This window comes from Sabethes cyaneus, chromosome 2 (assembly GCF_943734655.1).
Source record: "Sabethes cyaneus chromosome 2, idSabCyanKW18_F2, whole genome shotgun sequence".
In the NCBI taxonomy this organism is placed as follows: Eukaryota; Metazoa; Arthropoda; class Insecta; order Diptera; family Culicidae; genus Sabethes; species Sabethes cyaneus.
Window position 1 is genome coordinate 12519401 of NC_071354.1, and position 144179 is coordinate 12663579.

General features: G+C 40.9%; 6 protein-coding genes across 7 annotated transcripts; 3 read left to right on the forward strand and 3 right to left on the reverse strand.

Moving 5' to 3' along the window:
- Nucleotides 1-5518: 5518 nt before the first annotated feature.
- On the reverse strand, nucleotides 5519-87487 carry LOC128733883 (centrosomal protein of 135 kDa). The gene is made up of 15 exons (XM_053827732.1): nucleotides 87151-87487; nucleotides 86804-87062; nucleotides 86542-86735; nucleotides 58236-59666; nucleotides 58059-58174; nucleotides 10858-10983; nucleotides 10279-10432; nucleotides 9667-9773; nucleotides 8585-9187; nucleotides 7956-8461; nucleotides 7782-7892; nucleotides 7021-7236; nucleotides 6734-6958; nucleotides 6018-6527; nucleotides 5519-5781 (listed from the first exon to the last, which is right to left on the reverse strand). Exons 1-15 carry the CDS (start codon nucleotides 87319-87321, stop codon nucleotides 5519-5521), a joined length of 4992 nt encoding a protein of 1663 aa, XP_053683707.1. The 5' UTR covers nucleotides 87322-87487.
- Nucleotides 17800-58027, forward strand: LOC128738400 (uncharacterized). 2 transcript variants are annotated; one of them, XR_008412103.1, is made up of 5 exons: nucleotides 17800-18352; nucleotides 56006-56398; nucleotides 56463-56622; nucleotides 56677-57660; nucleotides 57722-58027. XR_008412103.1 is itself a non-coding variant. In XM_053833496.1 (4 exons), the coding sequence occupies exons 2-4, from the start codon at nucleotides 56013-56015 to the stop codon at nucleotides 57553-57555; spliced, it is 1425 nt and encodes a 474-aa protein (XP_053689471.1). In that variant the 5' UTR covers nucleotides 17800-18352; nucleotides 56006-56012; the 3' UTR covers nucleotides 57556-58027. The 2 variants fall into 2 exon arrangements, 1 of the variants encoding a protein (XP_053689471.1); XM_053833496.1 differs by having other exon boundaries at nucleotides 56677-58027.
- On the forward strand, nucleotides 60153-61339 carry LOC128738403 (luciferin sulfotransferase-like). Its single transcript, XM_053833498.1, has 4 exons — nucleotides 60153-60493; nucleotides 60556-61016; nucleotides 61078-61153; nucleotides 61219-61339. The coding sequence occupies exons 1-4, from the start codon at nucleotides 60153-60155 to the stop codon at nucleotides 61337-61339; spliced, it is 999 nt and encodes a 332-aa protein (XP_053689473.1).
- On the reverse strand, nucleotides 71000-72187 carry LOC128738402 (luciferin sulfotransferase-like). The gene is made up of 4 exons (XM_053833497.1): nucleotides 71853-72187; nucleotides 71342-71796; nucleotides 71194-71269; nucleotides 71000-71120 (listed from the first exon to the last, which is right to left on the reverse strand). Exons 1-4 carry the CDS (start codon nucleotides 72185-72187, stop codon nucleotides 71000-71002), a joined length of 987 nt encoding a protein of 328 aa, XP_053689472.1.
- Nucleotides 87488-91168: 3681 nt separating the features above from the next.
- LOC128734864 (T-cell immunomodulatory protein) lies at nucleotides 91169-93413 on the forward strand. Its single transcript, XM_053829244.1, has 2 exons — nucleotides 91169-92689; nucleotides 92754-93413. The coding sequence occupies exons 1-2, from the start codon at nucleotides 91312-91314 to the stop codon at nucleotides 93188-93190; spliced, it is 1815 nt and encodes a 604-aa protein (XP_053685219.1). The 5' UTR covers nucleotides 91169-91311; the 3' UTR covers nucleotides 93191-93413.
- Nucleotides 93414-112896: 19483 nt separating this feature from the next.
- Nucleotides 112897-118535, reverse strand: LOC128733521 (neuralized-like protein 4). Its single transcript, XM_053827168.1, has 5 exons — nucleotides 118301-118535; nucleotides 114649-118232; nucleotides 114485-114589; nucleotides 113549-114417; nucleotides 112897-113492 (listed from the first exon to the last, which is right to left on the reverse strand). Exons 1-5 carry the CDS (start codon nucleotides 118451-118453, stop codon nucleotides 113116-113118), a joined length of 5088 nt encoding a protein of 1695 aa, XP_053683143.1. The 5' UTR covers nucleotides 118454-118535; the 3' UTR covers nucleotides 112897-113115.
- Nucleotides 118536-144179: the final 25644 nt, after the last annotated feature.

Here is a 144179-nt window from a genome sequence, read left to right on the forward strand (position 1 = left end):
GTCAAAATTTGATTATCGGTTTTATTTTGTTCTTGTTTTGGAAGTTTTAACTTCTTATACTGAACTAGGAATTAATACTATAATTTCTTTTTTATTATCTTTCCGTATTCGAATTATAATTTCTTTATGAAATATTGACCACTGATAGTATAGCAACCATAACATTCCTAAGATGGGAAACACTGAGCCACGTCCGTTTTAAGCTTTCCTTTTTCTAATTTTTTCGGACATCGCTTTATAATATTTTCTGAAAGAAAATTTGCTAACGTTTATCATAAAGACTCAGTGACTAGCTTGCTTCGAACTTGCTGATACAAATTAGAGACGACATACCTAGGGCATGGGATGGTATTTATTGGGTTTGCCTTGTTTTCGTGTTACACGATCCTGAAGAACCAATTTGTTGCCACCAAACGAATATGCAAAATTAATAGTGTATATTGGTAAGTTTTCCCCTCAGAATTGATATGGAGAACAGTAAGGTGGCTCGAAATTAACGTAGACTGAATATAGTGCCCTATCTGTCATAAGTCATCTGTTATCTGTCAAAATAATGCTCGAACAGCTGTCCTCCTTTACGATACACGGAAGTGCTTTCAAAGACTCAACGAAAATCGCACGGGCTTTGTGCCGCGAACCGAAAAGTGCAGAGATAAGAATGGAGGTATTTTGAAAGATGAACGTGCGGGATGAAAGCAGTACTACGATAAACACCGGTGTGCAGGCGGAAGACCATGATAATGAAGGAAATGACATCTTTGTTGCAGCAAGCAATGGATATGTGCCACCCACCGAGCGATCGTTATTCTGAATGCAGCCTGAAAATTGCTTTTTCAAATCATCTTCCATCGATTGTCCTCAATAGCCAATAGATTCGTAGGAAGTTATCAGGCCGGCTTCATAGAGGATCGATCTACAACGGACCAAACCTTCACCTTGCGGCAGATCCTCCAAAAATGCAGGGAATTCTGAGTACCCACGCATCACCTGTTTATCGATTTCAAAGCCGCACATGAAAGTATAAACCGACAATAGCTATGGAAAATTTGGGACGAAAACGGTTTTCCGGGTAAGCTTACTAGATTTATCATGGCTACGATGGATGGTATCCAGTGCTGTGTGAGAATCATGGGTGAATTGTCGATCCCATTCGAATCTCGCAGGGGACTTCGACAGGGAGATGATCTTTCCTGCCTGCTGTTCAACAAAGTGCTTGAAGTTTTTATAAGACGAGCGGCGATCGATATGCGGGGTACGATTTTTAATAAATCTAGTCAATTTTTCTGCTTTGACAACGGCGTGGAGTTGTTAGCAGAACATTTGAGGCGGCGAAAGATCAGTAAAAACGCAAAGCAGAAAAGATTGGGTTGAAGATAAATACGTCTGAACCGATGTATATGCTGTGACGGTGATAAGTTTAAGGTAGTCGGCGCGTTCGTGACCTTGGTTCACTGGCAACAGAGAACAACAATACCAGCCGTGAGATTAAAAGGCGTATTACCAGCGGAAGTCGTCCCTACTATGGACTTCGCAAACACTTGCGAACGAACAATCTGAGCCTCGATACAAAGTGCACATTATATAAAACGTTAATCAGACAGGTTGTCCTTCATGGGCACGAAACGTGGATACTGCTAGAAGAGGATTTACGAGCAATCGGAGTTTTCGAACGGCGGGTGCTAAGAACCATCTTTGGCGGAGTGCAAGAGAACGGTGTATGGAGACGAAGAATGAACCACGAGCTCGAACAACTATCCTAGAAAAATGGTTTTCACGTCGTATACGGATGGAACAAGGCGAATAGGGACACAGTGAGCGAGGTGGCAAGACCATGTGAAGCGAGATTCGGCGAGCCCCGGTTATCCAAGGAAAAGGAGACCAGCTGCCAAAGACCGAGTTAGATGAAGGAATTACATTATACAGGCCTTGTCATAAGACGTACGGCAAACTTAGCAAGTTAGTATAATCCGCGCAACATGGTGTCTCGCCACCTTGAGACCGTAGGACGGACACGGCGCTTCTGGAGGATCGCGTGTCAATAGATTTGTCCGTTGATGATTTCTGTCTTGATGTACGACTTGCCGATCAACCTCAGAAAAGACCAACCGTAATGTGGAAACGTAAAAATCCTCCGCCGGGAATTGTCCAACTAACCGTTCATTACATCATACCTCGCTTTCGTCAGCAACTCGCGGGTTTTGTTTGCCGTTCCGTTTCGGGCCAGCACGTCTCATTTTATGAACAAAGCTGATGGAACCATCCGTCTTCTACACCGCATCGCGAATCGAAAGATTCAGCCGACGCTATAAAACACTCCAAAACTTGCTTGCCTTTCACCAGGTTAACTATCTTCAGTTTTCTGCCAGTGTCCGGCCGCCACTGAGTTTTCTTGAAGGATTTCACCTGCCGGGATACCGTCGGATGATGGGTTAGCAGCTGCCTCCCGATCCACGATTGTAACCATCGTTTACAATGTGTGAATTAGCTCCGCCAATTCCAATTGCATCTTCAAACTTGCTGAAAATTTTCAACCCATATTTCCTAAATACACTTCTGAGTCAGCTGTCTATTGAGTGCGTGACATCTCTCCAAGTGTGTCGCCTTGCGTCTAGGACGGACGGGTTACTCATACTCGATCACTCGGTTAACATAAAAATGAGAAAATCAATCTAAATATTACACAAAAGGTGTACGAAGATAAATAACTTGTGTCCTAACATTGTTTGCCTTAATTTGGTATTGGCTTTGTATTAGTTTTTACTCAGTGGAACGGTTGATGTTGATTTTTTTTGTTAGAATTAACTTTGTTAAATAGAATTAATTGTCTATGGTCTCAAATTAAGGTTAAAGTTTTTCTAAAGGATGACTGAATCACTGGATCAACTGTTTTCACATTCGTTAATCCACAATTCAAGGTTGCAAAATGGTTAGGGGTTCCTAACGCTTCTTAATTCTAACCGAAAGTGCGTCAATGGTCTTGTGTTTATCATCGCTTCCGTTTAAACTGTTACCGGTTACGAAACCTCGTCGTCTGGCCGCTATTGTGTTTCTAACATGCTTCCAATTGCTTTCTTCACCGAATAGATCATTCGTTCCCATGCACCGCCCATACGTGATGCACCATGAGTTGTGGTGTTCGTAAAGGTTGAATCCAAAGAGTTTATTTTTCGCCGTGCCGTCAAGTAAAGGAAACTAGATATCTCCTGGCGTTGCTTCGAATAACCCTAACTAACACTTGACCAAAATAGTCACCATTCACGTGAAGATGTATAGAGTAAGGAGGGGTAAAAGTACGATGCGGGTAAAAGTGCGATTCCATGATTTATCGGTGCAGATTCCGAGTAAAATGACTACATTGGCATGGCTGGGTGACTACTTTGACAGCTTGAATCTAACGTAAACATTGGTTGCTGAGTTATGTGCAAATGTTATTTTAGAGCGGTTTTGATGTAATTTTTCGTTATACGGCAAATGCGATATCAACAGGAGGATATTACTTGTTGCAAATTTGTAGCAGCATTTTATGTCACTCACATATCGGTTTTGAAAATACGGAGAAAAGAATTTACAAAATATATTTCGCTTTTCCGTAATTTAATCTAACCCCGTCAAGCGCCTAGCGGGGTAAAAGTGCGATTCACGGACCGGGCAAACGTGCGATTCATGGACGAGGCAAAAATATATACAACTTTAGGCACTATATTACAGATACTAGAAATGGAAGATCTGCAGAAAACTGTGTGCTCTACAAATATTGGTCGAAGGAAAACAATCTTTTTCCGCTGATGAAACGAAAAACAAACGTATGGAAAAGTTTCGCTCTAACGGAGGCTGCAATACACCAGCGCAAAATAGGAAAGGTGCTAATACAGAATATTCCTTACCGAAACATAACGCAGATTGAAGATAATATGGTTTTGTTAGCTACTGTTGTGCTAATTTCATGGATTCGAGCTTTGCACTTTTGCCCCACGGTATTCGTACTTTTGCCCCGTTATTGGGGTAAAAGTGCGAATCGGCACTGGATCAGAAGAAAGAAGAATTTATTTTGCAAAACACTATTACCGCAGATGATTTATAGTTGAATGTGAAGACATTGAGTTACTGCGTCACTATAAAATATAGTATGTTGTTGTCCTTCTTTATATCTCACGAAAATTGATGACAACTTCAAACATCGCACTTATGCCCTGCCCTACTCTATACGGAGTCCGGATCTTCGGCAGCTTTCTGCAACTTTTATAGGCAATAATACTTGTTTTGCAGTTCATTAACTGTTCATTGTAACGAAAACGTTGGTAAAAAGAATCAACTAAGAGGAAGGTGATACGATCCTTGTTGGATAAAATTACCGGGTATTTGGTATCCAATCTGCATTAATCAGTCAATTACGTTTACGTATTAATCCATCTTAATCCATGAAAGACTACAAATTGTGGATCGTGCTAGTCTTAGACACGGTTATATGTTGGTCTTCTAACTCACTGATTCGCCAACAAGATGGCTTTCGCCAAAGCAAATACCTTGTTTTGCAAATACCACCATCAAAGTGATAGTTTAACAATTATTACTACGATAGGTCCTGCGTCTTCTTTGTGAGGATCTGGTGTTATAGATGAGATTATATACAAAAGCCTGTGGAACTTTTCCTCGTACTGTTTCTATTAGTGATTTCCATATAGTGTGATATACAGAAAAGCAAAGCCTTGGATATAAACGTCTTTAAGACTTGACTTAAGGCTTCCTCAGAAATTCTGGCCCAAGAAACCATTAATTTTAGAGATGATATTCACGTCTGTGCGCTTTTTAGCTGCTACATCCAAGACGCTCCGCGCCAATTTGATCTTCTTTTTTTCGCTAACAGCCGCCTTCGTCAATTACTCACCAATTCGGAATCGCATTAGATTAGACCGATTAGATACTGTTTAGAACCTAGCATTTGTCATTGACAGCGAAACTATTCATGGTTGACTGAATTTGCATGATTTGTGTAATTAATCATTTTTTACTAGTTTACCCTTATAATTGGAACTAGTGCAAATCGATTGCATTTATAAACGAATGATACGAACATGAATACACCTGTCCCTACATTATTGTAGCGGTAATTATTTATCAAACAGGTATATGCTACATAAAAAATAGTACGCACTGTCTTCAACGCATGGAATTTTATGATATGATACCTAATTTAGAATCCAAATAGTATTCCCATAATCATAATCCCCTTTGCTAAAAATAACTACTTGTACATGGGTCAAATCCATAATTACCAGCTTCATAAGAAATTATTCGCTTGTAAATGGTTGAGTTTTTCAATTTTGTGTAAAACAATCTTCTCAAATCTAAAGAAATTATATAATGAAATGCTTATCATTCACCTCAACATGTTTCAACGTAATATCATGCATCCATCGAGAACATTAGTTTTTATTCATTTATCCTCTTCAGCTCATGATAAAACGCACAATTAGCCCGGTAAAACATATTACAAAATATAGGAGACAAACATCTCTAATTACTTCTTAGCAGCAATTTGCAACTGCTTTCCGCTACTCCTCTCATCACCGTCTACCTTAATCTTGAAGTTTAGCACGTACTTCTTGGAATCACCGTCTAGCGTTACCTCCGGCATCGAACCGGTGCCGCCCGCACCGCCGCCGCCGCCGCCAGCAGACGTAATCGGTTGCAACCTGGGAGGCTTTCTACCACTTTGATTCGCAACTTCAACGGCTTCCACGCTTCCACTGCTCCGTCTGCCGTTGGCGTTAAGTATTTCATCTGAAATTCATTAAATTACATTAACGCACGTGCACTGCATGCTATTCTCTGGCTGTACGGAACGGAATCAAGGACGCTGCTGCATGAAAACTCGCCAGGTTAAGACTGAACCGTCGCAAAATTATGCAGTCAAGTGCCCCTCTCCGTATCTGCTATTATAGATAAAGGTAAGCTCGTTGCTCTCGCTGTTATTAGCATCTTTTGCACGCTTTCGCCCTTGCAATCATTTAACTTACAATTTATCGTCGTTATCCGGTCGTTAGTTGTTGCCGATAGGGAAGGAGTCTGCCTCACAGCAGCGTTTGTCTTTCCCGTCGGGTGCAGGATTTCTCGCCACTTTCTTTGCTCACAGCGACTGCTACGGGCGCTTCTGCCGCTACTGGTACTAGCAATAGCACTGTTACTCTCATTACTACCTCTCACAGTTGGGGATTTTCGTTGATTTTCCCTACTCGAACTGACGGCACCGGATACAGCTTTTCCGGCAGTCAACGACACTTTCGGTGCCCTAATTGGCGTTTTAGGTCGTCGCAAATCGTCAATTACCATTATGCTGCCGTGTGCAGTGGTGCTGCAATCGTTTCCCTGTAGCAGCGGCCACTGCTGCTGCTGGGGCTGCCGATCGTCGGACAAAATTATCCGTTCGCCTAGTGCATTTTTATAAATGATGGCCACCGCCCCCGGGCCATTATTTTTGTCAGTGGACGTTTGCTTTGGAGTTTCCCTTCCAGTGCGTGAACTTGCCGCTACAGAAGAACAGGAAATTATTGGCAACCGATATTAATGGCAACGATTAGCTAGAAAAATGTGCCTCCCCTAAATTGGAAGATGAGTCCGGACGACTCCCTGCCCTGTAGGAGTGAACTGAATTGACCTATTCCTGTACACTTCCCGAGTTTTCCCCATTCGTGCATTGAGGCTTGAAATTGACCAAAATAATAAATTTTCTTGCCTTTCGAATCATTAGTCAGTTTTTCCGACGTTCTGGGCGAATCGACACCGGAAATGGATGAAACAGGTACGGTGGACAGACTTGAGTTGCTCTTGCTCTTCGGGGAGGACGTCGACTTGACTGTCGGTCGGGTTTGGTGGAAACTTTTCCTAAACTGCTCGTAACTGGATTCGCGTGGTGGCACGATGTCGATCGACCGATCGGGACTGTGGCCGATCGATTGTCCTTAAGAAAAATGAATCTGTAATAGTGTGAAGTTGAATATACCGAAAGCAAGATGGAAATACTTCTTCGAGCAGTGGGTGAAGACTTTGGCGATCTATTTCGTACAGTTGCGTCTATTTCGGGGATTGAGCTGCGATCCAGCGAGTGACTTTTTTGCTGGCGGAGAACATTATCCGGGGAAGAGTAATGTGTTGGTACCTTAATCTTAACGTTTTCTTGCACCGTTGGTTCAGCTATTTTCGGTGACGCAGTCTTCGGAGATTCAGTTTTTCGTAAATCTAGAAGAAAAGTTTACTCGTCAACTCGCTTGTAAAATATTCAGCATTTAGTAGCCCTATTTCAGTGAGATGTAATGAATAGTGACAATTGAGCCAACCCAAGTAACAATTTGGGTTTTATTACACTCTTATGATGGCATTTAAGACCAAAATTGGTTTTGAAGACTACCATAAGACTTCAATAAAACTCACATTGTTGCTTGGGAATAGATGGTAGAGTATCGCTTACTCTTTTATATCCGTCTATTACCTCGTTAAATTTCGTTATGGACTTGATCCAGATCTTTCTTCGCGGAAGCACAATACCGAAAGACAGGAAACATTTTCACTAACTTTCGCTGAATAAGAACCAATACATATCGTTGTGTCAAAATTTACGCAAACATTTTTGAAACATGAATGCAACGGCAATTCAATTAGCACTGAACCCTTTCCGGAAGCATTAAAATTGAAATCCGACTTTGCTCCAGAATTACGCAACCAACGTTTTGAACATAAATATCGTAAAACATTTTGTTTAATACAAGGAACACGACATAACTTACTTTTAGCGACCCGTTTCCTGCTGGTTTCAGCTTGTGAAACTTGGGAAGATTTCGATGAACCTTCGCTACTGTACTGGTTGGTCTTCCACCCGTTGGGGGGTTTTATTTGCGCTGGTTTCCAAATATTCGTATTATTGCCGGATTACACAATTGCATAAATGATTTGAAAGTTACCTTCCGACCGTTGCGTCTCCTTGTCTTCACTTGTTCTGTTTTTCTCTATATTCAATGCCGGGCTGGCTTTTTCCACTTCACGAGTAATGTCGTTCTCACCTAGCCGATCACATATGTTATCAATTGAAATGTTACTTATCGGACCATTTCTTAAAGCTTCGCCGTCCATCATTTTTCCGTTGTCAAATGTGGCACACCTCACGATGGAATCAGTTTTACTGCCAACAGAAGTGGAGCTACTTCGGCTTTGAACTCGACAGCTATCAAACATTTTCACCGTTTCTGGTTCAGAGTGTGCCTTCCGATCATTGCCAACACTTTTCTCAATTCTTCGTGGATAAGATTCACTGCCGAAGACTTTTCGCGGTTTTTCTGTACCGTTCCGCAATGGACCTAGGCTTTCGGATGTTTTGCAACTCGAGTATGTAATTGAACTCGAGCTACCATGTCGTTTCACTAGTCCTTCGGACTTAAAACTTTCAATGGCGTTCAAATAAATCTTGATTCTATGTAAATGGAAAGGACTATATTACTTTAATACAAAGCGTATATTATTAAGTTTAAAATCATGTGTAAAATGGCAGTAACTATCAAACGATTGTCAACTATTTTGCTAAAACGTAGAATACCTGTTGTAATCATCTTCCTCCTGTCGGGATTGTACCTGCGCGTATCGATCGTCTGTGATCATTCGTTTCAACTCTTGCAGTTGAACGTTATACTCACTGGCCAGTGCCTCACTTTTAGTAGCTTTATCACGTTCATGAGTGAGTTTTTTATTCAATTCTTGAACTTGATCTTTAAGAGATTTAACCTCCTGATTCAACGGACCAATTACGATTCGTTGTTGTTCAACCTCCGAACGACAGGCGGCCAGCAGCTCCTGTAGCCCATCAACAGCCGCTTTATCGCCGATTTTGGCCAACGATAGCTGTCGCTTTAGGGTGTCATTTTCCCTATTCAACTGTTCACGGATGGACGAGTGTTCCTCCAGCTCGGCCTGCAGCTTATCCTTCTGAACGTCCAACTTAGAGCACAGATCTTTCGTCGCTTCCAGATCCTCCTGAAGATTGTTATTTTCCTCCTTGAGATTCTCGATTTCTTCCTCGAGCGAAACGACGGTTGCCGACAGCTCATTAATTTGCTGTTCATATGTCTTAATCTCGGACTGGCGCAGGTCGACCTGTTCCTGCAATCCACCGATGCGATCTTCCGCTTCCTGAAGCAACTTTCTGTATTATTCCAGTGGTTCCCAGAGGCCAGGAGTTGTTGTTGTTGTTGTTTTTGTTCGGTGGGTGAACATAGAATTTCAACAAAGATATGAAAACGGAAAATCGGTATGAAAATAAATTGGCAATAAAGCAATAAACGTTGGAAAAACTAATTATCTTCTTCTACAGCAGCACATTCTATACCTACTCACACGCGGATGAAGGCACCGTGTGTTCGGTGTGTTACAGACATGCATGATGGGGTTAGATTACGGGACAAATCCAGAACGGGTGAGTGAGATAGGGGAAAGAAGAAAACAATGCACAAAGGATATCACCAACCGGGAGCAGGAGTCAATTGTAGTTATTTTCTAATTTATTTTACGAAAGTGTGAAAAAAACCATTACCGATAACTAAGAATGAGCACACTTCGTTTTATATTAGAATTTTTTTTTCAGCAGATGAAATTATATTTTAATGGAAAGTCTACGGTACTCACTTGGCTTCTGCACTTTCTGCTTCCAAGGTGTGATTGCTCACTTCCAGCATGTTGACTCCTTCGGAAAGAGATTTGTAGTGTTCCAGCATCTCCTCGCGTTCCTTTTCCTGGTGAAAAACAGTAGCAGAAGGAGGCACGATTAAGTGAAATCATACACAAACTTTCAACCGATCTGCATTAAAATGACTCCATTGCACTAATTAGACGCGGAAGGAGAGACAAGTGAATAAACACTGCCATTGGCTTTTTCAATGTCTGGAAGGTTCCAGCATCAAGTGTTCTACAGTGGCTGGCCAACACAGTAGGATAATTTGGAATATTTTTTAACTTTTTAATCGTATGCATTTCAACTAAATATGACTCGGTTCTGTTGATGATAATTAACAAAAATAAAATTTTAACCTTATGAAATGGGGAATCAGAGAAAACTGATATGACTAAGTTGTATGATGAATATATACTAAAAAAGTCATTTAAAATTATCCTAAAATACTGTTCCCAAAGCGTTGGCCATCCACTGTACGTTGAACTTCTTCCAGACACCACCCCGCACCAGCAGCAGCAACCGGCGGCGGCGGTGGGTGCCATAGCAAGGTTCGAAAATCTAATTACCTTGATACACAACAATTCCTCGGCGCGCTGGATTTCCTGCACGTACTCGCGGAGCTGCGACTTCATCCGTTCAATCTCCTGCTGGCAGTCGGCTAGTTTACGCTTCGTTAGCGTCAGTTCCGATGCGGCATCAGTGAGCTCATTCGACAGGCGACTGCGGGCACAGATTTGGAGACAAAAAAAGTACTGATTAGGATTAACTAGTAATTATTTATTGTTAATTAATTCAATAATAATTTATGGTTAAGAAACCATTTGAAAAATAAGTGCTTAAATTACTCTTTCGGTTTGACTGAAAGTCGACTTTCTAAACGAGGCTGTAAATTTGAATGTCCTTTACCGTCGAATTCAAATTAAATCTTACGTTTTAAATAAAAAATCAAAATGGTATAACACTAGTTTTTTCTATTTAATCAATTACACTAAACATACAATCGAAATTGAAACTAAAATCCTTTGGATAAAACTTTTAAACGGAAACTTTTTGTTCAACTTATCAATGTGGGACCGAAGAGGTTAAGCTTTAAAAGCTCATCGACATAACGCCCAACACAAGAAGCTCGACGCTTCGAAGCTTACCCATTTTCCGAAACGGCGTTATCGTGCGAACGCTTCAAAGTTGCCACTTGCTTCTTCAGCGTGTCACTTTCGGATGCTGCGCTTCGTAACGTACTGTCCTTATGGATGTTGTCCGCACTTGCGTTTCTGAAAAAAAAAAGAAAAATCATTAATTATTACAGAGAAAAATCTGCTTATGGCTTCTACAGTTTTGATGTAAAGTCTACAGAAGTCGACAGATCAACGACAGCTGCTAGAGTACAGGACAATTACGGGGCTAGTGCTACGATCCTATTGACTCTAACAGACTCTTCCAGACGAGATTCGAACAGACGACGACAGTTTTGATACACCAAAGTTAGTAACATTAAATAAATGATGAAAATAGTGGGACGAAAGATTGACAGAACAATCTTTCCATGATCCTGACCCCCGTATGGCACTACAAACTCGCTCTTGAAATCAACTTGAACGTTGCTTCCCACCAGCAGCAGTTTGCACAATCAACAGCAGCCAACCAACCGCGAAAACTATTTACTAACAACCACGTCGTCCGCTACCACCATCCGGTGGCTGGTGGCACTGAAATCACTGAAGTGACACAACGTCATTGACATTGTATGACCAACGATGGCCATGCCCGTTGCCCACTAACTATCTACTAAAAACTAAACGCCGAATCATCAGCCGGCTCCTCGCCAATGCAATGCAAAAACTCAACAAAATAAATTGAAGACGAAGAAAAAAAACACTGCATGATCACGTAAAACAAAACGACAAAAGAAAAACCGCGGGAATTCCGCGGGACCGACCAGCAGTCAACCGATTCCTACTACCGGCTGATAAGCAGTGTCTGCGGAGGTACATAATTTAGATTCGCATGCGGCACACGTCACATTGCATTAATTTTCGATTGTTATCGACGTGCTTGCCGGCGCTGCCCGCTTCACGGTTGATCCCAAGCTAGGGCACATTGCACGGATGCTCCGAGTACCTACTAGCAAGCTTGTCGATGAGCGCTGGCAGTAATTTTATATATGAGCATTTGGCCCTTGAAATTTATGATCGGACCGTACGTTGCACACAACCACAAGAAGGCAATGAACTTCAACTGGCAGGGCGGTGGTATGAAAATTAACTAGATGCTAAGGCACGAACTGTCGCAAACATGTGCTAAGATAATAAGCAAAGCTAAGATTGTTAACTCAACAGCTAATACATAACACCAGGTAAATAAATTTAAACAGCTACAGCTTTAAACTTGCTTTAAACGTCAATTAACACAGACATAAATAAAACCTACTAAGAATCTACATATCTCCGAAATCTAATATAATGTTCGCATATCTCCATAATCTGGAATCCGCAAAAGTAGCAACTCAGAAATTCAAACATTCAAGATTAAAAATGAAAAAAAATATTTTAGAAATGAGAAAAAAATACATGACCGCAGGATTGACGGAGAGCTACGAAAGCCTTGTATTCGGTTCTGTAGCAAGTCATTTCAGTTCGCAACTTATCTGGTTAAAGTGGAGGAGTGTTTGGTGAGAAAAATGATAAACTGGATGAAACTGCAAAACTTCGAACTTCGTCTGTCCGAAAACAGACACTGAGGAAGCCTGCAAGTCGTAGGCGAAATACGTATCTGTCAAGAATAAATATATATAGTAGAATTTAATTAGAAAGTTTACTTTTTAATTCAATTTCAGGTTTCGTATTCTACTAACACGATCCAAAAATTTCAGTCAGTTCAATATGAGGTCAAAAATATATTGCGTAGTTCAATTGGTAAGTGGGATTTTAACCCACACTCTCTCTCGGTTGGCGCCCGAGTGTTTTGACAATTAAACTACCACCACACGACACCCTATATTAGACAGTTTCTCATCTCGTTTCCGTCCTTCCAGTCTAACCATGGTTAGACCGGCTGTTAATGTTCGATGAAACTAACCTCTGTTCACAGCAGCATAATACCGAATGGAGAATATAATTTCTATTACTTCCAATCGTAGTTGGCAAGCGAGATGTGGTAGGGTAACCAACCCATTTTGAACCACATTTGCAGCCATACATAAGTGGGACACCTATAGCAATAGCAACATCAGATAGGACTGTCAAAATTATGTACGGCTACAAATGGGGTGCAAAACAGATTTGTTACCCTAGTATGTCAGCAGCTTTGGCTCGAGTAGCACGTTCCTTACAATCATGTGGAAGTACTCTAGTACGCGAAACAGGTATGGAAATCCGAAATATCGATATAAGCCTTGAAAAAGCCATGGGAACTCAGTTTACCGAAGTCAAAGATGTGATTTCAACCTAGTTAAACCTGCTAGTTAACCGATTTCATGACTCGAATGTACGAGATACCTCATCTATAATAATTCTATAATTCTATCTTATATATAAAAATGGATTTCTGTCTGTCCGTCTGTCTGTTTGTCGGGATGTTCCTTATATAACCGAAAACTACTGAACCAATCGGCGTGAAAATGTGCATGTAGAGGTTTTTGGGGCCAGGTAAAGTTCTTATGATAGTTAGAGATCCCTCCCCCTACTAAGAGGGGGGGGCTCCCATACAAATGAAACACAAATTTCTGTGCATAACTCGAGAACTAATCAAGCAAATGGAACCAAAATTAGCATGTGAAGGTTTTTGGAGGCAAGAATTTTTTCTATGGTGAATTAGGATCCCTCCCCACTTTAGGAGGGGTTCTCCTATACAAATGAAATACAAATTTCCTCATAACTCGAGAACTAATCGAGCAAATGGAACTATATTTGGCATGTGGGTGTTTTTGGAGGCAAGAATTTTTTCTATGATGAATTAGGACCCCTTACCTTTTTAGGAGGGGGGCTTCCATACAAATGAAATACAAATTTCCTCATAACTCGAGAACTAATCAAGAAATGGAACCAAATTGGCATGTGAAGGTTTTTGGAGGCAAGAATTTTTTCTATGGTGAATTAGGATCCCTCCCCACTTTAGGAGGGGTTCTCCTATACAAATGAAATACAAATTTCCTCATAACTCCAGAACTAATCAAGCAAATGGAACCAAAATTAGCATGTGGGTGTTTTGTAGGCATTTTTTTCTAGGGTGAATTGCGACCCCTCCCCTCTTTAGGAGGGAAATTATGATCCCACTTTAAGAGGGGGGCTTCCATACAAATGAAATACAAATTTCCTCATAACTCGAGAGCTAATCAAGAAATGGAACCAAATTGGGCATGTGAAGGTTTTTGGAGGCAAGAATTTTTTCTATGGTGAATTGAGACCCCTCCCCTCTTTAGGAGGGGAATTATGACCCCTTCCCCTTCAATAGTGAGGGGGGGCTTCTATACAAATGAAATACAAATATCCTCATAACTAGAGAACTAATCAGGCAAATGGAACCAAATTTGGCATGTGGGGAATTTTGGAGGCAGGAATTTTTTTATGACGGTTTGAGACCCCTCACCTCTGTGGTAGGGGGATAAGGACTCTCATACAAATAAAACAAATTTTTGCGTAACTCAAAAACTAATCGAATTCGAGAAATTTTAGACTCTTTCATAAAATATTAGTCAATAACAAGACCATCCGCAACTATCAATAGTAACATTAGATGATTTAGAGCGAGACGGACAAAGGCCGGGAGTGCGGGGGAGGAGGGGCAGCCTCCCGTAGAGATCGCCTCTATCTACGTTTATATATTTTTCTAGATCTACTGACCTCTATTACTTTCCTTCAGTTGGGTCACCCTTGCGAAATGGTACTTTCTACGAAAAGATTTTCCGTGAAATGGTACATCCCGCGTAGGGTATTTTACGAAATGGTATTCTGCGAAACTCTATATTCCGCGTTCTGATCAACCGAGAGTTGGTGTTCCGCAAAATGGTATTCGGCGAAATGGTTTGTAATGATGGCGAATATTTAAATGCTATCCACCTTATTTTATCAGGCTAAGCAATGGGGGGAGTTGTTTTCTACTTGACTGTGAGGAAAATTTGTACATTAAAACACCCATGAACTCCTCTGAAACTTGCAAAACACGAGATTGTGACAAAGGTCATCCGAGTCATTCACGATGTATGTACAACACAGTTTAATTTGTGGCAATACGAAGTTTGTCGGGTCAGCTAGTATATACAGTAGGATTTCGAATTTGGCAACAAATGCGTGTCACCTATGTTGCCAAAATCGAGACCCTTTTTTGATATGAAAAAATTTAATGTAAATGCGTTAGAAAATGACTACATATTATTAATCAACGATTGCAACCATGTTATGTTGGAAAAATCTGCCAAGAGCTATCCGTCCGGTGCAAATAAGTTTTTGGCGACCCGCGGTAAGACGTAGTCCTACGGCAATAAAAAAAAAACTACAAGGTATACAGCCCTAAGGGTTGTACGAAAGGGTGACGTAGAACTATATCAGACCATCAGATCAAAAACTAATGTGCATTTCTGGCATATATATGTTTATAAGAATCTGTGAGTGCCATTGTTTAAATGTTTAAGTCAATTCTTCATTGAATGCAATGGTGGCTTTGAAAATACGTGGACGGGGTTTCATGAGTACAACGCCTGCAACCTTTGAGACATAGAGATTTCTTTTAAAAATCACTTGTAAAATAAATAAATTCAAAATTAATTCATGCCTCCAAAAATTCCCATATGCCAAATTTGATTCCATTCGCTTGATTAGTTCCCGAGATACGAAGAAATTTGTATGTCATTTGTATGGGATCTCCCCTTCTTATAGAAAGCAAAGGTCCTAATTCAAAATTTGGTTCCATGTGCTTGATAAGTTCTAGAGTTAGGAGGAAACTTGTATTTCATTTGTATGGGAGCACCCCCCCCCCCCCCTCTTATAAGGGGAAGGGGTCTCAGTACACCAAAAAATTCTTACCTCCAAAAACCCCCACATGTCAAATTTGGTTCCATTTGCTTAATTAGGACTCGAGTTGTGAGAAAATTTGTATTTCATTTGAATAGGACCCTCCCCCCCTGTTACACCCTCCTTAAAATTGCTCTCTCACTTCCTATGAAATTGCTGGTCATTTTATCTATCCAACGACATATAAACTGTTCAGTTTCGTTCAGTAGTTTAGTAGTTATCAGCATTTGAAATCTTTCATTCAAACGTTACACTTCTATAATTTCATTTTCACAAAGTGCTACCCAGTCTCAGTATAGTAAAGTGAAATATTTTGTGTTGCCAAAATCGAGGCATGCCAAAATCGAACCATGCCAAATTCGAAATCCCGCTGTATATAAAAGCGAGCGTGAGTATGTTTGTATGTTTGTATGTTCCACCATAACTCCAGAACGCCTTGACCGATCTCCACCAAACTTGGCACACATGTTCCTTGACAAAAAGAATCACCACTGGTGGGTCAACAAAAAGGGGGGGGGGAGGTTCCCTAATAGGGGGAGGCCATACATCCGAAACGGCTGTTGACGATTTATCACGAAAACTAATGAAGTTCAAGGTGAGTTAAAATAGGTGATCTAGTTTTCACAGTTTGTAGAACAGAAGTGCGCAGAACGATTGGTTAGCAACCATCGACGTTGTTTATACATTCAACTGTTTCCCCTTTGAAAATTTCGGTGATCGCCAAGGGTAACCCAGCGGGGGTGAAAAACAAATTTGAACATCAGAAAACCTCTCTTGACTAACCTTGATGAAGTTAACGTCCGCAAAGTCTTTGAGCACTAGATCATAATGTTTTGATTTGTTATCTCAAAATTTTCTCACATTTCAAAACATTCCGTTTACGTAATTCTAAACGTAATCTACTGAATTGGCAAATATAATTAAAAAAGGGGAAACTTTTATGTGTGTTAGTTTACCACTTAGCTTAGCCTAATGAAAAGCTGACCACAAATAAATGTTTAACGATATTTCAACCGTATAAATGTTTCATTAAAACCGAATAGATCCAGATAATAAAGTTAATTGAAATGCCGGTAGAGGATATTATTGTGTAATTCCATTTATGACCTTGTAACACGGAAACCCATTGCAGTACACCGACGCAACGAATTTCACGAATCTATCACTCCAGTGATTGACGTAGGTAGCTTTCGGTCTCGACTATACACACTATTAAATCATCGCTTGATACATTCTGCGTTAAATCACTTGCACAATATATATTTACCATCTCCGCCGACACAATTCACGATTAGCAACAGCAGCTACCAAATCGCATTAAACGGAAGGAAAAAGATTTAATGCCAACATAAAGTTTGATCGAGGGAAGATTGAAAAGCGAAAAAAAAATCATTACAGCAGTACCAATTTCCTTCGGCTTCGGCAAGGCAAGCATACCGAAAGAGACCTAAAGCACAAAGCGACGAACCCGTCATGTAGTCAATAAATCATCGGAAAGCGTTTCTGTGAATTAACATATTATGCTGCACCTTTGCATAATTCCAAGCATTAATAATGTGTGTCAATGTTGATCACTTCATCTTCGTTATGTGTAGGGTTCAATAGAGAACGAGCAACTAGAAAAAAAAACAAAACACAAACCTAAGATCGTTTATGTCTAACATCGCTACATCGCTACAACGCTCGCGCCGACACAGTCGGAAAACCTCCAAAACAAACCTCCACGAGCAGTGCAGCAACCCAGTTGCATTATGTAATTCCGCTCCACAACTGCAGTCCGTGCCTACGACAAGGACAAACCTATACATGTACCAGTACAACAATGGTCGATCGGCCCCAGCCAGAGTCGAAAGCCGCAATCCGGCGTTCACGATCGTCGGAAAGAACCTTCTGAACTTTACAAGGCAACAAGCTTTTTCTCACACATGCAATACATAGACGCGATCTCTCTTTCAAAACTCTCTGTTTTCTCTCCTCACCTCAGTCTTTTTTTTTTGTTGCACACAAATATGATCAAGTTCGAAGCCGCCGGTCGATCCGCAACATAGCATTCAGTTTCTTTCGTACGGTCGGCGCGTTTGCAGCTTATTTGTTGCTCGGAGGATCGGTGTTCCTCGTTTACTGTGACTTAAGTGATGGTTAACTGTTTGAATTTATTCTACATTTTACTGTGAACCATTGTGATCCGGTACAGGTGAATCAGCAGAAGGAGGTGTAACTTGTTTGGCTTCTCCCGAGCACAATTTGAATCAGATCCAGAACTGATTGATGGAGTCCTGAAACTGGTTTTCTTTGTCTGATCTCTGCCTGTTTGTTTCGGTAGTGTCGATCGAGCAGAAGTGTATTTATGTGTGAGTGATTGTAAGCCAGGACGGGTGGTTTGTCCCATTCTTGTGTGACAAAGTGTAAAAACAGCCGGTTTAACAGTACGTAGCAGTGACAGCAGAATTAGATTAGGTATGCTGTGGGTGTACCGTTGTGTACAATTGCGAGCACCAGAAAGGCTCTAGCGGATTTCCGACTTGTAAGCCGGACACCAGTAACACAATCAAAAACAACGACATCGACCACCGATAAACCCTGCTGGGAGGATTTCAATATTTTTTTCGAGCAGAATTGATGTCCATTCAAACCGGTAGGTAACATCAATGAGAATCAGGAAGACATAGTCCTGTTTCCGCGATCTCACGTCATTGGGCACTGAATATTCAATGTGTTCAAACCCGAACAAAGAACGGGTATCATTCTTGAAAATCGCGAACATCCGGTAACCTTTTAGTTCAGTCTACCTTACCGAATAACGAACCGACTGATGATGCTGAGAAGTGCCGGAGACAATAGAAATAAAGCGTACAACTTAATTGCATAGAATAAAGGATTCAATTAACTTGCAGACCGACGCTGTGGTAACTTCATCGTTGAAACCGGTCGTATAATTAAGCTATCCAAGAAAACATACCATGATCGATAGCGTAATGGGGAAGAGCACTCCTAAATGTCAAAGCTCATTGCACAGCAATACATACCTATAAGTACTCGGTACTTGAGTGAACAACAACTTCAAACTCGACATTCGAAGTAGATAGCTTTGACAGACTTTATGCACTATAGACATGTCAAATAATGTCTTTTAATTTTGTTTTACATTGATCATTCATTGACATTTAATATTTTCGATAAAATTTTAACGTTCGCGAATTTGAAGTATTTTCGATTGTCTGTCTGGATTTTCTAAATTTTTAACGAAGATAATACAATTTTTAACAAAAAATTGAATACCGCTCTGATTCAAACTTAAAACAGTCTCAAACTTCGAACACTTCAGAATAAAATGCTCTTAGTATCGCTTACATGATAAAATATCATGCTTGTTGTACACCACCGTGTTCGTTAGTATGTCCTCTGTCCGATGGTGTACAACAAGCATGATATTTTATCATGTAAGCGATACTAAGAGCATTTTATTCTGAAGTGTTCGAAGTTTGAGACTGATTTAAGTTTGAATCAGAACGGTACTCTCAAATTGTAGACAATTAATTTTTTAATTTTTCAAACTTTAAAAAATAATTAGGGTAAGCGTATCAGTAGTGGTGCATTTAGTGATAATATTTCAAATTTTTGATCGGAATACAGTGATGCCAAACCATGCATTAACACACGATATGATTAAAATGTTCTTAACTTCTCTAAAAATGACGGTTAGAATCATTGAAAATACGAAATTTTTTTACAGTGAAAGAGTTTTTTCTAACATCGTTGGTTTGCCTATAGTGGAGGTATTGTGTACTCATAATGGAGGTAATTCAAACTGGTTTTTTATGTTTGCATGAGAGCAAGTACTCACCTCATATCCTCGACAGATAAAAAAACATCAAAAAACGATAGAATTTAAGACCTATTTAGCAGTATTGAGTTTTAATGTTTATTACAAGCGAACCATAAAACGTTGGTGCACATTATGTGTATGTTATTTGAAAGCGTAACTAAACTAAAACCGCTTTTTATTAAAATTTCACCACTATTGGTACTACCGCCATTAACGGGAGATATTATACGGTAATGTTCCGATTTGTCAGCTCCCGATTTTGTCTACCCCCGATTTTATCAGCTTTTTATCCCGATTTTGTCAATCTATAAATTTTGTTTAACTTTTGTGCTTTTAAACATGATTTATACAACTTTTCAGCCTACTTAAAACTATTCTGATTCTCTGGGGAGAGTTTTTGAATAAAATGATACCTTCTTACGAGTAATTCGGGGTCAATATTAGGGTATTTTAATAGTAAAAATTCTATAGTTCCTAAACAAGCAAAGATAGAGGTATACTATATTCAGCAATGTTGTGTATTTTTGTTATTTGTACAACTTTGTGAAACATGAAAAAGTCATACAACAACTACAAAAACAGCTGGAATTGAAAAACTTATTTTAATGATTTTATATTTATGAGAAATAGGATTTTTCTATCTTTGCTGAAGAGATAGAAGGTTACTGTCTTCAGCAAAATTTCTTGTAATAATATGCTGTAAAACTTTGCAGAACACATCACTGAAGAAAAATAAATTTTTATTGCACTTTTAGGGTGATCAATCAAAATTTGAATTCCGCTGAACGATAGAAATATTAATTTTAAGAAACTCTTCCAAAGGTTCCATAAACCTAAAACCAAGTTTTCCCGCGCAAAACTAATGCGCACCAAACCTTTACCAGTGTGCTGTGTCCGGTTCATTGAGCTTTCGGTTGACCAATTGAGGGTTAAAATTTAAGTTTTAGTAGAAGTCTTCGATATTGCAAGGTCTTAAGTCTTGAATTTTGAAAAGAATTTCGAAAAAAAAATCCCGATTTTGTCATTTTCCCCATTTTGTCAGCCCAAAATTCAACATGGGGCTGACGAAATCGAAACATTACTGTATTTAGAATTCATGATCTATTTTGAATGCAACAAACAATGGCAACCCATTGATCAATTTATATCGTGACTACAGAAAAGTACGCGAACGAGACGACACATCTTCACTACTTTTCTATAAATTATAATACAAAAACTATTGAACCGGTACAGTACCTAAAGAAACGTTATTAAATAATTCCCTTTAAAACGTTTGCAGAATACAAGTCGCTCTTGCGGTTCCCCGAGGAGCTCCTCCGGACTTTTATCTGTTTGATCTGTTTGTTATGTATGACATATCTTTTCTATCTGGAATTATACTGTACTGTACATCGCAGGTTAAATATTTTATAGGCTCAGTTTCAAACAAACAAATTACAAAGTTTTTTACAGATTTCTTATCGAATTTTGTGATAGACTTTACATATAAATACTAATTTACATGTCAGGTAATGTTTCGTCACTATATGTAGACTTTTTCATGCGTTTTGGAGACAAAACTTTTTTCCGCCATTTGTCACAACTTTGCACTGTTGAAAATACAGACGAAATGACAAAAACTGACAAATTATATCACACACACATCAGATTGATGTCTTATCTCTCTTGTAGTGATATATTAACAATGCTAACTATTGAAATTCAGCAGTAAACAGGTTTTGAAGACGAGGTATGATATATCATGCGCTGGGTCATAATGGGTTAAAATATAACAAAAAAATAACAACGGGTCAAGGTTGCTACCCTGGGGAACTCTAGTCTCATTCAGGAAAAATATTCATGAAAAATAAATGAAACAGCGATGATCCGATTTTAACCAGTAGTTTCCTGTTCTTCAAACAAGACTCCAATCAGTGACGTAGGCATTGAGAAAACCCAAAGCTTGGCGAACTTCTAGGGCAATAGCATGGTTAATCCGATCAAATGCTGACTTACGATCAGTATAGAACGCATCGTGTTGGTTGTGAGTATGAAACGGGGATAGCAACTAGGAAGAAGCGTCCAACATTGCTCTCGCCATTCTTAGGATGCCCCTACCTTGCGCCTCCATGTGGTCGCATTCCTCAGGAGGAAAAAAGCGTCAGGGGAACAGAGATTGTGAAGATCTAGAACTATTCCGGGCTAACTAGACGCGCAAATTCTATGAGAAGACGAATCAATCTCGTAAAGGAAGGATACACACTGAAGCCTGATATGTGTAGGGACGAGGAGGGAAACCTGGTCACTAACGAACGTGAAGTGGTTGACAGGTGGAAGTGTTTCTTTGATGGGCATCTCAATGGCGATGTAACAGAAGACGGAACAGAAGTTACCCTGGGATAATAGAGTGCCGGCTGCGGATTTCGAAAAGATCCGGCGAAAAATCGGTCAGCTGAAGAATAATAGACAGACTCTCGGCAGAACTCTACAAAAATAACAAATCACTAGTAACGGCGCTTCACTGGATAATTTCAAGGATTTGGAAGGAGAGCCTGCCAGAGGAATGGGAGGAGTGGTTTGTCCCATCTATAAGAAGGGCGATCGGCGCGATTGCTGTATTTACCGCGGCATTACGCAGATCAACGCCGCTTACAAGGTGCTCTCCCAGATTTGGCCCTAGTCGCCTATGTATCAGGCGGGCTTTATGGGTCCCTTGCTAGTACGGATTTTCGCTCTTCTACAAATCCTCCAAAAATGTCGGAAGTATGGATTTCATGGATTTCAAGGCAGCATACGATACAGTCGAGCGCGAACAGCTATGGGAGATAATGCAAGAGAATGGCCTTCCGAGCAAACTGACGCGGCTGATCAAAGGTATCGTGGGGTGAGCTACGTGCGTGTTTCGGAGGTACTCTCGAGTCCCTTCGAAACACGCAGGGGGTTGCGGTAAGAAGATGGACTGTCCTGTGTGTTATTCAACATCGCTATTGAAACTGTGATCTGGCGAGCGGGCATCGAAACGAGAGGCAAAATTTTCAGCAATAGTAGCCAACCAGCTAATAAGACCGGTAATCCTCTGCCGACTTGAGACTGTAACTTTGTTTACTGAAGACATACGTGCACTTGTCGTATTTGAACGAAACATGTTATGAACTAGTGTAGGCTGAGTGCAAGTGGAAAGCGGAGAGTGGCGTAGGTGTATAAACCACTAATTGCAGGCACTACTTGAAGAGATTCTCATCGTGCATCTGGCGAAAGGTGAGAGACTGCGATGGGCCAGCCACATCGCAAGGATGCCGGACGACTACGCAGTGCCCCACCGGCACCAGGAATAGAGGCCAAACAACTCGACTGGGATAAACCCGATTTGCGTGTGTCGAGACGCTCAAGGACGCTCAAGCCCAGGGCCGAATACAGTGGAGAGGAATTCTTGATACGGCAAGAGCCGCCCCGGCTTTATGCTGCTAGAAGAAATAAGTAAGAATCGTACGGTGGGTGCTGCCTAAGGCTTAAGCTAACGGTTCTAAGTACGTAGAAATATCATTGTCCTATTTTAGGCCTATTTTAGATGACAAGATTGCAGTGAACCAGTTTACAACGGACAAAGAATGATCTGTAACAAACAGTAGATAGTTTATACAAATTGCATTTTATCATAATTAGGGGCCATCCATATACCACGTGGACAGTTTAGAGGGGGGTGGGGGGTATGGAAATGTCCACGCTTGTCCACGGAAGGGGGAGAGGGGGTATCGTAAATGTCCACGTGGACAAGTTTTTTTTCCATACTAAAAACAGAAATATTGAATTAATTATACATAACCATCGATCAGTGATTGGTTTTAGGCTCAAATTAAGTTTTAGCTTCTGATGAGGCATATGTTGACGTAAACACATGAACCGAGCATTACGGAAGGATGCGTCTTCAGAAGATTTTACGAACCGCGTCGCATCGGAAACGTCCTGTGTTGTGTTGAAGTAGACGGAAAAGCTGAGGTGCTCTAGTTAGACAGGGATACACTTGACGAAGAAGAATCATCAAGCAAAAGTCAAACTGAAACTGACTTTCTTGCAGTCGATAATAATTCACTGTAGACAAGATTACTATGAACAGAAGTCAGGTCCTAACACCTTGCATACGGATTTTAACGCTGCGAAAATTTGACAGAAAATGCACGGAAAAACCCAAATTTCCGCAGCGACTCAAAATCCGTATACATTGTGTCGGCCGACTGGAGCGTATGTATTTTTATAAATACTGCATAAATCAAGTTGAAAACAAAATTTAGCACCATACATTTCTGTTTTGTTGAATTACACATAACAAAAAAAATGTCCACGTGGACAAACAGGGAGGGGGGTAGGGGTTGAGTCAATGTCCACGCTTGTCCACGGTGGGGGACGGGGGGGTTGAAAATTGGTATTTTTCTGTCCACGTGGTATCTGGATGGCCCCTTATGATCTCAAAACATATTTTCCGTTGCCTCAATGCAAGGACGTTCAAATATCAAATTAGTTTGACAACGAATTTTGACATAACAGTGCCATTTTAGTTGAGACATGGCGAAACTAGCGAACGAATATTCAACTAGCGAGCTCTCAACGAGCGATTCACCGCTGTAACTGAAGTTGGTTAAAAAAAGAGCTATAAAATTTTAATTTTACCTGTAAAGTTGTGCATCATTTTTCAACAGCGCAAAACATTCGAGTTCATCTATCTCGAATCATCTTTCACAGAGATCAATCACGTCGTTCATAAAAGATCTCGTGCTGTACCGTTGATTCAAAAACTTTTGAATCATATATTTATCGAAAAATTATGGAAAATGTGTTTTGCCAATTCTTATGATAATATTTAAATCCGTCAAGTCGCTTTCGATATATGAATTTTTGCTTTTGAAAATTTAAAATTACATACATTTTACACTTGCGAATGTGATTATTGTCTCAATAAAGTCCATTGGAAAAAGATGATGTAAAAAAAGAAAACATGCTTCCGCAATGCTCCAGATCAGTTTCGACGCTAAATAGAGGAAATCGAAGTTTACGACGCAAAACAAAACAAAACGAAACCATAAAATAACCAGCAAAGGCTATGAGAAAGATAATAAGGACATGAAGCAATACTGAGTTTGAAACGGACAATGGCTTGAACACGGCTTAAAAAGGGCTGAGAAAAGCAATAAAAAAAATTGAAACCATCCCAAACAAACAAACCTTCGTAATTGCTAAACCCATATTTGATATCAACTTCCGAGTCGGCCTTGAGATTCGATGCCGATTAAACAACTTAGGTATCGTGCAATCGAAATTAACTATTAGACGGTTTATAGGATCATTAAGCGCAATTATCCTGTACACAAACATGGTCGGTATCAAAATGGGAGTCTTTTTAGTTCGCAAACGGTTCAAACATAAAAGTTTTCAGCTAGCTTAAATCTACCATTTCCTGGTGAATCCACTAGCCGCAACCTTTCCCAATCTCCGAGTAGAGGTGATGAGCGCAACAGCATCCATATTAGCACAGAAAACAGCTGACACTGGATGGCCTCATCAAAAACAAAAAAAAAATACAAACAGCCCCCTGCAAGCTAGCGATTATTCAATCGCTGTTCACCTAGTGCAACTCCAAAGTGGGCGCGCGCGCAAAAAAAAAGGTAAGCTCGCTAACCTACATTTAGATCTTTAGGCATTCGACCGCACTCGACCAGAAAAGTCAGCGGAAAATGAAAGGTGTTCAACCGCGCAGATTCATTCACATGTCCCGTCCCGGGTATGGCGTACGTACTAAGTACACCGTACTCGGTACCGACCGTAAAAACTGGCAAGACTAGTTGTTCCCTGGCGGCGCTTGATTCGCAAACGCATTTGGAACAAACAAACTGGTCGGGTTTTTGATGTTGCAGCATAGAGTCCGTTCGTCTGGCCATTTGTCTAAGTAGCATAAGCCAATCTCGGACCAGTTTTCCGCGCCAAACAATGCAACCGCAGCTGCACTTGGACGCTGGCTGCTGCATGTTCCGCAATCGACAGACAGGGTGACCAAACTGGTCACTATCCATTTACCCACGGTTCACTGGCGCTGTTTTGAAGGCTGCGAAGGAATAGATTCACCCTGTAAACATCAACCCGCACCCGATGTGAAGATTCGAGATTCCCCTTTTTTGCGGTGGCCTTCCTAGTGGCGCGAAAAGCACGCCGTGTAAGCATAATCAACCGCGGTAGCATTATCGTGAATCGTGATTGTGCAGAAAAGCCATATTGAATACGGGAAAGAAGGTGCTTTGTCGAGGCTGTGAGGGTTAGTGGCCGCAGAAGAGGGCGAATATCAGAGGGCAATCGTCGATAAACGACATTCCGCGCAATTGCATAATTTCAACCGCAAACGGTCTGGCATCCTCTCTTGGAGAGGTACCTCTAACGACTTTCTGAATACTTTTTATTGAACTTACCCAGTACTGGACATTCACAGACTAGTATAAAAGCAGACAAGAAAATGTTACTGTGTAAAAATTTACATAACTTAAAAAAACTCGTAGCAAAATTTTAACGATTACCTTGAAACAGTTTGCTACCACGACTTAATATAAAAATTCTACTTTTCTGTCATACTGAAACCGGTTAATTGACGCCTCTCAGTTAGGATAATTAGATTCTGAGCTAGAAGGTACCATGCCAAAGAAATATTCCCCAGTGCCAGCTGTTCAATGAGTGCCGCTTCATCACCTGCTAGGTCAAAGAACCGCTTCGCAGCGGACAGTGATCGCAACCGCCCAACTCCGTCAACCACAGCAGACCCAATCGAACGGCTCACGTCAACGGAAATGTCGCCGTAGGTGTGCATGGCAGGCACAGAACACGATGGAAAGCGAGAGGAGGTACCTCTTACATAGGTACGTTTGCGGTACGTAGAGCCGCTCTAGACGGCGAAGAATAAATTTCCATTTAATTTGCACGTCTCTGAATCATCAATCCGGCAGCATGCTAACGGTTAGACGGACACGATCGATCGCACCAGCAGCCAACTGTCGTGCTCAGAGGGAGCCTTTACGTGGGCCATCCTATAGGTGCCAATAAACGATTCATTCAACCTTTCTTTCGTTCGTTCCCATAGAGAACGTTCACAATCCGTCAGTTTGACATTCCCATCGGATTCAATATTTACATACCTACATGTACAATACTACTTTTCATTCCTTTCCATTTTGATGACATAAAAGATTGGAATTTTACACAATCGCTCAGGGCACTTCAAAGAAAATTTCATTCTTGCCCCAATGCGCGGCCATAGCTTTTACTGCTCGATGCTGGTTTTCACTTTTCTCCCTAAACGATCGATTTCTTTGCTTCTTAAATCGCTTGAATGCGCGATTTACTTTCATCATCATCATCATCATCATCTTGGGCTCTTGGCTAAACATCGAAAGTGGTTAGTTAGCCTTCTGCTTCGTTAAATCTGCCTCCTCAGAAACGCCAGGCTAGCGGGCGGCCACACACACCCAGTTTCGGTTTCGTTTGGCCGGCTTCTTGTGCGAAGGTTTAAACTGTAACTGATGCACAGTCCGCTCGAATGGAATCGGTGCCCGAGCATCTTCTTTCCTCGATGGTGCGGATCTCGTTTGAAAACAAAACCAAGAAAAAAAATCGCGCGAAAATGCTTAATTGAATGCTTTTCTGCGCATAGTTTTACTATTATTGGTTTTGCAATTATTTTGTAATAGTACGAGCGTTTCGTTGGCTGCGGTCTACTGCTAGTGATGAGAGAAGAAAGATGCTGTTAACCAGCCGAAAAACCAGCTCCAAGAGAGTGCTAATGAATGTTGACCACCTCGAAGGTACGATGAGAAGATGTTCGGCAGTTTGCAACACCAGCAACAGCGGCAGGCAATTGTAAACTTTTGCATCCTTCCTCGCTATGTTGGCAGTTACCATCGCAACCGCATCATTGCACTGCTCCGCCGCATAGACATGGTAAAACTAATAAATATTGTATCAGCGATCAGTACTTGGGATGAAACAATAACTGTAGCGTAACCAGCTATTCTGGAAAAGCAAACTAGGCGAATATAAATAAACAATCAAATCACTTTGTGATGGTGCATTCAAATTGCATCGTTGATTACCTAAGCAAAGGTAAGCTGCATTGGAAATGATGCACTCAATGATAACGACACACAATCTCTTGCTCAATATAGGCTATTTTGCTGCTATAAAACAAAATTTCCTGAACGGAAGTTTTCAATAAAAGTCAAACGCAAAAAACATGAAACATTCCCAATGACATAGCATTTCAATCAAAAACAAAGACCTGAATTCACTGTGAGAAAGATGAAACATGGTTATGGTCCTGGAATCTTTTATCTGCGAATAATAAAAGGGGATGACTGCTGCTTGGAAAAGGTCTCTATTCAACATTTAAGACTTATACTCCGATCACGATCAAAGGTCTAATCATGAAAAAACAGTTTTGTATAATATTTTTGTATTTTCTCTAAGTCTCTATACTGTCGCTACTTTTACTTTTAACTTTGCTTTAACTTTAACTAACTTTAACTTTTTTTTTATTATTAGAGTGGTTTTAACCCAGAGGGTCATTCACCACTTTTAACTTTTGTTACCGATCACATTTCGACATAATAGTTATGGCGACTTTCAATAACGAACTAGAGCAATAGGCCGTACGAATAAAAGAGTTAGAGATAGAGCAAACTCTGCGATTTTCACGAAAAAAGCAAATCTAACTGTTTTATTCATACAGTCTAATATTTACTTGAAATTGAGGAAGCTTTCACCGAACAAGAGCCGTCTCGATATATACAAGCTAGAAGTTGTGCTAGTGTTGTGGTTCCGGCAAGAGTTAACGGACAAATTTATAAGGACGAATGCCTCGACCAAGGACGGCCGAAACAAATTTTACAGATTCTTGAAAAATCGGAACTTGCACAGGTTTCGGAGTCTACATACTCGGAATAAGAGATCTACTTCCACTTGCAGAAATATAGCGTAAAGAGGGGTAAAAGTGCGATTCAATGATTTATCGATGCAGATTCCGAGTAAATTGACTACATTGGCATGGCAGGGTGATTACTTTGACAGCTTGAATCTAACGTAAACTTTAGTTGTAGTTGCTGAGTTATGTGCAAATGTTATTTTAGGGCGGTTTTGATGTAATTTTTCGTTACACGGGAAATACGATATCAAAAGAAGGATATTACTTGTTGAAAATTTGTAGCAGCGTTTTACATCACTCACATATCTGTTTTGAAAATACGGTGAAAAGAATTTACAAAATATATTTCGCTTTTCCATACTTTATTCACACCCCGTCAAGCGCCTAGAGGGGTAAAAGTGCGATTCACAGACGGGGTAAAAGGGCGATTCATGGACGAGGCAAAAATGTATAGCTAATTACATACAGCTTTAGGCACTATATTACAGATACTAGAAATGAAAGATCTGCAGAAAACTATGTGCTCTACAGATGTTGACCGAAGGAAAACAATGTTTTTCCGCTGATGAAGCCAAAAACAAACGTTTGTAAAAGTTTTGATCTGACGGAAGCTGCAATACACCAGCGCAAAATAGAAAATGTGCAAATTGAGAATATTCCTCACCGAAACATACCGTAGATTGAAGATAATATGGTTTTGTTAGATACTGCTGTGCTAATTTGAAGCATTCGAGCTTCGCACTTTTGCCCCGCGGAATTCGCACTTTTGCCCCGCGGAATTCGCATTTTTGCCCCGCTAGTGGGGTAAAAGTGCGAATTGGTACTTGATCATAAGAATGAAGAATTTATTTTGCATTACACTATTATTCCAGATTATTTATAGTTGAATGTGAAGACATTGAGTTACTGCATCTCTATAAAATATATTTTGTTGTTGTCCTTCTTTATATCTCACGAAAATTGATGACAACTTCAAACATCGCACTTATGCCCCGCCCTACTCTATGCCATATACAATAAAACAAAATACGATTACCTCGGTACCTCGGGAGGATCGTTCTTTAATAGCGTCGATTCATCTCTTTTTGAGTGTTTCGAGTGCCAACAGCATACGAAGGGCGTATCGTATGAAGTTTTTTTGCACCACTTTAATCCTTGTAATCCAGTTAGCAAGTTTAAAGATATAAGATTTTCTCCAAAAGGTGCAAGCGAAAGATGAGCACTCAAATGAGAGTTACTCTTAGTTCTCGAATGTGGTCAACTGGCTGCATGACTCAAAGACTCAGGCAGCAGCATCGTCAGCGTAACACAAACGGCATCAAGGTAGTAGGACTTAAGCTCTCCGCAGTCGATGAATAATGTAAAAAGCAAAGGACTTACATTACTTCCTTAAGGAACCTCCCATAGATTAAAAAACAATTCAGATTCTTCCGGACCGATCTTGACGCATAAACCACGGCCGTCTAACATGACGGGATGACCTCGTACATCTCGTGAAAGCTGGAGAAATTCTCCATCCGAATCTACAATATTAGGCGGTCGATACGGTCGCAAGCAGCTTTTAAGCCTGTATATCGCCTGTGTATAACCGTTATGTCGCGTCTAATTGAGCACCGTCATGTAGACTATGTAAACAGAACGAAACAACTTGCGTAAGATTCGTTGGAACAGATCTTTTGGGGATAAAACAAGTGAGCATTATCCCACGCGGTTGGGCGTTCAGCGTGTGGACACACAACCACAGACAAAATGTAGTAAAGTGACATGTGAACAACATAACATTCGTAAACAGGTCAAGACCGCGTCAATCAACACGAGCAATAGCTTTCGTAAGGGCGGAGAAGTCTGCTCTTCGAAAGTCTCCAAGAGTCTTCAAGAGATAATAATTCCAAAATAATCTTTAAATTTAGTAGAAGTTGGTAAATCAATAGTAACTTTCAGAGCAGGATGGTTGTTGTCAAAGGATTACAGGTTTTACTGCTTTATGAACTGATCAAATCGGTATTGTACATTCGTAAGCCAACACAAAATCGAGCAGGCACGAGTTTCAGTTGACTACCGTGTATTAATCAGCGCCCGGCCTTGGAGGTAAAAGTCATCCAAAAGAGCAGCACAAGCCGAAGAAACTTGAAAGAAAATCGCAGACGAGATCGGAAGATTGTAGTCATCGAACAATAAAGAAATAGGAAAGGCTTAGGTCCCAATAAACAGCTTCGATAGAACAGATCCCCTTTACGGTCGGCTTTACGGGGAAGATAAAGTACTCCAATGCTCATCGTTTGGCTGGGCAACCTTACTCTTACTCTTATTTTTTCGAATGAGTTCCACATGGCAATGATATCGATGAATGCTTCGTTGAAACCACAATAACCGGTGAATACCGTCAATCTGCCTCCAAAAAACTGCGACGAATAGATTTTCTCATCGAGCCACGTTACAGTAAGGATGAAGATGTCACAATTCAATTCCACCATAGTAATGAAAAATGAGTCAACTTTAGTGCACAATCCACGCACGTTTTGGTAATAAACCAGCAGGCGTCTTTTAACGTGCTTTGAACAAGAGAAGTTTGTACGGTAGAGGATGGATTGTACGGAGGGAAGCATCCCACAGTGATTTGATTGCTCTGGAATCGTGAACTTTTTTAATAACTCTTTTCATGGTGTTTTTTTTTCAATGTGGCGTCTTCGGAAGAACTTCTGTATATCAATAGACGCAATGACTGGTGGTTAGTATTAATTCGGAACTCAAACACAGGTGGCGCTGCAAAATTTAACTTTCTAATTTGATGATATAGAGCTAAGGTATGTTGTAGAAAGTTTTAGATAATCTTATTATGAAGCTTTTTGCTGAAAACATTATTCCTCTAAGTATCCCAGTTTTTGAGATATTAGGCGTCTTTCATGACGGACTCCAAAAAATCGGAGTTTTCACTGTAGCTTCAAAACTATGTGATTTAGAGACAAATAATGTTCTGCAAACATTTGCATCTATTAAAATCACACACTTTTGCAGAAGAAAGTGAACACGTATCTTCTATGTCAGCTTCGTAGGACGGCATATGCTTCTTGACTGTAGCGTTTTGCAAAAGGAAAAGTAGGCCCGCTTTTCCGCTTGAATGCGCCGCTGAATCTCCTTACTAGTGTTGTCGTCCACGGCGTCACCAGCGATCCCAAATGCACAAACTTATCTACCAGTTCTAGTTTGTCTGCATCAACGGTTACCGTCTGTGAGAGGGGCGCGTTTGTTCTCTTTGAACCTCTTCCTTTCATGTATATTATCATATATAAAATCAAAGTCATCTGCAAAGCCTAGGAGTTTGCTACTCTTGATGAAAATCATGCCTCTCGTTTCGATACCCGCTCATTGGATCCCTCAAGAGCGATGTTGAATAGTATGCAGGATAAGCCGTCACCTTGTCTCAACCCTAGCGGCGTCTTGAAAGGACTCGAGAGTCTTTCCGAGATGCGCACGAAACACAACACTCGATGCTCGTGTTCATGCACTATCTGCCATAGCTGGTCTCGATCAACTGTATCGTACGCTGCTTTCAAATCAATAAAGATATGATGCGTGGGCACGTTGTACGCTCGGAGTTTCTGCAAGATCTGTCGGATGGTAAAAATGTGGTGTGGTAGTTGGTGTAGTTAGCCCGCCCAGTTAGCTCCGGGGTACGAGTCTGGCCTAACAAGCCAGTCGTCGTATGTTCGAATCTCGTTTGGGAGCTGCTGCTATAGTCAGTAGGATCGTTGCACTAGCCTCGTAATTGTCCTGTACTCTAATAAGCGGCTGCAAAATCTGTCGATAGAGAAGGATCAAGTTCTCAACAGGAAGTTTTTACCCATGGTTTTCCTTTATTTTGGTGTAGTTGCGCGAACCCCCATGAAACCTGCCTGGTAATTCCCTACGAAACCCTGTGCTGTCGGTGACAGCCGGCGTAACATGATCTGGAGGAGTACCTTGAAGGCGACGTTTTGTGTTTTATTATAGACACTTTAATCATGCCGTTATACCAATCACATTTTTTGTAGATGGAATAAACCACTTCTTCCATTCATTCCTCCGCTAGATTCTGCTCCTCCCAAATCTTGGAAAAAAACCCAGTGTAGAACCGTTGCCAGCATTTCTCGGCCATGTTTATAAAGCTCTGACGCTCTGACAGCTATTAATACAATATCACAGAACAATTCTTCTCCTTTTTATCAAGAAGGAACACAAAAATTCCCCTCCGATAGGAAAATACAAATCAATTTTCTTTCACCAGCAATTTTCTGCATCTTGTTGTTAATTTCAGCCTGAACCAACTGAGGTGTGTCATTTAGGACAAATGTGCGACGCAGATGCGCCTGACACGCTTTTAGCATGTTAAAATGGCTAGTTTTTTAGTGACATCCACTTGCTTCTGGCGCTAGTGTATATGGACGATTTAATATACACTAGCGCCATAAGCAAGCTGTTGTCACTGCAAAACTAGTTATCTTCAGTGGGTCGACTATTAGCAACACCGACAGGTTATCCATCTTATTCTCTTCGATCTGCTGTTGAAGGACGACAGTCCAATCCACCGAATAGGCCCCTGGGTGGTGCTCTTTGCTCATCGCAATTTCTCAGGAATTTTCGAATAGATATAACTGGTTTCTGATTGATTGCGCAACTAAGAAATTACGGTGGGCGCCCGAGCAGTACCACGCATTGAGTTATTCGGGGGATTGCTTTATAACTGCTATGGTTTGTAGCATACGCGCGTTCGATCTGTCGGAAATTTAAACCACACGGACACCACAATAAAAAATGGGCCGAAAATAGACGCAGCAACCTCATTATTTCTCGCGACTATAACTCAAATTTAACAGCATTTTATTAAAATCAAAGTGCACTCAGATATCCAGTAAATGTTTTCCAATTAGTTGGAACGAAAATCCTGTCTCGAATAAATATAGTTTCAACGTAATTAACGAATATTGTTCAGGCTACCGCTTAATGGGGCGAAAATGTCCACATGAATCATACTTCTCTATGCTAACGGGATAGATGTGAATCTGACACGGTCATCAACTCACCAATAGTAATGAGTCACGAGTATTCGAGTCTGCACTTAGATTAAGGTGGAGTATACCACAATAGATCTCTAATAATGGTCGCAGTGGTTTAGTCCCCTACAAAAAATGCTAAAGGTAATCTTATTGACTTTAAACCGGTGTAAACCAGTTTAAATTTACGGTTGAATAAATTCGTTGTATCCTTCAAAAACATAGGAAATAAGATAGGTCCAAACTAGCTGCCTTGTGAAACTCCAGAGCAGCTAGAATTTAAATAGGAGTTTGCAACTTTGTCTTGCAGTGTTCTATTCAGATATTATCTGTTTTTAATTATCCTAAAAGTTGGAAGAAAATTTCGCCAGTGACGGAATCAAGAACGAAACGACTTTGCTAATGGGAATTTTCAGGGTTGGTAAAATAATGCTCGACTGTGTTGGAGAATTTGAGGTCTACCATTACGCTATTTGTCATGCACTCCGTTGTCGAAGTTGCCAGCGATGAAATAAAAAAGAACCACTATGATCACTGGATTTATTCCGTACTGAGAGGGTGGAAGCAGGGGGACAAGTGAGGTGAACAGGATTCTACTGAAACTTGTAGCTCCCTGGGTATCAAAATCCTGTTCCGTTCGAATATTGTCAAATCCCGCGATGAATATTTCTTTCGTCCAGACGGTCGAATCAAGAGCAGAATGCTCCTGTTTGAAAAAAATTCTCCAAAAATTCACTGGAGGATCCGCAACGATTTGTGCAATCACGTTTTGCTTTTCAACGGACTTACTACCACCAATTTTTGCCATATTTTGCGTATGTGGGATAAGCACTACTATAAGATGCTAACAAAGCATATTGCAAGCCTGAAAAATTCCACGACCGATAACGCTAATAAGAGAGCCACGGGAATCCAGTTTGCTCAATGATCTTGTATCAGTTTACTGACGCAACTTCTTCTTTTGAACATTGGATCCTGAGCTTTGTTAAGGCGTAGAACTGCTTAACTCTGTACAGGTATTCCACCGATCACCCGCCAGTTGTTCAAAAAATAATAAAGAACATCATTGATTATAGTGTCTTGAATTCATCAAATTTCGAGTTACCCCCCAAAATAGTTTTTCACGCTGTGCAGACGTTGCTTCTAACAGCTATTTGCTGTAGGTATACGTGAGTCTATTATCTACGATGACCCACTGAATTCCGCACGTTTTGCCTGATCGGCCATTGAAGGTAATGAATGCTTCTTTCCCCGATAATTGTACATCAATTTTAGCTTTGCCGTCTTACTTACGTTCGGTTATAGGCTGGTGTGGTGGTCTGGTGGATCCATATAATTTAAAGTTTAAAACTATTACGTCACTGCTGCTGGCTGGAGGAAGCAAGCGAGCGGAGTTTTCGAAGGAAGCGCATAATTATTGGAAACGAGTGGCGAAGTAGCGAGTATTGGTTGTTTATGTGATTTTGATCGAGCCGATTGAAAAGCAAGAAGAGATGGAATTTGATAACACCAGTTAACACGATCCTAACATCGTATTTCGATGCAAGAAATTCGAAATACCTGTTCTATGTTAGACAACGCGAAGTCTTTAGAATGAGAATGGTAGTTTGGAAAATTAACAAAGTCCATTGTCTGAAATAAATTAAAATTTTTTTGAAAAAATCCTATCTGCAACATATTTGTAAGTGAATTATTTTTCTACGAACTAATTTGCAGCGAATAATTTTTGTACGGATCATTCGCCAATATGTATTTGCCATATTTGAGAACCTACTGCTCAAAAATAATTTTTGATTATCTAGAACTTCGTCGTTTTACTTAACAATATTAAGCAAACCTGAAATTAAATAAAAGAAAACTTTTTCCAAATTAAATTCTACTATTTTTATACGGCTTGCAGGTTTCATTCAATGTCTGTTTTCGAACTTATTTAATTTCAGGTTTCGTATTCTACTAAAACGCTCCATAAAACTTCAGTCAATATTAAACAAAGCGAAATAATTTTCTAACTCATTAAAAATTTCGTAATGGCATTAAATAATCGCTTAGACACTTATAGGGGTAATAAAGCAATAGAGGGTAATAAAATTCAGTACAGTACAATACAATACAAATAGTACCTAACAAAATGTAAACGCACATAGGCAACGATCTCTTCAGCAGTAACAACTCAACATTACTGTTTTCCTAGAGCTAGTTGCGCTTTACGATCCTGATGTTAATTACCAAATCTATGTAAGTCGCAACTGAGTAACGCAATCGGGACTGACGAAAATCACTCCGCGGCGCTGCGCGGTCTCGCTATTCCACACCGAAAGCGTCAGCCTGCCGCTCGCTTCGAAAAGCGAGCCCTTTTGCATGATCTGATCTTGGAATGGTCCGCAACCAGATGAGGCACCCCAAAGCAAGATGAAGAAGCAGCTACTAAACACTTCGTTTGCATGGTGCAACACTACCAACAACGTGGAAACTGAAACATAGAAACCGGTTCCACAATAAAAATGGAGTCAGAAGGTAAGTGGTGCTAATAGAGTTGGGTTACTCCGTGAAATCCGAAAGGAGGACCATAAAACTTATTAGTACTTTTGAAGGTTTCGGCAACAGTAAGAGAAAAACTCATTATTTAAAAGCGACTATATTAAACTCATAATTACACGACTCTATTGATAATGAGCTGTTGAAAATTGTTTGTGGAAGCGCGCTGCACCGAGATGAGTTGCCACTGAGTTGGTTGCGAGCTTCGAGCAACTCCGGGCGGGCATGTTTCACCTCATACCGCGGTTTTGGCGCGTGGATTTTTCTTCACGCGTGGTGGAGCAGAGTAACAACAACCGATGGCGGTTTTGCAATTTTTGGTGCAAAATGCCGCTGCTGCAGTCCAGGGTGAAGTGCGTACCGTTTGCAATCTACCTGCCGGCTTGTTTGTTTATTGGAAAAACGTTCTTTCGATTAGAAAATGCAATTAGAAATAGCAAACGATGCAGAAAGCTGCATCGTGAAGGCGATTCTTCGTTTCCACCGAACCAAAACAGATGTTAACAAGTACATTACGGTAAACAGTGTAATACTAATTAGGCAATTAGGAGTTTGAATCGATGGTGCAATCGGTGCAGCATTTAAATGTTAACACACTTTTTTACCTCTAACATCTGACAAAGGAGTAGGTTAGCGTGTCAAGCGACCGGTTGGGTTGGTTTTGGTATGCAACTTTTTCGATTTCCAAAAACGCATCTGCCTATACCTACTGCACTGAAAATTTCTCATTACTCAGCAGTACAAATTTATCACTTCCTCGGAGGCGGCGACTGCACCCTTGCGACTACTAATATGTTGGCCGTGTGAATGGCCGGTAACCTTGAACGCTGTCGTTGGTTATGAAAGCCTGTGCTCGCCGATGCGGTAAATCATCACCTTGAAACCACGCAAACTTTCTGTTGATGCGGGGGGAGCAACACTTGAAGTAAACTACAAACCACATCAATAGTGTAAAAATATTGTCATATTGTCATCCCTTTGCAACCGAAGCAATTTGTTTTCCGAACCTATTATGCCAAGCATCTTGCAGTTTGCCGTGGATAAACAATCGACTGGCATGGCTGTGTAAACTGTCACGCTTTACAGGTGCATACGTAAGTGAGTAAATATGGCAATAAACATAATACGTGCGGGGTGTAAAGCTATTTTCCAAAGATAAAACGCATGGTTCATGCCATTGAACGGGAGTCATGCAACAACAACAGTCGTGAATTGAATTGCATTATTGTGTTACTGTTTTGTTCCTTCAATTAGTTTCCTGGGGCGGAAACTTCCAACACATTTTTGCTTATCTCCCTTAAGCAGAAACAATAGTTTGAGTGTTTGAATAACTTTATTTGGATTGTGCTTGTTCCGATGCAATTATCCAGATTGTTATTTCCTTTATGAAAACTGAAATCTTATATCTTCGGGTTTGATTAAGTTGCAAAGCGTTGTACACACTGCGTAATTTCATTAGATTTATTGCGGGACTTTTAATGAATTATGCACAGTGCAATGCATAGAAACTGCTGTAAATGCGAGTTAATTTCATTTGATTGAATCATTACAAATCACCGGAACTAATTTGGCTACTTGTCACTAAAAGTTGTCTGAAAATGGCTTTCGGAGTTTGTGGGAGCTACTATATATGCCGGCCGAATAAAATATCTAAGCGCCTTATTTTGTCTGTAACGAAAACCAGGTCCCTAACAGGACGTTGTGTTTCCTTTGCAAGAATCGCATCTGGCTCCGTAAATGCACCTAAACTACAGCTAGTACGAGCACCTCCCGAATACGCTTCTACCCGGGGCAGGATTTGCTATGAACCCGAAAAAGAAGTTTATGTTACAAACACAGCAATGTTCGGGCTACAACGTTGTACAGATGTCAGTGTCCTGGTTAAAACCCCAGCCCACAACTAACAATGACAAATTAGTAAGTAAAAGTGTAACCGACAACTCAAGTAAATTATACCAGATTATAGTCAAGAAAAGCAGTTAAGTAACGTAATTGCATCTTATATTTCGAGTTACAGAGCGTTTAGGTACATTCAGAGGTTCGGTCATACATTCCAATTATCTCTGTTATAATGAATCTAGATTATCACAGAAAAAAATTTGTTTTCTTTGTCGAAATTTTAGAAAATTACGTTAGGTACCACCGATTTGCTCTCAATCAGATGCGAGACGACGCACCCGCGATACCGCTAGTATATACATATACATTCACAATCACAAGTAGTGGAGGCACCGTTTATTTGTATAAGCTTTTATATTATACAATTATTTTATGGAATTATTTAATGAGAATGTCTTTCTGTTTGTCTACCCTTAGGCTCAAAAACTACTGAACTACTGAACCTATAAAAATGAATTTCTGTCTGCCTGTCTGTCTGTTTATCTGTAAGTCTGCATGTTCCTTTTAGACTCGGAAACTACTGAACCGGTCGGCGTGGAAACTTGTATGCAGGAGTTTTGGGCCCGGGAAAGGTTCTTATGATGGTTAGAATTAAAATGGGCTAGAAATTGGAATTTAAATTAGTCTTGGAACTGTACTTTAAATCGGAGTTCAAATTAGATTCAAATTAGACATGAAATTGGACGCGATTTCTACTAAAAATAGGCTATAAAATGTAATATTAAAATTGGACTTGAAGTCGTGATTGGACATAAAAATTGACTTGAATTTAAACCCCAAATCGTACTTTAGAATTGACTTAAATTGAACTCGAAATTAAAGTTAACATTGGACTTGAAGCAGAATCTATTTTAACGCAATTAATTTTCTTATCGCTGCGCAACAAAAGGGGGAAGCAGACCAAGCGAAGCGGACCAGGGGAAGCCGAGTGTCCAATCTAAACGTATGTTCCACCACAACTCCAGAACGCTCGGACGATTCTTCATCAAATTTGGCATACATGTTGCTTGACATAAGGGGTTAGTTCCTAACCCGGGAGAAAGAGGTCCAAGCAAAAATAGCTTGCTTTTGTCTAGCAATGTGCGAATTTTCGGCTCGGTAACAGATCTACAAGTGATCAAGAAACTAGAAAGGGGGTCAAAAGAAGGAATGATGATTAACAAAGGGGAGATTCAAATAAGGAAAAAATGCTTTGTTTCATTTTTTCATATGGGGACAAAAGGGATGAATTGACAAGGGGCGGTACATTCAAATGAAGAGAGTTCCATTTCTAGCATTTATGAGAATTTTCATTACTGAGTAATTCTCGTTGAAACTGGGCCACTACTGACACGAGGTCTTCAAATATTGGAACTTTTGCGCTTAGGGACGATAGGGAAATATGACGTCCACCAAATTTCTGCTTTTTTAGACTCACCCCCCCCCCCCTGTCCGATTGTGTCACAAAACTCAATTACCCTCCCCCACCCTCTTGGACGTCACACAAACTCAGAATGAAAATGAAAAACGTTTTGTAAGTAAAAAGCGGTATATAAAAATAGCTTAACCTATTAAGAGTTAGTGTATGACTAAAAAAATATATAAAATAACAATTAACAACAAATAATAACTTCGAACAAAGGCTCTAACAACATTCAATGGCAAATTATTACAAATCAATGATGAAATGAAGCCTTGGTTTCAATTGAAGTAGCACGGCTCCGCTCAATCTGCGTCGGCGAAGCAGGTTTTGCTACATCATGACGATAGCACTTAGAGTTCATTGTACTTTTCTATCCAATATTTAGTAAAAAAAATAGAAACTTTGATTGCAAATGAACTGAAATTGATTTACATATATCCTTCAATGTAACGCATGGTCTATCTAGTTAACATTGACAAATTGTGCCTGACTTTCAAGCGCCGTCAGCTGGAACAATAAGTTCGAAAAGCGAAATAAATCGATGAGTGATGAATGACTGAGAAACATATTTTTGCTGCCTTTGATAAAAATGCAATTTTTTTCGACGGATGTCACATTTGCCTAAACCTCCTTCCCCCCTTTTGTCACAACGTGTCACAAAATTGACACCCCCTCCCCCCATAAGCAATGGACGTCATTATTGAATGATCCCTTAATGATCCAAAATGGTTAAAAAATAAGAATCACACTTTTAATACATCGAAATAGTAAACCCCTCGTTCGCCAAAGGGCCTAACAGTTTCAAAAAAAGTTGAATTTTGAGCAAACCTTGTGATCTATGGCCCGGTTCTGTAAAGAGGAAGAACATGGCTTTCAAATGGAGTTAAAATATTTTTGGCGGCCATCTTGGACTTGGTCGCCATATTAGATTTTATCAAAAAATAGCCGTTTTCGCCATGAGCCTTCCAACCGATTTTCATTCTAAGAGCACCATTGAAAAGCTGAGAATAAATGCTGTAAAAAACATTCATAAAATTAGGTGTGCAATGGCATTAAGGGGGGATCTTACTTTTGAAAGTCGGAAAAATCGAATTTTATTTTTTTGCATTCTCGAGACGATTACACCTTCAGAAATGTCATGCCAAAAGGATTTTTTAATATCTGATCTCGTTGAAAACTTACGGCAAATATTGTGGAGTCATATCCAGGTAAGTCCATTGCTGTACGAAACTTTGAACGCGTTTTCCCAAAACCATGTTTCTTTAGCTGGCGGTACGTGTATCTCAGAATCTAGTGGAGAGATTTGGCTGAATTTTTTTTCAGCATGTAAAAATGAATTGTTACATAGCCGTTTTTTGATATTTTTCAATTTTTTATGAGCTTTTAATTGGCGATTTTTGATGAAAAAACACCTTTCTTTTGGAAAAATTGCCCCATTTTGGTAATTTTTCGAATGTTCAAAAACCGGTACGTAACAATTTAGATATTAACCTCACCTAACCTTCAAAATCACCCTTGAAATCCGTTCTATGATACTCCGTCGGTTCCCGGCACGAACCGTTACTATTTTCTAGAGGGCATTCACGCGCCCACCTGCTTCCAGCATAATAATCACTATTCTGGTATCCAAAAAAATACAAAATATATCTTCATATACACCTTAACTAATAACCAAAATACCCCAACACTTAACTCTGAATTTTTTTTACAAAAATCTATTATTTTTTGGTCTTCCAGAGTAGGGGAGAACTGAATAAAACAATCAGTTATTTGTAGCAAGGTTCTCAATTTTCATATAATTATTGTGATACTTCCAAAATTTGCTATGAAACAAACTACAACCGACACGGGTTTGTAAAGAGGAGAAATAGGGCTTATAAACAAAGTGAAATATCAGAGGGGTTGTGTACAAGACACGACCGCATATATAGGTGACGCAGGACTACGTAAGTCCTTTTGTAGTGATAGTAGCATGTATTCATGCTTGTAATCATTCGATTCTTCATGTATACATACCATATGCAACATATATACATGCTACATGCGTTGTATGTAACGTTTATCAAAGTAGTAACATTGCATACGTTCAATTCTCAAAAGATTGTGCATTTGAAAACAATTTAACAAAATCAAGAACACAAACTATTGCTTTCCTGCTACCTTACTGAAATTAAAGATTGTTTTTATTACCCAAGGTTCCCCACGTTGAAGGGATTTTACCAATTCAATCCTATTTTATCAACAGCACATCTTTTCAATACATTTCTAATGAAACGGTAAGCATGCGTATTCACGGGAAACTAGCAGTCATTGACTTTTCGTCGGAAAGCCCAATTTCGGAAGCAGTTTTTCCGCCCAAAAGCGGGATTGTGTTTATAAAAATGTGTATACTGCATTCTTCTTGCCAATCTGAACACAGCGAATATATTTTCATAAACCGAATTTTTGTTTCAAACAAAAAAACTGCTTTTGAAATTGACCGAATCGATGATGACTAATTTCACCTTCATACAGAGTCGTATTATAACCGAACACTACAGCTGTAGCACATTTTTCCAACACAGATATCAAATTCGCCGAGGTTTAATCGTCTCGCAGTAAAGAATTTGCGATCTGTTGGGACAATGAACTTGTGTCACTTTTTCTGGCACACTTCCCTAACATAGACATCAAATTGGACTAGGTTTAATCGCGTTCGTAAGAAATCTGTTGGCACGAGGGGGCTTTGTCACTCTTTCTGGCGTACTTCCCAAGCAAGGACATCAAAATGGTCTAGGTTTAACCGCGGTGTTAAGAAATCTTGTTGAAATGAGGAAGCTTTGTCACTTGTTTTGGCTTACTTCCCAAGCACAGACATCAAATTGGTATAGGTTTAGATCATCGCAAAGAATCTTCCAACCAATCACGAAGCGAGAATTCTGGTAAAACACAGGTTCATTATTTTCAATTTTTCAATATTGCAACATCAAGAATCCATACTTTTCTTCATTTGGGTCAATGCTTAGAAGATTTTCCGTTCGATTGGTGTAAGAATATTGAAAATCGATCGGAAAACCGCTGAGCTATTAGCGCTCAAAACCTTTCATTTTTCGTGACGCTCGTATTTTTCGATTTTTTGGAATGACACCCTATCTCAAAACTTGCCGTAAGACGTAGTCCTACGTCAAAAAAAATTGGCGGCCACCTTGAATTTGGCCGCCATCTTGGATTTATCAAAAAAATCGCCGTTTTCGCCATGATCCCCCAACCGATTTTAATTTCAAAACCACCAACGGAAAGCTGATAAATATGGCGACCAAATCCAAGGTCCAAGAGGTGGCAAAAACACATTAGTAATGGCGAGAAAAGGCGCCTTTGGGTCGCCACGGTATCCGACTTCTGAGCCTATTGCTACATTCAAGCAACTAATTTGCTGATTTCCTAGGATTATCGAAACTTAGGAACTATCGTATAGTTTTAAGTTCGAATGAGCGACAGCGAATACGGACACCATCCTCCACGACTATCCTCCATCTTACACGCCACGACGTGTAAACCAATGACAAACCGCGAGTACTTCTCCCAGGCCTGATTCAGCACTCAGTTATTATCTCGACAAACATAAATATTTATTCCTAAGGTCGTTACAGTATATGCAAAGTAATTTTCAAAGGAAATCATCAGCATAATGAAAAGCACCTTGAACAGCGGAGGTCCCATACTGCTACCTTGAGGAACATCTGAGTGGTTGATGAAATGCAAAGAAGATAACTGGAATCAAGTTGAACACTTCATTTATCTCCATTAGTTGCAAGATTTGCTGTAATAGTACCTTGTAACAGGGATGGTTCGAACACTTTGACTCAATTTTGATTCATTTCACAGTACCGTCTCAGCCGAGCCAAATATGACAATATCATATATGGGAAATTTGTAGAACTAGTTCTAATCTACAATTATTCTGAACAAAGTTTTGCAGTATCTTTTGTAGTTACGGTGCTACAACGCTAGTAACTCATCAGTGACTAAATGAACGTTCATTTTGTCACTAATAAGATACTAGCATTGTAGCGCCGTATCTACAAAAGATACAGCAAAACTTTTATTCAGCAAAATTATAGATAATAACCTGTACTACAAATGTCCCACATATAACTTTGTCATATTTGGCCCCGTTAAGACGGTACTGTCAAATGAATTGAGTCAAAGTGATCGAACCATCCCTGCCTTGTAAGAAATACATCTCGACGTGAAATCCAAATGATTCGTTCTAACAAATCGGCTTGAATTCGTGTTGACAGCAAAATGCAACCCAACACTATTGTAGAATGTTATTGTATCGCAGATTTCCTTTAAATCACTATTTTCCAATGCCCCTCAATCATTTGGAAAATGGTAGCAACAATTCCAGTAAGGTTTTCACCCTCAGTTATTGTCACATTTGCGATTTCTATTGTCTTCTCCAGTTTTTCTTGCCTCTGTCGGTAACAGCACGTAATTATAGTCACGTAGTAGCTGTTGCTTGTCCATTAGTGTCTCAGCAGTAGTTTACAGTTCATCGAGAATCTCTTATTTCAGTTATGACATCCTTCTGTCAGTTTATACGCTGATCCAACTTGGATTCAATGCGATTTACGGTGGTCTCCAAACTAGATGAGCCGCCTGCAACTTTTGCTGTTGGCTGTTGACAATAATGGTTATATTCAGCCATACCCAAGTAACCATAAGCACTAAATACTAATCCTTTGACAACATTGTATAAGCATACAGAACTATGATTGAAAGCTTATTTTTCTTTATATACTTCTGTAGAACTCACATAATGCTAAAAAGGCGAAATAGCGGGTTATTAAAATGTTACGCCACAAGCATTCAATAAACATTATTAGTGTTTGTTTGAGGCTTAATCGAAACGTCATTTTGTCTACATTATCGACGTATCGAAAAAGTATCGACGGCATATCGTTTGCTTGTTATGGAAAATAAAAATGGATTCGGTCGGGATTTAAAAAATTAAAAAAGCAAGCGATTTTTTTGCAGCATCTCAAGGGGAGCAGGATAAACAGAACCATTCTTTGAAATGCTAGACCTAGACAGGGGGCTCGAACCGGAAGTTAGTCATGCAACCTTATTCGTTTCATTGCACCTTTGCTATCTAAACCATAGCGGACGTGATTGAGTGAGTTGAAATTAGTCGTATTTAAATCTTGGTGATATTCCCTTTCATATTATAGCTACTTGTCCTGCATTACCAATAGGGTAGACAAAGACGGCATCCGTTAGGTGGAAGAGGGTACAAATAGTGGCCGTAGAATAGCAAAATAAGAAGTCAAGTACAAGCCATTTATCAACACTTATGGTTCGTTTTAATGGAAATGACTAAATGCATTATATTGTTACGTTATATGCGCATATATTGCTTTCTTTATAAGGTGAAATTAGTCATCATCGATTCTGCCAGTTTCATAGGCAGTTTTTTTTTGTTTCAAACAATAATTCTGTTCATGAAAATATATTCCCTGTGTTCAGACTGGCAAGAAGAATGCAGTATTTACATTTTTATAAACAGAATCCCGCTTTTGGGCCCAAAAACTGCTTTCGAATTTGGGCTTTCCGACGTAAAGTTAATGACTGCTAGTTTCCCGTTAATGCTGATTTACGTTAATGCTTCTATGCATCAACAATGTTAATATACGTTTTATAATCATTAAGATTGCTAATATACAAACCAGGGATGCAGAATTATTTCCAATATACGGTTTTGGACTAATGCTTATGGTTACTTGGGTACTCAGGGTGGATCTTCAGCTTCTGGCGCGACTCTTTTTACATGAAGCACAAAACCAGAAACAACCATAATCATCAGGATGTCCTGATATTCCACTTCAAGCACTGCTGTGCAAGACTTATGAAACCACTGTCGACACATTCCATCGCGTTATAGCAATTTTCCACTACGCAAACTTAAGTTTTGTCTGCACTTGGCGCACGATTAACTTGTAAATTCGCCATATTGATATATCATGAGAAAGAAAATTGTGCCCAATTTAGAAAAGAAAGTTTTTAACCTTTTCCGTTTGAAACATGCTGTGTTCAGTGAACATTTTAAAAGGATTTTTCGTATAAATTTTCCAAATCGCGGAAATAAATCGATTCAGGGACGTGATTAGTTTCGGGTTCAACAAAAATTTAAAATCGGGCTCGGATTTGATTGTAAAAATACGAGATGGATCAGCTCTAGCATAATGATATCCGGCTGAAAATCCTTAAGCTTATCTAAATGACCATTATTAGGTCTCCATTGATTAAGCCGGTGGCATATTTTTATACAATTTTTTTAAGAAAACATAATAAAGCAGAGTGAAGTCATGAGGATCTGGTCATTTATAGGTTCCTATGTGAAAGCAATTTTAACATAATCGGCTATAATAAAATCTATATTTAAAGCCATTAATGATGCAACAACAGTTCTTTGAAGATAAGACATCACCATTTATTTGCACCTTTTACGTAATGTCCAAGAATATAGCACCCTTGCACTTAAGGTGAACACCGGAAACTAAGATGGATATCTGCTTCAAAGATGAAATATTGATGATACGTATGTACCAGAGAGGATAGATAATTCTAGCAGACAGAGTTTACGATGATTTGACAGCAAGCGAGATTCAGGTACACGCTGCAATTAACAATAATTTATAATATAAACAATCAAGCTTGTCGGCGATTAAAGCTCATTATTAGCAATTAACTGCAACACAATCCCACCATAGCTTCTCCCGTCTCCAACGCATCACCGTGAGCCGTGACCCAGTGCGGAACAACGATGTTCGAGTATGGAGGTTGTTTTCTATAGTTTGTTTTTTCTGTTTGAAAGCACGCAAACGATTGCCGTTTGTTCAAAGCTTAAAGCTGTTTACAATTTTTTCGATCGTTTATTCAGTTTGTTTCTGGTTGCATTGACCCGCTGCGTTAGGGAAGAGAGCTCCTCCCCGAAGTAAAGTTTAGTTTTGCATAACCTTCTGCCTCCATAACCGATACATACGGTGACTGTTCGCCGAATAAGTAGAAAATATTGCCCTCTACCGTCCGCACCGGTCGTCTTTTTTACATTCAAACGATATTCTCTCCTTACCCTTCGCACGCGAATGCTCTATGATGCAATAAGCTCCGAACAAAACGCTTTGCCTAAACGACAACATAATTACAGTCGCCGTCATCGAGTGAATTGAAAATTGCTGAAACACGAAAAACCAGTACTTTCCAAGACATAGACTCAAAACAATGTTAAAATAGCCATAGCCAATAAAAAATGATCCCATTAGTATAATCTACAGTTTGGATAATTTACGTTTTCATCTGTCTATTCAACAATACCATACCAAGCTAACAGGTCCAAAATTAATATTTCGCCACTAATTGCTAATCGGTGCAATTGCCACCGGGGGTGACTCAACTACTAACCGTTATAAAAACAAATATGCCCCCTTTCCACACAGTTTAAAACAATCGAATCAATTCAGATGCTCTCAAACTCTCCAAGTGACACCCAGTTGAAGGCCAATGTCTGTCGAAATTCATGAATAAATATAAAACTTTGGCCACAAAGGCACTCCGAAGCAGACTCCGCACTTCGCTCCGCAGGAGATGTCTCCACCAGGTGCCAAGTGGTGTGAAAACAGAAACAAGAAAAAAGGTGACCAATTATTAGCCGGTTGCCAAAAATGTTGTCGCCACACAACAACGGCGTCGACCGTTGATTGACCCCATGAGCAGCGGGGTGCCTGCACACCCGTCATCGGGTAGGGGCAGCAACAGTAAGTATCTTACTCGAACGTCGACTACTGACCTATATTATCTGCGAGTGGCTTTAAAGCTGCCGCTGACCATGACACGAACCGACCGAGCGACGTAACTCGATGTGCCGTTTTGATCTCTGTTATTAATAAGTTTAACTTTTATTCTGTCAATTTTTAAATTGCTTAGTATTTCGTTGAATATTTAGCGTCAATCCTTAGTGATTTAAAATGGTTATCGAATAATACTTTTGTTCACGTGATATTTACTGGCGCTCCATTCTTGTTTCTTTTCCCACGATTAACGAACCGTCTGCCATAATCTACGCTTTATTGGATGTATTGTTATCTTATTATGACCTATTCAAATCGGTCGCTTAACTTGATATACGAAAAAGATTTATTACGATGATGACCGCCATGCAGTAAAATTTGCAAGCCAAATTGAAGGACAGCAGCACGTGTTCCTTTGAAATGTTCTGGTCGTTGCAATCTTGCTTCAAATTGCTGGTCCCCGCGATTCATCTGTTTTCAGCCCACACTCTGGCTTGTCCAGCTCATCGTGCGATCATAAACGTTTATGGATGTTGCCTTTTTTCGATGAAATAAAAAAAAAGATTCAGATGATTGGCTCAATTAATTCTGCCAAGTGGTACCATTAACACCTAGCTGGAAATGGCCAATTCAACAGAAATGAAACAGGAAAAAGTAGATACATACGTTGATTGGCGACAATGGCTTTAAATTGCACATAGCAGAAAGCCGTAAACAAAGGTGTTCAATTCATACCACCGCTCAAAGAAAAATGCGGCAAATTCAGTTTAATTTGTTTCAAGGGCTACAATTAAATGCATTTTGTAAAACAATTATCTAAAATAGCGACTGTGAAGGCTTTACACTATTTTCGTACAGCATAGGAGGAAACACTTACTGCTGATTTATTGCACCGAAAAACTTCTAACTCAAATAAACCATCGAACGTGGCATGATTGCAAGCTCGCGGCACCATACCGTTTTTCTTTAATTGGAATCTGAAACGCCGAAAGCTCTGGCTGGAATTCTAAAAAAACGGGTACCTACAGTCAAGCTATGTAGAACAAGATAGAGGTTTCGGGCACTACACTTTCAACGATCTGCGAGGTGGAGGAAAAAACCAAGACCTGCAAGTGGAACCTATCCACGCCTATCGACGAACTAGTTATCCGCCTTTCTAATCAGAATCGCGACTAACACCCTAACTTTTTTGTAAACTGTAACGTACATCGCATTGCTAGCCCGACTATAACCTCATACACATTATCAGGGATGGCACGATCACTTTGACTCAATTCACATTCATTTGACAGTACCGTCTCAGTCAAGCAGCATTTGAAAAAGTTATGTATGCGATGATTGACGAACTAGTTATTATCTACAACTTTTCTGAATAAAGTTGGGCTATATCTTTTGTATTTACGGTTCTACAACGCTAGTTGCTCATTAGTAACCAAGTGAACTTTCACTTAGCTACTAATGAGCTATTAGCATTGTAGCATCGTAACTACAAAAGAAACAGCAAAATTGTAGATAATATTGCTGATTGCAAGGAAAATTTTATCATCCAAAGTGCGAAATCGCTCATAAAAGTGCTATCCTGCATTAACTCGTTTCGGTATGTTCGGCGCACTTTTTCTTTACATTCTAAGCAATAAGTGCGCCGAAGAGACCGAAACGATTTAAGCCAAAATAGCACTTTTATGAGCGATTGCGCACGTATTGATTGGACAATCTTCCTTGCAATCAGCAATAACTAATTCTACAAATATCCCATATAAAACTTTGTCAAATTTTGCTTGACTGAGACGGTGTCAAATGAATGCGATTTGAGTCAAAGTGATCGTGCCATCCCTGCACGTTATACGAACACATATAAATCAAATTAACTAATGTTTATTTGAGCGTCTTAGTAGAATACCTGAAACAATAAAAATTATTGTTACATATAAATCAGATTAATCCAGGTCTGATGAATGCGGAAGGTGTAAATTTCAATTTCAATTGCCATACTTTAACCCTCTAACGGGTAAGGCCGTCTGTAGACGGCCTTCGCTTTTGAAGCTCCAGAGCCGCATACGAAATTTGTTTTGATTCGACAATATGCAAAATGTGTTCAGAACAGATTTCTTGACATTTTGATATTAAAATCACAACATTCTGACTATGCATTCAAAAGTTATCATTTTTCAAAAACAAAAATTCCGAAAAATTTCGAAAATAATTAATGCGCGAATATTTCCTTTTTTACTTTTGATGAAAAAGCACATCTAGAACAAAATGATTGACCTTAAAATTTTTCTATGAGTAAATTTCATGCTTTATATCAATTTTGTAATGTATTTGAATTGAAAAAATATCTTGGTAGAGCGTTAGACATGAAAAACGAAAAAGAGAAATTGGACTTTTTCTAACCTGGCGCTCCTGCAGATAATTATATTTGCATGAAAGTCAGAACTTAAGGTTCTTTTGAGTGTACTTTCATGATAAAACAGTCATTAGCTTGATCGCATCGTTTTTACGATGTTGCCCGTTAGAGGGTTAAATTAAGTTGATGCCATACTTCTGTTTACTCATCTTAACAGTAGAGGAACAGATATCTTTTCGCGGACAGAAAGCCGTAAAACTCTGTAAAAGAAAAAAATGCTTTTGATTAATCAGAGAAGGTGGTCTCATCAATCAATTAGTCTTCTACGCTTTGCGATAAACCGCTGAAAATTGACATTATTTTCAGAGCACGAAAAAGCCTGATGTGTACTGATGTTAAACCTGCTTTTTGGCCACCAAATTCAGTTGCGACAGTGACAAATGACCCAAACACAATACATTCAGTTTGGCTACGCTGCAGAAATTTGACAGTTTTTCCATGGGTTTACTGTCGTCACACTTCTGTAACGCAGCTAAACCTGTATGCATGTATTTGAACCTTAAGACCTTCTAACGAATTTGTCTACTAGATCCAGACATAGTTCACGAATCGTAGTCTCCCGGACAAGCCGAGCTCTACCAAATCGAGTAATTTTTGCAATAAGTCCGGTGTTTCACAGGGAAGTAATTTGGGATCATTAGTTTTCCTTGCGAATAAATGTACAAATTAGCTGGATTCGATTTCAAGAGATGACTATGTCTGTTATGATAACATGTTGCATAGTACAGCTGATTTCGGTGGTTTCGGAAAGGCTGGACATCAGTCAATTATATTCAGCTTCAAGGATAAACGTTGCCTGCACAGTTAGCTTCGAGGTACAATGGTGATCTAACAAGCCAGTCGTCGTACGTCCGAATGTCGACTAGGTGGTACTGCTAAATAGAGTCAGAAGGTCTTTGCACTAGCCCCGTAATTTTCCTATACTAAACAGCCAGCCAGTTGCGAAGTCTATCGCTAAAGTAGGGTCAAGTCTTTGAAAGCCCAAGACTTTGCTTTGATAAACGTGGAGACTAATCGGCAGAGCGGGTTTGTCCTCAACACTTAAGCCTCCTTTCCCGAAATGTCGAAACCAAGCCTCACTCTGGACAGCAAGTAAGATCAGTACGGTTGTAAACAAGACACGACCGGATGGTTGATGTAGGACTACGTAGGTCTCGGCAGCAAAATTATGATGGCAGTACCTAACGATGGGCTAACCTACGCACCTCCAACTCTCCAATGAAAATATTTCGACTGTTTAGTCGTTTATATATTTTCCAATTGTACGAAATCGTGCAGTAATTTAATGATTTTTCAATTCGAAAATGCCGATTTAGATCTTGAATGACAAATTTTAGCAGTCCTGATAAGGACTGATTGACGCTGAAATGCTTAATGATGGCGGTGAAGTTGGCAAGAACTTAATTTCCGACGATCAAGCAAGTCTAATATGTGCTCTTTCATTTGAAAATTTTCCATAACAAATTTTGACTGATTTCATGAATTTAGTTGTTCGACAAATGAGCAAGCATAAAGTGCACTTTTCGATTTGCTAATTTCGTTAGCATGACAAATTTTTCAAGCTCTGCCATTCCATGATTTACGTAGCTGAGTCTTTTTATCGATTGTTGCTTTTGTATATAACAAGAGGTAAGCCGGTAAAGGTAGAACTGGAGATCAGCTCGAATAAAACGGGACTGTGCCACGCCCTTTTTGCGGCGTGCAGACATGTTTTAAGATTTTTCGATGGACTGCAAAAGAAATAGCCGTCCATCGATTTACCTCCCGTTATTTAATTTATCCATGCATTGTCATCAATTTCCGCGAAGTTGGAAGTCGTCCTACATGTTCTCTGTGTTCAAAAAAGGTGTCGACTACCGTGGAATTACTTCTCTATGCGCTTGCTCGAAAATCCTAAAGGCAATTATTTAAAACCATCTCTGGTTTCACGTTAAGAATTACATTTCTACCTCGCAGCATGGATTTTTTCCTGGGAGATCAGTCTCGACTAATTTGCTGGAGTTCACTTCTCTATTTTTGCGTTCAATTGACCAGCGTGATAAGGTAGATACTATTTACACTGATTTAAAGGCCGCATTCGATCGCGTCGATTACGGAATTTTGCTAGCTATGCTTGATAAGCTGGGTATTTCAGCAGACCTAACTGCGCGGCTTAATTCTTATTTACGAGACCGCAGAATGGCTGTCAAATTGGCAACATCTCTATCATGTTGGTTTCGAAACAATTCTGGGGTACCTCAAGGTAGCACTCTAGGACCTCTATTGTTCTCTTTGTTCATTAACGACGTATCCCGACCATTACCACCTGGCACAAGATTACTCTATGCAGATTATGCCAAAATCTACTCGGTTATTCGTAATACTGATGATTGTATGAGGCTTCAAGGACTGATAAATCTGTTTGTTGAATGGTGCAAATGCAATTGTATGGCTGTGAGTATTCCAAAATGTACCGTCATTAGTTTCTCCCGAAAGAAGCACAAGTAATTACTGCATTGATAATCAAACACTGCAACGAAGCGATAGAGTTACTGATCTCGGAGTTGTATTAGATGAGCTACTAACGTTTAGATAACATTACAACATGATAATCAACAAAGTTAATCGACAACTGGGAATGATATTGAAGATTGGTAGAGTTTCATGAGCCTGGCACTTTTCGCTCTTTGTACTGCTCGCTGGTACGCTGCGAAACCAGCTGCGCAGTCTGGGATCCCCAGTTTGACAGTTGGTCTCGTCGTATCGAAAAAATACAGAAACGTTTTGTTCGAAGAATATGCCATATGCTACCATGGAGGAATCCTGAGAACTTGCCATCGTATGAGAACCTGTGTATGTTAATTGGCATAACTTCGCTTAAAGAACGGCGGAAAGACGTCGTCGCTAATACGGCACAAAAGATTTTGATGGGAACATACGACAGCCCCGCCATACTATCTTCGCTCCTGCTGCACTGTCCACTACGTCCTCAACGACATCAATAATTGCTACGTGTAGGACCGTAACCGCCGTAGGCAGACCATTGATTTTTAATTTATGGACCAATGTTTTTAATTATATGAAATTTGTGATGATTGTTATGCATTTTATGTATTTTTAGTTGATGAGATGATTTAATGTAAACTTATGAAAAGATGCTGGGTTTTTATGCCATTTTGAGAATGCGTTTATGGCAACTCAAGATGACTTTTCCCAGCCATATATTTCATTAAGACCTTGAGTCGGATGGAATTATTAAAAAATAAACAAATAAACAAATGAACAATCAAGTATACCAAAGCAACGGTTAATGAAAACGTTCGGCTACGTAAGTAACAAAATGGAATAACTTGAAAAATGGGACGGACAAAAATTATACTTGAAATGTGTTGAAATAAAACACTCCACAGTGCTGTCAGTTGCTGTAAAGCATGTCAATACAAACCAACGGAATAGCGCAGAAAACCGAAAAAAAGCAACCAAAAGAGAAAAAAGCGCACCATCCCGGTTGGCTTACAACAAACTACAAGTCGTGCTATTCTTCAGTTCTCGGTAGATCACTAAAAAGGAAAATTAGTTAGATAATACTACATTATTTTCAATTTTTCAATAGAGCGCACTTAAGCAACAATAGTTTTCTTTATTTGGATCGATGCGTAGAAAATTTTCCAATCGATTGGTGTAAAAATATTGAAAATCCTTTTGGAAATTCCCAAATTATTAGCGTTCAAAACTTAACTACTTTTGAAATTAGATTTTTTGGAATGACACTACCTTCTAGCAGCAAGACCTAGTCTTACTTCAAAAGTCGGAAGACGTAGAATTGAAGACGTTACTCATTGAAGATCCGAGTCATATACAAGAGAAGCTTGCCTAATCATGAGAAGTGACACAGAAAGCAGCTTCTGTGCGATTGACATTCATGAGAATGACTGAAAAAACAAGCCAAGTAGGTGCGATATGAAGTGAAACCGAGAGACGTTGAAAGGAGATTACTGACTTGTGACACAAGAGATACAAACGCAACAAAAAAAGATTTTTTTACATGGAAATGTGACTAGGAATGAGAAACGGTGATTCCATTACAGGCGATCGGTAATGTAGAAATGTTTTACAAGATAAACGGCCAAAATACGCGAAAAGACATAACAAATTATTTTGCTGCATAGTAAAAAAAAGTATTAGGAAACCTCAAGTAGGATATTTTACCGCACCCTCCGTATTCACCAGATATTGCTTCTTCTGATTTCTATTTTTCCGACGGATGCAGCACAACTTAACAGATTCATTAGAAGCTTATCTCTAATATATGTAAGATCCAAGACAATTTTTGAGATAAAACCCAGCTGACGGGTGACTTTCGATATCAAAGCGGCATGGTGTAAGTGAAAAGTGAGCTTAGAGTCGAGAACATCACGTGATACCTTATCACCTCACGCTTGGTAACGACAGTTCTTCGGACAACTACCAACAAAATCATTCACAAAGCTTGCAGACAACGACAATCTTCCATGTATCGAACTTCTAAATAAAATTCTAAATTCTAAATAAAAATCTAAATCAAATCAGCGTATGATAATCTGCAACCAGATGATAGTGCAAGAGTGATGTCGTTGAAGAACAGCCTGAATAATAAGGGCCCATGTTGCTTCTTTGCGGTACTCCTGAATTATTGGTAATCTGCGCAGATATATGCATCGAGCTTAACGCGTAAAATTCTACTGTGTAGATATGAACTTGACCATTCAGCAAATCGACAGGAGACTACAAATTACAAACGGATTTTAAATCAGTGTAAATTACATCATTTTGCGTTTTCCATTTTCGATAAAGTAAACTTCAGTAAGTTAGTACAAACAGGGCGAGCCGCAACGAATCTACTAGTACACTCATTCTGTGGAAAAATTGAGCAAAAATATAAAGCCACAAAGCCGGCTGTTATAGTGTGTGATTAGTGCTACGATCCAAGGTTCACTGGAAGGCCGGAAAGTAACATAGACGAAAATAGAATACGTCAGATACGTTTCAAGCCCTGGTCACAAGACATGCTGGACACGATGCCGAAGACGGATGCACATGAGTTTGGACGGAAAAAGGGCCAAGTGGATACAAGAGCGAATGAAATACACACTTAACAAAAAGCACCGAATTCGGTAAAATTTTACCGAAATCTAAACAGCTGAACGTTCGGTAAAAATTTCGATGGTGCCAAACGACGTTTACAGATCATTAGTAATGTTTGGTGCAATAAAAAAATTCGGTAAATTTTACCGAATTGTTTAAGTGTGTAATAACTAAATTCGGAAGCACGATGTCGATCTTTGTTTTGAAGGTATTTATAGGAAGGTTAAGACCACTGCGACCATTATTTTGAAGTTTGTACTGTGATATATTTTTGAACCATATGAACCATTTTACGTGTCATGCCTGTTTGAGTAATTTGGCATCAAAAACGAGATATTAGCTTATTGTGCAGTTTGGCATCAACCGGATTATTCCGGATTGAGACGAATTTATACACACATGGCAGTTTCGTCATTAAATAGAGCGTCAAAATCGTGTACTTATCTTGTAATCAAGAAAAATGTACATGATTTCTGACAGTGCATCCTCCAGATCAAGAAAAGGTCATTTTTCGCTGGTTGCTTTTAGTAGTAATCTGATTTACTACTAATCAACCAATGTTATTTTCTTCTCAGCGACGTGTATTATCAAACCACAAAAGTTCCCCTGATGATGGATTTTGCTGATTTGAATAAAAATGAGGATTATTCCTAATAATTCTCGGGGATTTTTATCAGATAATTTACACACCTCCACGTGGATTTATAATTCCACACGATCGTTAAAAACCGGGAAACATTCTCGATCAATAATGAAATACGGTTTATCGTTGAGTACATCCCATAACAGATAAATACAGCAAAACCGATATCGAAATTTATTTAACGATAATCATCGAAACTACACGGGATTCCCAATATGAAGCACGGGAAATTGTTCGGTGTAATTTTCTGTTTAATGATTCCAATCAATTTAGCGTAGATTTGAACGGTTAGCCCGCAACATAACGCACATTAGAACAATTTTTGGCAGAATCACCGAGTTAATAGTATGATTGCACTCTCCGTTTAACACCTGCCGGTATTGCTAGAGATGAGATATAAACCGTTTGACATATCACCAACGGTACTGAAAATTTCATCTCCAACAAAATTGACTATACATGTATGTAACTGATGTTACCGCCTCACCTCGAAAGCAGATGGAAATCGGTAGCTTACACTTTTCTCTTTTCGAGTACATTTTCTGAACAACTGGTCAAACACGATTTACAGAACTGAAACGATGGTTTCTTCTATTTATCAATATAACTGCTCTCCCCATTCTGAGAAGTTTCAAATAAAATCCAATAATAAAGTGATTTGTTCTTCTACTCTCAATTTCAGTTCTGTAATGAGGCATGCATCCGTCTGGGTGTGCATCCTAACCTTCTACAACCTGCAGTCGTCCTCGTTGGCCGCAATCGTACCGCCGCCCTGGAGCGATCCGAACAAGAACCCGTGCGCCAGTCAACCGGGCGGTTGGCAGCTGCTGTACTGGCCACCGCTTAAGAAATGCTTCAAAATCTTCCAGATGGGCTACCCGTGCCCGGAAACGATGGAACTGAGCCCGGTCGGGGTGGGCGCTACGGCGCACGGATCGACGGCCGAATGCCGCTGTCCACCGGGAACGGCACAGTACCCGCTGACGAAGCGATGCCATCGATTGTTCGAGCGAGGACCGTGCGATTTTGGGCAGTACTTTGCACCGTTCGCGGACCCCGAAGTGAAGAGTGCCATGTACTAAACAACACTCAAATGGATCTGAAAAATACTTTAACTGATCTACTTGTATTTGTTTTAGACCTAGACAGCGTTGGGGAACTTGCAAACCGACGGAAATTTGTGAAACCGGTATGATATTTTGGCCACAAGACAATAAATGCTACCAGCTTCATACCAAAGGACCCTGTCCAAAGGGAAAGCTAGTCAGTATGGATAACGATGGAATAGCTAAGTGCAAGGTAAACAAACGTTACTAAATGGAACAATTTTCACCGAAAGTTTTTCGATTTCAGTGTGAACGGGAAGGCGAGCTCGGTAATTACTTTCACGACGAAACGGAAACATGTCATGAATTTTTCAGCAAAGGACCCTGTTTGCGAAGTGGCGAACTATTTTTACCCTCGAAAAAATGTGCTTGTCATCAGCGGCTCCCACATTTTCACAATGAAACTAACCAGTGTTACGAAATAGGAACCATAGGACCATGTCCTATTGGACACACGTATATTATAGCGGACAAAAGAGGTCAGCAGGAGGTCACTGCCATGCGAGCGGAATGTCGATGCAAGGACAACTATGTTCTTTGGAAGGATGGTTACTGCTACAAACTGTACACTCAAGGACCCTGCGAAAGCGGATCGTTTCTGGTAGCCTCGAACACATGCATTGCAAACCCCTGTGAAAAGGGTCGACTATATTTTCCCAAAGAGAAAACATGCTATCGGATAGGCTCGCAAGGTCCGTGCAGCTTACAGCAGGTGGTAATATTCGATTTCACCACCCGACCGTCACTGGACGGCATTTCTTACAACGGAATTTGTGGATGTTCCGGAGTGATTCATAATCTAGATCAAACTTGCTCGGAAGACGAAGTTCCTAAAAGTGCCTGCGATAGCACGCCCGACATGGTGGAGATCAATCGGCAGTGCTACAAACTGTACTCCCGTGGCCCGTGCGGTCCGGGTCAATGGTTGGAACCGAAGAAGGGTTCCGTTAAAATTCGAGCAGCCACCTGCATTTGTCGGCCAGGTTATACGCCATACGAGGCTCCACTTCAGAACGGAGTTATTGGCTGTCAACCGCCAGCCGTCGGACTTGCCAGGTATTTGAACGGAAATCGACTATTGTCCATCAGGATTGGGAACTTCACGTTAACCATACCCAAGATTTAGACTAGCGCTAACCGAATGCTCTCCCCCTCCTCTAACATCAATCAGCATGCGATTCGATGTTAATAGCATGAACTACTTATCTTAGATCGTTGTTGGTATATTATGGTTAGATAGTTGCACCTTAATTCAGTAACAGAACCGAACAGATTTGTTTTCCCTTCTACAGGTGGTTTATGAGTTTGTTAGGATTCGGACCAGCGGAAACGGAAGAATACTAAGTTACCAAAAATACACGAAACAGTGCGGTGAACAGGACGCAACGAGACATTCACGGTAATTTATTACAGGAGAAACATTGGACATATCATAACCAATCGGCATGGCTGCCAGAAAGCGAAAATAGGTAATAAATATTGTGATTGTGCCATAGTTATGAGAACGCAGTAAAGTATGTCTAGCTAGCCCTAAGATAATATTCGTAACTATCAACGCCGACTGAATAGAATAATAACACATAGGAAATAAATTACAAATAAATTACAAAATAAACATGCTTTACTTACTCGAGTTTCTTCTGCAACCGATCGATGGTGTCCCGCATTTCGGATTTGCTTGACTTTAGTTTACTCAATTCATTTTCAACGGTGAACAGTTTTTCCGTTTTCCTATCCAGCTCCATCTGCCGAGATCACAAATAATTAGAAACAAATACAATCCCCTAAAAACGCTACGAAACTTACCAACAGCTTATCATTCTCACGCTGCAGCGACGCATTGGAAGCTTTCAGTACGCTAATATCACCCTTCAACTTTCCGAGATCCTTGTTGGCACTCTCAATGGTGCCATCAACCTTTGAAAGCCTCGCCTCCGCACATCCTAGCTGATTCTCCGAACACAACAACCGATTTTGTTGCTGCGTCAGTGCCCGTTCCGTTTGCTCCTGTAGGATTCGCAGCTGTGAATGCGACACACGTAACTTACTGAAATCATCCTCCACTTGTTTCAGCCGTTCATGTAGTTCTCGGCTTTCCTCCTGCAGGAGGTGAATCGTCGTTTGGGAAGAACTCTGTCCGCAGAGCATGTCCCGTTTGGCAGCCTCCAGCTTTGCAATCTGCGAGCTGTAACCAACTATTGCTTCCTCGTGTTTGGCTTGTTGTTCTTTCTGAGTTTTGGTAGCCAGTTGAAGCTTGTTTCTCAGTGAATCTCGCTCGATTTCCAGCTGTTGCACCTCGCGCTTGGCTGCATCCCGTTCCCGTTCCACACGGTGGAACGCGGATTGAACCGAAAGGGAAGACTGAGCAGATGCAAGCGAGTCTGCCGTTTTGGTGGGACGTCCTATGCTGGTCGCGGAGGATTTTTTCAACAAATGCAATTCACTTTCCAATTGAGCTATTCGACAGTCCTTATCGGCTGTCAGTTTTGAAATGGTTTCACGAAGTTGTTTGACTTCGATATTTAGGAAATCTCGATCGGACTTAACATTTTTCAATGATTCTTCCAGTAACAGGGTTTTCTCTCGTTGCTCCGAAAGTTCAGCATCATCTTGATTGTTCTCTTGACCGTAAGCGATCTGATTGGATAGCTTAAGTTTCAGTTTGGAATATTTGTTTTTGATCTTTTCATAATCATTCAAAAATGTTTGCTCTCTTTGTTTAGACTCATTCAGCTGTTTATATAAGGCACGTTTTTCCTCGTTTGCCTGTTTTAAAGCAGTTTGTAGTGTGGAATCCAGCGAACAAGCCGACGCCGAAGAGCTGCTAGGAACTAGACCCGAGGACCTTGCCTCCAAAATTGTTTCCAGTTCTTTGATTTTCATGTTGGATTGATGCAACTTGATTTGCAAATCCGAATTCTGTCGATCCCTGTCCAAAATGTTCAAATTAGCTTCCGATTCGACGTTCAGCGCGACATTTTCGATTTCCTTCAGCTCCTGTTCGAGCCGCTTGTTACGTTCGGAAAGTTTCTGAATCTTTTTGCTGGCGTTCTGCTGACTCTCCAGCGCACTGGCCAGCTTGTTCTGCACGGATGCCTTTTCGTGTTGCAGCTTTTCGACGTCTTCTGCCAGTGTGTTGACGCTGCGATAGCAGCAATCCTTGGCCAGAGCAACTGATGGCCGACCACCGGCAAACAGCGCTCCGAGGCGTTGTATCTCGCGGTCTCGGTAATCGATCTAACGGAACAGAAAGAGAATAAAATAGTGTTCAACTGAGAAACTGTTTGAATACAACGACATCTTCTTAGATTAATTTGGGCATTATCAAAAACCCTCATAAGTTAGTCTTTTTATCAACCTTCATTATGATTGCCGCCTAAGGTGATGTTGTATGATTCATAAATATCATCTTTATGTACGATTAGAATTAACGCAACAATTCAAGTTCTATTTTCAACCGTTCGATACCAGTATTGGGCAGTCCATCAATTTTAAATAAACAAATTAAAAGTGTGCCCTACTGCCAACTCTCGAACTAAGATTTATTAACCGATCCATATGAAGCATGGTTACGGTAAATTCCATTCAGCGGAACTACTAGTACAATGTTACAAGTTGAAGGGCTTGTTATCAATTCAACTAGACGAAACGTGCGTGAACGTTACGCGCTAGTTCAGTATGAACTAGTCATTCCAAGGTAGAACAACCCGGTTTCTGAATAGAATGTTTCAATACAAGCAATTATCTCGGGTCGAAGTAGAACGTTTCGAAACTCCCTATAACGAAAATTTTCTCGAAATTCACCTAGTCGATCGGTCGGTTGATCCCACCGCCGGTGACGGTGGGTCAGCATGGCAGCCTGTGCACTGTGTGATGCCCGCTAGATACTGTCAATTTGCGGAACGAATTCGGAATCTAACGGTATATGAAGATGATGTCTGGATCGTAACGTTTCCGAAAGCTGGTACTACCTGGGCTCAGGAGATGCTGTGGTTGATTGATCATAATCTAGACTACAAAACTGCGACAGCTGTTGATTTGCAACAGCGATCGATATTCTTAGAGTAAGTACAAATGGTAGTTAGAATTCGATGACAATTCAAACCTTTAATGATTCAAACGCTAGGGTATTCGGCTTCGTAACCAACATCGACCTACCAGACAGCATCACATTGGTAGAAGAAATGCCTCGCCCACGACATATTAAAACTCACCTCCCGCTAGCTCTCTTACCAAGGGAGTTATGGACAATCAACCCAAAAATAGTGTACGTCGCCCGGAATCCAAAGGATGTTACGACATCATTTATGCATCACTATCGACATCTGCATGGGTTCAAAGGTCTGAAGCAGGACTTCCTCGACGGTATTCTACAGGATCGAATTATCTACTGCCCGCAAGTTAAGCACGCAACCGAATTTTGGCGCGTAGCCAACCATCGCAGGCACGTATTATTTTTGCACTTCGAAGACATGAAGAGGAACCTTTCCGCCGTTCTGAGGCAGGTTTGTGCGTTTATGGGAAAAACTTACAGTAAGAAACAGCTGGCTCACTTGGAAGAACATCTTTCGTTCGAAAAGATGAAAAGTTAGTACTTTATTTGATTTAAAACCATTCCAGCCATAAATTGTTGTTCTATAAATTCTAGACAATAAATCAGCAAACAATCAAGCTTTAGTCATTCAATTTTCAGCAGCGATAGGGAAAAATTCCAACCAATTCACGTAAGTGACGATTTGTATTAACCGGAAAAAGTATTGTAATACTCGTACCAGTTACCTATATTTAGATTTATGCGCAAAGGACAGATTGGAGCTTACCGCAATGAGCTACCGGAGGATTTTTCTACAAAATTTGATGAATTAATTAGCGTGCAGCTTTCGGATACAGATTTTCGATATAGGGAATAAAATAGAACACTTTTTCTCGGATTCGACAACTATGCTGTTGCCGGAATAAATTCTCAGAAGCCCTGATTGAAAGTTTAAATCAATGGAGAAAAGTAATAAAAGTGCAATTTCACAATACCTCTGATACTTTGTATGCTTAACATTAGAATTATTCATTCATTTATTTTTACATAAGAAAAGTATTCGAAACTAATTGGACACCCAAAATAGGTAGCAATTTTTTCTTTAAGTCCGATTATCTTCAAACTTTGTATGGGACCAAGTTTCATTCACTAGCCATTAGCAGCATTTTGTTTTTAATTCCAGCAAATGGTGCATTATTTACACTACAACCAATATATGTGCTGACATATCTATTTGAGTGACAACTGGCGCTAGTGTATATGAACGATTCAGTGATACACTAGCGCCAGCAGCAAGCTGTTGTCACTGCAAAACTAATTATCTTCAATGAGCCCAGAATGTAGGCAATAGCGAGAAGTTAGCTATCGGTCTCTCTTTTCTTGTTTTTTTATCCGTTTTTGAAAAGCATTTAATCGCCGTGCTAGCTATTTCTGCCTGTCGCATTTAAAAAACACAGACACCACTATAGAAAATGGGCTTAATTTAGCCGCAGCGACTTCATCATTTCTCGTGACTATAACTCAAATTCAGTAGCGTTTTATTAAGACCAAAATACACGCCGATATTCAGTAAATATTATTCTATCAACTGGTATAAAAATCTTGTCTCTAATAAATATAGTTTCAACGTAGTTCCTGAATATTGTTCAGGCGACCGCTTAATGGGCTGGAAATACCCACCCGTACCCTATGTCAAACAAAAAATCCGTCGGATTGTAACGCCAGCAGTCCGATTTCTTGCCTAATTTATTCAAAATTGAGAACTGGCGTGGCTGTATGTACTCCATCTCTTTCCGGTATAGCGTCATTGAGATGCTCATCGAACAGCTAGGCTGATTTATCTACTTTGGACAGGCGTTACGCGCACTCAATTTTGGACATTTTCATTTCATTTTCAAATCATCCTACTACCACTAATTGGGTCGTGATCAGTTTTCCATCATCGTCGCTACACATGTTAAGTTAGAATGGGTAGCTCTTACGAGACTGGTTTACTTTCTCGCATAACTTGCGCGTGTCATTAGCACGGAATACTTGTTCTATTTCCTCGGAATCACTGTCCTCCTCTTGGTGTTCTTTCTTCCTCAGCATCATGGTCAACCCGTTTCGTGCTCGTCAATGCTAAGATCAATTCTCCCTCGTGACTATACTCAGATAGTCGTTACAAGCTTTTTTCCTCTCCATTGCTGGCTGATATTCCCCGCTGACAGTGCGCGTTGTCAAAACTTTAATTGAAGAAACAGCCTTTTATTCACAACAGACACATCCTCTCTTTGGTTACCTTCTAAGATCACGCGATCAATGTATTTATATAGGTTGCATTACCTTGATGGTTGGTAAATGGTTGTATAACGCGTAAAACAGACCCCATTGTGGTCCCTAGCCTCTTATATAGCAACTCCTACCCCTACCTCCACGTGGTATCAGCTGGAATACGAGCAACCTTAGCGGAGATCGGGTAACCAACCCCGGTGGAAGCTAAGGTCGTATACCAACAGGGGAGGAGGCACAGTATGTCTCGGCACTGCAAGATGGCAGCCCCATCACGAGACTCGGTAGCGTAAGCCCTAGTACGGCTACCTATCTAAACAAAAAAAAACTTACAACAAGAGTCAAGAAATATCTTCTCGGAATATTCGGCATGGACCAAGGCGGCGAAATGAGGACATGGAATGGAGACTTGGTACCTGGAATTGCAGATCGCTAAATTTCGTTAGTGGCGACAGGGTGCTGCTCGATCAGCTAGAACCCCGAAAGTTTGACATCGTGGCACTGCAGGCGATCTGTCGCAAGGGCGAGAAGGTGTGGAGGATCCGTGGCGGCAGAGCCCGATTTTTCCAGAGTGGTGGAACGACCAACGAGCTGGGAACGGGCTTCGTAGTGTTGGGCAAAATGCAGGATCGCGTAATGGATTGGAAAGCGATCAACGAGAGGATGTGCATGTTGAGGATAAAAGGCCGTTTCTTCAATTGCCCACACGAAGGTAGACCCGACGACGAGAAGGAAGGGTTCTATGCGCAGCTGGAGGCAACATACGACAGCTGCCAACACGGGACGTCAAGATCGTCATCGGGGATATGAACGCCCAAATCGGCAGGGAAGCAATGTATAGACCGGTGATCGGGCCCCAAAGCCTGCACACCAACACGAACGATAACAGCCAGCGATGCATCAATTTTGCGGCTTCCCGAGGTTTGGTGATCAAAAGCACCTACTTTCCTCACAAAGATATCCACAAGGCCACCTGGAGATCACCTGACCAACGAACCAAATCGACCATATTCTCATCGAGGGCCGGTTTTTCTCGAGCATCACCAACGTACGCTCCCTACGGAGTGCGGATAAGCTGGAAATCGAGCCTACTTTTCCCTTCGCAAGACGTTTCGATCAAGGAGCATACGCCGCCGCACAAAGCTGACGATGTACAAAACGCTCATCAGACCGGTAGTCTTCTTCGGACTTGAGACTGTAACTTTACTTACGGAAGGCATACGTGCACTTGCCGTTTTTGAACGAAAGGTGTTGCGGACTATTTTTGACGGAGTACAGACGGAAAGCGGAGAGTGGCGGAGACGTATGAATAACGTTGTTTTAGGCCGTCCGCTCCGGATCAGAGCCGCTCCTAAAATGTAGCTTCCTCACTACATTGAGGAAACGATATTCCACTTTGCAATAGAACCATCTTCAGGAGCCACTTCTGATATGGGGGCAGACACTCAAGGCTGGCAAAGTTGTTCTAGGATGTTTTCAGAAAATCAATGTGCATTTCTATAGGTTTCATCGAGGTAATATAGAATTCAGCATAAAGTAAGGGACATCGAATTGCCTGATTCTTCTAAAATTCGAACCCACGACCTCTCGCTTGTCAAAGCAGACTCGGTAACCTTGCGGCTACGGAGTCCTCAATGCAACGCTTGCAATACTTGTTAAACTTTTTGGCCAATTTTAACCTCTACTTTCTAATGTCATCAGAGGTGTCGAGCAGTGAACAGCTGAAGCTGCTAGGAATCTGTTTTAAAGTCTTATTATCCATAATGCAGTAATACGGCATTGTCAACATCTGGGTGTAAAGCCTCCGTGCACAAGATATCCACTGTCCATTGTATTGTGCCGTTCATCGCTACTCGGTGCCTTTCGGACTTTGGACGTGTGTAGTCCTTCACGTTTCATTTTGGCTATTTTTGGCATACCAATCGATAGTTAAATGGTATTTATAATGATTTATAACACGGCACGTTAAAAGAGATCCAGATTTTCGAGTTACGTGCGTAAAATGTGTTGGCACCGTGGCTATTCTTCCGGGTCCATCATATTGAACTAATTTTACTCCAAATTTCAACAGAAAATACCCAGAGAGTAGAAAGTTACAGCCATTTGAAAATGATCTTGCAAACTTCTCAGTATCGGGACAACAGGTTGAGCAGATGGCAGCCTTCCAATATCTCAATATCTCTGCAGAGACAACACAAAAACTGCAGGTATTTATTAATCTCTGCCAGCGATATATTCGTGCCTGGTGGCCTGCCAACTAGATATCCAACGAGGAACTCTATCGTCGATGTTAAAAACAGTCGATAGCAACAGAAACTTATGAACGTATGTGGAAGAGGATCGGACACCTCTTGAGGAGAGAAGCGAACGAGATCTGCAGAGAAGTACTCGACTGGAATCCGGCAGGATAATTAAGAAGAGGCTCATGACCACGCAGCTTAGCCAGCGACATTCGAGTTGCTGATGAGAGCCTATCCTGGCGGCGGGTAATCGTCTGCTTTGTCCAACCGAACCGGCGGACATGGACCAATATGTAAGTAAAATTTGAAAATGATGCAATTTGCTTCCGGAAACCCTTTACTTTACTTTACTAGGCTTGACAAGCTCTTTTTACTTTAAATTTTTCTCTTTTGACTACACCGCTTCAGTTTAGCAGAATTTGAAAAAGGGATGTATGGGATATTTGTAGAGTTAGTTATTATCTAACAATATTGCTATAGTGAGCATAGCTCCTATTTATTTATTTTTTGCTCTTTTTGCTACCAACGAATAGTACGGTTATATCAAGGTTAATACAAAACGTTTACAGCCGTCATGACTCGTTCAGCAATATTGTAAATAATAACTATAAATCAAAGCTAAAATAGCATGCCAAAGCCTGTACTCTACTCTACCAAAGATCGTTCGTAGCACCTTCCGTTCGAACATGGTAAGGAAGCTTATCTGTTATCCGTGGTCATCGGCGATCTCAAGTACAGAACCCATCAATCACTTCTAGCTCGTTGCCGTCAACAGCCACATGTTCCCCTCCTTCAGACCTCCTTATATGTGGTCTTTGACGCCGGTTTCTGTCGAAGACATCTGCGAAACCTAAGAAATGGTTACTCTTGCTGGAAGCCGTTACAAGGGGCGTGAATTTGTGGATACGTCAAAAAAGTCAAGAAAAAAGCTGGTTTCCATGCATATAAGATTTGAAACAAATAATATAAGCATATAAGGTTTTACAAAAATGAACCAATTTTTGTTAGACGTGAACTGGTGCTCAATACTAGAGAATACGGATACTAACTTAGCGGTCCAAAATTTTACAAACGTTCTTTTATATGTTATCGATCAGTTTACTCCCAAGCAGGGACGTTAAATGTACTGGTTGGTGACAAAAATTTGAAGACTTTTACCTTTTATCTTGCCACCAGTCTTGCGACATGTTACTAGTACAGAAGCACCGAAAAGAAATGCAAGAATAACGAAAACATCTTTTGTTCTACATGTCAGACACTCTTCGATATGGGGGAAAGAGTGTCACCAGTCTTGGAGACACTTGTTTTGTATTCTCTTTTGCTGCTTTGCGTCCGTAAGCCAAACATACAGCTTTCCCCCAAACAACACGGTTTTAAATAAGAAGGTTCCCAATTCATCTTATTCTCAATCACTTCTCCATACTATTTCAACTATAACTGTAAGCAAAAAGCGGCTAATGCGTGTCATTCCTACACGACATTTTGTGTGAATGGTCGGCTAACGTATGAAAATGTTTGCTTATTATCATGTACATATTCTGGCTAGTCTCGACACTTATAAGATAGGCACTGCCGGTACAGAAACAATACAGAGCGATGGTATTGGTTGAGAGTCTGACATGGCATTGCATGCTGGTAAATGTAATAGAAAAAGTGTAACCGTTTCGGTCCCTGCTCTCAAGAGACATTTCTGCAAACACTCACATCCCACATGGTCTAACAGCACTTTAAAAAGTTATAAATCTGCTAAACGGAGGGCTCTAAGGAGATCCTCGAAACATGGAACATATCAATTTAAATGTCGCTATATTTCCCTCAATACTCGTTATAAACGACTGAACAAGAAACTGTTCCACTCGTATCAAAACCGTATGAAACAATGTCTACGTAGTAACCCCAAAAAGTTCTGGCATTACGTTAACGAGCAAAGAAATGAATCAGGTTTACCCACGACCATGATTCTCAGTGATGCGGAAGTGCAGTTTTCTCTCATGAGACATTTACCAGTCAGCAAGTTTCGCGTGCCATCTCAAATATTCTAAGCAAGGCAGCTATTGCATCCTACACTGCCATCTCAACCCAGATTATCCTGAACGCTTGCTCTACCTTGAAGAGCTCATCGAACCCTGGCCCCGACGGCATTCCATCAATAATTTTAAAAAAATGTTGCTCTACTTTATGCAGCCCATTGGCAAAAATTTTCAATATGTCCTTGTCCTTGCTTTTGGGTATTTTCTCTACCAGCTGGAATTCTGGAAGTCGTCCTACGTATTTCCGATTCATAAAAAAGGTTCAAAGCAGAACGTAGCAGAACGAATTATCGAGGGATTGCTTCGCTTTGCGCAGGTGGGAAGCTTTTCGAGCTTATAGTTCTCGGGTTCCAATCGTTTAATTTTTCCGGCTACATCGATAATACTCAACACGGTTTTATGCCCAAGCGATCAACCTGTACCAATTTGGTGTCTTACCCATTCATTATAGCCCTTTCGTTGCCGAAATATCTTCAAGTGACGCAGTCTACACCGATTTTTCAGCAGCTTTTGATAAAATAAATCATCAGATTGCAGTCGCCAAACTTCAGCAACTGGGAGTAAGCGGTAATATGCTCTGTTGGTTTAAGTCTTACCTCATTGAACGCTTCATGTCTGTCAAAGTAGGTAGCATTATCTCTTCGTCATTCCCCGTCACGTCTGGTGTGCCCCAAGGCAGTCATCTAGGGCCGTATATATTCCTCCCCTACTTGAACGATATCAATTTTGCTTTAAAATGCATGAAATCATCGTAAGCTGATGATTTTTAATTCTTTGCCGTTATCACAAATAACACAAACACTGATTTTCTGCAAACGCAGCTGGATAAATTCGCCGACTGGTGCACAACGAATAGAATGGTACTGAATGCCTCCAACTGCTCGTGCATTTCTTTTACACGCAACAAATCAATTGTTTGCTATGATTAAAAAGTCTCTGGAACATCCTTGAAAAGGGAAACATGTGTAAAAGACTTGGGAATTCTGCTCGATTCAAAATTATCTTTTAAAGAACATGTGGCCTATATTTCTGCCAAAGCCTCAAAAAATCTAAGCTTTTTATTTAGATTTACTAAGAGCTTCAACTATTCGGTGCGAACATAAGCCGACATGTTAGAAAAAGGTACCAGATACGACTGAAAGGGTCCTAAGTATTTTACTCAGCTCAGCAACCTTGAAAAATTGTTCCAATTTATGTGAATTGAACGTAATACATTTATGAAACTGCCATACAAATGGTTTGGCTTTGATCCGATAATTACAAGATAATCAATAGTAAATTAACTGTCTCTCAACATAGTTTCAAATTAATTAAATTGTCTAAACACAGTGTTTCGTTTTCGCTCTTTCAGCATGGTTCAGATTTTCTTTTTATGTAACGGGCAGATGACAATTCTCAAAATCAACAAGTGAAAAGAGCTCAAGTTCTAAATGTTAGCAAAGAGAGAATGCATGTTACTATGCTAGTCATGCGAAGAATAACCAATGATAAGATAAAGAGAAGCAGTATGCACTGGGACAACATTGATTACACGTCTTTCTATTATCGAAATGCAGTGAAACAGTACAACACTGTGATTAACCCATTGAGTACCACCCTTTTTACAGCGAACATAAAAAATTTAGAACCTTCAGGAAAGTTTTGTTTATATGAACTAAGAAAAAATTTTAGACATATCTTTTTAATTTCATCCTTATGCCCCGCAACGGTACGCTGCGAAAACGTAGGATGTCGGAACGACACGTAGATGTTCTCGCTTTCATTCAATTCGTCCACGTATTCCGAAGGTTACTAGTTAGAGTTATACTAAAAAGTAACAAGACCTGTTATATTTACACGGTTGTGATTTTGCAATTGGTAGCATCTGAATTTTAGGCAAAAATAAAAGCAAAGGATAAAAGGTCGGTTAGATTGCAATGAGCGGGTAGCGTTTTCGCAACGCCGTTGGAAGTAAATAGGTTAAAAGAATTCGGTCAGTCAATCAATTGTTCAAAGCCAATTGTTCCAATATCATTTCACTGACTCTGTGGCACAATCTTGTAAGATTATTTTTGGTGTTTTCATGAATTTTGCTAACCAAAAAAGACGACTAGTTCAAAATATAATAACATAAGTTCGATCGAAGAACTACTGTAATCTTACATAACCGTCTTGCATCTGGACACAAACACGCAACTGCACACAAAAGATGCCAAATATTTACAAATAGCAGTATCATCATGACGTTTAAAAGCCGCTAATCTGTTACGACAATTGAACGCGGCACAGATTGATACGGGCCTCCAGCAGTGTGATGGCTGAGGGGTCGGCACGCGTCTAATTGAAACCACCATATCAACTGTAAATATTGTGCGAAAGAAGCAGATAAGATTACCTCTTGCCGAAAATAACCGAACTTAAATTCTAACTCACAAAACAAATTCCCAATAAGAGTTTCTATTGAGTACCACGGTAGCATTGATTGTGTTGAATTCATCAAATCATGTTCTCTCATACGGTGATGGAATCGGAACTGGCCTGCGCCATGAAGACCGTAGTTCATACCAAGCAAGTGGAGATCTTTCGAAACGATACATCGGATCTGCCAATCGGTGAGCGTAAACTAGAACCAGCTCATTGTGTGCTAACGACAAGATACCCCCAGGTTGCGGAACGTATCCTGAATTTAACCGTTTACGAAGATGATGTATGGATCGTAACGTTTCCCAAGTGTGGAACCACTTGGACTCAGGAAATGGTGTGGCTGATTGATCATGATCTTGACTACGATGCGGCCAGCAAAACCAATCTCAATCAACGTTCCGTGTTTTTAGAGTATTCAAGATAAATTAGTGCAAAATAAAACAGCTCATTTGAGTTTTCATTCTAGAATCAGTTGGTTCTTCGAGGGACTGCCCAACGATACGATAACAGCTGTAGAAAATCTTCCCCGACCGCGGCACATCAAGTCTCATCTGCCGCTGGCGCTACTACCGAAGCAACTGTGGACAGTGAAACCCCGAATCGTTTACTGCGCTCGTAATCCGAAGGATGTTGCCGTTTCGTTTATGCATCACTATCGCCATCTGCACCGATACGAGGGTTCACAGGAAACTTTCCTCGAAGCTCTGCTAGCTGAGCAGGTGCTTTACTGCCCGCAAGTAAAGCATGTGTTGGACTTTTGGAATATTCGTCACTTGGACAATGTTTTGTTTATCCACTATGAAGACATGAAAATGGTAAGCCTGCGTTAGAAAAAAAAAACAATTACATTGTTTTGATCTTCTGTTCTAGAAAATGATGGATGTTCTTAAGAGTGTGTGTGATTTTTTCAACAAGTCCTATACTGATGAGCAGTTGAGCAAATTGGCTGAGCATCTGTCGTTTGCGGTGATGAAAAGTATACCACTGATTCATGCCGAAAATTTAGGCAAATTACAATATTCTTCAATTTTGTAGAAAACCCATCCGCGAATAACACTTTACTGCTGGAGCAGCTAGGGGCAGCTGGAGGGAAAAAAATCGAGTTTGAGTGTGTATCGTACAGGAATAGAATTGTTTTATTATTTCATAATAGCAATATTCTTACTTATAGATTTATGCGTCGTGGAGAATCTGGCTGTCACAAAGACGAACTCAAACCAGATTTAGTGAAACGATGGGAGGAGTACATTGAACAGCAGTTGCAAGGAAGTGATTTTAAATATCGCGACGTATCTTCAATTTAAACAGTGAGCAGCTTTTGGGATCAATATTTTTTTAATGATAAACTACGGCATAAGATGATTTAATTATTTGACACACAAAGCTTTTGGGTTTCGTAAATATGAAAAAAAAGTCAGCAATATACCTCCATGTGAAAATCGCGGACCCAGAAAATTTAGTTTTTTTTTGTGAAAAAGTGGAGAGGCTAAAACATATTTTCATCATTTATTTATAGTATTACTCGCACGTTTATAATATCATAAACAAGAGATTAAACAATCATAATCCTCCGTCCATGCAGTTCAATCTGTCCTAGTGATTGAAATCAAAGTCACAACCTTCGAGTTCCCGTGCAATGTAGTCATCGAATCGTTCGATAAAATCATCGCTAAGCTCGTTTTTATGATCGCCAACCTGGCCTTTCCTTATGAATCTGCCGGAGAGAAGTGCAATTCGTTCCAAATTTTTGCTCGACGTGTTAAGAAAAGTTGCGCGAAAATACTCACTCGAACTTCTCGCCACCCCTTCCGTTCATTTGCATCGCTGAGGCTACCATTTCAACGTTGTTTGTCGCCGGATTCTCTGGGGAAATGGAATTATTTCATCAATCCAAAAACCAAAAAGCAAAGTTGCAGTAGAGAAAATCAAACTTACTCTTCATTTGATCGAAGGAAAGGTGGTGACACAGTTCCGAAAGCTGTTCCTCAGAGTAGTTTTTCCCGAAGAACTGACACACTCGCGACAGCACTTCCGGCAGATCACGTTTCATTTGTTCGTAGGTTAGAAAAAGGACATTTTCCAACTGGCGAATGCGCCAGAAATCGAGCACATGCTGAACCTGTGGACAAAACATAACCTTCTCCGCCAACAGACCCTCGAGGAAGTTTTCCCTCGTTCCACGGTATCCCATGATCATCTGATAGTGATGCATGTAAGACACAGCCACGTCCTTGGGATTGCGTGACACGTAAATGATTTTTGGTTTAACCGTCCACAGTTGCTTGGGAAGCAACGCCAGCGGTAGGTGTGATTTTATGTGACGAGGACGTGGAAGGCTGGCTGTATTTGAAATGCTGTCTACTGGCAGATTGTGAGCGATGGCACCGATTCTGTTGTGTTTGATGACAAGGTTAGCACCATTCTTGATAAGTAAACTAAAACTTACTCCAGAAACACTGAACGTCGATTCAGATTGATCTGCTTGGCTGTGTCATAATCTAAATCATGATCAATCAACCAGACCATCTCCTGTGTCCATGTTGTGCCACACTTCGGAAAAGTAACGGTCCAAACATCATCCTCGAAGACCTCGAAATTCCTTACTTTATCGGCGAAATGTTGATATTTTTCCGGCAAAACACAAGGCTTAGGATTCCAGCTTTCGCCCGGGGGAAATGGACTTTCCGAAAGATCTTCCAGTTTTACTTCAACAAACGTCGGAGCTCCTGGACAGCTGAGTGATTTGGCGAACTCACTTTCTAGCGGTTTGAATGAAAACATTTTTCCGCTTTACGACTGTTTTGCCTCGTTTGTGACGGCAAACTGAGCGCAACATACATAAGCTAAACGCCCTCACGGTCTAGACGACAAACACTTTCAATTGTGGTCTTGGTGAAGGCTACCGACTAGTTTACCGCAACATTCTTCTGGGTTGACTACTGTCACAGTGTTGATTTGCTTGGCTGAGTAAATGATATCGGCTACTACCGCAACCGATTTGTGGCTTTAGTTTATTGACATTGAAATTGAATTATAGTTGATGCTTTAGATTTACTATAATGGTGAAGCAAATTTTTTCACGGCTGCTGGTAGTCATCAATTTAATTTATTTAAACAAAACTTATTTGTACCTAAAATCAATACTTACAAAAATCTTTCATCAGCAATTTTTCAACTTGTTTTAACCTTAAACACTTGGGTTTTATTTTATAAAAAACGATTTCGGTTGGCGTACTAGAGGATCGATTTTTGTGCATCATTCAAATCAGTTTAACGGGAAATTGGCAGTCATTAACTTTTCGTCGGAGAGCCCAATTTCGGAAGCAATTTTTAGGCCCAAAAGCGGGGTTCTGTTTACATAAATATATTCACTGCATTCTTCTTGCCAATCTGAACACGGCGTATATATTTTCATGAACACAATTTTTGTTTCTAACATAAAAACTGCTTTTGAAATTCGCAAAATCGATGATCTTTTTGCTGCAAAATTTTTTTATTGGCGGCAACCGTGGATGCAAAGCGATATTTGCAGTGATTGCAGCATTTGCAGTGAATACATTTAATATAAATCTAGTAAGACGCCCCTAGGCAATATGTGTAATTGTTTTACACATAGGCAAATCGTCTCTATATTTGGACAAAACTTTACTCATAACTAAACTACGCAAAGTAAAGGATTTTGGTATCACTCAAAAAAGCAAAAATGCGCAAATTATTAGGAAAATGTTTTAGTTTTACAAGGATTTCAGATATTTTCATCGACATTGTCAAGTTGGGTAAAATTCAAAGAGGAACACACCCGCTCACACATGCACGTGAATGCACTGATGCGTCTTACCCATGGAAACTTCACGTACCTGCGCAGAATTTTAGGCCGATATGATGGACGGCCGACTCTGTAAGCGCTGCTAATGGGAGACGACGATAATGATGGCATTAGGACTGAGGGACTGTGATGATACTGCTGAACGAAAGACGAACGAATTTCCAAGAGCGAGGCAAATACAAGAGGGCATGTGTACTCGAGTCTTGACCAGTCCATGTACGACGGAATTCCCTCAGGTGAAATGAAACTTCCCAAAAGTGACACAATTGATGGTTTCCAGGCTTCGATCACGAAGTGTAACGTATTATTGAGTACACCAGTAACTTAAGTGGTAATTGACGACGTTTAGCAAACGCGATACTTCCGACGATGGAGTCTCTTTTTGACAGCTCTGCCATCCCGACATTTTTTTCTGTTCTTACATACCAACCACAGCTGTAGCGAGCATGACAGTTCTGGCGCGGTTCTTCGCATTCGCCAATGCGACGAAAAACTCATTGGGCGCGGCTGTTCGTTCAAACCCTCGCAAATTTGCCCATCAATCCATATATTAAATTTAATCAATAGTGTTTGTTAGACAGCCGAGGGCATATCCTGCATATCCCGTGATGGAGATCTGAGTCGATTTTTAATCGCCAGAAGACCACACGGCTGTATCGTTGAAAAAGTGGCGACCGTCGATCATAACCTGGCTCATCTGCTCTCCATTGAGATGGTTCAGATGTTCCTCTGAATATTTCGAAGAACAAAGTGTAGATTTTAACCTTGCCTTTGGCTGCGGCGTGAGCTTCCAATCATTCTCGTTTGTGATGGAGTGGAGGCCAAAAAAATCTTTCCGCCCAGCCGGAGTATTTGTATAGACCTTTATATCGTGTCCCGGACGAACTCCGAATGTCTTCTTCTTTTAGAAGTTTAAAGTATTCCTCTATCATGACATCGAATTTATCGCTTTTTGGTATTGATTAGGCCGTATTTCAAGATTTTGCCCATAGTATTCAGTGCGCGTACAAGATTACTGATAAAAAAATTGGTCGAATTTTTAATAATTTTCATTAATAATGGCGACTTTTTGGTGAATGGCGTCACATCAATGCCTCGCATACCAGCAGGTATAAAATAGACCCCATAGTGGTCCTCAGCCTCTTATCCAGTAACTTTTATCCCTACTACCTCGTGTTAGCAGCCGTAATACGAATAACATTAACGGAGGTCGGGTAACTAACCCCGGTAGAAAATAATGTCAAATACCAACAGGGAAGGAGGTATGAAGAACGCGGAGTGTAGCAACGAGGAATAGCCTTACCAGTCTTGAGCGTCTGTTCCCATTTCAGACACGGTTCTTGATGGATTGACGATTCCTCAACCCAGAGATGCCAGGTGATTTTTTGAAAAGTCTTTACGATTCACGAATCAAGGAAAACTGTCTTCATTTGTCTGCTTTCGGCTTTCCGCCCATTTAAATTGCATGGTGAAGACATGTCTTCACAAGTCTTCAAGTGAAGACATTTCACTTTTTTGTAACAAAAATGTCTTCAAAATGAAGACATGTCTTCACTGCTGGCATCTCTGCGCTCTGCCTCAACCAAACAAACTTTTTTTTTGTTTTGTTGGCAGTATGTTGACAGACTTTTATAACTTTTGAGCTTTGTAAATAAAACACAGCCAGAAAAAAAGAAAAAGAAGACAAAATTTGATTTTTTCAGTCATCTTTTCTTCTTCTTTTTCGTTTTTCTCAAGCTGTATGTCGTTTACATAGCTAACAAGTGATAAAAGTCTTTGTCAACATACTGCCAACAAAACAAAAAAAAGTTTGTCCCAATACGTTGTGCAGTTTCTGAGAAAAAAGTACATAAAGTTTGAAGATCGTGGGTTTTCAGGAGCGGTGTTTTATTCCGTCAAGGTTGTTCCACGCCGTACTGGATGGCTTATGTGTATGATCGTTTTTCGGCCACTTCCCGTGGTCGGATAATTATGAAATTAGTATCAAAATAAGCGGCAAAGACTGTAGAATCAAAATCTGAAACATAAAAATAAAGAATTTTTCAAAATTTTTAGTCGTAATACGAATAACATTAACGGAGGTCGGGTAACTAACCCCGGTAGAAAATAATGTCAAATACCAACAGGGAAGGAGGTATGAAGAACGCGGAGTGTAGCAACGAGGAATAGCCTTACCAGTCTTGAGCGTCTGTTCCCATTTCAGACACGGTTCTTGATGGATTGACGATTCCTCAACCCAGAGATGCCAGGTGATTTTTTGAAAAGTCTTTACGATTCACGAATCAAGGAAAACTGTCTTCATTTGTCTGCTTTCGGCTTTCCGCCCATTTAAATTGCATGGTGAAGACATGTCTTCACAAGTCTTCAAGTGAAGACATTTCACTTTTTTGTAACAAAAATGTCTTCAAAATGAAGACATGTCTTCACTGCTGGCATCTCTGCGCTCTGCCTCAACCAAACAAACTTTTTTTTTGTTTTGTTGGCAGTATGTTGACAGACTTTTATAACTTTTGAGCTTTGTAAATAAAACACAGCCAGAAAAAAAGAAAAAGAAGACAAAATTTGATTTTTTCAGTCATCTTTTCTTCTTCTTTTTCGTTTTTCTCAAGCTGTATGTCGTTTACATAGCTAACAAGTGATAAAAGTCTTTGTCAACATACTGCCAACAAAACAAAAAAAAGTTTGTCCCAATACGTTGTGCAGTTTCTGAGAAAAAAGTACATAAAGTTTGAAGATCGTGGGTTTTCAGGAGCGGTGTTTTATTCCGTCAAGGTTGTTCCACGCCGTACTGGATGGCTTATGTGTATGATCGTTTTTCGGCCACTTCCCGTGGTCGGATAATTATGAAATTAGTATCAAAATAAGCGGCAAAGACTGTAGAATCAAAATCTGAAACATAAAAATAAAGAATTTTTCAAAATTTTTAGTCGTTCATGTCCTCTTAATCTAGCAAACTGGGCATTGTAGCTCTGCAGGAAATTTATGCAGAGAGAAGGTTTGGAAGATCCACAGTGAAGTGGCCCAGTTTTAACAGAGCGGTGGTACTTTCAAAGAAATAGCAACGGGCTTTGTAGTATTGGGCAGAATGCAGGAGCACATCAACGAGAGCATGTGTCTGTTGAGGATAAAGGATCGTTTCTTCAATTACAATGTTATCAACCTTACTCTGCATCGATAATGAGAGGACAGCGTTCTACGCACGGCTAGAGTCAACGTACGACAGCTATTCGCCACAGGACATTAAGATCGTCATCAGGGATATGAACGCTCATGTCGATAGGGAAGAAGTGTATAGACCGGCGATAGGAACCCATAACTTACACACCGACACGAACGATAACAGCCAACTGCAGCTAAACGAGTGACTTTAGCGCCACCTATAACGAGTAGCAACAAGTATTGGACTAACATTCCTTCCCATCCCACCAGGACTCCCATTCGGACGTGGCCGGCGTCGGTATTAATCAGCATGCAGAGACCTGATAAGGATGTACAATGTGGAATAGCATGCTGTCCCAAGTATGCTTTTTCCAGCCATCATTTTGCAATTCTCAGCGGTCCTGGTCAGTAACGGAATAGCAGCACACGGGCGGTATCCTATGCTTATGCTTACCTATAATGAGGGCCACTCGTCAGATGGAATCTGCCCAGCATGAAACCTGATCTCAGGGAAGGTTTTGAAAAAAATCTCGAAACGGCGTATAGTAAGTACGAAGAGCTTTAAAAAGCCAAAAGAATTACTCCATTTGAAGTACGATGGAGCCACTGCCCTGCTTAGCAATTATCACAACCGCACGAAAACTCGCAGTGCCTCAAAAGTGTTTTCTTGGGTTAGTGGTGTACATTTAATCGGTCACGTGTTATGTTTCTCGCTCTCTCTATGGGACACTGCCTCTATTTTCTGATAATAAATAACAGAAGTTGGCGCAAGTGTTTCATCATGCGCCATGCGTGAGAGTGTTTGAAACTATCAATGTTTCCCTGTTAAATACAACAGATGTCGTTACTTCGTAACGCATATTGTACATTTCCGTAACAGCTGAATTTTGCGCGACAATAAATTTACTGAACACAACAACCTCACTCTCTCATGCATCTGAGTTTCTTTTGTGTTTATCGCTAATCGCAATATAACGTTTGACACCTGAACCAATAAGTATTTGGTAAACATTGTTTTTATTTATTGCGTTCATGCTGCGAAATTTAATTTTTTCGAATTGAAATGTCGCAAACATATCAGCTCCTGGCTCTAGGCCAGGCTTTTCATAAAGCCCTATAAATGTATCTTTATAGGGCTTCAGCTTTTCAGGGCTCTCAGATGACTGGTGAAGCGACCCTCATTTCCTTCTGTAACATTACATGCACGCATTTTCATCTGGCTGAACCCGGATGAATCAACCCCGGCTCAGAACAAAAATTTAACATTTAATTCGAGCGACGGCGCCGATAGGGCAAAATACTTAAATGAAAAAAAAATCGTCGCGTTTGCACCACATTCTAGGTGAACGAACACGCAAGTTTCTTAACCTGCGGCAACGAACAGTTTCCAAAACAAATGCGCCGTTGCATTTTGCCGACTAAGGTAAACAACGAAGCGCGGAACTGTCCGAGTTGACAAAACAGTCCCCGCGCGAGGGGCCAAAATGTATGCACGAGAGGGAAGCTCGACGGACACCGTGAGGTCTGCCGCTAGGCAGAATAGGACGGAACTACCTCAAGAAGGAGGAGTTTCCTTAGGGCAAAGAACCTTTTCTAGCAAGTAAGAAATAACTTTGTAAAAGAAGTTGAATAAATTAAGTGATTCGGTTTTGACACGCCGACCCGTCTGGTCGGTAGTGACATTAAATACGTTGTTTTATTCCGGATACCCCCTTCACTGGTAGTAAGATGCAATGGAGAGGTATAGGAAATGTTTGTTTTTTATCAAAATTAGGCAGAAGTCATGAAAATTAAGTGTAACAGAGTAATTGTACCACAAATAAAATATGATTAGTGATTGTTTTTCAGGTAGGTAAACATAAATAAGTGTGAAATTTCGATTTTACTACCACTAGAAAAGCGCCATATCTTGAAAAGCAACGGATCGTATGGTGTCCTATTGGTTTACTTCCCTAATAAACTCCTACTGTGCGGGCAGATCAAGCTCGTTAACCATTGGTCGAATGGTTGAAAACGCACTCGGCAAAAGCTCTCGGGTGACAATAAAGCAAGAAGGTGTTTGGTGAGTGTGTAAGTGAGTGATTAGGGTAGCCAATCTATTTTGAATCACCTCAGCAGCTGTACATAATTTGGACACTTCCATTTGATTTTCCAGTAAGTGTTAAAATTATGTACAGCTATTGAAGGTGTCCAAAATACGTTAGTTACCCTACGGCCGGTTCAATGAGCTATTTTTACTCACGCAGATACAGTAGTTTGCTGCGGGCTATTTTAAGTTACCGATGATGCGCCAATTGTGCACGATGGCGTTGCTCGCACCGACAAAAGGCACCGGAAGCTGATGAACAATGGCTGGACAAAGAAACAACGGTGGTCTCGGTAGCTGCGCTAGCATACTACTGACGGAGAAAGAGGCAAAAAAGAAGCCGTCTGCTGACTGAATAGCATTTTTAGAGCATTTTCAGCATATTGGTCATAAACACAACCAACTGTCACTCTTACCTTTTCGCTACACAATTTGCACACAAAAAAGACGTAACAATGACCGCACTAGCTTTCAACCTATGCATTATACAACTATAAATTAAATCTTCAAGAACATCTCACATTATAGGCAACACACAAGCACGATACAGTCGTTTTACGATATAGATCGAAAATCGAATGTAATTTGAAGTATTAGCTTCCTAAAAAGGTAGCCATGCTACACAACGATCTATAAACTTCGAAGCTTCACGAGGCCTGGTGATCCGAAGCACCTTTTTTTAAGGTAATGATATCCACAAACCCACCTGGAGATCATCTGACCAACGTACAATGAACCAGATTGACCACGTTCTTATAGATGACCGGTTCTTCCCTAACAACGCGAAACTATGTTGTATACTCTCACGTGAGTGAGTGTGAGAAGCATAGCATTCAACGCTTTACGCCGCACACGCAAGCGTAAAACAAACAGTCACCGTTGCTGGGTGCAGACATTCTGCTACCTACACACTCGCTCACGCACATCCTCACATCGTCTTCCTGCATAGCTTATTCCCAAGTAAAATAACTCCTGAGCAATCCAGTCCGTGAGGAACAGAGGCGCACTGGGATACAGGTTTTACCTTACTTTTTCTTTTCTTCTTCATCTTCGCCTCCGATTCTACTCACGGGCGGGAGTGCGAGCGCCCGCGAGTAATCAGCATCAGCAGCTCGGGCAGCAACGAAGAACAAGACCGACGACCGTAACTGTTAGCTAAACAAACACTTGCAAAAACTCGTCGCAATGCATGAATAAGTACGAGCGAAAGTACGAAAGGGACGCTTACGCCGGTGCGTTTGTTAGTTGTTGCAGAAAGAGGTCGGGCGGAAGTTAACCTAGGAGTCTTCATGGAAGGTAGTAATATCCCAGCACTCAATCTCCAAGAAGTCAATCAGGTTGCTGAAGACCAACAAGGACCGCCTTCTAGTAGAGCTTTACAAACATGGCGGAGAAACGTTGACAACGGCTCGACACTGATTTATTTTTAAGATTTGGGAGCTGGTTCAACCGTTTGCTCTTCCTCCGAATGATGCCTGAATACTGTTTTCTCTTATAACTACTCATCTCACATCTCACATCTACAAGCAGAGCTAATCTTCACTTCGCACACAGCAGAGGTGGGCACAATTCCGCTAATCCGCTAACAGCTAATTAGCTCAGCTAACATTTTGGTTAGCGGTTAGCGTTTTCGCTAATTTTTATAACCGTTAGCGTTTTTGTTAGCTTCCGCTAAATTTATGTACCACTAAATAAACCGCTAACTTTTTTTGGCAGAAGGAAAATTTTTGAGAAATATCACACAGGCTTCGGTTGAAGGGTTCCAAATTCTCTTGCCGTATCAAGAATTCCTCTCCATTGTACTTCTGGGGTGACATTGCGATTCTCGTTTCGAGTGATTTTGGTTCGTTTCGCCCATTCGTTTAACGTGGTCGAAACGAACCAAAATCACTCGAAACGAGAATCGCAATGTCACCCCTGGGTCCTGGGCTACTCGTTTCCAAATCGTTACGCGTCTCGGCACATGCAAGTCGGCTTCAACCTGGTCAAGCCATCTAACTCGTTTGGCCCCTCTATTCCTGGTGCCGGTGGGGCTCTTGTAGAGAACAGATTTTACTGCACAATCGTTCGGTATCCTTGCGATGTGGCCGGCCCACAGTAGTCTCCCAACTTTTTCCAAATAGTGACTACAAATCATGGTGCATACGCCTATGCCACTCTCCGCTATCCGTTTGTACTCCGCCAAAAATAGTTCGCAATACCTTTCGTTCAAATACGGCAAGTGCACTTCCGTAAACAAAGTTGCTGTCTCAAGTCCGTAGAGGACTACTTTTGTACGCGGGCTCAAATAAATCGATATTTAAAAAAATTCGAGGCCTCCTACATTCACTGAAAACATCAAGAGAGATTTTTCAATTTTCTCGGACATCACTAGTTTAATAAATTCATAAGTGTTGGGCCAAGTATCAACGCAATAAAGTTTTCACAACAACCAAGGACAATTATTATCAACAAAATATGTTTTTACAAATTTTCTACCTGCTAATTCCCTTTATTCTGATTTCATTGTATTTTAACTAAAAACTTGAAATTTTATTACTAACTTTGAAACAAAAATTATCTTTTATTGCCGAAATCAGCGCTTTTCGCTTAAGTAATGTTGATTCTACAGTGCTAACAAATTTAGCTGTTAGCGGTTAGCGTTAGCTTCCGCTAAATTGTTGATTGATTTAGCGGTTAGCGGTTATCGAAGCTAACGTTTTGATTTAGCGAATTAGCTGTTAGCGAAGCTAAAATTTCGGTTAGCGGTGCCCACCTCTGGCACACAGGAAGCAAAAGCATATTTACTCCGTACCCCAAAGAGAATATCGAACAGGCAATTACATGGACTGAAACGATTTGCTCCGTGACATTGAGAATTAGTATACGGAAGTGCTCCGGCAGAAAAAAAAAGATGAAACAAAACTGACGCTCACTCGGGGGCAGAGTAAAGTAGCAAAGCACTGCAAAATGTGAAGCTACCGGAGCAATGGATGTAAGGAGTGCTTTGTCTCATCTACAAAAAGGGTGATCGGCTCGACTGCCGCAACTATCGCGGCATAACGCTGGTAAACGCCGCTTTCAAGACATAAGGTTTCATAGGAAATAATCAGGCGGGCTTCATGGGGGCTTGCGTAACTACGGACCAAATTTTTACCATCCAACAGATCTAGCAGAAATGTCGGGAGTTCATCGTGCGCACTCATTTACCCACATTTGTATTGACTTCAAAGCAGCATACGAAACCGTCGATCGAGACCAGCTATGTCAGATAATGAACGAAGACGGGTTTCCGTGCAAACTGACGCGACTGATCAGATTGACATTGAATCGAGCGATGCGTTTCGTGCGCACCTCGAAGACACTCTCGAAACGCGGCGAGGATTAAGACAAGAGAATGGCTTATTATGCATGCTGTTCAACATCTCTTGAAGGGGTGATGCGACGACCAACATGAAACATGAAAGCAAGAGGCTCAAAGGAAACAAATGCGCGCCTCCCACGGATGGTAATCGTTGACGGCGACGAGCTAGAACTGGTAGATGAATTCGTGTACTTGGGATCGCCTAGTATTCATGTATCGGCATCTTTGCCTCCAGCAGCACGTTCCTCACTAGTAAGGAGATCCAGCGGCACATTAAAGCAGGTAATCGGGTCTACTTTGCTCTTCGCAGGGGGCTACGATCAAGAAGCATACGTCACCATACGAAGCTGACAATGCGCAAAACCCTTTTTAGACTGATAGTTCTTCATGGTTCTTCCGTGTTCGAGCGGAAGATACTGCGGACGATATTTGGCGAAGTACAAACTAAAAGCGAAAACCGGCGGAAGCGTACGGAAAGTTGATAGGCTACGGTGGAGCGGACATATCGTAAGGATGCCGGACGACTGTGGGACGAAAAAGGGTTCTATTCAACAACCCCACCAGCACCAGATATAGAAGAGCTCAGCGTGCAAGCTGGCTCGACTAGGTTGAAAGTTATTTGTGACCTCTGAGATACCTGGGAAATTGACGACGAGTGTCCCAAGGCCGACTTGAATTTTTGCGTGGTTTGTAGCAGTTTTAGTCTTAAATCTAGTTTTAATCGTAAAGAAGGATTTCTGGTATGTTGGACGGGGAGATTTACTTTTTTCTAAAGTCAATCGTCACGGTCCTGGGAAGCAAAACCTTGGTTGCGTGTGATTGATTGATTAGTTAATTTTTGACAGTGCTTGGCATTATTAATGCGCACTTCAATGATGATTTGCTAAATAGAATCTTTTTTCCGTTTGGATCAATGCGTAGAAGAATTTCCGATCGATCGGTGTAAAAATATTGAAAATCGACTCATGTTCAAATCCTGATCAGCTTTCGTGTGTATTTTTTTTAAATAACATTCTACCCATGTCAATAAAATATCAATTATCTTTACTCTTTGGCATAGGAAACCATCAACTTTGCAAATGATGTAAGACTAATTCCTTCGACGGGGCAAACGCTCATAAATATTCCACTAATGCAGAGTGATTCCATCACAACCTAAACTATTCAACCTAACTTTTAATACCTAACCTTTTACATGCCCTGACCCAACACGGAGTTCTAAACAGGTAATTTTTTGACCATTTTTAATAGCCTCTTTCAACGGCTAACAGTATTAATGGGGTGCAACAGGCAGACACTGCGAGCGAGCAGTGCGCCTGCAGTGAATTATCGCAATCAAGCATATACTACTATTTCTTATCCCATAAACAGGTCAATTACTTGAGCCAAGAACCTGATGGACAACTACTATATGCAACTATTTGCAGTCAATGCACTCGCTCTATCGGTCTTTCACTACGCACAGTTTGCATTGCACCAATCAACTCAGGCAGCCTTAGACTACTGCTGGCGCTCAAACGTACGCCGAACGCGGTTCAGCGCAGAGCTGTTTGCGAGCCTTAGAAGAAGAGCAAAAAAAAATGTTCGAAATCGAGAAAGTCAGTAACGAACTGCTCAACCGTATCGAGTGTCCCGGAACGGAAAAACACTACAAAATCACACTTCCGGATGGATTGCCAAGTACCGTTCCGGATTGCCTGAAGGACGACGAGCACACGAGGTACAGTTTGATGATCGAAACTTTTCTACCGATCGCCGAACGGATTCGGAATTTTCAAGTGTTCGAAGATGACGTTTGGGTGATTACCTTTCCTAAGTGTGGCACCACTTGGACCCAGGAAATGGTTTGGTTGCTGAATAACGGTTTGAACTTTGAGCGAGCTAAAAAGTTTACCTTGGAGGAACGATTTCCGTTTATCGAGTGAGTGTCTAGTTTGTGTTTTTGAGGATAATACATAGGATTTAACTCTTTTGATTTACGAACATAGATTGACTGGAGCGTTAAACCTAATTGGTGGGGACTCTGTGCGCGACGTCGAGAATCTTCCCCGGCCACGACACATCAAGTCACATCTTCCGGTTATGCTCTTGCCCGATCAGGTTTGGACGGTGAAACCGAAAATGGTCTATGTGGCACGAAACCCGAAGGATGCAGCAACGTCCTTCTATCACCACTATCGCAACATTGTCGGTTATGATGGACCGAGGGAGCACTTTTTCGATGCATTTCTTAGCGATAATTTGATCTACGCTCCATTCAGTGAACACGTACTGGATTACTGGAAGTTGCGAGATGAGCCCAATGTACTGTTCATAACCTTCGAACAGATGAAGCGAAACCTGCGAGCGATAATCGACGAGGTTTGCTCGTTTCTGGGAAAATCGTACAGTAAACAGGATTTGGACGCCCTGGAGGAGCACCTTTCGGTGGAATCGATGAGAGGTAATGCTGTTTATTGCGAAAATTACGTTGAAAATTAAAAAACTTTCCCACAACGAAAGAACTTATTTTTTGGCTAATTGAAATACACTATTTTTGCAGCAAACAAATCATGCAATATGGATGGACTCGTAGAATGGGCAAGGAAAACCAATTACAGCGAGGAAAGAAAGCAGAAGGATAACCAGGAATTTCGGTAAGTTATTCTTAAACTTATTAATAGATGGTATTGTATTAACATGTAATACCGAATATTTCAGCTTTATTCGAAACGGAAATGTTGGATCCTATAAGAACGATATGAATGAAGAATACATCTCCAAATTCAATGACTATGAGAAAAAAATAACCGAGAATAGTGATTTAAGTTTTAACATGTAGCTATCGATTGATTTTTGAATGCAGATTTTAAACCAGTAAGCAATAAAGTTTTTGTTAGCCCAAAAAAGTGCGATTTCATTAAAAACAAAACAAAAGACGTGTCCAAACCGCATAGACGCGTCATGATAAATATCTTATCTAGGTGATACAGCGATTTTATTTGCGCTTGAACATTGAACAATTGCCCCCCGGTGCAGTATTAGCTTAGTACCGGAGCAGATCGCCACGATGAGTTACAACTATATTGAAATAACCGACCCAATTTACCGTACCAGCGCGAAAAAACGAAATGAGCCCGGTTATGTTCTGGTTGAACCGAAGCAGTACTGGCGGGTTCCGATTCGCCAACCTGGCTGGAAACCGAAGCCCTGTTGTCTAACCAGAAAGTATGAACGATCGGAATTGGTTTCGGTCTGTGTTTTAATTCAAATTTAAATGTTCTATTCAGATTCGAAAAATTCAGCGAGGAATTCAATGCGATGGAGGTACGTAGCGACGATGTTTGGCTTGCTTCCTATCCGAAAACTGGCACAACTTGGAGTCAAGAAATGGTCTGGCTGATCTGCAACAATCTGGACTTCGAAACTGCTAGGAAAACTAATTTGTTTGAGCGGTTTCCATTTGTCGAGTAAGTATTTGGTTGAAAAACATGATAAAAATGGCTTTAACGACCTATTTTTTTTGTACAGAATCAACGGCATTGCAAATCTGCCTGGAGAAAGAGATTACTTCAAAATCACCCAAAATATGCCTTCCCCTCGATTAATTAAAACCCATCTACCGGTTGGTCTTCTACCAGCTCAAATGTGGACCGTGAAACCAAAGCTCGTGTACGTTTACAGAAAAGCGAAATCCGTGGCCGTTTCATTCTACCACCATTCGGTTACAATTGCCAACTATAAGGGAACTTTGGAGGAATTCACCCGCTCATTTATGCGTGATTTGCAACTGTACTCGCCTTATCACGAGCACATTATAGACTATCACAAAATTTCCCACCTTGATAATGTACTGCTGCTCAATTATGAAGAAATGAAAAAGGTACCGCGATGTGGCAGCTTTAGATGATATTTTTACCAATCAATCTAAATTGCAGGACCTCCCCGCAGTCGTCAGACGTGTTTGTGTTTTCTTCGGCAAAACCTACACGGACGAGCAGATAGCGGAATTATGCAATCACTTATCGTTCGAGTCCATGCGAAACAATCCAGCGGTCAACGCGCAGGAGATGGTCGATATGTTGCTCACTGGCACCGGCCGTCAGGATGAACGTGGTGATGCGGATAGACAGTAACAGTTTACGAGTAACTTTGAACTGCTTTTCAATCTAAATTATGTCTTTTTTTCTACAGATTCATCCGGAAGGGACAAGTAGATGGCTGGAAATCAGATCTATCCCCGGAATTAGCAGAAGAAATCGACAATTGGACGAAGGAAAAGGTGCCAGATGTAAAATACCAGCATCTCTTCTTGTAACTTGTTCTTCAACAAGAAGCAATGTTCGGAAAATTTGTTATTTTCATTGTTCAGAAATGAAATAAGCTAAAAAGTCAGATAATTTGGTTCATACAATGATTCGGCAAGTTACAATTAATGGTAAGCAAAAATCAAGCCTCAACAAAAGTCAACAAAAACTGAACATTCAATAAAGTATTAAATCTAGGCCTTAATCGGCGTTATCAGTTATTATTATTGACTAGACCATCAAGATAACAAATTGATACTCGAGTATTATGCCAAGAGAACGGTAAACTGTCCATCGTTGTTATTTGTTTGGATCTCTATGGGGTGTTTTATTTATAGATCCTGAAGACGGGGATAAGATCTTTGAAAACAAGCATTACAGCTATACAGCTATACAGTTTTGTGTTTAAACAACACAAACAAAACATTCACTAACCTGTTTTTTATACGCTTCGATAACTTCCTCCTGGTTCTTCGTCTCCACTTGCAGCCGTTCAATCTCATGCAAAATCTCCTGTTTGCGCGGCTTATTGCATGGACATTCGCACTTACTTTCACGCTGTGAAGCCTCGCAACACCTGGGCGGTTGATAGTATCCCGGTCTAACGGTTGATATAAACGGTTTTCGTTCTGAATAAAATAAATAAAAAGAATTTCAAACCTTTCCTTCTATAGACAACTGCCGTTTTTCTACTCACGCATATTTACACCATCCTTCCTGGACTTGTTGTCGGCACTTTGAAGCTCACGGATTTTCGCTTCAGCCTGCATGCATCGTTCGTCCAGCTGCTTTTTGTCGGTTTCCAAATTCCTCACCCTACACTTCAGATCCGTGTTGGCCAGAACAAACTTATCGCGCTGCTTGACAAGCTCCAGGTGCAACCCGTTGCACTCGGCCAGCAGACGTGAATTGTCACACTTGTACGGTTCCACCCCAAGTTCCCAGGCTACCTTTTCCTGATTAGACAATCGCAAGAAACACGAAACGTCGTTAGAAAATGCTGAAATAAGCAGCCTGCCTGCACAGGGCTACTGAGATTCTCACCTGCTGCAGCTGCTCAATTTGCTGCCGAGCTGCTTTCAGCTTTTCGGACGTTTTAATCAAGTCATCGAGGATAGCGGAAACAATCCCGATCGCCCCGAGTGGGAGTGGGTGGTTAAATCCGAGCACGTCTAACCGCTTGCGGAGGTCACAGTGCAGAGCATCGATATCCATTTTGCTTCACTTGTTTTTAATCAACTAGAACACATATTTCTAAAATTGGCTATTGCAAATCTAAGCACTAACTAAAATAACATACATCATTACAGCACTTTAATTAAAATAATTGGATTAGTCTGAGACCGATTAGCAACGGTTTTCGGCGGTTTGTGTACAAATTTCGACAGCAAAGTGCAAACAGATGGAAACTACGCGCGTTGCACAGAACAAAACAGACAGAAATAATAACAAATCGAGCAGACAAAGAGGAAGGAAAAAATCGAGCAAATTTACACCGTAAAAAAAATTTTTTTTAGACCAAGTAGGGTAACCAACGTATTTTGGACCCCTTCAGCAGCTGTACATAATTTGGACACTTACAGCCAAATCAAATGGAAGTGTCCAAATTATGTACAGCTGCTGATGGGGTCCAAAATACGTTGGTTACCCTAATATTTAATTTGAAAGTTAAATTTAGGGGGCCTAGTGATACTTTTTCAAATCTAAAAAAGCGAAATTTTTTATTGTTTACATCAAAAGATTAACATTTTTAGCATATGTGTTTGAAACCGTTTCGATGAATTGGGTCCTAAAATTTGTGATAAAAAGATGATTTTTTTAGAAGGAACGATAAAGCTTCCCATTATGACTACCAGAGTATAGTTTTTTCTTTTTTAAAAAGATGCAGAGCACTAAAAAATTAAAAAACAAAAATATTGTAATTTACTCTCCCTTGACATTAGAGATCTTCCTTGACATAACGAAAATAACACGTTTCTGGCAACAATGATAACTTTTTCTCACTGGCAACTCTGGTTTGACATTAGAGCAGCTGATCGTTTTGACAGTTACAGCTTCGCAGTTGTTTCTTGTGCTTGTCTGCGTTTTGCTGGTCGTGAGGAAGTGGAACATCAAATTTGTACTAGTTATCGGATAAAAGTTTTGATTCGGGCAATGTATTCCAATCCATCGATTCACGGTGCTAGACTTTGTCCAAATCTAGTTTGCGCTAAGAATGACTAAACGATGTCAAACTGATGGCCAACAGTATAATCTCGGTACAATTGACTCCGCAGAACAGTATGAAAAAAAAACGCCAACCGAAACTGGCACCGTATTATCAATCAGATTGGTATGTTCTGCTACTCCGATACCGATGTGAATCAGCAGTAGGGCGAACGGCAGACCAAAAATTTCTGTGCGTTTCTAACCAAACACGGTCGCATCTCGATGGCGGGTGTTGCATCCGAAAACTGAAGCCATCCGCGCTGTGACCAAGTGCAGTCACTACGCTTATTGCTGATTTTGACAAAGGCCTTATTTAAACTGAGATGACCGGAACCGGAAAATGAGCTGTAAACTCAGAAAATGTTTTAGGTCGCGATTGCCAAGCCATTTCCTGACTTTGCACTTTTGACTTTTCGATACACTATCACATGAGCGTGAAGGTAAACAAAAGTTTTCCGTGACATTTCAGGACATACTATGGTTTCTTTTTATAATTCGTGTTGTCTAGACACCGCTTGACACAACCATGCACAACTATAGTTTGTCTATATAAGATTGCCCAAATGTTTATTTTTTGTTCAAAATTTCACAAAATTAAAAAAAAAGGTTTTTAACGGCAATAGCCTAAAAATATAAAATTGAATATCAAAATATGTGTTCCTAACCCTAACCTCATCGATTCAAGCTAAAAACGACATAGGGCTTTAGGACCCAATTCCAAAAAAATGATAAAGTTACAGTTATTTGTACCGCGCATGTCTGGAACGATTGCACAGCGCATAAAAACTTCAATGCCGTTTTTTTCGGAACCAGGTTTACAAAGTCGGTACCATAAAGATCTCAAAAACGGCTCAACCGATTCTCTGGTTTCTATTTTTGTTTCAAAGCTTATAAAATTGTCTTGTCTTTGACCCATCCTTTTCTCGATATTGCAATTTATGTATTGACGTAGGACTACGTCTTACGGCAAGTTTTGAGATAGGGTGTCATTCCAAAAAATCGAAAAATGCGAGCGTCACGAAAAATTAAAGGTTTTGTGCGCTAATAGCTCAGCGGTTTTCCGATCGATTTACAATATTCTTACACCAATCAATAGGAAAATCTTCTAAGAATTGACCCAAATGAAGAAAAGTATGGATTTTTGATGTTGAACTATTGAAAAATTGAAAATAATGAACCTATGTTTTACCAGAATTCTCGCATCGTGATTGGTTGGAAGATTCTTTACGATGATCTAAACCTATACCAATTTGATATCTGTGCTTGGGAAGTAAGCCAAAACAAGTGACAAAGCTTCGTCATTTCAACAAGATTTCTTAACACCGCGGTTAAACCTAGACCATTTTGATGTCCTTGCTTGGGAAGTACGCCAGAAAGAGTGACAAAGCCCCCTCGTGCCAACAGATTTCTTACGAACGCGATTAAACCTAGTCCAATTTGATGTCTGTGTTAGGGAAGTGTGCCAGAAAAAATGACACTAGTTCGTTGTCCCAACAGATTGCAAATTCTTTACTGCGAGACGATTAAACCTCGGCGAATTTGATGTCTGTGTTGGAAAAATGTGCTACAGCTGCAGTGTTCGGTTATAATACGACTGTGTATGAATACGCATGCTTGCCGTTTCATTAGAAGTGTAGTGAAAGATGTGCTGTTGATAAAATAGGATTGAATTGGTAAAATCCCTTCAACGTGGGGAACCAATGGTAATAAAAGCAATCTTTAATTTCTGTTAGGTAGCAGGAAAGCAATAGTTTGTGTTCTTGATGTTGTTAAATTGTTTCCAGATGCACAATCTTTTGAGAATTGAACGTGTGCAATGTTACTACTTTGATAAATGTTACATACAACGCATGTAGCATGTATATATGTTGCATATAGCATGTATACATGAAGAATCGAATGATTACAAGCATGAATACATGCCACTATCACTACAAAGAGACTTACGTAGTCCTGCGTCACCTATATATGCGGTCGTGTCTTGTACACAACCCCTCTGATTTTTTTAAGAAAAGTTTAAAGTCAATTTTTCGGCTAAAAACTGATCTTTATGTTTGAATGTCCGCCATTTTGTTATGCGTTCGTATTTTTAAAAAAGGATGGATCAAAGACAAGATAATTTAATGTACTTTCATGTCGTTTTGCAATTTTTCATTTCGGATAAGCCCCCAAGCGCCAACCCATGATACCGCAATTCATATTTTTTTCAAACGATCATGTTCAACACACTTAAACGATTCGGTAAAATTTACCGAAATCTAAACAGCTGAACGTTCGGTAAAATTTTTTGTTGCACTAAACATTACTAATGATCTGCAAACGTCGATTGGCACCATCGAAATTTTTACCGAACGTTCAGCTGTTTAGATTTCGGTAAAATTTTACCGAATTCGGTGCTTTTTGTTAAGTGTGTTCCTTGCAATCAGCAATAAATATAAATCTCGGGTACTTTTTCATTTCGACGTATCTGCAAATGAGAGATTCTCTTCGTGGCTCCTCTCTTCCGCTGTTTACGGCGATACTAATGCATTTTGAGACATCAGTGTTGCATGAATCAGTTGCCGGGGTCACTAGCTAGCCAAATGTTTTGAACATTTTGTTTCTAATGCATTAGTGTCGCCGTAAACAGCGGAAGAGAGGAGACACGAAGAGAATCTCTCATTTGCAGATACGTCGAAATGAAAAAGTACCCGAGAAATTAAAGAAACATGATTGAGTAGAATTTACGTAGTTATGCGGAAAAATAATCGTGTATGTATGGAAATTTCAAACAGCTGTTGAAATATTTCCGCATGACGTTTTGTTTTTTCAAGTTTTTCAATGCAGAATGCACTTGCAAAGCGTAGAAAGTTGACGCGAAAAGTGAAGTGAATCATAACAACAAATCTGAGGAAATTTACTTTAAAAATTAGAAATATTTATAGTACTGCATACTTTATAATGCTTCTCTAATCGAAAAACGTACATCTATCGACTCGGTAACAGTTTACTCTAGAAATGAAGTTCCAGTTCCTACCGTGGAGCCGTTTTCCATTGTTCGCCTTGTTGCTGCTCGGATTCGTCGGTGTGCCTGCGAATGGGGGAGACATAATCGATATTACGGACTTGGTGTTCGGTTCGATGACCGACACTATTCCTGCCGCATATGGCGACTTCAACTCCGACGAGCTGTTCGACGTATTTGTTCTGCGAAATAACTTTCGGACGGTGCAAATCTTGTTCGGAAGCGACGACAAACCGTTACTACAGGAAGGACCCAAGTGTGAGTACAACAAATTTCATATAACCAGTGTGATTCCGGGAGATTTTGACGGTGATGCCTACATGGACGTAATGTTTACGGTAAAGCATGGAGAAGGAGACCATCAGGCGGTATACATCAACTGGGGAGGTTCAGAGTATATGAACTGTACCCGGGAAGATGAAGAACCGGTGATTGTCATGCGAGGACAACCACTTGCTCTTGACTATGACAAGGATTTTATCATCGATCTGTTTGGTATAAGTACGGAAGGAAAACGAATGTTTTGGATTTTCAAAAACCAGAAAGATGGCCACCGAAGGCCACCAGATGTAATTCAGATGGAGTCGCGTTTCAACCAAGACTTGAAAATTCCACATTCGCACGCGATCGTTGATCTGAACAAAGACTTCACAGCGGACCTGTTCCTTGCAACCACTGGCGATTACGAGGTGTGGAATGGGACAGAACCAAATGGTGGGTTTGAGTTCAGTCACAGGATTAAAGCGCCCGATGGAAACCTCGGCGGACACACCGGTCAATCGATCTTTTTGGATGTGGAATTGGACGGAAATTTGCTGCAGATTGTGCCGGTTTGCTTTGACAAACGTTGTCAAAATTCTAGTATATTGGTGTATCATGGAAATCATTTCCACGATCTGCACATCGATTTTAAAGATGATCACAACGACCTGTGGGGATTCGTGGTTCCAAATCAGGCCGATTGGTCCGCACAAGCCATAACGCTTCGTGGAGGCGACTTTAATCTGGATGGCTATCCGGATCTGTTGGCTACTCTTTCGAAATCGAATCAGATGCAAACGTTTTTGCTGGAAAATGTAGTCTGCGAAAAAGTTGCCTGTGGTCACATGAAAAGAACATTTGTTGTTCGCTGGAAAGCACTAGCACCGTTTGCAAACGGAACAATCATGGCTTCTTTCTATGATTTCTACAATGACGGTATTTTGGATGTGATTCTCGTAGAGAAAACATCCAACTCCACTCGACTGGTAGCGTTTCGAAACTCGCTGGATTACGATGCCAATTTTGTAAAGGTAATCGTTCTAACTGGATTGTCCAATCGTACCGGTCCCAAGAAATTGACCCCACTAGGAAGGAAGAAAAGAACTTACGGTAAGCAATGCTTGTTTTTTTACGAAATTCCTGAACAGGTAACAAAGAAGTGCTTATTTTCTAGGAACAAATCTTCCCGGTCCACGTATAGAATATAACACAACCACTCAAGACGGAGATCCACAGCACGGTGCTTCGGCTCAGCTTCCACAATCCGCTTACTTTTCGCTGCACCTGCCCTACACCACGTTCGGTCTCGGTCGCACTCCGAACTTTGTGGATTCGCTAACGGTTGGCCTATCGAATCATTCTCGCACCTGGACTCAGTTGATTCCCAACTCGCAGATGATTGTCGTACCGAAGCCGATTCACGAACCGGACAAGTGGAAGGCGCAACTCTTCGTCACTCCCAGCAAGCTCATTTTGATGAGTGTCGTTGCTCTCGGCGGTATCTGTCTGGTGATACTGTTACTGATACTGATACTGTACGCTAAGGAAAAACGTGAGGACAAAATACAGAGATCGTTGGAAGCGCATCGTTTTCACTTCGATGCTATGTGAAAGAGACCAGGGCTGGCCCATTCAGAAGGTAAATTTTTTGCAGTCGTTTGATAAACTTTTTTTTTCTATTGTAAGCGGTATTATTTATGCGTGTGATATAGCTCCTTTTTGACTAGTTTATTTTTAACGGTAAAATCGAATAGTGATGTTTATTAAACCAAGTTACTCTTCTCCGCATTACTGATAACCGAATAAAACAATGAAATCAGTTCTAAATTATGGTTAACACAAGAAACACAAGACAGTGTAAAAATTATTGCTGAAGAAAGCCCTGAGTGGTAACTTGTTACGGAAATTTTAAACCAGCGTCGTTGGTAGGCACCGTGAATTGAATAGTGCTATATACCTTTATTGACAATGACAAGTTCATGACAATACAGAGATGCGGAATTCTACAAAAATTACGGGCAGAACTAAAGAAGCTGGTATATAGGGACGAGTTATTCTCACAGAGTTAAGGTGGACCTTATATTGTTCACTGTTAGCCACACAACACTTACAGTCGCGCTACAACCAATCATGGCCAATTGGATGGCCAATTGCGTATAGTGGATTACTTCTTGATATGCTTATAAACAGCAAATACAGTGAAAAACCTCGGAAAAGCAGCTACAAACTTTTGTCTAACGACTCTATCATATGCATGGAGCTTTAGGCTGCCCCAACATCTGTACTCCAGAGAAGGGACCAGAAATCTAGTGAAAATTCGTAACAAAACAATCAAAAACCACGGAGGTGATGAATGTAGAGGAACGTTATACAAACTTAATGAGCGTTGCATCAATGAACTTGTCATGCCTTTTTTCTAATGAGATCAATACTTTTGTTCCATTACTTTCTTTTACCATTCCCTCCGTCAATTGTAAAAAACTACCGTCATAAAAAAGGTGACTCGGTGACTTCGAATAAACCGGCCACCGGAACGAGGCCCGTCGAGAACCGTGACAAGCTTGTGGTCAGTTCCCCACCCAATTTATTCTGAGTGTACTTGTCGCGTTTCCACCCCACCGTAACCACTGACGTCGCCGAAGGACTAGTTCGAGATGGCCTACAGATTCAGAAGACGGCCTACAGATACAGAAATACAAAACTGCACTGAGAAAAAAACCATGGTAATGCGAAACATGTATGCTTGGTCATCTTAACTATATTGCAATATTGTAGCGCTTACCATGATTATTGTCAACTTGAGAAGTTTCGTGGTTAAAACTACTATGACAACAAGCAAATCGCTGACTATTTCCGTGGTTAAATTGACTTTTCTCTCATACTTCTAATGACAATATTTTTGCAGCTTGATATAACAATATTGAATTGTCAACAGGACCATAAAATTGGTAACTTACTAACTGTAAGAATATCATGGTAGTTTTAACATTTTTATGGGTTATCGTAACAGTATAAGTTTAGTGCTTTTTAACCGACTATGGAAACGCGTTTCTTGATGACAATTTTATGTTTATTTTGCCCCTTTTCTTTCTGTCATTTGAAACCGCACCGCCATTACGAAAAATTTGAGTCACGAGTGATGTGCTTAGTTGTGAGTTTTTTTGTTTTTATTAAAATTTTTTTGATATTATGAACAGTTTGTTAGTGCAAAACAAATAATAAAAAAAATCTAATCTTTAAGTGACAAATTGTATTAAATTATTTTCTGTGTACGTGAAAACAGGTTGAATTATTTTACTGTGTAGTGTACTAACAAAAACAAACTGCTAAACTGTTATGGTGTAATCGGTGTTATTTATAGCTTGTCTGTTTTATTTTTTTAATTGCGGATGGTGCTGGACTTCCGCTCTAAACAGTTCAATTCACCCCATCGGCAGGCAACCATGTTTTCGCTACCAACATCTCGTGCGTGCGAAAATGAGATAGCATGTCAGCACGGCGTTTCACTCAACTGCCAGCAGTCTGATTTGGGCCCGCTGTCAAATTTTGAGCCCAGGACATGTTGTCGCTGACGTTCACTGCAGCTCGTTATAGAGATGTCGATGGGTTGGTTCAATCGGTGGTTTAGACGTGTCCGTGAAGTGTTTTTGGATAAAACGCGAAATGATGTCCAAATATTTCCATTTAACTTGACTGCGGCGAGGGAGCTGCGGGATAGACTGTTGGAAACGTATATTTGGAACTGTAATAAAGGCAATTTATATATCCTATCTGCATGCAGACCATCATCTATAGGTAGTATTCGATATTTTTTGATTGTATGAATTATTGGTATTATCTTTTCTTTAATATTCGTCAGGTATATTTGGATTACTACACATGAGACGCAAACTACTAGGAGCAAATTGTGATAAATAACTTTTTTAGGAAATGTACTGGCTAAGCTATGGCTTTACGATTGCCAATTGCAATCCTTGAGCGTAAAATATACCCTTGTGAATTAGTCAATGACCTGGTGAGAAACGGTTGAAAATTTAATAGTCATAATTTAATTGAAATGTTTTATACAGATCGAGTAATCCTTAAGCGACAAACATGCTCTTGAGTTAGGCTTTAGAGAGATCGCAATATGTGGAGGCGCGAGTGGAAAAGCACTATCGCAAGCGATTGAGCAGAGAATCATTACTGAACAAAGATTGCAAATTGCATCAAAAGTTGCGAAACACAAGAATCTTGCAGACAGGTATGCATTTAATGTTTTTATTGTATTAGCTATTAATATGCTTTGATTTCAAATTCTCTTTTATAAAAATTACTCAATCTGAGCAATTACTTTAGATACATTAATTTCTCTTCCATGAGTAGGTGGTTTGTTGAGTCCTTCAGCAACCGCCAGTTTTAGTTTCATGTATAGCATGTAACCTAACCTAATAACCCAATAACCAACACTCTCTACTTTTAAAAGCCGCAATTACCGTCACCGAGAAAAATTGGAATAATGCGAACGATTGCCATGTCCCCATTATACTATATCTGCTCGATTTTTCGTACTTCTGAGCGATAACACTGATCTTGAATAACTGTCAAGAATTGCGTTATGAAACTCCCTCTTCTGTTGAGTACTCTTACCACTGCGTCCATTATTTTGAACTATTGTGCTATGCCCTGTTTATTTCTTTTACTGTACGCTTCAAGCTTACCTATCACTTGTTAAGTAAGTAATAGGCTCGTAGCTGGAGCGAGACAGGTACCAATCAGGGATGACTTGGTTTTTGAACGTTGTTACCTTGATCGGCGACGCAAAGCAGATCTCCCTTGGCTCTGGTAGACCATTTTTGGGATACTGCACTCTACGTCCTATTAGTGCTCCACAATTGCAGAGCAAGTGTTCCGAGGTATCACGCTCGGCATTACACAAGCGACAAATGTTATCTTGTACGAAACCGAGATTCCGAAGATGGTATTTACTCGCACAATGTCCTGTCACAAGACCGGTAAGCGTGCTGAGATTTCTTGATGTCAACTTTTGAGTAACCCTAATACACGGCGTTATAATTTTTTTGATTGTTTGAGGGATTGTACGGCCATCCAATTGGCCATGCCTGTTCGGCTCTCCCGTTGTGTCAGCTCACTTTTCAGCACACAGTCAGGGATGCAGCGAAATGGATTTGGAACCGTGAATGGAGGGTTAGATCCACATCTGGCTGGTTCGTCTGCAAGTTCATTCCACTCTATAGCGCAATGACCAGGAACCTAGTACAATTTTACCGAGTTCACTTGGCTTAGTTGCCGTAAGAAGCAATTGCAATCCCAGACAATTTTTGAGGAGCACTTAGAAACTTTAAAGGCTTTTAGTGCCGCTCCCATACCAAGGAAACACAAATTTCCTCGTAACTCGTGAACTAATCAAGCAAGTGTAACAAAATATGACATATGGGTGTTTTTGGAGACAAGAATGTTTTCTATGATGAATTGAAACCTTTCCCCGCTTCAGGAGAGGGGGCTCCTATACAAATGAAATACAAATTTCCTTATAACTCGAGAACTAGTTAATCAAATGGAACCATATTTGGCATGTGGGTGTTTTTGGAGGCATGAATTGTTTCTATGATGAAATTGGACCCCTCTCGGTTTTTAGGAGGGGGGGGGGGGGCTCCCATGCAAATGAAATACAAATTTCCTTATAACTCGAGAAGTAATCAAGCAAATGGAACAAAATTTGGCATGTGGGGGGGGGTTTTGGAGCCAGCATTCTTTTAATGATGGTTTGAGACCCCTCACCCCTGTGGTAGGGGGATAAGGACTCTCATACAAATAAAACAGAAATTTTTGCGTAACTCAAAAACTAATCGAATTCGAGCAATTTTAGATTCTTTCATAAAACATTAATCTTGTTATTGATTAACCACCAAAAACTATCAATAGTAACATTAGATAATTCAGCGTGCGACGGCCACACGCCGCGAGTGTTGCCGGCGACCTGCAGTCGGAAGCGCCGGCCACTGCCCAGTAAACCATTTGGTTTGTATATCTCGATTGCAACTGAGGTATACGAAATCATATCTGAACGAAAAAGTTATATTTCACGCCATATAAGAACATATATATACCAAAGTGGAGGCGATATACGTGCGAAACTTTTGACAACTATTTGTAATTCAATTTTGCGCAGTTTTTATAACACGCAACTAAATACTCCTGAATATATGATACAGATATAATCAAATATTGCAATTGTCTATCCTGCTTTATAATTCACAGTCATGAATTATATATGAAGACACGCACGACTGCAAAACAACTTATTGTTCACTTCGATTTGACATACTCTAATCATTATACAAATCCAATGTGAAATTGACATGAAAACGATTTATTGTGAACTTTCTATTACGATTTTGTGTTATCTGGGTGTGAGGGGCAGCCCCCCGTAGAGATTACCTCTATCTAGGTTTATTTATTTTCCTAGATCTACTGACCTCTATTACTTTCCTTCAGTTGGGTCACCCCTGCGAAATGGTACTTTCTACGAAAAGATTTTCCGTGAAATGGTACATCCCGCGTAAGGTTTTTCGCGAAATAGTATTTTGCGAAACTCTATATTCCGCGTTATAGTCAACCGAGAATTGGTGTTCCGCAAAATGGTATTCGGCTAAATGGTTTGCAATGATGGCGAATATCTAAATGCTATCCGCTTTATTTTATCAGGCTAAGCAATGGGGGAAGTTTGTCGGGTCAGCTAGTTTGTTATATACTACAAAGTTTTAAATAAACATGTATTTTGTTCTACCAGCTCAATAGGGGCAAGATGGGTTAGACTGAAAAAGACTTGTGTGGCACTCTATGTTTGTCCATATATCTATATTTTTGAGTTTATTTATTGTTGTTATTAAATAAGTTTTTAGCTGGCCCGGCATATATTTTATCCACAAAACAGTTAATGCGGCAAAAGGGTAGTTTTCCGATGTAACAGCACTAACTACTTGTAACAGCACTAACTACTACTCGCTTATGTTTACCGGCGCGGACGGTTTATTGGAGTATACTTTAGCCTTTGGACTTTAAGCAATAGCCCGTGGTAGATCAACTGATCTCGGGGTTGCTTGCGGGACTAAGTTCTTTTGTTAGCGATAGCCCGATTGGGGTCGCATTAAACGCACAAAGTCTGAAGTCGAAATGGCTTGCTTTATTGTTTGAAAGGTTAGCTTTTATAGTTGTAACCATAATTATGAATCTGCCTATATGTGTATCAGCTGATGATTTGGCTGAATCGACTAACGTGTTTGTTGTTGTTGTACAGGGTCCAGTTACTCCATGTCACGAAAGTTGTTCATACAGAAACAACTGTCCAGTGTCGTGTTATATTTCATTGCAGCCAAGGAAGATTATTTCTCCTGTTGTAATTATCGCGCCTGCAGTGGTTTCGGTCGTGTGGTGTCGTTTTTCTGTTGTCGTATCGTGGGTGAGGTCTTGGCTGGTTCCGTTGCATGAATCAGCAGCATCACGCACTTGTAGCCGAAAATTGCAAGTTAAGCGTCACGTGTCGCCATGGCGCTGGTGCTTGCGTTCGGTGCCCGCCGTGTGTCTCAATACGATCGGAGTTGTCTGTTTTGTTTTGCTTGTTGCATAATATTTATTTACATGATGTTGTGCATGGTTAGGGTAGAGTACGGATGGTACACCGACATTTCACTTTTTGTCTGATATATCTTTTATTTTGTTTCGTTTTATTTATTTTGGTTATTTTTGGATTTATATTATTAGTGATTTATCTAAATAAATGATAAGCTGCTTAAAATTGAATTCGTAGAAAAACGCATCGGGTACTTTCCTTAGGTGACCCGTCTTGCTCCACCTGACCCTATATTCTATTATAGCTGTTATCGCTGCCTGGACGACTGTGGGCCAGTCTCCCATAGCTACAGATATTCTTGTTCTGGGACCGTACACTCCAGCACCCATTTTGACTTCCATTTTTGACCTGTCGGTATAGAACTTGATTGAACCACTGTGGAGGCTAGGTCCCTCCCCAACTCATACCGAACGTGAGGGTTCGTTTAATGTGTATGGGATGTCATAGTTGGTTCTAGCTTCCATCCAATCACTATTCATTTCCGCAGCTGGACCGACAAACAGGTAGAAGATTCAGGATACTCAAGTGACCGGTTTTATCTCCGTCGAGTATTGTCTTCAATCGTTTAAGTGTTAGGACACTTTTCTTAGCCTCTACCTGAACATGTTGGTTCAGGGGTAGTAAGTGGAGGATAGCTTCTAGAACCTTTGAAAGTGTGCTTTTCATTGCTCCAGTTACGGCCATGCATGATAATCGTTGAAGTTTGTTCAAATTTTCAATAGCTGTGGCTTTTATTAGTTTTTGGCCACCATACCTACGAGGCATAAGCTATCTTAGGTCTCACAACGGCGGTATAGACCCACATCACCATTTTTGGTTTGAGGACCCATTTTTTTCCTACCAGTCTAGAACATACCCATAAGGCAGTCTGCCTTGCTAATTATTAAATCTAAGTGTGCGTGCCAAGATAGTTTAGCGTATAGGATTACTCCTGAGACGAGACTCTACATTTAATTTCTTCCTTAAGGTGTAGAGATTGTAATTTCAGTTTCTTCTTCCTAGTGAAACAACACAAACAATTGTTGTTATAGAGGGATTGATGCCCAGGCCTTCTTTCCAAGGCCCTCTGCATTCTATCCGATATCACGTCGTCGAATTTTCAAAGAACCATGATGACCAAATCATCAGCAAAACCCACAAATTCGAAACCTTTTGCCTCTTAGCTTCTCACAAGATCAGGTCCAAGACTTCCTGCCTCATAGCATTCATGAATGTAGGTTCATTGTTTTTATTAGCAATGTCGATATTGTTTAACGAGAGAAATTCTAAAAGGCACTCATCTCGATTGTTGATGTCGGTGCCAGCGAGGTGGTGTGGCTGTCAAATCACATACATTGTCCATGTCCCACTCATTGGTTTTAATACCTTTGGTGCTGGGACCTACTTAAAGGTTGATTCGTTTTAAAACAACTGAAATTAATTAGAAAGCAGTTAAACGTAGCCTTTTAGTTATAATTTAACTATTATTAGCTGTTATTTTCGATACGCTGGCTGGTTCCAAATTGTCGCCATTCATGGATGTTTAGTCCGCAAAATTTTGACAATTTCACACCCCTGGTCGGTGCTTCCCCACAAAATGCGATAGCGTTGGCATCGCAGCCGATAATACAGTCTTTGTTGACTTCTATGCAGAATTTGACGAACGCCGCAACCTCTTGAGTTGCAACCTTAGGAACGTCTCCAGGAAAATGGGGCGATGCTACGATAATATCGGATTTCCCTTGGCGATTGATACCTCAACTCTGATCGCCACTATGTCTCGTTTGATGAACTCTGTAATGGGCAAACAATTAATGTTTGCGTTGGCCAAGACAGCAGCTCTCGGAGGATCATATTTGTCATCATAGAAGAACTTACATGTTCTTGTTTGAATACCTTGTATTCTTCCTTTGTAGACCCAGGGCTCTTGAATCAGGGGTGGTATTGCGATTTTCGTTTCGAGTGATTTTAGTTCGTTTCGCCCATTCATTTAACGTGGTCGAAACGAACCAAAATCACTCGAAACGAGAATCGCAATGTCACCCCAGGGCCAGGTCCACACCGTGTTCGATAAACCTCCTGAAAATTACGCCCGAAACAGCTTTCGCAAGTGGAAGGTTTATCTGCACTGTATTTTTGTGATTTTTCCGCTCACTGGCATTTAGGAGAGACGGAATTACCGGAGGTTTGGCCTCATGGAGGCCGTAGTTTTCTTACTACCAGTAGCCGAACACACTTTTGATCGAGGAGGAGCTGGCTTCGTGTGGTCTCGCCTTTCCCACGTATATTACCGGAGTTTCCTAGAGACCACTTTTTTGGTTCCGCTCGAGGTTTCCACTCCTAGCGCCGAGGTTGCGACCCCGTTGACGGCCGAGCGTATCATACTCCACCCGTTTTCGAGGGTCGAAGCATCTAGCTTTAAGCGCACGTGTACTGCTATTAGGTAATTGTCCGAGTCGGTATCCGTACCCCGTAGGGAGTGTACGTTGGTGATATTCGAGAAAAACCGGCCCTCGATGTGAATATGGTCGATTTGGTTCGAAGTTCATTGGTCAGGTGATCTCCAGGTGGCTTTTTGGATATCTTTGTGGGAAAAGAAAGTGCTTCTGATCACCATCGCTGGTGATCATGCATCGCTGGCCGTTGTCGTTCGTATCGGTGTGCAGGCTATGGGACCCGATCACCGGTCTATACATTGCTTCCCTGCCGACCTGGGCGTTCATATCGCCGATGACGATCTTGATGTCCTGTCGTGTGCAGCTGTCGTACGTTGCCTGCAGCTGCACATAGAACGCTTCCTTCTCGTCGTCGGGTCTACCTTCGTATGGACAATGCTCGTTTATGATGGTGTAGTTGAAGAAACGGCCTTTTATCCTCAACACACACATCCTCTCGTTGATCGCTTTCCAGTCCATTACGTGATCCTGCATTTTTCCCAATACTACGAAGCCCGTTCCCAGCTCGTCGATCGCTCCACCGCTCTGGAAAAATTTGGCTTTACCGCCACGGATCCTCCACACCTTCTCGCCTTTGCGACAGATCTCTTGCAGTGCCGCGATAAAAATGTGAGCCAAAATATTTCGGGGGATGGGCCAAGGCCGCCAGGCCCCCCTGGCTACGTGGCTGCTCCCACCATTATTATTACGGCAGATAAAATAAAGCTAATAGTATTTAAATATTCACCGTGATTCTATAACATTTCGCCGAATTTTCGCGGAAAACCAATTCTCAGTTGACCATAATGCGGAATATAGTGTTAGCGGAATACCATTTCGCGAAAACCCTTTTAGCGAAAAGTACTATTTCGCGGGTGCGATCCTCACTTACCCGCCGTCGCTCGTTCGGACCCAACTGAAGGAAAGTAATAGAGGGCAGTAGACCTAGGAAAACTAATAAACCTAGACAGAGGTGTTTTCTCTGGGGACTGCCCCCCCTCGTAGTGGTCAGCGCTTCCGCCGGCAGTACTCGCGACCTGCGGCCGTCTCGCCCTGAATCATCTAGTGTATATAAGCAGTTTTTAGTGATCTTAATATTGACTAATGTTTATGGAAGAATTTTTCTCGAGTTCAATTAGTTTTTGAGTTTTGCAAAAATATCCGCTTTATTTGTGTGAGTACAACCCCTTCCAGAGAAGGGAAAACCCCACCTCATCCAAAATTTGGTTCAATTTGCTTGATTGGTTCTCGAGATATGTAAAATTTGGGTTTTATTTGTATGGGAGCCACCCTGTGTAGTACAGTGGACCCCCGTTCGTTTGAACGATTCCTCATGCAAACTAACGGGGATAGCTTTTAATTTGAACAACTGGTAACCCTAAATATGCTGGAGCTTGTGTGAACTGGCTGCCCTGTTCTTTGTTATTGTTTTGGTGGTTTGATACAGTTGGCAGTTGCAAGCAGCGAATATTTCATTCTCCTATCAGATTTCTACCATAGTCGTTGAGAAAACGCATTGTGAAACAGATTAAACACGCTAGATTATTACAAACAAATCATGTTTATGTGCATTGTCTGCATAAGCAAATGATGTCATATTGAGAATGACATTTGAACCATTTTTAATTTGCACGTCGTGCAAACCAACGGGGTTCAAATTAAAAAGTGTTCAGATTAAAAACGGTCAAACGAACGGGGGTCCACGGTATAGTAAAATATTTATAAACTCTATTATCCGTTGATCTAGTAAACATAGATTCTTGGATATGCTATTTAATATACATACTGGGAAGTACAAACTTTACAACTGGGCGGCACAGACGTATTTTCATTAGCAGCACTAGCTAGTACAATAAGAACCTTCCCTGGCCCTAAAAACCGCATACAAATTTTCACTCCGATCGGTTTAGTAGTTTCCTATTCTATAAAGCACATGCAGAACAGACAAAATTCATTTTTCTGTATACCCAACAAACATTTTTGTTTAATAGTATACCTTATTAAAACCATTGTATAGCTAATACCGAGTATAGCAAACGCCTGATAAGTTGTTATATAACAAAAATATTTGTTGGGTACAATATTTTCTTTTTCTTTATATTTTCCGCAACATATTTTTAAGAAAATTTGCATCTGTTACTTGCTTCCGAAATATCGAACATAACCGGATTGCAGCTCTTTACAAAAACTAGGAATGAGCCAACACCATCCAGCAATCACAACATTTAGCCTCTATTGTGCGAACGGTATTGTTGCCGGGTCCAAGATCCACGTCATAGATCTTCTTGATTCGTCGTAAATACAATACAATGATCACGGTTTGCTCACCAACAGATGTTTTATATCGGAATCCACAGGCCAGTGAAACTTTTTATTTTATTAGGCCAGTGAAAAAAAAAGAATCAATCCAAAGTTTTAATCGCCGTCATCATAACTCCATACCGTACGGACTACAGGAAGCACCATTTGTGCTTTAGGTAAAGAAATAGAAAAATCATCTTTTATTATCTTCAAATACACCATAATAACTCTTTTTAGGACCAGCAATGAACTCGATTAGGACTGTTTCAAACGGTTGAGGCTAATATGTTGTTTTCCAGGTACAGTGTTTTACTGGATATTTCAGCAAAAAAAACAGAAGTAAATACGTTTCGACAGAGGAAAGCGGCAATATAGTAGACCGACAGGAATCAAAAGTTAGTACATATTTTTCCTGACCGGTAGAGTGGCAGGTGCGGAACAAGCGTAGCATCCAGATGATCAGACAAACTAGTTCGAACATCCTGCCACACGTACAAACAAAAAGCAGGTTCTGGAACTGCCAACGATGGCTGATTCGTGTCGGGAATTGGGTCCTAAAGCCCTATGTCGTTTTTAGCTTGAATCGATGAGGTTAGGGTTAGGAACACATGTTTTGATATTCAATTTTATATTTTTAGGCTATTGCTGTTAAAAACCTTTTTTTTTAATTTTGTGAAATTTTGAACAAAAAATAAACATTTGGGCAACCTTATATAGACAAACTATAATTGTGCATGGTTGTGTCAAGCGGTGTCTAGACAACACGAATTATAAAAAGAAACCATAGTATGTCTTGAAATGTCACGGAAAACTTTTTGTTTACCTTCACGCTCATGTGATAACTGATAGTGTGTCAAAAAGTCAAAAGTTGCAAAGTCAGGAAATGGCTTGGCAATCGCGACCTAAAACATTTTCTGAGTTTACAGCTCATTTTCCGGTTCCGGTCATCTCAGTTTAATTAAGGCCTTTGTCAAAATCAGCAATAAGCGTAGTGACTGCACTTGGTCACAGCGTGGATGGCTTCAGTTTTCGGATGCAACACCCGCCATCGAGATGCGACCGTGTTTGGTTAGAAACGCACAGAAATTTTTGGTCTGCCGTTCGCCCTACTGCTGATTCACATCGGAGTAGCAGAACATACCAATCTGATTGATAATACGGTGCCAGTTTCGGTTGGCGTTTTTTTTTTCATACTGTTCTGCGGGGTCGATTGTACCGAGATTATACTGTTGGCCATCAGTTTGACATCGTTTAGTCATTCTTAGCGCAAACTAGATTTGGACAAAGTCTAGCACCGTGAATCGATGGATTGGAATACATTGCCCGAATCAAAACTTTTATCCGATAACTAGTACAAATTTGATGTTCCACTTCCTCACGACCAGCAAAACGCAGACAAGCACAAGACAAGACAACTGCGAAGCTGTAACTGTCAAAACGATCAGCTGCTCTAATGTCAAACCAGAGTTGCCAGTGAGAAAAAGTTATCATTGTTGCCAGAAACGTGTTATTTTCGTTATGTCAAGGAAGATCTCTAATGTCAAGGGAGAATAAATTACAATATTTTTGTTTTTTATTTTTTTAGTGCTCTGCATCTTTTTAAAAAAGAAAAAACTATACTCTGGTAGTCATAATGGGAAGCTTTATCGTTCCTTCTAAAATAATCATCTTTTTATCACAAATTTTATGACCCAATTGAGGATTACACTTTCGGTACCTTCAGTCGAATAATTCAAAATGACATCCTATGTAACACCAGCTAGACCAGTGATGGCCAAACTGCGGCTCTTGAATTTGGCCTTTGCGGCCCGCGAACTGGTTTGATAAATGGCGGACGGACACTATAGGTTGAATTTATTAATGTCAGAAGTCATTTAGGGCCGCGGATCTATTGGGGAGATCTGATTTAGCCCGCAATATGCTTGTACCGTGGCCACCACTGAGCTAGACCATCGTCAAACTATTTCCGTCAGCAGACACTGGAGCACAATAGACTTCTAAAACCGATCAGAGTCACAATTAGCAACTCCGAGACTTTGAAATATTTCAATCGTAAAATCTACTTCTACCAGCAGTTATGACGTCCTACTTGATCGGAAGATTTCGGCCGGCCTTTAAACTACCCCGAAACTACGGCATATCCAACGAACGAACGAAGTGAGTATTTAATTTTTGTCGTATTTCAATGTTTATTCAATTTTGTTCATTTCAGTCGTCTGTTATTCAAGTTGCTGACACACTACGAACGGACATAACGAAAACATCGCTCACAGTCGATGATATTTATTATGTGGTTAAACCAGGATTTGTTGAGCAACAAGTCTTCATCTCAAAAACTAGAATGGAACGTAAAACGCTTCCGATGCTGGTTCCAAAAATTTAGCGTACCGATTTGACCACAATGATATTTCAGCTGGGAATTAACGATTTCCTGCAGTTTGATTTTATGGATGCTCCGCTAGTTGAATTACTGTTGCCTGCTTCAGACCTATTGCACTCTTTATCTGCATTAGACAACGAAAGACAGCCGGCATGATTAGATTGCCGTATGACAGACTTTCCCTTAGAACCGAACATATATAAAATGCTAATTATGTCGGTTGTACCAACCTGTTCTGATGAAATTGATCAGAAACCAATTGTTAAATCACTTGACGGAGATCACCTTTGCTTGCCGTTTATAACAGTTGAAATAACAATATTTTCAATGCATGGTGCACGGTGGAGAATCTTATCCTGTAGTTAATTGGCATCATGGATAGGCTTAAGTTAGACGTGTTGTCTGCAGTCAAGAATACGGCATATGTTCAGAAAACTATTTCCATGGATTATCGATTTTCCCATCCGTACAGGATTCTGCTGCATAATGCCCCCGGGAGATGTTTCCAATTTATTCGAAGTCCCAATAACCGATGATCGTCATTGGATGTGCCATCATGATAAGGATTTTTAGAGTAGTAGCTACACGGGCTCGACAACTTTGAGGTAAATATTGGTATGTGTTAGTTTAGCACACGTCTAAAACCGCTTCTCATCCCAAATAGGATAACGTGAAGTCTATGCCACATTCGATTAATGTTCAGGCAGTTCAAACTAATAGTGGTTTCACTTCAGTATATTCCAGCTAATATGCCAGATCTGACCGGCTCTGCTGCAGGCTGAACATCGCAAATTGTGGTTTTAGTCGCGGATGAATCTATACTCGGAATGCAGGTAACCACAGTCAGCAAACCTACACTGCAGAGCCACACCAAAAACGTACGTAAAATTCCTGTTAAAATTATAGTAATCTACGATATATATGTATAGACATAACCGATTGTTTGTTATTTGGATTGTGAAATAATGAGAAATCCGTCTAATTTATTTATATATTACCGTTCACATTATGCTTACTTCGAAAGAATCATATGAATCTTTTGCAATAATTGAATGTGGTGCATCTGCAAGTATACTTGAAAGTTTCTCTGCAAGTATACCTGCAGGTGCACCACATTCATTTATTGCAAAAGATTCGTTTGATTCATTCGGAGTAAGTATAACGTGAATGATCATAAAAACTATAAAATTTATAGTTGAGATGACTACGTTCATGGTTATTTCAACAATAGTTAATAACGTCATTTTTACCACGAAATTGTCACGACAACCAACTCGTCCCGTCCATTGCGTGTTTAAGATGACTATTTTCTTGTCAGCAATATCATACAAAACCTGGTCATGATAACAAAACCATTATCATGATGACAATTGTATAGTTTTAAATTATAGTTGTCCCAACCATACATGGTCATTTTTACCATAAAATTGTCACTGCAACCAGCTAGTTCCGTTTATTTTTTTGTCCAAGATGACTATTTTCTTGTCAGTAAAACTATACAAAAAGTGGTTAAGATAACTAAAGCATTGTAATGATGACAATTTTATGGTATACAGATTATAGTTATGCCTACTATACGTGGTCAACCGTACCATGCGTCCATTGTTCAAGCTTATAGTCGAAATAACCATGAAAATGTTGTCTAGACCAGTTTTCCCAGTCGGTTGAAAACCACCATACTTTTCTGGTCAAGCTTACCCCTAAAATGGTAGAATTTACCATGAAATTTTTCTGTGTGTGCGGCTTTGGCCCCCGACTGTTGGCCACAAGAAATCGCTTTTAGGGAATTCGACGACGCTCGTTCGAATCCAGCGGTATGGCTCCCTCCTATCCCCACCGCGTCGCCTGTAACTCCAGCAGTTAGACCACCCGGTAACCCTGCTGTCGACACCTTATCCGTAACTCGGATGGCGCTGGACTCTCCAGCCCCTTTAGAGCCATCGACTTCAGACGCCTAGCTGCTGAAATTCAGACGATACCGGAATGCATCGAGTAGAGTATCATGGAAGCCCTTAACCTCCCCCCGCCGCAGTCGAGTTATTCCCGCCAGCGTACATCAGTCGTTCCGGTCCTGTGTGTGGGTGCGGGAGCCAGGGCTTCCAGACACCTACCCGCGGCAAGTATATTACGCTGAACCTCTATTTCTCTGCTGATGCAGTTTACGTTTCCAGTTCTTCAACAACCGGCTCACCGATCCTTGAAGTTCAGCCAACTGATTTCTGCCGGTTCGACGCTTCTGCCAGTTTTAGTCAACCACTCAATTCAACGCACACCGGGATGCACTGTTGTTGGTACCATGGACGCCCTCAACCTCCCTGCCGCAGTCGAGTCATTCCTGCCAGCGACCAGCAGCCGTGCCGGTCCTGCGTGCGGGAGCAGCAGACGGGGCGTCCAAAATCCCCTGCCAGGCAAGTTCGAAATTATTGATTCTCGCCCCACTGGTGATCCGTACTCTGCTTCCAGTTTTTCGCTTCGCAACCAGGAACCGTTCAACCGCAATATATTCATTGCTACTACCAAAATGTGGGTGGCATGAACACGAGTGCTGTCGACTATCTGCTCGCCTGCGCCGACAGTCCGTACGAGATAATCGTATTGACCGAAACTGGCTTGACAATCGTACGTGCTCTCGGCAGTTATTTGGGCCTAATTATAAGGTGTTTCGCTGCGACCGCAGCATACACAATAGCCGCAAAAGTACAGGAGGTGGCGTCTCGATAGCAGTCCATCATCAGTTCAAAGCCTCTATCGTCGAAAATTACAATTGGCTACTCGTCGAGCAAGTGTGGGCGACGGTAAAGCTTGCAGACCGGAGGCTGTTCTTGTGTGCACTGTATCTGCCTCCTGATCGCATCCGCGACCCCGTTATCTAGAATACTCATATGAACTCAGTTAATGCAATAGCTTCAATGGCGTCTCCAATAGACAAGATAATCGTTATGGGCGATTTCAGGGATATCCAAAGAACCCTGACTAGCATCAATTGGAATGCAGTTTTGGACAAGGAAGATGTTAATTCTGCCGCAATGACATTCTCTAATATCCTGAACTACGCTATCAATCGACATGTCCCAAATAGAACCATGCCAGCTCTGAAGCAGATACCCTGGGTAAACGCTACGTTACGACGTCTGAAATCCGAGAGGAAGACCGCTCTCGAGGAATTTTCAAAATATAGAACTGCCACTCCGTAACCACTACTTGTCGATCAACATGCGTTACAAACGACTGAGTCACTCCTGCTTCCGGAACTACCTGAGCAACATCGAAAGCAGACTGAAAAGGAATTCAACATCCTTTTGAAGGCACGTCAACGAACAGCGGAAATATAACGGACTTCCTTCGGTAATGTTCCTGGGTAGTGAAACTGCCATTATTACAGAACAGATGTCCCAACTATTCGCGTGGAAATTGTCCAGTGTATTTACTGACGAACGGTTGACAAGAGAAGAAATTTCCGCAGCCGTCCAGTGCGTCCCGTATTTTAGCAATTGTTTAACTCACCTTTCCATAGACGACACGATGGTCATATCAGCCGCCGCGAAGCTAAAATTCTCTCGTTTTTCTGGACCGGATGGTATTCCGTCTCTTCTGCTTAAACAGTGTATCAACATCTTGACTGCTCCGATGAGCCACCTGTTCAGTTTATCAATCAGTACATGTGTCTTCCCAACAATATGGAAATCGGCTTACATGTTTCCTGTTCATAAAAAGGGGAATCGGGGAAATGTGAATTACTTTCGCGGCATCTCTGCACTAAACTCAATATCAAAACTGCTCGAGCTTGTCGTTGTGTGCACCTGTATTCGCATTATTTAAGCAATATGTCGTAGACGATTAACACGGCTTTATGCCCAAGCGGTCCACGACAACCAATCTTCTAACTCTTACGTCCGACGTAATGAAAGGTTTGAAGACCGGTTGTAGACGGACACGGACACGAACCTATCCGCTGCTTTCGACGAATTGAACCATCGCATCACCATTGCGAAATTGGACAAACTCGGAATCGGAGGCTCGGTACTACGATGGTTTAATTCTTACCTCTCCGACCGCCACCTAGAAGTTAGCATCGACGGGTTTACCTTCAAACCTTTCACTGCTGACTCTGGAATTCCACAAGGTAGCCATCTCGGACCTTTGGTTTTCCTCGTCTACTTTAACAATGCTAACTTACTGCCAGGCTTCATTCTCGATTTTTTGCTCGGTAGATGCTCATTTGACTACAGTGCCTCAACTAAACAAAATTCGAAAAAGTAGTGTGAAGGGCTATTGTAGAGCTAATTATTATCTACATTATTGTTGAAGAAAGTATAGTTCTATCTTTCGTACTTACGGCGCTATGGGGCTGCTACCCCGTTGGTAGCCAAATGAGCGCTCTTTTTGCTATGTAAGCAGCAGTAAGTTAAATGCCCGCGACTCTCTTTTACCGACGATCTGAAGCTGTATGCTAAAGTCGATAGTCCGTCCGACGCCGCGTTCCTGCAAGAGCAGCTATTGATTTTTGCGAAATGGTGCACAGATAACCGCATGCTGCTAAATTCAGACAAATGTGAAATAATTACATTCTCAAGGAAATTGAACCCTCTCGTTTTCGACTACATGCTATCAGACGTGCCTTTACGCCACGAAAACTGTGTCAAGGACTTTAAGTTTGATTTCTAACAGCACATCGCATATGTTGTCGACAAGGCCTGCAGGAATCTAGGATTTATCATGCGAATCGCCAAGTACTTCAACAACATCTACTGCCTTAAAGCTCTCTACTGCGCTCTTGTCCGGTCTAACCTTGAGTACTGCGCTCCTGTGTGGATTCCTTACTACCAAAATGGAGTTGACCGAATCGAGTCAGTGCAGCGCCGATTCATACGTTTCGCACTTCGGAGATTGTCCTGGAATGACCCCTTTCAGCTGCCCTGCTATGAACAACGCCGCAGACTCATCGATCTTGACCTGTTGAACACTCGTCGCGACGTGATCAGAGCAATGGCTGTCGCCGACATGCTGACCTCGAGAGTGCATTGCCCATGTTTACTCGCGAACCTCAACATATACGCCCAAAAACGTGTTCTACGTAACGGTCCATTATTACGTGTACCGCATCGGCGAGCCAACTACAGTACCTTTAGCACGATCACCGGTCTGCAACGCCATTTCAATCGTTTTATACATAGCTTTGACTTAAATGTCAGCCGCGAGGTACTGAAAACTCGTTTCCTGGCACTAGCACGTAGATTCTAGGTTAAGTGTATCAGTAGGGCCAGAAGGCCTGTTGATATTATAATTATTATTATACAAATAAACAAGAGCAAGCGGCAAGTGGATGGAAGTTGAAGTACTAGAGTACAAGCAGGGACGGTTCGATCACTTGCTGGATTGAAATACGATAGATGCTAGACGACTAGCAATTCGAAATTAACTTTTCAAAAGGGCTTAACTGCGAAATGTACGCAAGCCGAGTGAGGGTTACTTTCTGCTGGGCTAGCATAAGGAAAGAAAGCCTCACTCGGTTTGTTAACATTTGGTAGTTAGGCCCTTTTCAAAAGTTCTACAGAATAATATGCTTTTGCAAGCAGAGATCGATGAGATACAGCAACAGGTCCATAGCGAAATGGACAGGAGAAACGACAAAGTTAGTAAGTTGTCGCGTTCCAGCGGAAGATGCTGTGGACGATATTTGGCGGAGTCCAAACTGAAAGCGGAGAGTGGCGAAGGCGTATGCCTGTACTGTTTGGAGAGATTCTAATCGTACATTTGGGAAAAGTTGATAGGCTACGTCGTAAGGAACCTGTACGACAGTGCGATGAAAACGTTCCTCTTAAACAAACCAGCAGGTGCCAGGAACAGAGAGCCCAACGTGCAAGATGGCACGATCAGGTCAAACACAATTTGCGACTTTTGGGACGCCTGGGAAATTGATGACGAGTGGTCCAAGATCGAGTTGAAAGTGGTCCAAGATTGAGACGACTTGAAATAGCATGATCTGAGGAAAGAATGAAAGATGTGGATTGCCCCATCTACAAAAAAGGTGGTCGATAGGATTGCTGTAACTATCGCGACTTCACTAGAAATATTGAGAACACACGCATCATATTTCGTGGATTTCAAGGCAGCATACGATACAGTCAAGCGAGCGCAGTTATGGCAATTAATGCGCGAGAACTGACGCGGCTGATCAAAGTTGCCCTGCAGGAGTGATGTGCTACGTGTGTTTTGGCGGCATTCTCGAGTTCCTTCAAATCACGTAGCGGGTAGTGGTAAGGGGATAGCTTGCCCTGTATGTTATTTAACATCGCTGTTGATTCTAAGTAAAGGTAACCAAGTCATAGCGCTCGCAAATGACCTTAATGTTATAGGCAGGAACTTTGTGGCAGCTTTGACCATTTACGCCAGACTGAAAGGTAGAGGCTTAAGGGAGACGAGCGCTCACCTCGTTCCAAAAATCCCAACATGGAAAGAGAAACAATATCTTTTTTATTATTATTATTTGAACCGCCTCCGCCTAGTCACTGATTTATTGTATAATAAAACCACAGATAATGCTTGAGTATGATATTTATTGACGTAAACGTATCAATAATATGCTCTTTGAATCATCTAAATGTTATCATGCCTTGACATATATTTTATGCAAACCGAAATAATCTCTGTCAAACAGAGATCTTTTTGCTGTACGGATAATACTTAGCAGCGTGCTTGGCAATAGAATGAAAAAACATTTTTAGCTTGCTTTAGATTTGAGAAACATCGATAGGAACCATAAAGTCCGTACGGAATCATTTTAGGGGTGTGCAGAAGCTAACCAGTCTTAAGATGCAGTTAGTTGAATCATCAGTGCGGTTAATACGCAAGCGTCCGCCTCCTTGGTGGTCCAGTGACGCACCGTACTCTGTGGTCCTGGAGTTGCTTGCGAACCAGCGCCACTCCCAGTCTCATTAACCCCAGCGGCAGCTGCAGCAGCAGCAGCGGTTGCTACATCTCCCAAATCAATGCTGGAAAGTGCCTGTGAACGTACTCGAACCTCAAACGTGGCGAAAATACGATAACACACGCTGCTGGCCATGTAGCGGTGAAATGATCGCTGCGTGTACTCGGCCGTGTCCGGTGAAGATTGCAGTAGAATGTGCGTTCCTGGAACGAAGTTATCGCCCAATGTGCTGCTGTCCGGTAGGAACTGACAAGATTCTGTAACAAAAATGAGAAAATAACAAATCGCTGAGGAAAGGTATTGAAGAATCTACCGATCGGCAGCGGTTGTCCATGATCCAGAACCGAACGAATCTTCTCCACCCGTGCATTGTAGTATGCTGTCGTCCAAACACTGTCATCCGAAGTGTTAGCAGTGCAAGAACTGCTTAACGTTTGCTGATTGATTTTGAAACGAATCCAACCTTTAAGCAATGAGTTTTGCAAAGATGGAGCACAGCCTTCGCAGTAACAGCTGAAGATATCCCCGGCGAAGAACACATCCGGTAGCATCAGGGTTCGCTTGAATCCTAGCACAAGCTTCAGATAGTCACAGTCCTTGTTTTCAACGACACTCAATACTGTCGATGAAGAGTTGGAGATAGCTAGCGACGTACGATTGTGATCATCAGCAAACTCCACGTTGGCGGGTCGGCGACCGGCTGCCGTAACACCATTGGTCTGATGCGTTTGCTGCTGCCCATCGGGAGCAGCAGTATTATTCACCGGCCCTTGATGCTCTGGAGCTGCGGAGCAGCTTGCCTGTAGCGGCAACCCCAACTTAGCGCGATTGTTCGCTATTGTGTTACTGTCTTCGTCTGCTTCCGACTCATTCAGTTGAATGCTGAAATCGATATTGATGTCGACGTCTACCAGATAGTTCGGGTCGGTGTTGTTTTCCGCCGACGGTGCGGCGGAAGCTTGGCTCTGTGCAATGGCATTCGATCCAGCAGCGGGGGGCTGAACGCTGGAAGTGCCCGAGCGGTAATCTTCGAAACCTTCGTCGAAATTGACCGACTGCGACAGTTCACCGCCACGATTGCTATCGAAGCTACCCTGCAGAGCGTTGAAACGGTGCGTGCTTTGACTGCGCTGAATGTTCAGATTCGTTGAGTGCTGCAGCTGAAGGGAGTCCCGAAGGCAGCTGTAGAAAAAGGGAAATGAACGGTCACATATTTTTCCGTTAGATATTAAAGTGATCCTTTTCCTACCAAGAGTTGGACAAATCCTGATTTCTGGCCTCGTTGGCTGTACGGTTTTTAATGGAAATGTTCATCAAAAGATTCTCCGATACGCTATCCATTACCGATCGGCTCCTAAAAATAGAAGGAAACATAGATTTATAGTTGAAAAATTGCAAACCAATTTGACTCACATCGACGAAGCGCCAGCGCCGGAGGCGCATGCAACGTCCGTTTCCTTTTCGTGCACTTCCAGGTCTGCCTTCTCGCACTGAGGAACATTGTCAGCATCAGCTGCCGACGCTCCGGCAGCGGTGGCTGACACGCCGGTAGCACCAGCCGCTCCCGAAGGCATCGCAGCCAGTTCTTCGTTGATGGGACTGCCACCCTTTAGATCCCCGTTAGAAATGGCAATCCGCTCGCATTTCCCGTAGACATCGAACACCGGATAGACGTGATGAGGCAATCCACTGGCCAGATCATCCAACTGTGTTTGACCAAACGTAATACCGAGGTTTCCAGCGTGCGACAAAGTTAGAGTGATAACCGTGCCGACCTGGATTTGTTCGAAGATTTCCGCGTAATTCGATTGGGTTTTGTTACCGTTTATGTTTATGTAGTCGTGGGTCGCTATCCAGCAAGGTCGGCGGAAAAGAATTGCCGATGTCGGGAATGGAAACTGGTGCGTTCCGGGACAAACTCCAAGCGCACCGACCGCAATGGTTCCTTTCCATTTCGGGTTGATTTCACTGATTTTGATGCTCACACTGTGACCTTTGCAGAGGGGTTTCGACAGACAAACAACTCCCTGATGGTAGGACTGTAATCGAGCCGCCGACTTTTTGTCGTCGAACAGACGAACGTTTTTACCGTGGCATTCGGAAAATTCGAATGATAAACTATCCGAGTCGATTGATTCAAGCATGGAATCTTGTTTGTTGAGTGGATCCAGCCCTAGTTCTAGAGAGTCTTGAAGGCGAAGACTGCACGGTCTTAGCGGTGACAAAGGGCCCTGCGAGGAAATAACCTGCACAGCCATAGTGGATCCTAGCAGTTCTACGACGGCGAATAGATCCTCTGAAACGTTTTGGAAACTGATGTTCATGTCTTCCGAGTTGAGAAGGATTTTCAGCGATCGGGAAGAGGTTAGTTCGATCGCTATGCGATCACCAACTCGCAGCCAATCCAATGAAGCGAACGACTTTTGAAGCAATGTGGAGTTGTAGCGAACTTCGTTACCACTGACGTACCAAACATTGGCCGGGATTCGCTTCATGCTAACGGGAATGTTCTTACGGACATGCTCATCCGACAAGTTAAGATCCGTCACTCCAACCTTCAAACTTCCGGCGTAAAGGGAATTGATTTCGGTTATTTTAATCTCGAATGTCTCACCCACGACCAGTGGCCGTTCGGAAAATACCAAACAATGTGACAGTGCACTCTGCGTACATCTGGATGCCAGTGTCCAGTTTTGCATCAATGTGACGTTACCGGAAATACAGGACCAACGATGCTTCGACTCGATTGCTGGTTGAATGACCGAAGTTGCTTGTAGGCTCTGGGAATTTTCACTAATGGCATACGGGGCTCGAATGTCCGGCTGTGAGCTGGTAATGCTGACCTGAGCGCACTGTCCATACAAGTCGATTACGGCGTACAAATTGGGTGCTTTGCATTCGTAGTATGGTCCTTGGTCTACGCCGTTGATGAAGAAGTGAATGTTATCACCATTTCGCATCACTCCTACCCGAGAACCAGCAGTAAGCGTGTCCAAATCGAACGGCAGATCGTTCCTGACAGTTACTCCGTTCCGCATCAAGGTGGTGCCTGAGATCATGATTGTGTCATGTTCTAAATCAGTTGCCGTGCTCGGAAGGCTCAGTTCATCCGGTCGAATGCCCGTTACACCAATCTCAATGCTTCCATTCCATTGGTCAACCACCGTTTCCAGAGCAATTTCAAACAATTCCCGCTGTCTCAACGACCGGTTACTGAACACTATCGAATCGTTAAATTCCGCTAGGGCTTTCGGTCGGCAAGCAGTCAAACCACCATTCGAAATCCGAGCATTTTTGCCATGCACCGAATGGAACTTAAGCTTCGGTTCGCTGCTAAACAGCGTGGTATTAGAAATCGTCGAGTTCCCTGTATCGGGCGTTCCACATTCAGAAGTGTCCACTATACTGGCCTGAGCGGCTTGACCGTACAAATCAATCACTCCGTAGACTTTTTCCGGTACGTTAGAAGCGGCTGGACCTTGATCGACTCCGTTAACCCAAAAGTGCAGCGTCCCGTCATCCTTCCGAACCACTCCGACTCGGTCACTGACCTGCAGTCGGTCTAAATTCTGCCCGTACTGTTCTATAACAGTCATCCCGTTGTGCATCACCCCGTTTCCGGTCATCATCCACGTACCGGAGCGAACGTTAGTCATGGTGAAGGGAAAATCCAGCTCGGTTGGGCTGTGTGTCGTAACACCCATCTCAATGGAACCGGCCCACTTTGTGACAACCCGTTCCAAGCGTACCTGAAACATTTCGTTGGGCCTCAAAGGTCGGCGCGTTAAGACAACTCCGTTGTTGAAATCATCCGAAGCATTCGGTCGAAGCGCGGTACGACCGCTGTGTGTGACACTGGCATGCGAACCACAGGTTGGATGAAACAGCAATCGATCAGAGTGACTGTAGTCAATCTCCGGACTTGGCGGAATCAGCTCCTGTTCAGAAACGGGTAAACTCATCAGATTGTTCCGTCTAGTAACCAAATTTTGCTGCTCGCGTTCGTCGCGATCAACAATCGTCACTTTAATGGTCATGCCGTACAAATCGATTACTCCCCACAAAGTTTGCGCGACTCTTGTGGCGGCCACACCTTGGTCGCGTCCATTAATATAGTAGTGCAAATTACCATTCGATTTACGCATCATTCCTACGCGATCACCTTCGCGTAGCTCATCGAGATTAAATTCTCCATATTCACGTCGAGTTCCTTTACCATTCGTTAGAATTCCGCAGCCGGACATCATAATGGTTCCACTGCGTAAATTTGTCATCGTTGCCGGAAACTGCAACGCTGATGGGCAGTGTGTCGTAACACCAACCTCTATCGAACCGGACCATTTGTCAACGAGTCGATCGATTCTAATCTCAAACAGCTCGTTATCTCTTAGCGGTCGGTGTGTCATCACGACCCCATTATTAAACTCATCCAGCGGCCGCCGCCTTTCGGCCGTACGACAGTTTGCACTCAACTTCACCAGTGAACCACACCGTGTATGAAATCGCAACTTATCATTTGGATCCAGCGCATCCGCTCCAACTCCAGACCCGGATGGACCGCCTCCGTTAGCATTCGCACTCACGGACATCTCCACCGACATTGCAATGTCGATATTCTGCGAAATCTGAGTACTCTCATTCGAGTACTCCAAACTGTCCGACGGACAGATAGAAACCTGCACACATTTGCCGTACAAATTAACCAACGCATAAACATTTTTCGGAATATCTACCGCAGCTACACCTTGCGATTCTCCATTCACATAGAAAATCAGTTCCCCTTGCGCCGTGCGCAGCACGCCAACCCGATCCCCTTCGCCCAGCTTATCCAAATCAGATCCATAGTATTCCATCAGTGAGAGGCCATCTTTCAGTACGGAAATCCCGGACATAACCCACGTTCCGTTGCGCAACTTTGTAGCGCACGGTGGCAGTTCCGTCGCCTCCGGATTCACTGTGGTCACACCGATTTCAATGCTGCCGCTCCAGGCATGAATCTGTTCGGAAAACACGAAAGTTTAGCCCCCTTGAATCGAACAGAAGAAAAATCAATAAACGCTTTCACCTTCTCGTCGATTCGCACTTCGAACAGCACGTCGTCCTGCAGGGGCTCCGCACTGAGCACCAGCCCGTGGTTGAACTCGCTGATGTTTCGCATCGCCGTCCGGTTGCTGTTGGCCAACGTAATCCGCTTGCCGCACCGTCGGTGGAACGACATCCTTTAGCACGGTTTTTCTACACTGTTACAGCAGCCGAAAACTCTTTATTTTGCTCCACAAAAATGAATCACACACACCCGATTCGATTGGATGACGACCGACGGAATTGTTGTGAAAATTTTTGACAGTTCGTTTCGTCCGCCGTTTATGAATGGATCGATAAAACGCAAAGCCACGCAAAGCAAAATTGTACAAAAACAACAGTAGTTAGAGTACGTTGGCATGATGGAAGATGGAAGAAGAAAGCAAAAGGAGTTAAAAATAAAAGTTGATAGTGTTGGTGTTGGTACCGGCGTGGTTGTGTTACTCCAATATTTTGTTTGTAAACAAAAGATAGCAATCAGCTGTTCGTTGAATTAGCGCATTGTGCAAAAATTAGTTAAGAATAATGTGGAACAATTTGATGTGACCATTATCCTTTGATTTGATGATAATTTATCTGCTCTATTCCTTCTTTTATGCCCAGATCATGCATCATGATTTACGCACCAGTACCAGCAAATCGGAACACGTTTTGTTTTGCTTTCAATACTTTCTTTTTGTCCTTTTTTTATTTATGAATGAACAGAGATGCCAAAATTTTTCCATGTAAATCTGGATATTAAATTATTACGAATTCTTGCTGGTTTTTCATGTGATACGTTAGGTAAAACTTAATATTCTAATTAAAAATCACATAGGATACGGGAGGGTATTTTCAGTCCATTAAGCGATGGCATCTATTTTTTCGGCCTATGGCCTAGTTCTAGTGGAAGAACAGGTGGTTTTGACGTTCTTGGAATGAAAAATAGTAGCTTACAGTCTTGAGAAAATAGTTATAACATATTAAAATTGTATGTCGGCAAAGTATATTTATTGGCGAAAGAAAAGGCCAATAGGCTGAATTTAGAAACCTGCTGAAAATACCCTCCCGTACCCTACTGACGTGTTTCAACAGTGTTAATGATTATTATTTTATTATAAATTTGAAGAATACTCAGGTAGGTACATGCCTGCCCAGGTAACCAATAAGCATTTCCAATGCAATTTAAATGCAAGCCAATAAGCATTTAAGTTGCCCTAAGTGCTACTTAAATGCTATTTTGGCAAAATATGCGGGTACTTTACTGCTGGTCCTCTTATAGTGCTGACAGTGCTTATTTGCAGCAAGTTACCGACAAGAAGATTTTAAATAGAATTGTGGATGCCAATTTACAACAGTTATGCAGTCAAAAGGCTGATAAACAGCAACCTGCAGTATAAAACGCCAGGGATGCTAATAAACGATTGATTTACTGCTTATACTAATGCTTATTGGTTACCTGGGGGAGATTTTTTCAGATACATTATGGGAGTCGGCATCATCCATAAAAAACAATAAAAATTGCGTTGCTTTCGTAGATATATCGTAAACAATTAGGCCATTACAAATATTTTATAAAGTTTTTGTCCTTCCGGTGCTTGGACACTGAAGGGGGGGGGGGGGGGGGGGGGTTCGAAAAAAAAACAAAGTGAATTTTTTAATCGAGCAAAAAAAACATGGATTTTAAGAATTTTTATTTAAGGTTTGAAAGTGAAAACCGAATATATTCTTGCTTATAATATAAACGTTATTATTTTCTATGCAAACATATACGAAAAAAGACAAAAACGAAGGAAAATTTTTTTGAACGATTTTCGTAAATTCCATTGTTCGAATTTCCATTTCTGTTTCGTGCTAGAAGCGTTAATTCAACTCGGAGACTCATTTTTCGAGTTTTTCAGACTGTAGAGCCGCAGACAATTGATTTTATAAAAAGAAATTTGACTCATATCCTACAAATTATTTTTTTGCCCCCCGATTTTTCAAGCCAATTTCCAAGGGGAGGGTGACAAAAACTTTAAATATGATTTGCAATGGCCTTAAGGAAATTGATACACGTTTACGTAAATCTGCTTTTAGTTTTCAAAAGGTCGCATAATGCATGTTCTGAAAACTAAAAACAGAAATAATATAAATTAGTGTTAGGATTTGGCAACTCTGGACTGAACCACTGGAAGCAAAGATGCTAGATATTTATAAGTATTTTGAAACTAATTCAATTTACTTGAATTTAGTCGAAGAAACTAACCGAAATCTGAAAAAGAGATTCTTGGCTAATAAACATAACACTTTGTGGAAAAAAAAGCCATGGCTATAAACGTCCTTAAGAACTTGACACTTCTTTATCGACAGACTTTGTAGTCGGTTTTTAGAGAATAGGACAATTACGGGGCTACTTAGCGCAATGATCCTACTAACTCTATAACAGCACCGCACAGCCGAGATTCGAGCATACGACGACTGGTCCTAACAACCAGTATAGTATCCCGAAGCTAACTGGATGACCGGAAATCTGACCAAATATGAAGAAAATTGATCGTGAATCTATATGACTTACTTACTTATTCAACCGAGAACCGGGGTGGCTCTTGCCGTATCAAGAATTCCTCTCAATTGTACTCGGTCCTGGGCTACTTGTCGCCAATTCGTTGTGCGTCTCGACACGCGCAAGTCGGCTTCAACCTGGTCGAGCCATCGTTCGGCATCCTTGCGCCGTGACCGGCGGCCCACCGTAGTCTCCCAACTTTCGCCAGGTGTATGATGGGATTCTCTCCAAGCAGTGCCTGTAGCTCGTGATTCATACGGCATCCATAGTCCGCAACACCTTTCGTTTTAAAACGGCAAGTGCACGTATGTCTTCCGTAAGCAAAGTTACCGTTTCAAGTCCGTAGAGGATTACCGGTCTTATTAGCGTTTTGTACATCGTCAGCTTTGTGCGGCGGCGTATACTTCTAGATCGAAACGTCTTGCGGAGGGAAAAGTAGGCTCGATTTCCAGCTTGAATGCGTCGTTGGATCTCCTTACTCGTATTATTGTCGGCGGTGACCAGAGACCCCAAATATACGAACTCATCAACCACTTCCAGTTCATCGCCGTCAATAGTCACTGTCCGTGGGAGGCAAACGTTACTTCCTCGGGGACCTCTTCCTACCATATATTTGGTTTTCGACGCATTAATTTGTAACCTTATTCTCCTAGCCTCCGTTTTTAGTCTGGCGTAGATTGCCTTCGCCGTCCCACGGTTTCTAGTAATGATGTCGAGGTCGTCTGCAAAGGCTAGGAGTTGGCTACTCTTGCTGAAAATCGTTCCTCTCGTTTCGATGCCCACTCGCCGGATCACACCTTCAATAGCGATATTGAATAACATACAGGACAGTCCATCCCCTTGCCGTAACCCTCTGCTCGATTCAAAAGGACTTGAGAGTGTCCCCGAAACGCGCACGTAACAACACATCACTCGTTCCAGAGTAGCTTTGATCAGCCGCGTCAGTTTGTCCGGAAAACCGTACTCGTGCATTATCTGCCATAGCTTTTCGTGTTCAACGGTATCGTATGTTGCTCTGAAATCCACGAAAATATGATGCGTGGGCACGTTGTACTCTCGACATTTCTGAAGGATTTGTCGGAGAGTAAAAATTTGATCCGTAGTAGCACGGGCCCCCATAGAGCCCGCCTGATACTGCCCTACGAAATCTCTTGCTATTGGGGATAGACGACGCAACAAAATCTGGGAGAGCACTTTGTAGGCGCCGTTGACCAGCGTAATGCCGCGGTAGTTATAGCAGTCTAGCCGGTCGCCCTTTTTGTAGATGGGACAGACTACGCCTTCCATTCACTCCTCCGGTAGCTTCTCTTCTTCCCAAATCCTTGAAATCAGCCAGTGAAGTGCCGTTGCTAGCGGTTCTTGGCCATTTTTTATAGAGTTCAGCCGGGAGTCGGTCCTTTCCGGCGGCTCTATTATTCTTCAGCAGACCGATTTTTCGTCGGATCTCTTCGAGTTCGGGAGCCGGTAAGCTGTTGTTGTGTAGGTACTCCGAGGTTAACTTCCATTGCGTCTCCTGCTGCTATATCGCCGTTGAGGTGCTTAGCGAAGAACTGCTTCCACCTGTCGACCACCTCGCGTTCGTTTGTGATTAGATCCCCTCCCTCGTCCCTACACATGTCAGATTTTGGTGTGCGGGCCTTGCGAGTTTGGCTCACCTTCTTGTAAAACTTGCGGGTGTCATCAGCCCGGAATAGTTGTTCTTGCTCCTCGCGATCTCTGTCCTCCTTCTGCCGCTTTTTCCTCCTCAGGATCGTGGTCAACTCATTCCTCGCTCGTCGATACTTGGCCAAATTTTCTCTCGGGGATATGCTCAGATAGTTTTCCCAAGCTCTTTTTTCCGCTCTATCGCTTCTTGGCATTTCCTGTCAAACCAATCATTTCGTGCACTCGAGGTTTCCACATCTAACACCGCGGTTGCGGCCTCGTTGACGGCCGAGCGTATCCTACTCCATCCGTTTTCGAGGTTCGAAGCATCTAGCTCCACAGAGGAAGGCCGAGCTTCATCCAGTGCGCGCGCGTAGTTTTTGGTAGCTCGCGGGTTGTCTAGTTGCCGAATGTTTAGCCGAGGAGGGCGACTTTGTCGCGAGGTAAAAATCGTCGATAGTTTTGAGCGCACATGTACTGCTACTAGGTAGTGGTCCGAGTCAATATCCGCACTCCGTAGGGAGCGTACGTTGGTGACGTTCAAGAAAAACCGGCCCTCGATGAGAATATGGTCGATTTGGTTCGAGGTTCGTTGGTCAGGTGATCTCCAGGTGGCTTTGTGGATATCTTTGTGAGGAAAGAAGGTGCTTTTGATCACCAAGCCTCGGGAAGCCGCAAAATTGATGCATCGCTGGCCGTTATCGTTCGTGTCGGTGTGCAAGCTATGGGGCCCGATCACCTCTATTTATAATCTCAGATTATAGCTTAGTTCGACCCATGCACCTTCCAGCATTGAACAAAAGGTAGGAGTCACAACGACAACTTGTTAGTCGTAGCTACTTATTACTCCCCTTCCTTTCCACTCTTTTTCCTCCATTCCCAAAAAATCCTTCTTCATTACTTTCCCTTACCGTCCCTTCATCAATTGTAGAACCATCGTTTCAAAAAATACAAATTTCTGCATAACTAGAGAACTAATCGAGCAAATGAAATCAAATGTGGCATGTGGGTGTTTTTGGAGGTAGCATTTTACTCTGAAGGTAGGATTTTTTTAGTGAATTGAGACCCTTAACCTCTTTAGCAAGGGAATTATGACCCCTCCCCCTTTTAAGATGGGGCGGGGGGGCTCCCATACAAATGAAATTCTAAATTCCTCTTAACTCGAGAACTAATCAATAATATAGGACCAGATTTGGCATGTGGGTGTTTTTGGAGGCATGAATTTTTTCTATGATGAATCGTGACCCTCCCCTTTTTAGGAGCCCCCCTTCAATAGTGGGGGGGGGGGGGCTCCTATACAAATGAAACACAAATATCCTCATAACTAGAGAACTAATCAAGGCAAGATTTTTTTTGTGATGTTTTGAGACCCCTCACCCTCAAATTTTTGCGTAACTCAAAAACTAATCGAGCTCGAGAAATTTTAGAGCGCTGGCCAGTGCGGGGGGGGCCTAGCCCCCTGTAGAGATCACCTTTATCTAGGTTTATTTATTTTCCTAGATCTACTGACCTCTATTATTTTCCTTCAGTTAGGTCACCCTGCAAAATGGTACTTTATACGAAAAGATTTTTCGTGAAATGGTACATCCCGCGTAAGGTTTTTCACGAAATGGTATTCTGCGAAACTTATTCCGCGTTATGGTAAACCAAGAATTGGTGTTCCGCAAAATGGTATTCGGCGAAATGGTTTGTAATGATGGCGTTTAAATGCTATCCGCTTTATTTTATCAGGTTATTTTACTGTGAGAAAAATTTGTATATTTAAACACCCATAAACTCCTCAGAAACTTGCAAAACTCGAGATTGTGATAAAGGTCATCCGAGATTCAGGATTTGTGGCAATACGAAGTTTGTCGGGTCAGCTAGTAAAACATAAAAAAGGAAACAAAAAAGCGAAAGCTAAAAAAACAGTCTTCAAGACTACAAAAGGTACAGAATTGATACAAAAAATGACCTCAAAGCAAGATTTTAAAAGGCAAAAATTAGAAGAAAACGGTTAAAACATGATACAAACTTGAACAAACAAACAAACAAAAAGATTATGGCGGATAAAACAATAAAAATGACGGAAACGAAAAATGATATAAAAAGAACATAGAGATCATTTAAAAATGATACACAATAATACTAGAAGTAACAAGAAAACAACACAGTAATGAAAAAAGGACACACGTTGGACCATAAATTATAAAAAAAATAACACAGATATGAAAAATAATACAGAAAAGATACAAAAATTGTTAGACCAGTGTCATACCTCGAAGTCACCTGGGAGTAGATTTTTGTAATCTTGTGTTGACAGTTTTGTATATTTTGCAGTCTTTTTGGGCGTTTTTGATGGCTCTTGATGGGCGTCTTTTTGCCGTCATTTGTAGGTTTCTTGGCATTCCTGTCGCTGCTTTACCTTCTTTTTATCGTCTCTTCAGCGCCTATCCTGTGCCTAGTTATTTATAGTTTGTCGCTTTTTTGTGGCACCTTTTCATCGTATTTTTGTCATCTTTTGTCTTTTTATCGTCGTCTGTTCGGCTACTTGTTTAGTTTTGGCATTTTTGTCCAGCGGTTTTTTGGTATTTTGGTCGTCTTTGTTTCACTGCTTGAGCGTGTATTTGTTGTTTTCCTTTCGTATTTTTGTCATCTTTTCATCGTTGTGTTGTCGTTTTGCCGCTTTTTGTTGTTTCCGCGTCACTGTATCGCCATTTTTGGGTCGTTCCATGTTTTACCTTTGTTATACTATATAACAAAGGTTTAGAAATTGGTCGAAAAACGCGAAATAGAACCAAGGCCCGGAGGGCCAAGTGTCATATACCAATCGATAGGGTTCGACGAATTGAGCAATGTCTGTATGTGTGTGTGTGTGTGTGTGTGTGTATGTATGTGTGTGCAGCTCATTTTCTATCGCCTATTTCTCGGAGATGGCTGAACCGATTCATCCGCTATTACTTTTGTTTGGAAGGTATTTATGCGTAGTATATCACCATTCAGTTGTTTCGTGGTACGACGTTTCGTTTAAAAGTTATAGGCAAAAATGTGAAAACTACGTGACGCGGTTTTTTCCGGAACTACACAACCAATTTTAATGATCTTAGTACCAAATGAAAGCTCTTGCTATCACTAAACTTTCTACCAAGTTTCATCGAAAACAAATATGCAGTTTAAAAGTTACGCTTAAAAAACCAGTTTTGACAAGGTCCAAATGATCGCCTGTTTCTCAGAGATGGCTAAACCGATTTATGCGTTATCAGTTTCATTGGCAAGGTAATAAAGCCGGATAGATCACTATTGAATTGTTTTTTGATTGGATGTTTAGTTTGAAAGTTATGAGCAGCCGTATACACCACACCAAAATTAACTATAAATTATAATGATTTTAACCACGTTAATCTGCCTAATTTCAGTTATTTTAATGTCAAACGAGAGGTTTTAATACTACGAATATATATGCAAAATTTCATAAGAATTGGTTTTTCCGGTCAAAAGATATTAACCCTCGAAGACTCGCGCTAACTTTTGTAGCAAAGTTACTCCTCCGCACAATAGCCCAAAACCAAAGAAAACGTGCGCACTAGAGTTTTGACTAGTAAAACTTGGTTTTAAGTTTATCAAACCTTTGGAAGAGTTTTTTGAAATTGAATGTTCTATCGTCTGGTAGAATTTAAATTTTGACTAGTTCCCCTAAAAGTAAAATAAAAAAATTATTTTTCTTCAGTTTCAATATAACACATTGACGTGTTCTGCAAAGTTTTAGAGCATACTATTTCAAGAAATTTTGCTGAAGACAGTAACCTTCTATCTCTTCAGCGAAGATAGAGAAATCTTATTTATTGTAAATGCACTTGTAAAATCAGTTTTTCTATTTCAGCTCTTTTTGCAATTGTTGTATGACTTTTTCATGAACTATAACAATTTAAACAATTTAAACATTAATGCATCGAATTATTCTGACATTTTGCCCATAACAAGTTTATTGAAAAACATGCGGTAGTTAAACAATGATATGTAACTATATAAAAATATGGCATGCAAAAACCTGCACATCTTGTACAAAATACAACCGCGTGAGTAACCGAGGGTTAATAAAAATTGATGGTAATAAAAATTGATGATGTATATTGATAAATTAGTAACAACTTACCCAGCAATTTCATGAGAAAAGGAACTATCAAAATTTATAAGTGCTTTCATTTTGATCAAATTTTGTAAACTTATTCAATTTCCAAAAATTTTATGTAAACCAACGCACAATGCAACGTTAACCAATAGATGAATTATTTTCCGAAGACGTGTCGATTTCTATCTCAAATAGCAAGTAAGACCGTATAAAAAAGGTTCCTTTCACCACTAGGTGGATTAAATCAGGTTTTTTTCTTTTAAACGATGGTTCTACAATTGATGAAGGGACGGTAGGGGAAAGAAATGAAAATTTGTTGGTGAAGGAGGGGAAGAGCGGAAAGGAAGGGGGGGGGGGTATTGGTAGCTATGCTTGACAAGTAGTCATTTTGACTCCTACCTTTTGTCCAATGCTGGAAGGCGCATGAGTCGAACCAAGCTGTAATCTGAGATTATAACCGGATTCGAACCCACAACACCCGCCAGGGCCTGCCTGGAGTCAAAATGACTACTTGTCAAGCATAGCTACCAATACCCCCTCCCCCCTTCTTTTCCGCTCTTCCCCTCCTTCACCAACAAATTTTCATTTCTTTCCCCTACCGTCCCTTCATCAATTGTAGAACCATCGTTTAAAAGAAAAAAATATTAATATATATGTATGACCGCATTTCAAGGTCAAGACTAAAAACTTGAGATTAGTCTCCTATGTTGTCAAAAATGTTATCTTTTTGCTGTCAATTGCAGGGCCAGTTGCTACGATCCTATTGACTCTAACAGCCTGTACCAGCCGAGATTCGAACATACGACGACTGGCTTATTAGGCCAGCGTCATACCTCGAAGCCAACTGGGACGGCGGTTGAGAGTAGAATAGTGAAAAATTAGAAGAGTAAAATGTAGAAGAGTAAAAGTTAAAGGCGGCTGTACGAAATTCGTTTAATTTTCAGTCAGTCCATACATACAGAAATTAATTTCGATTTTTGCCTTGCTATTTTACTCCCGTTTACAGTTATACAACTATCCATCTTACATAAAAGCATGAAATGGGGGTCGTATTTTGAACTGAGTTTGACCATTTGATATGAAATATCTATCGTACCATAAACTAGGTAACAGTTAAAAGATTTCACTAAATGGTTTCGAACTAAACCTACGCCAATGTACGTCGCAGTCGAAAACGAACCGATGGAAGCGCATGGTCAATGGTGAAATCGTTAACTCTTCACAATGGGGTGAAAATTTTCCACCCACCATTCCAGTCAGCTCAGCTGTACAGTGCTGGATGCATGCATCTGCTTGCCCGAGTACTGATAACACGCACCACATGGAGCTCGTCTTTCGTCGTCCTGTTCCTGGTGGTCCCATTCGTGCTGAGTTCGTGGCGGGTTCGCTTCTCGCGTGTGTCAAACTTCGGCACAACCGGCATCCATCGTGCAATGTTCGGCTTGTTGGGATCCATCAACAAAGCGCCGAACGGATGACGCGCACTGATAGCTACGCTCTAGGTTCAGTTGCTCGTTTCCAGTAGCGGAATCAGGACAATCAGTATTCTCTAAACAGCCGGCGGTGACGGTCATTGGTTGGGTTTCCTTCCGAATCGATTCGACGGTATTGGCGGTAGTTCTGGTTGAGAGAAAATTGTGTTTGGTGTTCCTGTTTGACGGGTGCAGAGTGATAAATAATTGGAGAGTTAATCGCCCGGCGTGAAATTGCGTTTAGCAGAGTGTGTTTCCAAGAAGGAAGAGGGTCAATAGCCGACAGGGATCTGCGGTAGCTAATTGCTGGCATTAGTTTAGCCATCAATGTCCTGTTCGATGTTTGGCGAGCTTTGATTTCGGGTGCCGGGCCGTTATTGATGTGGTGATCCTGACGAGCGTGGCCCCAATCGAGGTCGGGCAGCTGAAAATCGACACGCGGAAGCGCGTTTAATTCGGTGCAAAATTGATTTTAAATAATAATCAATTATGCAAATAAATCCAAATGATTGCTAATTAAATCGATTGATCATTCGGTGCCGTGGCTTGGACCTGGTTGGTTGGCTGGTCCGGAGGTGAAGCAAAGTGTTCGATTGAGTGTCAGTACGGTGTGTGAAGAGTTTTTACCCGCAAGGCTGAGAAACGTTTCTAAGTAGCAAGCGTTACGGCCAGGAAGCCAAACTCTGCCTGCCATTTCTATACAGAGAGCGAGAAAGAAAGAGTAGACGAAAAAGGATTCATCTGTTGGATTGGCCGCGAGCGAGCCGACCACGCAGGATGAAGTTTTCAGTGATGCTGTGGTGGCTCTGGTTGCAGGTCGCATTTCAAGGTATTTATATTGACATTTTAAAATTTTATTTTCACTGCTAGCAGATTTACTAGCGTTTCCCGATGGGTAAGCTGGAAGCATAAAACTAAGATGAGATGTACCTCTGTATTTATATATAAAGTAAAGCACCCAGTCGGAAAGAATATCTTGGGATTGTGAATCGTAGCAACATGCATTTGGAATGGTGATAGAAGCGGTAGCTGTAAAATCACAATTGTGCGAACTGCAATCTCGTTAGGATCAGTGTGGGTGGTTTGTTGGAAGCATTTGATATGCGAGATGAAAAAAGGAAATATGTATAGGTATCTGATGGTTTTTATGGCGGTAACGGTAATTTCAACTGGGGGAGGTAAAAGAAGGTAGTAGGATAAAGACACGTGTTACTGTAGGGATGTCAATACGAACATTTGCGCGATCGTATGTAATTTTTTATGATAAATTTTAAACTTCCCTAGTCTAGTCAGACTAAAACGGATTTTGATGATATTTATTTATATATTTTTATTAAGTTTTTGTCATTCCGAAGTTGTGCAACTAAAGGGGGGAGAGGTCAGAATTTTCAATATTTAAACGTTTTAAGCATTTTAACCCCAAGTTTATTCATTAAAGCAAAATATGCTCTTGTTTTTTCATATTTAAGTTATTACTTTCTATGCAAAGCTCTACCGAAAGAGAGACAAAATCTAAAGGAAGTTTTTTTTACCAATTTTTGGGTATCGCATTGTTTGAACTTCCACTTCGATTACTGATGTCCAACAATTTTTTGGTTAGCCCTCGATGTTTAAGGTCAGGGGTTGATAAAAACTTTTTAAATAATTTGCAATTTCCTTATAATTTCATAACATTTCACATTTTACTTTATTGTTCCTTTTTCGAAATTTTTAGAGCTATATATATTCCTTATTTGGAGCTAAGGGTGTCCCTTGCTGAGTGAGGGTGATCCCACAGATCGTTATTTCTTTAAAAATTCGTAGCCTAAAACCTGCAATTTTTGCCAACCTATCTTTGTTAAAAATAACTTTTAAACCATTGAACCGATTTTAACGATTTTGGCGCTAAGTGATAGGTATTTTAATGAGTTTTTCAGAAAAAATATTGAATTGAAACGCATTGCTTTGAAATGTGGACAATTGGGTATTTTAGCGGTATTTGAATTCTCGCATATTATGATAATATATGATGTCACTGTAAAGTCACATGAAGACTTTTTCAAATTTGACGAGTGAAAGTAATAAAAAAGCATTTTTTTCATTTAACAATTTTTTTTGGGATAAGACGATAGCTTATAAGTAAACCATTTGTCTTCTCAGCTCGCCTTAGACAACACAGTGGATAGATAAACTATGGTCATCAGCCGATACAGGTTTCATATGGGAGCTGTCAAAAGCTCGGTTATAATGAAAAGCTCTATCAGAAAGATAGAAGAGAGGAAGAGAACTTCTGACATCATTTCAATCAATCGGCTTGGTTGATATCTGTCAAACAGCAAATCATTCTATTTTTGATTTTTATTAATTTTTTCATCAAATATTCACTTAATTGAAATAAAAAAAGAACTGTTAGATTCAGAAAACGACGGGCTATGAAATGAGGTAAAAAAAGCAACTTTTTTGGGAAAATTAAAATACCCAATTACCGAGGAATTACATTGTTGAGTGCCATCTCGAAATTGTTCGAGCTAAACGTCTTGAAGCCACTTTTTTCACATTGCAAGCAATATTTGAATGCGAATCAGATTGGATTCCTCCCTGGCCGATCCACTATTACTAATTTGCTCTGCCTTACTACGCACATCGTCGACAACATGTCTGCAATGACGCAAACCGACACATCAATCACGTAATCGCAACCGCTAAACTCGAAAGGCTTGGGATAGGCGGAACTTTCCTGCGATGGTTCCGTTCTTATCTAACAGATCGTCAGCTGATGGTTGCCATCGATGATTGTAGATCCAGCATATTCTGCGCCACCTCTGGTATTCCGCAGGGTAGTCATCTCGCACCGCTCATATTCCTGCTCTACTTCAATGACGTGAACCTCGTGCATGAAGGAACAAGGTTATCATATGCCGATGATCTGAAAATATTCTCCCGTATCCGCTCAACTGAAGACTGCATCGCTCTCCAACGCACCGTGCAGTGCACAGTGGTCCAAACAGCGAAATACGTGATCGTTTGATATAACGCCGAAACGTGAAGTTTTTCGCATATATTATCTTTAGGAACATTTCTTGGTATAACAAGCCCCTTCTTGTGAGAGAAATTTTTGGGTGATTAATTCCCTTAAAAGTGAGATACGAAATTTATTTTCTCATACATTCGAGATACAGGTTTGGTACTTTCGGCAAAGTTGTAGTAAATATCAATACAAACAACTTTGTCAAAGACACCATACTTGTATCTCTTCATGGAAATTGTCTATGAAGCATTATTCATGAACAGACCCTTCAAAACAGTTTTTAAACCCTAACTTATTCTGGTCAACTTTTACGTGTTCATAGTGTTCTAGAAAGTTGTTTATTTTGCTAAAATCAACGTTTTTGTAGAACAATATTTTACGTGATTTTCTGATGTTTCGGAGATATTGAGCATTTTTGATGAAAAATAGTACTAATTTGAGCTTAAATATTTCCCAAGGTGGCAAATGGTGGCAGATCAAACAACTCGTACTTAAAAGTACAACAAAAAGATGTGTTGCTTATTTTATTTTTTGTTTGAGTAAAGTTAATTGTTAACTACTTGTCAATTCGTGTTTTCTAATTAAATAGACTAAAAAGTCATTCCGAAAAAATTTGGTCTTCTGTGACTGTTGCTGAAATTCGGTCATTTGGATTTCGGCCATTCGTGATTCGACCATTTGTGTTTCGGCCATTTGGTACCAGCGCATTATGAGTGGGATCTTTTGAAAAGACACCAATCGAAGGTATTGAACAAAATAGACTTAAGTTAGTTGTTTGGAAGCTTTTCGGTTATTAATTGCGTCAAATAATTTTGAGCCTACATTCATTTTCGACTCGAAAATAGGCGAAAAAATTGCTGGTAGCTCAACTTGTTAGAAAGAGATTGTCAACATAAACAAAATGGCGTTTATTGCATCCGAAGTACATTTTAATTGTTCGATAAACATGAATGTGAAGGATTTTTAAAACAATTATAACTTTTGAGGATACAAACAGATACAGTCAATTGACATTTGATTTTAAAGGTTTTTTGTTGTACTTTTAATTACGAGTTGTTTGGTCTGCCACCATTTGCCACCTTGGGAAATATTTAAGCTCAAAATAGTACTATTTTTCACCAAAAATGCTCAAAATCTCCGAAACTGCAGAAAATCACTTATAGTAATATTCTACAAAAACGTTGATTTTAGCAAAATAAACAACTTTCTAGAACATTATGAACACGTTAAAGTTGACCAGAATAAGTTAAGGTTTAAAAACTGTTTTGAAGGGTTTGTCCACGAATAACGCTTCATAGATAATTTCCATGAAGAGATACAAGTACGGTGACTTTGACAAAGTTGTTTGCATTGATATTTACTACAACTTTGCCGAAAATACCAAACCTGTATCTCGAATGTACGAGAAAATAAATTTCGTATCTCACTTTTAAGGGAATTAATCACCCAAAGATTTCTCTCACAAGAAGAGGCTTGTTATACCAAGAAATGTTCCTAAAGATACTATATGCGAAAAACTTCACGTTTAAGCGCAATATCACACGATCACGAATTTCGCTGATTGGACCACTGTGCAGTGGTCTAAAAGAGCGAAAAGTGGAACTTTTTTCCTAGCGTCTTTTGCTTTCATTTTATCATATACGGTCTTCAGCACTTTTTTTCGTATGAATATCCCCCTTAATGTAAAACTGTCAAAAATTAGTTATTGCTTAATATTATGAAAATAAAAAAATAACTTTTTTGTGTTACGAAATATAGACATAGCTTCCTCGGCAAAGTTGTAAATAGCGTAAAAACAAGCAACTTTGCTGAAGAAATAAAATTTCTATCTTTATCGATTGCTGAACTATAGGGCATATTCTTTGAAATTTCTTTAAAAATTAGTTTTTCATTTTAGCTGTTGTTAGTTGCATTTTACAAAAACACATTGTTCTAGGCGATTATTGAAAGACTCAAAATATACGTTTTTGCAGAAGATTGCAAATCTCTAGGGCCTTTCCATACAAAGTTATCGCTTTTGGCTCGTGACGTTAAAGAAAAATAATGCTTAAATAAGCGATAACTTTTTAAGGAAAGTTCCTAAAGATTTGAAACCATCTGCAAAAACATGTGTTTTGAGTCCGTCAATAATCACCTAGAACAAAATATTCTTATAAAATGCAACCAACATACGCTATGTATGAAAAACTTATTTTTAAAGAGCTTCCAAAGAAAATGCTCTATAGCTCTGCACTCGATGGAGATAGAAATGTTATTTCTTTAGCAAAGTTGTTTGCCTTTGTATTTTCTATAACTTTGCCGAAGAAACCATGTGTCTATCTACTAACACAAAAATGGACGTGAATCGAGCCTTTAACGAACGCGAACCATATAAAACTATGCTTGCTCATTTGGGTGGTTGGCGACAAGCGGAACCCATACAAGTTTATAGTACTTGACTTAAGCTTTAAGACGAAGTGCTGATTCGATAAATCCGCTTGCTCCATTTTACCCCATGTTTAATTTAAAGCTTGAATATGCGATAATTTAGCAAGTAAAGGTCTAAGAGACTGTTGGAATGCCGTGAAAACAGCCATTAACAGCGTAGCGGAGAACGTCCTAGGTAGTGTGGCACCGAATCGACGTAACGAATGGTTTGACGAGGAATGCCAGCAGATATTGGATGAGAAGAACGCAGCACGGGTACAAATGCTGCGTAGAGCCACCCGTCAGAATGTGGAGCGATACAAACAGAAGCGGAGACAGCAAACCCGACTCTTCAAGGAAAAGAAGCGCCACCAAGAGGAGAAGGAGTGCGAAGAACTCGAACAGCTGTACCGCTTTCACGACACACGGAAGTTCTATCAGAGACTCAACGGATCTCGCAAAGGCTTCGTGCCGCGGGCCGAAATGTGCAGAGATAAAGATGGAGGTATCTTGACTGACGACCGTGCGGTGATCGAAAGGTGGAAGCAGCACTACGATGAACACCTGAATGGCGTGCAGGCGGAAGACCATGATAGCGGAGGAAGTGACCACATTGGTGCAGCAAGCGACGAAGATGTGCCACCCCCATCGATAAGGGAACTTAAAGAAGCCATCCAGCGGCTGAAGAACAACAAAGCAGCGGGAAAGGATGGCATTGGAGCGGAACTTATTAAAATGGGCCCGGACAAGTTGGCCGGCTGTCTGCATCAACTGATTGTCAAGATTTGGGATACGGAACGACTACCGGAGGAGTGGAAAGCCGGGGTTATCTGCCCTATCTACAAGAAAGGTGATAAGCTGGATTGTGAGAACTACCGAGCCATCACTATCCTGAATGCCGCCTACAAAGTGCTGTCCCAAGTCCTCTTTCATTGACTATCGCCAATAGCCAATAGATTTGTGGGAAGTTACCAGGCCGGCTTCATGGAGGGTCGGTCTACAACAGACCAAATCTTCACCCTGCGGCAGATCCTCCAGAAGTGCCGCGAATTCCGAGTCCCCACGCACCACCTGTTTATCGATTTCAAAGCCGCATATGATAGCGTAAACCGACAAGAGCTATGGAAAATTTTGGACGAAAACGGCTTTCCGGGTAAGCTTACTAGACTTATCATGGCTACGATGGATGGGATCCAGTGCTGTGTGAGAATCTCGGGTGGATTGTCGGACCCATTCGAATCTCGCAGGGGACTTCGACAAGGAGATGGTCTTTCCTGCCTGCTATTCAACATTGCGCTTGAAGGTCTTATAAGGCGAGCGGCGATCGAAATGCGGGGCACGATTTTCAATAAACCCAGTCAATTCATCTGCTTTGCAGACGACGTGGATGCTGTCTGCAGAACATTTGAGGCGGTGGAAGATCAGTACACCAGACTGAAACGCGAAGCAGAGAAGATTGGATTGCAGATAAATACGTCTAAAACGAAGTATATGCTGGCGGGCGGGACCGAGCGCGACAGGGCTCGCTTGGGCAGTACCGTGGTAATCGACGGGGATGAGTTCGAGGTAGTCGACGAGTTCGTATACCTTGGCTCGCTGGCAACAGAGGACAACAATACCAGCCGTGAGATTAAAAGACGTATTATCAGCGGAAGTCGGGCCTACTACGGACTCCACAAACACTTGCGGTCGAACAATTTGAGCCCCCGTACAAAGTGCACACTGTACAAAACGCTAATTAGACCGGTTGTCCTCTACGGGCACGAAACGTGGACGTTGCTAGAAGAGGACCTACGAGCACTCGGAGTTTTCGAACGGCGGGTGCTAAGAACCATCTTTGGCGGAGTGCAAGAGAACGGTGTATGGAGGCGAAGAATGAACCACGAGCTCGCGCGTCTCTACGGCAAACCAAGTATTCAGAAAGTGGTTAAAGCTGGACGGATACGCTGGGCAGGACATGTTGCTAGAATGCCGGACAACTATCCTGCAAAAATGGTTTTCACATCAAATCCGGTAGGAACAAGACGAAGAGGAGCACAGCGAGCGAGGTGGCAAGACCAGGTGGAGCGAGATCTGGCGAGCACTGGGTGCCCGCGGAACTGGAGATCAGTTGCCATGGACCGAAACAGATGGAGAAATTATACTGCGCAGGCCTTGTCATAAGACGTTAGGCCAACTAGGTAAGTAAGTAAGGTCTAAGAGATTTGCGGTCTTCTGCAAAAACGTTCATTTTGAGTACTTCGGTAATTGCCTAGAATATTGTATTCTTGTAAAATGCGACTAAGAAAAGCTAAGTATGAAAAACCAATTTTTAAAGAAGTTTTAAAGAATGTGCCCTATAGTTCAGCACTCGATAAAGATAGAAATTTTGTTTCTTCAGCAAAGTTGCTCGTTTTTATATTGTTTACAACTTTGCCAAAGAAGCTATGTCTGTATTTCTTAACACAAAAAAGTTATTTTTTTATTTTCATTATATGTAGTAAGCGATGACTAACTTTTGACAGTTTTAGATTAAGGGGGATATTCATACGAACAAAAGTGCTGAAAACTATAAACGATAAAATGAACACAAAACACATTAGGAAAAAAGTACCACTTTTCGCCTTTTTGGACTACTGTGCAACGCCAGCTGAATGTCTTCGCTAATTGGTGTACCTTAAACAGAATGGTTGTAAATCCCTCAAAGTGCTCTGTAATATCCTTCTCACGTAAAAAAGATGCTGCTATTTTCAACTACACGCTGCTATCGAGCACTATCGAGCGGGTCGATCATATCAAAGACCTAGGTGTAATCTTCGATACAAAGCTAACATCCAGACAGCATGTATCTTATATTGTCAACAAATCCTCTAGGACCATGTGATTCATTTTTAGAATCGTCAAATGTTTCACCGACGTCTACTGCTCAAAAGCATTATACTGCTCCATGGTCAGATCGACTCTGGAGTACTGTTCTACGGTTTAGTACCCGAACTACCACAACAGTTCTGAACGAATGGAATCCGTCCAACGCCGCTTTCTGCGTTTTGCCCGTCGTCGGCTGCCCTGGCGAAATCCGTATCACTTACCGAGCTACGAAAATCGATGTATGATGATGCACCAAGATACTTTCTCTACACGGAGAGATACATCTAAAGCCCTGCTAGTCGCTGATACTCTGCGAAGTAAAATAGATTGCGCTCAACTTGTAGAGCGAATCGATTTTAATGTACAGCCTAGATCCCTTCGAAATACTGCTATGCTGAGGACGTCATTCTACCGTACGAACTACAGCAAATAGGGTGCCCTCAGCGGTCTCCAGAGGACGTTTGACAAAGTAGCATTCATATTCGATTTCCATCTATCGCGCCAAACTCTTCGTGAACGACTCAACCGCTTCTTCAGCCGGTCCAATTAATTTGTCTATCCTTTTAGTTATATTTATGTGAATTATATTACTATTTATACACTTGACCACTAGTTTTCAGAAGTTAGACCATCATTAGGACCATGCAAGTCTGTTGATGTAATAAATAAATAATAATAAGAATAAGGATGTTAATAAATGAATTTGTCCTGACTACACACACCTGTTGTGATTCCATCGCTTTTTATGTTATTCAGTTGAAATTCGAAAATTACTACTCATAATATTTTATGTTACTACGAAATTCATCCGTAAATACAGAATGATGGCTGTAGCAAAAATAATGTTAATGGTAATTTCATTTTATTAAACAACTTATAAGAAGTAAGTAATGTTTGAATAGATAAGTCTGCTAAGAATTTACAACCTTTATAGAAGGTCAGCGACTCCTCTATTTTATATTGTTGTTTGCAGAATTGATGGTGATGTCCTTTTTTGTAGAAATCCAATGTAAGCATTTCTATCAATCAAAATTTAAATCGCTCAATCGAATCATTGCCGGTCCACTGTCACATTGACGAGTGCTTACTCGGAGTGATTGTTTACTTGTATTCAGTGCGGCACTATTTGTTTGTTTGTTTTTACACAATGTTGCACTCGTTCGGAGAAAGGACCACTGGCTGGCACTGCATTCGAATCGGCTGAAAAGTGTAAGGCCCGGCGGTCATCGTAACGATGTGATGTTACATTGCTAGTAGAGTAGAGAAAGAAAAAAAAAAGAACAAATAAATAGGATTCATCAGCCTACAATGGCCATCAATCATGAGAGTGTAGTGCATCAACATCAGCGATTTAATCGAATGTGATGAATGACTTTTGTGTGTGAATGAATTTGTCCGACTGAAACTGGCTGCAACAATCCGAGAGTGTACTATCAAAAGTGAAAAAAATAAACGAACGAAATCCTCAGGCGCTCGAGTGGAAATGAGAAATGTTTTTATAACTGCATATTTTTGGAGTTTGTTTCCGCTGTTTGATGTATGATAGTACGAATTGGGTAATTGAGTTTTTTTATTTTATTCATCCTTGTCGGGATCAGATCGGTGTGCACTAAAATCGCGGTAATAAATTATACATTGTTGGTTGTGAATGTGCATCCGAATCCGAGAGGCCAAACTGTATACCATTTACTATTGCTTTGAAGCGTAGGTACTACAATTAGTGAACGAACCATTATGCGTTTCCATATTTCTTCTAGGAAAGTGCCATTTCTTTTTACTCTCATCTGATACAGCATCTAATTACGGCAGGCAGGAGCGCAAAATATGCCGCAACACTAGCCCCAGCAATACGGTTCTAGTTGTGAAATTTAGTCACGTAACAAAATCGTACCACGGCCATCCACCTTTCCCCTTTTGTTATGACGTGACTCGCATTCGTAATGAATCAAACCGGAGAGTAATTATTTTCTTTCATTCATCCGAACTGACTTGCCGTTTGGACATCAACGGTGTGTCCAATTTATTATCCATTCATAATCAATCAGAGCAATTGGTGGTTGTTCCGGTGGGCAAAAGCGTGAAGAAAGGCAAACATCGCACGGTGCGACAATGGGAGGCAAAAAAAAGCTATTTTGCAACTTTATTAGTGCGCCCACAATCCGCCGTTTTTCTACCACTGCCGAACGCAATGAAATTCTAGCCTCTAACAATGCCAAAGGCCATGGAAAAAATTGATTTGAATTAAATGAATTGCTATTCTCTCTCTAGTTGCTTAGTCTAGGTTCATCTTCTGCGGTGTGTCAACAGTATGATACCAACGACGACCAAAAAACCCGTAATTTATGCGCTCTCGGAATCTCTCCTCACTTTGATTATATTCGAAAGCCAAATTATTCATCGGATTTTCCATATTTCATCTTCCATTCCGATGCATATCCTGTTTCGTATATTTTTCACATTTCGCTGCTTTTGTTTATTCATGGATCAAGCTGTGAAAACTTCTTCCTGCTCTCTGCTCTGCTCTGCGCTGCGCTGCGTATCCTGCAGGAAAACTGTGTGCATACCGTACAGTCGGTCGCTGCTGACTGGCTGCTGTTGTTGTTGCTAGCTATTATGATGCCTTCATTCCCATGGAAACTGTGTATACAACCCCCACAGGATGATGAGCCATAGTTTTCGGGGCTAACCCATAGCAACTGAGCGAAGGTGCACGTTTGGCTGATGACGACGACGGTGACTGATGGAAATAATGGTTAACTCCGGGTGCATGCTGCAGGCGGGAAAAAAGAAGTGCGGCTTGGGTGACTTTAATTCAATTGTATTGTTTTGACGCTGCTGCTGGTCCGGGCAAGCGGGCAGGACGAGTGTAGACAGTGCCATGCAAACTCGAACAGTGATCTTTAGAATTATTCTGTAAAATAATACTTCAAGTCGCTTCTGGCATCTCTCTAGGTTCTCATTTGGGACCTCATTTTTTTTAAATTTTATACGTCGCTCGCTGAGAAAATTTGCTTACACTTTCGTTTACAAATTCTTGTCCTGTGATGCTTCGTGTAAAAGTTACTTACTTACGTTAACTTCTTTGGCAACACTCCGCTTATAGAATCTGGACCAACTTTAGGACACGTCTCCACGCTTCTCGGTCTGGGTCTGTCACTCTACAGTCATCCCTAACACCCGATTTTCGCTCCCTAATCCCTAACACCGCTCCCGATCCCTAACACCCCCCTCGCTGTCGCTCGTTCCAGGAAACCCAGGTAGACCTAGGAAAACAAATAAACCTAGACAGTAGTGATTTCTGCGGAGAGTTGCCTCCCCCAGTGGGCGGCGCTTCCGACGGCGGGTCGCCGGCAACACTCGCGGCCGTCTCGTCCTGAATGATGTAGTGTTACTATAGATAATTTTTGTGGTCTTGTTATTGACTAATGTTTTATGGAAGAGTCTTGAATTTCTCGAATTCGATTAGTTTTTGAGTTTCGCAAAAATTTCTGTTTTATTTGTATGAGAGTCCATATCCCCCTACCACAGGGGTGAGAGGTCTCTAACTATCATAAAATAAATTCAAGACTCCAAAATCTCCCACATGCCAAATTTGGTTCCATTTGCTTGATTAGTTCTCAAGTTATAAGGAAATTTAAATTTCATTTGTATGGGAGCCCCCCCCCCTCCTAAACAGGGCAGGGGTCTTAATTCATCATAGACAAAAATTCTGTCCCCTAAAAGCCCCACATGCCAAATTTGGTTCCATTTGCTTGATTAGTACTCAAATTATAAGGAAATTTGTATTTCATTTGTATGGGAGCCCCCCCTCTTAAAAGGGAAAGGGGTCGTAATTCACCATAGAAAAAAATTCTGCCATCTAAAACTCCCACATGCCAAATTTGGTTTCATTTGCTTGATTAGTTCTCGAATTATAAGGAAATTTGTTTTTCATTTGTATAGGAGCCCCCCCTCCTAAAGTGGAGAGGGGTCCTAATTCACCATAGAAAATATTCTTGCCTACAAAAACACCTACATGTTAAATTTGGTTCCATTTGCTTGTTTAGTTCTAGAGTTATGAGGAAATTTGTATTTCGTTTGTATGGGAGCCCCCCTCCTGAAAAGGTAAGGGGTCCTAATTCATCATAGAAAAAATTATTGCCTCCAAAAACACCTACATGCCAAATTTGGTTCCATTTGCTTGATTAGTTCTCGAGTTATGAGGAAATTTGTATTTCGTTTGTATAGGAGCCCCCCCTCTTAAAGTGGGGAGGGGTCCTAATTCACCATAGAAAATTTTCTTGCCCTCGAAAACTTTCACATGCCAAATTTTGTTCCATTTGCTTGATTAGTTCTCGAGTTATGAGGATATTTGTATTTCATTTGTATGTGAGCCCCCCCTCTTAAACGGGAAAGGGGTCGTAATTCACCATAGAAAAAAATTCTGCCATCTAAAACTCCCACATGCCAAATTTGGTTCCATTTGCTTGATTAGTTCTCGAGTTATGAGGAAATTTGTATTTCGTTTGTATAGGAGCCCCCCCTCTTAAAGTGGGGAGGGGTCCTAATTCACCATAGAAAATTTTCTTGCCCTCGAAAACTTTCACATGCCAAATTTTGTTCCATTTGCTTGATTAGTTCTCGAGTTATGAGGATATTTGTATTTCATTTGTATGTGAGCCCCCCCCCCCCCTCCTAAAGTGGGGAGGAGTCCTAGTTCACCATAGAACATATTCTTGCCCTCGAAAACCTTCACATGCCAAATTTATTTCCATTTGCTTGATTAGTTCTCGAGCTATGAGGAAATTTGTATTTCATTTGTATGGAAGCCCCCCCTCTTAAAGGGTAGAGGAGTCATAATTCCCCTTCTAAAGAGGGGAGGGGTCCCAACTTACCATAGAATAAATTCTTGTAACCAAGAACACCCACATGTCAAATTTTGTTGATCAAATTTTTGCTTGATTAGTTATGCAGTTGTTATGCAGAAATTTGTGTTTCATTTCTATGGGAGCCCCCCTCTTAGTGGGGGGAGGGGTCTCTAACCATCACTAAAACCTTTCCTGGCCCCAAAAACCTCTAATGCAAATTTTCACGCCGATTGGTTCAGTAGTTTTTGATTCTATAAGGAACATCCCGACAGACAGACAGACAGACAGACAGACAGAAATCCATTTTATATATAAGACTAGCTGACCCGACAAATTTCGTATTGCCACAAATTAACCTGTGTTGTACATAAATCATGAATCTCGGATGATCTTTGTCACTATCTCGAGTTTTGCAAGCCCCCCAGTGGGCGGCGCTTCCGACGGCGGGTCACCGGCAACACTCGCGACCGGCTCGTCCTGAATGATCTAGTGTTACTATAAATAGTTTTTGTGGTCTTGTTATTGATTAATGTTTTATGGAAGAGTCTCAAATTTCTCGAGTTGGATTAGTTTTTGAGTTTCGCAAAAATTTCTGTTTTATTTGTATGAGAGTCCATATCCCCCTACCACAGGGGTGAGAGGTCTCTTACTATCATAAAATAAATTCAAGACTCAAAAATCTCCTACATGCTAAATTTGGTTCCATTTGCTTGATTAGTACTCAAATTATAAGGAAATTTGTATTTCATTTGTATGGGAGCCCACCCTCTTAAAAGGGAAAGGGGTCGTAATACACCACAGAAAAAAAATTCTGCCATCTAAAACTCTCACATGCCAAATTTGGTTCCATTTGCTTGATTAGTTCTAAAGTTATGAGCAAATTTGTATTTCGTTTGAATGGGAGCCCCCCCCCCTCCTAAAAAGGTAAGAAGTCCTAATTCATAATGGGAAAAATGGTTGCCTCCAAAAACACCCACATGCCAAATATGGTTCCATTTGCTTGATTAGTTCTCGAATTATGAGGAAATTTGTATTTCATTTGTGTAGAAGCCTCCCCTCTTGAAGTGTGGAAGGATCCTAATTCACCGTAGAAAATATTTTTGCCTCCAAAAACCTCCACATGCCGAATTTGGTTCTATTTGCTTGATTAGTTCTCGAGTTATGGGGAAATTTGTATTTCATTTGTATTGGAGCCCCCCTCCTAATGTGGGAAGAGGTCCTAATTCATCACAGAAAAAATTCTTGCCTCTAAAAACACCTACACGCCAAATTTGGTTCCATTTGCTGGATTAGTTCTCGAGTTATAAGGAAATTTGTATTTCGTTTGTATAGGACCCCCCTCCTAAAGTGGGGAGGGGTCCCAATTCATCATAGAAAAAAATTGTCTCCAAAAACTCACATATGCCAAATTTGGTTCAATTCGCTTGATTAGTTCTCGAGTTATGAGGAAATTTGTATTTCATTTGTACAGGAGCCCCTCCTCTTAAAGTGGGGAGGGGTCCTAATTCAACATAGAAAATTTTCTTGCTCTCGAAAACTTTCACATGCCAAATTTGGTTGCATTTGCTTGATTAGTTCTCGAGTTATGAGGAAATTTGTATGGAAGCCCCCCCTCTTAAAGGGGAGAGGAGTTATAATTCCTCTTATAAAGAGGGGAGGGGTCTCAATTCACCATAGAATAAATTCTTGTCACCAAAAAACACACCCACATGCCAAATGTTGTTCTATTTGCTTGATTAGTTCTCGAGTTATGAGGAAATTTGTATTTCATTTGTATAGGAGCCCCCCCTCCTAAAGTGGGGAGAGGTTCTTATTCATCATAGAAAAAATTCTTGCCTCCAAAAACACCTACATGCCAAATTTGGTTCCATTTGCTGGATTAGCTCTCGAGTTATAAGGAAATTTGTATTTCGTTTGTATAGGAGCCCCCCCCCACTTAAAGTGGGGAGGGGTCCCAATTCATCATAGAAAAAAATTTTGTCTCCAAAAACACACACATGCCAAATTTGGTTCCATTTGCTTGATTAGTTCTCGAGTTATGAGGAAATTGGTATTTCATTTGTACAGGAGCCCCCCCTCTTAAAGTGAGGAGGGGTCCTAATTCAACATAGAAAATTTTCTTGCCCTCGAAAACTTTCACATGCCAAATTTGGTTCCATTTGCTTGATTAGTTCTCGAGTTATGAGGAAATTTGTATGGAAACCCCCCCTCTTAAAGGGGAGAGGAGTTATAATTCCCCTTATAAAGAGGGGAGGGGTCTCAAATTACCCTAGAATAAATTCTTGTCACCGAAAACACCCACATGCCAAATTTGGTTCTATTTGCTTGATTAGTTCTCGAGTTATGCAGAAATTTGTGTTTCATTTGTATGGGAGCCCCCCCTCTTAGTGGGGGGAGGGGTCTCTAACCATCACTAAAACCTTTCCTGGCCCCAAAAACCTCTACATGCAAATTTTCACGCCGATTGGTTCAGTAGTTTTTGATTCTATAAGGAACACAGGACAGACAGACAGACAGACAGACAGACAGACAGACAGACAGACAGACAGACAGACAGACAGACAGACAGAAATCCTTCTTTATAGGTATAGATAAAATGGATACACATACTTGTTTTCGTACATAGCTTTTTTCACCACTACATTTACAGAAAACCTCCGCTTTTATTGGGAGAGGTGCGCTGTTGCTGATGTAACTGGGTGTTCCTCTCTTAGGCATACGGTCGATAGGCATACGGACGTTAGGCATAATGGACTTTAGGCATAAGAGACGATAGGCATAATGTACGGAAGGCATAATGTATAGTAGTGCTTCAGTCCTTGCTGTGCAGAAAGCTATGAAGTTCGTTCCTGCAAACGTGTGTGATATAAACATAATTAATTTCACACAAAATGAATTTGAAGTTGCCTTGAAGCAGTTGAAATCATCGGCGTCTCTCGGGCCGGATGGAATAACTTAATTATACTAAAGAACTGCGTATCTACTCTTACGAAATCTCTACAGATTA

What these genes read in the sequence shown, in the direction of transcription:
- LOC128738403 (XM_053833498.1), top strand. Translation starts at nt 60,153, where the DNA reads ATGTTTCAATACAAGCAATTATCTCGGGTCGAAGTAGAACGTTTCGAA. An exon ending in TTCGTTCGAAAAGATGAAAA is followed by an intron (nt 61,017 to 61,077) that starts GTTAGTACTTTA and finishes TATAAATTCTAG; the next exon opens with ACAATAAATCAGCAAACAAT. An exon ending in AAAAATTCCAACCAATTCAC is followed by an intron (nt 61,154 to 61,218) that starts GTAAGTGACGAT and finishes ACCTATATTTAG; the next exon opens with ATTTATGCGCAAAGGACAGA.
- LOC128738400 (XM_053833496.1), top strand. Translation starts at nt 56,013, where the DNA reads ATGAGGCATGCATCCGTCTGGGTGTGCATCCTAACCTTCTACAACCTG. An exon ending in CCCGAAGTGAAGAGTGCCAT is followed by an intron (nt 56,399 to 56,462) that starts GTACTAAACAAC and finishes TATTTGTTTTAG; the next exon opens with ACCTAGACAGCGTTGGGGAA. An exon ending in ATGGAATAGCTAAGTGCAAG is followed by an intron (nt 56,623 to 56,676) that starts GTAAACAAACGT and finishes TTTCGATTTCAG; the next exon opens with TGTGAACGGGAAGGCGAGCT.
- LOC128738402 (XM_053833497.1), bottom strand. Translation starts at nt 72,187, where the DNA reads ATGTTTTCATTCAAACCGCTAGAAAGTGAGTTCGCCAAATCACTCAGC. An exon ending in CGACGTTCAGTGTTTCTGGA is followed by an intron (nt 71,797 to 71,852) that starts GTAAGTTTTAGT and finishes CAAACACAACAG; the next exon opens with AATCGGTGCCATCGCTCACA. An exon ending in TTCCTTCGATCAAATGAAGA is followed by an intron (nt 71,270 to 71,341) that starts GTAAGTTTGATT and finishes CCATTTCCCCAG; the next exon opens with AGAATCCGGCGACAAACAAC.
- LOC128733883 (XM_053827732.1), bottom strand. Translation starts at nt 87,321, where the DNA reads ATGGATATCGATGCTCTGCACTGTGACCTCCGCAAGCGGTTAGACGTG. An exon ending in AACGCCGTTTCGGAAAATGG is followed by an intron (nt 10,433 to 10,857) that starts GTAAGCTTCGAA and finishes CTGTGCCCGCAG; the next exon opens with TCGCCTGTCGAATGAGCTCA. An exon ending in TTCACCCACTGCTCGAAGAA is followed by an intron (nt 6,959 to 7,020) that starts GTATTTCCATCT and finishes ATTTTTCTTAAG; the next exon opens with GACAATCGATCGGCCACAGT.
- LOC128734864 (XM_053829244.1), top strand. Translation starts at nt 91,312, where the DNA reads ATGAAGTTCCAGTTCCTACCGTGGAGCCGTTTTCCATTGTTCGCCTTG. An exon ending in AAGGAAGAAAAGAACTTACG is followed by an intron (nt 92,690 to 92,753) that starts GTAAGCAATGCT and finishes CTTATTTTCTAG; the next exon opens with GAACAAATCTTCCCGGTCCA.
- LOC128733521 (XM_053827168.1), bottom strand. Translation starts at nt 118,453, where the DNA reads ATGTCGTTCCACCGACGGTGCGGCAAGCGGATTACGTTGGCCAACAGC. An exon ending in GGCGCTGGCGCTTCGTCGAT is followed by an intron (nt 114,590 to 114,648) that starts GTGAGTCAAATT and finishes TTCTATTTTTAG; the next exon opens with GAGCCGATCGGTAATGGATA. An exon ending in CAGGATTTGTCCAACTCTTG is followed by an intron (nt 114,418 to 114,484) that starts GTAGGAAAAGGA and finishes CTTTTTCTACAG; the next exon opens with CTGCCTTCGGGACTCCCTTC.